Source organism: Castanea sativa, chromosome 11 (assembly GCF_040712315.1).
Source record: "Castanea sativa cultivar Marrone di Chiusa Pesio chromosome 11, ASM4071231v1".
Taxonomy (NCBI): Eukaryota; Viridiplantae; Streptophyta; class Magnoliopsida; order Fagales; family Fagaceae; genus Castanea; species Castanea sativa.
In genome coordinates this window covers 12,175,533-12,319,711 of record NC_134023.1, presented here as the reverse complement: position 1 = coordinate 12,319,711, position 144,179 = coordinate 12,175,533, and the positions used below count along the sequence as shown (strand labels likewise).

At 35.4% G+C, this 144,179-nt stretch overlaps 4 protein-coding genes and 1 long non-coding RNA gene across 11 annotated transcripts; 2 read left to right on the top strand and 3 right to left on the bottom strand.

Annotated features, from left to right (window-relative positions):
- Nucleotides 1-1,377: 1,377 nt before the first annotated feature.
- LOC142616086 (uncharacterized) lies at nt 1,378-3,701 on the top strand. Its single transcript, XM_075788972.1, has 4 exons — nt 1,378-2,486; nt 2,586-2,683; nt 2,887-3,099; nt 3,511-3,701. Exons 1-4 carry the CDS (start codon nt 1,378-1,380, stop codon nt 3,699-3,701), a joined length of 1,611 nt encoding a protein of 536 aa, XP_075645087.1.
- Nucleotides 3,702-18,031: 14,330 nt separating this feature from the next.
- Nucleotides 18,032-41,709, bottom strand: LOC142617151 (putative LRR receptor-like serine/threonine-protein kinase At1g56130). Of its 2 annotated transcripts, none has more exons than XM_075789868.1 (24): nt 41,389-41,695; nt 39,638-39,824; nt 37,302-37,373; nt 37,062-37,133; nt 36,876-36,947; nt 36,356-36,427; nt 34,584-34,655; nt 34,425-34,496; nt 34,168-34,239; nt 34,017-34,088; nt 33,669-33,740; nt 33,043-33,114; nt 32,891-32,956; nt 29,024-29,089; nt 28,745-28,789; nt 26,938-27,008; nt 24,839-25,212; nt 24,100-24,298; nt 22,797-22,958; nt 22,081-22,199; nt 20,815-21,025; nt 20,492-20,723; nt 20,241-20,391; nt 18,032-18,601 (listed from the first exon to the last, which is right to left on the bottom strand). In XM_075789868.1, exons 1-24 carry the CDS (start codon nt 41,510-41,512, stop codon nt 18,224-18,226), a joined length of 3,105 nt encoding a protein of 1,034 aa, XP_075645983.1. In that variant the 5' UTR covers nt 41,513-41,695; the 3' UTR covers nt 18,032-18,223. The 2 variants fall into 2 exon arrangements, 1 of the variants encoding a protein (XP_075645983.1); XR_012840907.1 differs by having other exon boundaries at nt 18,529-18,601; nt 20,241-20,308; nt 41,389-41,709.
- Nucleotides 29,893-31,702, top strand: LOC142617152 (uncharacterized). The gene is made up of 3 exons (XR_012840908.1): nt 29,893-29,940; nt 30,688-30,753; nt 31,574-31,702. It is a non-coding gene; the product is annotated as an uncharacterized LOC142617152 (long non-coding RNA).
- A 7,588-nt stretch (nt 41,710-49,297) lies between the features above and the next one.
- LOC142616084 (uncharacterized) lies at nt 49,298-56,659 on the bottom strand. The gene is made up of 5 exons (XM_075788971.1): nt 56,543-56,659; nt 54,731-54,958; nt 54,308-54,375; nt 50,023-50,157; nt 49,298-49,631 (listed from the first exon to the last, which is right to left on the bottom strand). The coding sequence occupies exons 1-4, from the start codon at nt 56,657-56,659 to the stop codon at nt 50,028-50,030; spliced, it is 543 nt and encodes a 180-aa protein (XP_075645086.1). The 3' UTR covers nt 49,298-49,631; nt 50,023-50,027.
- Nucleotides 56,660-71,984: 15,325 nt separating this feature from the next.
- On the bottom strand, nt 71,985-134,800 carry LOC142615751 (putative LRR receptor-like serine/threonine-protein kinase At1g56140). Of its 6 annotated transcripts, XM_075788569.1 has the most exons (24): nt 134,495-134,800; nt 130,384-130,525; nt 129,796-129,867; nt 113,735-113,806; nt 113,562-113,633; nt 113,242-113,313; nt 112,603-112,674; nt 111,874-111,945; nt 111,636-111,707; nt 111,476-111,547; nt 111,293-111,364; nt 110,768-110,839; nt 110,612-110,677; nt 93,475-93,540; nt 87,909-87,953; nt 85,767-85,831; nt 84,504-84,895; nt 81,507-81,711; nt 81,228-81,395; nt 80,407-80,525; nt 75,403-75,613; nt 75,072-75,303; nt 74,834-74,984; nt 71,985-72,580 (listed from the first exon to the last, which is right to left on the bottom strand). In XM_075788569.1, the coding sequence occupies exons 1-24, from the start codon at nt 134,679-134,681 to the stop codon at nt 72,197-72,199; spliced, it is 3,153 nt and encodes a 1,050-aa protein (XP_075644684.1). In that variant the 5' UTR covers nt 134,682-134,800; the 3' UTR covers nt 71,985-72,196. The 6 variants fall into 6 exon arrangements, with proteins under 6 accessions (XP_075644684.1, XP_075644688.1, XP_075644685.1 ...); XM_075788573.1 differs by lacking the exon at nt 111,293-111,364; XM_075788570.1 differs by lacking the exon at nt 87,909-87,953 and having other exon boundaries at nt 134,495-134,799.
- Between the last annotated feature and the right edge of the window lie 9,379 nt (nt 134,801-144,179).

The window sequence follows — 144,179 nt, the reverse complement described above, 5'->3', positions numbered from 1 at the left end:
CTCACTGTCCGAAAAAAAAAAAAAATCTTAACCAAAATTTTCTTTGTTCTTGCTTTCTAAAGCAAATCACTCAACATATTTCATTGTCCAATTTCAAGATTTGGAACTTGGTGATTGGCTTGGTGATTGGCTGGTGAGTTTTCATCTCTTTCTTAAGCATTAGACATTCATTTATTTTTAGTTTCTTTTTTTGATTTTCTCAACTATCTACATCTAATTATTTACATGCTCTTTATATTTTCATAAATTTTTTAGAGAAATACATTATTGAAGGCAGTCTTGAAGGGAGAGGCAGTAGACTTAGCCCACACCCATCTTTGATCTTTGCACTTTGTGGAGACAAAGTTTCTAAGGTAAAATTATTTTAATTCATTACCTATTTTTAATTAGTTAGATATCATGTGATGTGGCTATGAGTATTGTTAAATTTTTTGGTTTATGTTGTGTAACAATATTTGTGTCATTGTGTGTTTAATTTTTGTTTTTGTTTGAGGCCAGCACAAACTTAGGAGATAGGTAAATTGAAGATTTTATTTTAGGATGTCTATATTTCCGGAAAGCATGTGAGCTTGTTATGCTTAATGCCAGTAATAGTATTGCCAACAGAACTTGAAAACAGTGAAGCATTTTTTTTTCTGCCCAAAACGAATTGTGTCATAAAATTAAAACCAAAGATTCTCATATAATAAGCTCAGCAATCATCTCTAAAAAAGACAACTAGACAAGTGAAACCCACATGTAAAGTAAATAAATATAACTAAACAATATTAGGTAAGAGATACACAAGAGAGAGCATAAAGAACTTAAACAACTTGTTTGTCTCAGAATTGGCAATATCAGTCAAGATTATAATTATCATTTATAATTGTGTGATTGTGTCCTTCCTGCAATCCGTTTCTATCCATGTTAGGGGAAACTAACAAAAAGAAGGATATCACAAAAAAGGCATGGGCCAAAGTTGTGTATAATATATTAGAGTTGTATAATGACCCAAATCAAGTGCAACAAGTCCACTAGTCCAGCTCAACCCAACTGAGAAGGACGTGTGAAAATACCAAATCATGTGTATGCATGGATAATATCAATTGAGGGGTTATTATTAATTATAGTTGTATTAAAAATAGGTTGAATGTTTAAATTATAGTGGAAATTTTGTTTTTTCTTGAGTATGAATAACATCCATATAACTAAGTAAAAATTTCTAATTAAAATTTTATTTTTTAAAGTTCTTTTTTTAGGCTAATTTTTGAGTAATATTCTTAAAGCTAAAAGAATTATGAGCAAACAAAAAACAATTGATGCATTCTTTAAGAAAAAAGATGTTAGCAATTCAGAAATTAGGACACCTGTGTTGTAGATACAAATGTTGATACTTCAATGCCTGATGAACACCCCTCCAAATGTTCAAGAATTCAATTTGAAGAGATAGATCGTGATCCAGGATCACGTAAACAAATATGTGAATTCCCTATCAACAAACAAGATGAAATCCGACGAGCTTATCTCAAAGAAGGTCCATATCAACCTAAAAATATAGACTATCCATACAACAATGATACTCATCGTCGTCGATTTCAACCTTCATGGTTTGAATTACATTCACATAGGGATTGGTTGGAATACTCACCTTCAATGGATGCGATATATTGTCTACCTTGCTATCTTTTTAGTAAGAAACCAATAGGTCGTCCCGGATCGGATGCATTCATTTCAACAGGTTTTAATAATTGGAAAAAGGTGAATGATGGAATGAATTGTCCTTTACTTCGTCATGTAGGGAAAGATCCAAACTCTCCACATAAAATTGCTGTGAAATGTTGCGAGGATTTAAAGAATTATTCACGACATATTGACAAGCTAATTGAGAAACAAACGTCAAAAGAATTAGAGAATAATCGGTTGCGGCTCAAAACTTCAATAGAGTGTGCTCGATGGCTAGCATTCCAAGCTTGTGCTTTTAGAGGTCATGATGAAAGTCTTGATTCAAAAAATAGAGGTAATTTTATTGAGTTGATAAAATTCACATCAACTTTCAATGACAAAATAGCTAGTGTTGTCTTGGAAAATGCTCCACGAAATGCCAAATATACATCACCCACAATTCAAAAGGAGATTTTGCATATTCTTGCTAGTAATGTGCGAAGTGCTATTCGTGAAGAAATTGGAGATGCAAAATTTTGCATTCTCGTTGATGAAGCCCGGGATGAGTCGAAGAGAGAGCAAATGGCCATTATTTTGAGATTTGTCGATAAAAATGGTTTTCTTAAAGAGCGTTTCTTTCATGTTGTGCATGTTAGAGATACTACTGCGTTGACCCTAAAGAAAGAGATATGTGATGTCCTTTCTCGTTACAACCTTCACATTGAGAATATTCGAGGTCAAGGGTATGATGGAGCTAGTAATATGCGTGGTGAATGGAATGGATTACAGGCTCTATTTCTTAAAGAATGCCCTTATGCTTATTATGTACATTGCATGGCTCATAGGTTGCAATTGGCTTTAGTTACTGCATCTAGAGAGGTAAAAGTTGTTCATTAATTCTTTGATCATTTGACTAATATTATCAATATTGTCATTGGTTCTAGTGAGCGTAATGATGAATTGCAATATGCTCAAGGGGAACAAATTGAGAATATGATTGCTTCTAATGAAATTGAGATTGGAAGAGGAGCAAACCAAATTGGTACTTTGCAACGGGCTAGAGATACACGTTGGGGATCTCATTTTCAATCTATTTGTAGTTTGATAAAAAATTTTGTTGCAACTTGCAAAGTTATCAATACTATCTTTGAGGAAGGGGCTAAGTATAAACAACGTGGTGATGCCGAGGGAGCTTATCAAGTATTAACATCATTTGAATTTGTTTTAATTTTGCATATCTGAAAGAGATTATGGGAATTACTAATATTCTTTGCCAAGCTTTGCAACAACATTCTCAGGATCTTTTAAATGTCATGCATTTAGTTTCAACTACAAAATCACTTATTCAAAAGTTGAGAGATGATGGATGGGAGCCTTTACTTGCTAGTGTTAAATCATTTTGTGGACAACATGAAATTGATAATCCTGATTTAAATGCTCGTTACACTAAAGCTCGAGGTAGATACCATCATCAAGATGAAGTTTTGACAACAATAGAACATCATTTAAGAATTGACATATTTACAGTTGCAATAGATTTTTAATTGCAAGAATTGAATAGTAGATTTTGTTAGCTAACAGCAGCTTCTCACTCTTAGTTCAGCATTAAATCCTAATGATGCTTTTAGATCATTCAAAATTGGTGATATTTGCAATTTGGCTTAAAACTATTATCCTCAAGATTTCACTGAATAGGAAATTTTTCTTTTGAAGCATTAATTGCAACATTATAAGCTTAATGTGACAAAGCATCCAAATTTTTAGAATATGAGTACAATATCTGAGCTATTAAGGGGATTAGAAATTCAGGGAAGTCTACATTCTATCATTTAATTGATAGACTGATTCGTCTTGTGTTGACTCTTCCAGTTTCTACAGCAACTACAGAACGAGCTTTTTCAGCTATGAAACTATTAAAAACAAGACTTCGCAATAGAATGGAGGATGAACTTTTGGCAGATAATATGATAGTTTATATAGAAAAGGAAATTGCTGGAAATTTCACCATGGAAATGATTATGGATGAATTCTATTCCATGAAAAATCGTCGCCAGACATGATTTTGATGTGAAGTGTTTTTTTTGTGTGGATATTTTTGTATATGTCTATAGTGAACTAGACAGTTTTTGTATGTTCATTAATGTTTAAGATATATCAAAATTGAAATTTCATATTTAATAGACTTGTGATTTATGTTTTTTATATCAATACTTCAAATCGGCCCCCTCATATAAAAATTCCTGGCTACGCCCCTGGAGGGGTAATAGTGTTGTAGTATATTTAGCAATGTTGCTGGGATTTACTGCTGAAGGATGGATGAGGGCTTATGAAGGCATTTATGAGCTAAGGGCTGAAGAATTTAGTTCCTCATTTAGAAACTAAAAACTCAGAAGCTCAAAACTTCATTGAGAGCTTAAGAAGATCATTAGAGGGAGAGGGAATAGATAAGTTCATGAGAGAGTTGTTCTTCCTTCTTAGTGTCCCCTTTGAGGTGTTGATGGGGGGGTTCTATCTAGCTGAGTTTAAAGGGGTATTTTAGCAAATAATTTCTGCCAAAATCTGTCCCAATTAGCAATGAATTTTCAGAAAATCCATCCTAGGATTTGGCTAAAAATGGTATGTTTAGCTTTAAGTTGTTCTTGTTGTTTTGGGTAAAAGCTGCTAGAGGAAAGAGAAGCAAAAAAGGAAAGTATTTTAGCAAGAAAGAGATAGTTACTTAGTGGTTTTAGTTCTTAGCCAGATGAGGAAAAATTAGTAATGTTAAGGCTGTTGGGTCAGCTGTAACAGCTGTTCTGAAAAAGCTGTCCCAACTGTCAAGAAAAGCTGTTACAGCTGTCATAAGTCAGTTGTTGCTTGGGGCAGAAGCAAATGAGGTCAGATGGGTGATTTCATACTGCTGGGGCATTTATTTCATGGATTTTGCTGAAAATGGTAAGATCTCTTTTAAGGGTATCTTGCTATTTTGGGTATAGCAGTTGGCTGCTGGGATTTCAGTATTAAATGGCTGGTTATATCAGTTTCAGCCGGGTGTCAAGTGTTGAATACACTGCTGGGGTTCTGCTGGAAATGCTCCCTTTTTTGCGTGTTTGTATTTTTGTCCAAGGTTCTATTACAGCACATTTTTAGTAAATAAGAGAATGATTGGTTGATAGTTAATGAAGCTAGGCCTATTCAAGGATATATTGGCACCGAAAAAACCGGTCTAACCGCACCGCCCTGCCCCGCTCAGGGCTCCGCCGAAGGTTTCTGGCACAGTGGTCGGCGGTAGATTTTCAATGCCGACGTCGGACCGGTGCGGCCATCGGTGCTGAGATTTGCACACCGATGAAGACCAAACCGACCCGAGCATGGTTTAAGAAGAAGAAGAAGACATTCTAAGAAGAGGCAAGAGGAACGTTCATCCAAGAACACTGAACAGAGTTGTTCTTTATCAAAAAAATTTTGAATTCTAAGAAGAGTTCTAAGTTCTAAGTCCTAAGTCCTAACATCCTTATCAGTTATCATTTAGCAAAAATAAATTTTTAATTAAAAAACAAGTTAGTGTGTGTCAGCCTATCAAAAAAAAAAAAAAGTTAGCGTGTGTCAAGGACTCAGGTAGTAGAAATTGATATATTTTTTAAACCCAGTTCGTCTGGTTGAACAGGCCTACTCTTGAGTGGTCTTGTCTAAGTAAGGCTAAGTAAGTAAGTATATGCCACAAGAAGAGTTTTAAAGATAAAAATATTAAAAATAAAAAAGCTGTATGGCCGTATGTGGGTTAGTGGGCGTACAATCATGCCACTACATTTTTTGAAAAAAAAATATATTAAAAAATATAAAAATGCCGCATTAATTGCCACTTGTGTTTTTTTGAAAAAAAATATATTAAAAAAAAAAACGTGCTTGTCACTGTTTGAGTCAGTGATATTTTTTTCCTCTTTTGATCTTAGCCACAGAGGTCTTTTCCCATGAGTTGTTTCCAACTCAGCTATCGCCCACTCTTAATCTCTCATTAGTCATCTCTCATTTCTCCTCTTCAGTCTTCACTCTCTAGGCTTTTGCTTCTGCCTTACTCTAGTTTCGCCTCTCAGACTCGGAAGTCACTGACTTTGTCATCAGCTACCTTCTTCATTTCTCTTCCAAACCCTAATCCCACCAAACAAAAATTAGTTTTTCCCTCTCAATCTCAGGCTCTCACGGTCTTACCTAACCATTTTTCTCTTCTGTTTTGCTCTCAGGCACATAATGTTGCTTCCAAACCCTGATCCAGCTGAACAATTAGTAGTGTTTCCCTCTCAATCTCATATTTTTTGCTACTTTGTTTTGCTACCATAATTTCTTCTAAGGATTCAAGCTTGTCCACGTATAGAATTATTTGTGGAACTGGCCTAGCCGTGGGAAATTTGAAATATATTGGGTAAAATATCATTTTTGTTTGTAAACTTTCATAAAAGTTCATTTTTTTTTCTCTAAATTTTGCAAAATGTTCTACTTTTTGTCCTTTTGTTTATGTACGTTAGTTTTTGTGCTATGTGGCCTAATACAGATGATGTGGTATCTGACTTGGACTAAATTATTTTATTTATAAAATTATGAACACATGGCAAAGATTTATTGACACATGATTGATTAAACATTGGGTAATGCTAGAGGTACTACAAATTTTATACAGTATCCTTACAAGTGGTGCCGCATTAGTTATTTGTTCAGGGGACTTTTTCGGTTCCTCGGCCACATGTGGTCCGTTGGAGGGGTGACTTTGCTAGACCCGGGTTTGTTTGGGGAGTTGCGTCTGGAACTCAACATTGGGCCACGTGGTCCAACGGCTACCAGCATATTTTTAAGCCTACAAAACCATTAAAATCAAAGTTTAAGAATTACGATAATGGTTGAATAAATATGTAATATGTGTTTGATATAATAGCTTTAATTAATTATTGTAATAATAGTTGAAATAAAGTAATATGTATTTAAAGGTGAAGTAATCATGTACTTAATAATATAAATTTAAAGAGATGGAAGCAGAATCACTTATCTCTAATGGTTTGCAGCTCCAACTGTATAGCATCAATGAGTTGATTGCATTCCAATAGAATGACTCCATCGGTAGAGAGACAGTTTGTCATGATAACTTCAAGATTGAAGGGAAAAAATGGGTGCAACTGGAGGGAGAGAGAGTATGTCCAGCTATGTGTAGGGGTTGGTTAAGCTCGCCCCTCTTATCATTCACTTAAATGAGTTTTCCCTTTAACAATGCTCTTTTAGTTGTTGTGAAATTATGAATAGTGTTTCTTTCCATGAGAAGGGCTTTTGTATGGAGTATTTGTGCCTTCTAAGAGAAGGGCTTTATGTAAGATAGATTTGTGTCTTTCATGAGAAGGGCTTTAATATGAGATCTTGGTGCCTTCTAGGAGAAGGGCTTTAGCATTAGAAGTTTATATCTTTTATGAGAAGGGCTTTTAGTATGAGCGTTTAATATCTCTTGAGAAGTGTGGAGATGGTAAAACATATAGATATTTTGTGGGATATAGTATTTGTAATGTGTATGATATATGGGAGTATGAAAGATAAGAAGGTTAAAGATAGTAAAAATATGATATTATAACCGCTGGAGAAGTTGTAGAGATTGCTTTCCAAGAGGAAAGATTTTGTAGGAGAAGAGCGTGGAGATGTGTTTAGGTATTTGGAAATGGGAGCAGTAAGATAGGTGTATTTTCTGAATATAGAGAGTGAGAGAATGAGTATAAGAGGGGTAATAGTGTTGTAATATGTTTAGCAATGTTGCTGGGATTTACTGCTGAAGGATGGATGAGGGCTTATGAAGGCATTTATGAGCTAAAGGCTGAAGAATTTAGTTCCTCATTTAGAAACTAATAACTCAGAAGCTCAAAACTTCATTGAGAGCTTAAGAAGATCATTAGAGAGAGAGGGAATAGATAAGTTCATGAGAGAGTTGTTCTTCCCTCTTGGTGTCCCCCTTGAGGTGTTGATGGGGGGCTCTATCTAGCTGAGTTTAAAGGGGTATTTTAGCAAATAATTTCTGCCAAAATCTGTCCCAATTAGCAATGAATTTTCAAAAAATCCATCCTAGGATTTGGCTAAAAATGGTATGTTTAGCTTTAAGTTGTTCTTGCTATTTTGGGTAAAAGCTATTGGAGGAAAGAGAAGCAAAAAAGGAAAGTATTTTCGCAAGAAAGAGATAGTTACTTAGTGGTTTTAGTTCTTAGCCAGATGAGGAAAAATTAGTAATGTTAAGGCTGTTGGGTCAGCTGTCACAACTATTCTGAAAAAGCTGTCCCAGCTGTTAAGAAAAGCTGTCACAACTGTCATAAGTCAGTTGTTGCTTGGCAAATGACCTCTGTTCACCATTTCGTTGATATCTTTCAGAATATTTTGAATCTATGAATGAGGTTAATTTTGTCAAAAACTAGACATCCGGTGCTTCAATTTTAGCAAAATAACGGGACAATTTTGATCAGAATTGAGTAAGATATGATTTTTTGAAATTGGCTCTACAGGCTGTTACAGTAGCTACTAGAAAACAGAGTTTTGCTTGCTCCTCACTCTCACCAATCTTTACATTTAATACACCAGATTTCCCGAAGGGCTAAAATAAGGTATAGGTTCATGATTATTTGTCAACTCTCATTAAATGTCTTTCCATTCATATTTTCTCTACCACTACTATATAAACCCAACTCTCCTCCATTCCAAAAGACACAAAAACCCCATTTCTTCTCCTCTCTTGAGTTCTAGTGAAGTTGAGTAGTCTTGTCATATTTTGGTCTTCGTGAAACTCAAGGTATTGAGTGAGACTCACTCTCCCCCTCTCTCTCCTATCTCTTCTTTTCCTCCACCCTTAGGACCTCTACCAAGAGTCTCCTCCTCCACGTTGTGGATATTGCATGAAGGTATAATCAATTTCCCTAACTTGTATTTTGTGTTGTCATGATGAGAATTTAGGATTAAAGCATGATAGTAATTATTTAAATTCTCTTGAATATGTTTGCATGTTCTTAATTGTTCTTATGTGTTCTTCACATGTTCTTGGTTGTTCACTACATGTCCATGCATAAACACTAGTTTTGATCTTAAATCCACATCAAAAATATGAAAAACATATTTGTTTCATAATTCTTTCAAATCCTTGAATCTAGGATATCACCATACACACACATTCACTAGAATTTATTTTTCAATCCAAATGCAATACTTAATAAATTTAATTAAGGTTCATCACATGCACACACATTAAATTCAACATGCAAATTGATTGACATATTGGATGATATGATATGAATGTTGGCCACCATAGTCTAGAAGACCAGTTTCACCGGGCAAGGTGAGTGCCTAACACCTTTCCACCTTATAACATAGCCTTCCGAGCTTAGATCAAGGGTTAGTAGATCTAATGCTTATCCATGTAATTTTCAATTTCTAGATTGTAACTAGGAAACAAAGCCATGTACTTTATCTTAGATTGTACCTAGGACCAAAGCCATATAATTTCCTATGATCAATGTAAATTCAATTTCAAATTAATAAAATGAGAAAATTTTCAATTTTGGTTTTCTTATTTATTCTAATAATTAAATAAATGACGACTTCATTGTAAAACCCTTAATCTAAAGGGGAAAATATAACTAGTCGAACCTCCATTTTGAGATACAATAACACGACTCCACCTATTCACGTGGGTTTGGCCTAACATAACACCTAAAAAATGGGCTAGGGGCAGGGTCTCTCATAGACGTTTTAGAGATTTAGTTAAGGTCTCATTGTATTGTGACTTAATCTTGGTGAGCAAAAAAATCATTTAATGCTCTGCTCTAGCAGTTGGCAGAGGAATATTTGGTCTGATTGTGGCAGACAACAGCTGGGTATTAGAGATATCATGAATATTCTATATATTTGGAGATTAAAGATAGCCAATTAGATTAGGCCATGTGTTTGAGTTGGATTTTAGCTGAAAGTAGCAATAAGATTTATGTGGAATAATATAATTAAGTTTCTAAATTTGTATAGGAACAACTGGAGATTGAATGAATAGTTATTTTCTCAGCATTTAGATGGCTAGATATATTGAGTATTTTTCATATGATGAATATTAAGTTTTAGGAAAAGAGCAATGGAGAGTCTTATCATTTTAAGTACTATGTGATAAGAGATGCTTACCAGATGTTACCCTCTACACACGGACTCGTTAGAGTTCAGGGAGTTAGAGAAGACATGCCAAACAACATGTTTTTTTTATCAATTTTGAACCACTGGAGCTTTACTGAACATACCTAGCCCTCTAAACCACAACTTCCAAAGTTTTCCCAAAGAGACTCATGAGCTTGGATCATAAGCCGAAGATGAGATGACGTACCTTAGGTTTTGTTGTCGTTTTGTGTGAATATGAGCTTTTGTTGAAGAAGCTGCTTTCCATGAATATGAGAGGTAATATAGGCCATGAGCTTTGATTCATTGTGTGAGCCCGATCCATATATTGATGTTGATGATATCAGGGGTTATGATCCCAATTGATGAAAAGGAAATGTGGACCATGAATCCGCCTCTCACGGGCCATGTGAGTCAAATCTATGTAGTTGAATGAAATATGAGCTTATTTTGGGTTTTAAATAGATTTACCCAAAAAATCAATAATATGTTGATATAGCATGGGTTGCCAATGAAATGGTGCCACGTGGGGCAAAAAAGGAGTCCTCAACACTATTTAAAAAAAAAAAAAACTTCCAGCTCATAGTTATGTTAAGAATTTATTAGAATTTAAACTAAAATCTTAAACCACCAAAACATATTAAAAAAAAAATCCCTATTTTAGCTGTCCATCTCTAGTGATATTCAACCAATCTTCACTAATCTTTCATTCATTTTTTTATTTTTTATGTTTTGATATTTTGGTATTTTGAATTTTTATTTTAAATCTTGATATATTCTTAAATTAATTATTACCTATTAGTTTTTTTTAAAAAAATTTATGTGTGCCAATAGCTTTTTTAACAATGCCACTCTTGGACCTAGTCTGCATTGGATGTTGGACAGGAATAGTGGGAGCAGCAGGTAAAGGAGGTACAAGAGATGGGATAGGAGAGGTGGAGGACATAGGAAAGGATGAATCTAGATCAAAGGATGAAGAATTGGAAAAGGTAGGGTGTTGAAGAGTAGAATTAGGTGGAGGAGTGAGTATAGGAGCAAAAGAGTTTGTAAGAAGAAGATCAGTTGTAGCAGAAGTATCAGGGACATGTGGTGAAGGAGTAGTATGAGAAGTGTAAGGTCCTAATAAAGAAGGTTGATTAGAAGCTTGAAGGTAAAGGAGATTTGACAACCAGAGAGCATTGAAAAGAGTAGTGACAGAGGAAGAAGACTGACTGACAGATGAAACAGATTTGGAGGAAGGAAACTTTGACTCATTAAACAGGACATGTCTAGAGGTATAAATACTATGAGAAGAAGGATCAAGGCACAGATACCCTTTAGAATGAGGAGCGTAGCCTAGTAAAATACATTCCTTGGTTCTGTGATCAGGCAAATGAAGGGAGTAAGGCCTAAGATGGGGATAGCATGCACAACCAAAGACTTTGAGTTGGGACAGATCTAGAGAGGCAGAATATAACTTGGACTAGTGAGAAACAAAACTAAGAACTGAAGTGGGAAGCAAGTTGACCAAGAAAACGGCAGTAAGAAGTGCATAAGACCAAAAGGCAGTAGACATAGAAGCTTGAGACAAAAGGGTAATTGTGGTTTCAACAAGATGTCTGTGTTTCCTTTCAACAAGGCCATTTTGTTGAGGAGTAATGGGCAAGAAATCTGATGGAGAATTCCATTTTGTGACAAATATGACTTAAAAACAGAAGAGGTGTATTCTCCACCTCCATCAGATCTTAGTGTTTTTATTTTGGTAGAGAACTGAGTTTCAACCATGGCCTTAAAACAAAAGAAACTTGGAAAACACTTCAGATTTGGACTTAAGAAGATATACCCAAGTGAACCTTGTAAAATGATCAACAAATAGAACATAATATCTAAAACCAGTGATAGATGTAACAGGAGCAGGACCCCATACATCAGAATGCACAAGTTCAAAAGGAGATGATGCAACAAATTGAGATTTGGGAAAAGGTAAGCTGTGCATTTTTCCAAACAAACAATGAGTACAAGATTGAATCAGATTTGTACACTTATTAATGACAGACTTATCATTAGGAAACACATGTTTGAGAACTTGATCATGTGGATGACCAAGTCTCATGTGCCACAAAGTCTTATTAAAATCAACAGACCTAGAAACATTATTACGAACTTTAGAAACATGATTACAGTGTTTGGAAGACAAATGAAGCTGTGAAGCTCTATGAGGATAGATGGGGAATACTCCATCTTCACTCTTGCCTTGGTATAGAACCTTCCCCGTGGCCAATGCCTAAATGGACAGAATGTTTTTATCAAAATAACACCAAAAATTGTTATCTTGACAGATTTTATGGACAGAAGCTAGATTAGAGGAAATTGAAGGAACTCTAAGGACATTATGCAACTGAAGAGTGGAAGAAGTGGAAGGAATAAGAGAATTACCTATGTGAGTAATAGGTAGATTCTGGCCATTTCCCACTGTAAGGTGATCCTTACCTTCATAAGGCTGAGGAAAGCTGAGTTGACTAAGATTAGCAGTCACATGGTCAATGGCTGCACTATCTACCAGCCAAGGCCGTTCTTGTGCAAGGCAAGCATTGGATGCAGTGGCCATAGCAGCAAGTTTGGTGGGTGGATGTTTGCCTTGGTAGGCATAATCCATCCTGTGATAACAGTCTATTGCTGTGTGGCCAAGTTTGTTGCAGATTTAACACATAGGTCTTTCTGTTCTTGGAGCAGATGGACTTGGATTTGATTGCAGGAATTGGAAGGGAGTGAAGGGATTGTACTGAGGTGAGTGATTACCTGCACTCCTGCCTCCTCTTCCACCTCTATGATTATAACTTCCTCTCCCTCTTCCTCTATTATTCTGATTGAAATATGACTGAAATTACCTCCTGGTCTTGGAGTAGAAGTGGAAGCCAGTGCAAAAATTGAGTCTTTGGGTTCAAGTCCTTCATTCAAAGATTCTTCTTCACCATTGAGCATAGTGGACAGCTCATCAAAGCTTAATGGTGTGCTTCTGGTCCTTATAGCTGACCTAAAAGCATTGTATTCCTTTGGCAATCCTTTGAGTGTAATATGGAGTAACTCCTCATCATCTAAAATCACTCCAACAGCTAGAAGCTTATCTCTCACAACTTTGATTTTCCGTAGATAAGCATCCACATAATCTGCACCTTTCTTCAAGTTATGAAGCTCTCCCTTTAGGTTCATCACATGAGACCTAGAGATTGAAGAGAACCTGTTTTCCAAGACTTTCCATACTTCTAAGGCAGAAGTACACCCAACTGTGAGAGACAAAATTGATGGTGAGAGAGTGGAACTGATGAAGGTTAGTAAAGCCTTCTCCTTAGACCTCCAGAGTGTATATTTTGGATTCACAACTGCAGTGTAAACTCCACTGAGATCCTTAAGAAACTTCTCTGGAACCAATTATGGTTCTTCAAGCAATTCATACAGAGAATAAGTGTCTAGAATCATAGAAATCTGATGTTTCCACACAATATAGTTGGAATTGTCTAGCTTGACTATCATCATATTTGACATATTCGAAAGAAGAAGAAGTGGTTGATTCATCATATTTATTGAAGAGTTAGCAAATGTTGATGAGCTTGCACCTGTGGAAGAAGACGAGGCTGTTGTTGAGTTTGTGGCAGCCATTGACAAATTCTGTACAGGATTCTCAGGCTCTGATACCATGAAGATTTTCTTAGAGGATCATGTAGTACGATCTTTGTAAGAAATTGTACTTGATTCAAGATTTAGTTCTGTTTGTGTGAAGAGAAAATTTAGGAAACAAGAAAAGAAAGAGAGAGAGAGAGGAAAAAATAGACTTTCTTGCTTAATGAAAAATCTGAAAGTACAATCATATATATATATATATATCCCAAACTGACTAAGAAGCTTCATAACGAATTAACCCAAACTATACGGATCAATTCCGTGAAATTAGGAAAAGAAACTAACTACCTAACTAACTAATCTTCACGCCAGGATTGAGGGAAACTCTGTACAGTAGAACGACATCGTTCTGCCCTCTGTGTAGCTTAAATACCAAATACATAAAACGGTGTGTTTCAGCTTTAGTGAAAACAGTTCGTTGCTCATCCTCTTTAGTGAAACGGTGTGTTGCACCTATATTTAAAATACAACGGTCATCCCCAAATGTAGTCATCTTCAACCTCGCGCCTCTGTGTGCAAATCATTTCTTTAACTTCTCTGATTTAGAACCATCACAATCACGATCACTAACAGTTACCACCTGGTCAAAAGTCACCACTCTTAAAAATGTACTTAGATAAACTAATAGTAAATAAAAGTTACGACCTTTTTAATAAATTCATATGCATGATAAAGGGTTTAGCCCCAATATAACTCATGCTTTGGTTAATTGAGAAGCCATGATACTTGTTTCAAAAGTCACAACAATTCTTAAACGCAGACTTGGATAAACTAATGATAAATTAAAGTTCTAACTGATATATATATATATATATATATATATATTATAATGTTCTGTAAATTCATGCATGGTGAAGGGTTTAGACTTTAGACCCTATAAATCATTGCTTTATGTTCAAGCATATATATATATATATATATTATAATGTTCTGTAAATTCATGCATGGTGAAGGGTTTAGACTTTAGACCCTATAAATCATTGCTTTGTGTTCAAGCATCAAGAAAAATTGATTTCTTAGAATAAGAGCTATGGATGTCGGTGGTATGAGGAAACTGGGAGTAATGATGTTTATGCTAGTTACTATTTTCTGGTTAGCTTGTCACCATTCCTCGTGGTTCATTTCCTCCACTCGTCGTACCTCCCATTCCTCTTGTTGTTGTTAAATCTACATGTGAAGTAGTAGATTTAAATTGCTATAAATTTTTAAGACGTAGATTTTGCTTGAAACCCGACATTACCGAGTCATACGAAGAATGTTTGTCAAGATGTCGTAAGTTGTGCACCATATGTCCCTAAGATGTTTCCATTCATTGTTTTGTACCCTAAAATCACACCCAACAAGGAAAGTAAGAGAATTCATAGGAAGTGAATTGTAGAGGCTATTGATAGAGGGTGTAAAGTTATTGGAGGCCATAAAACTCTCAATTCTACAACAAACATGAGCATCTTTTACGAAGTTACTGCAACAACACAACCTTGCATACCTATCATTGAATCAAGCACATCAAATTCTGGTAGGGAGCTCTTACTGACTTATGGGAGTCTACCATAAGCAAATCATCGAGTGCAACTCGGTTCACAAGAACTCGACAGTGCAACTTATACTACTTGTTGAAGACTTGTTATTGACTTGAATTGAATTATTCGTCAGTCTTTTTCTTTTTTATTGGATTTTAATGGGCTTTTAATGTTGGTGGAGTTTGAAACCAAATCTCTTATTTGATAACAAGAAATTTTACCAATTGAGTTAATTAAAACTCATTTTTTATTGAATTCATGTACTTTACAAGTCATTAATACATTCTCCTACTTTTAATTTATATTGATTTCCATACACCTATCTCATCTCCCACTTTTTTTAGTGTTAATTCAACATGTTTTAGATGGACTTGCATAGGTAAATAATTGTTCAGAAAATAATTTCCTAGTAAAATGTCACCACGCATGTTCCTAAATCCCCTCAATGTCTGTGAATAAAAAATATTAATCTATCAAGCAATAGCAATAGCAATAGCAATAGCAATATTATAGAAACAAAATTTCAGCAAACATCACAAAAACACAACCACACAAGAATACCAAAATTGGATATACAACAAATAAATCTTGAGTAGTCCAACTTTCCATAATTGTAGCACTAAAAAATTTCAAGAAAAATCTATAAATTTATATTCTTTGTGTGTAACTTCTTTGTCAAGAAAACTCTATAAATTTATATTCTTTGTGTGTAACTTCTTTGTATGTAACTTGAGTTTAGAAAAATGTCTCATTTTTCTTTTTCACTCTCTCGCACCCTCACCGTGTATCTCACTATCTCTTTGGACTGCACCTCTCAAAAATGTGTCTTGCTCTCAATGTCTTGGTTTTCGCTCACTGAAGCTCTTGGTCTCTCTCTGCGTCTCTATTTCTCGGTTCTCACACACTAACCAAAATGGCCGAATGGCCTTTGTTTGCTTCAGCCAAAAACCAGCTTGTCCCACACGCCTCAAGTCATGTCTCATTTAATGAAGGCTGACTTTTCTAGAAGCTTGATAAGGTGTGGGCTGGACCCATGGTGCAATGATGCACCCAACACACACACACACGCACAAAACGATCACAAGTTCTCACAAAAATGACTACCTTAACGTACAAGACAAGGATCTGACAATACAATCAAAATCAATTGGTGACAACGCCTCATAATTAAAACGGAAATCTTTCGTTAGAATCTTCCTTTCTCCTTGCTTCTGTAACCATTTCATCACAAACTTGAAAAACGTGGGCCAATTAATTCAAAATGCATCTTAATATTAAGATGGCTCATCCTTTGGTAACCCAGGTATAAGTGGAGGCATTCTTAGAGATGCCCACGGAAATTGGCTTGGAGGCTATTCTAATGGCAGTTGCATTCAACTAAACAATATGTTTAAATTTACTTAAGAAACCTCAGATATGGTAATTGGTAAATAAAGAATTATATCTCAATTATATTCCTTTTGATATATATATATTATGGCCCAAGTGTTCCACACCAATTGTAGGCCTATGTACTTGTAGAACAAGTATATTAACCTTAGGTTAGTCTATGGTTAGCTTAAGATTAGTCATATATTCTCTAGTATATAAACCCTACATTAGGTTCCTTGTAACACAAGTGCCTAATATAATATGTAGCCATTAAAGGCTTTATCATTGTGGATTTTAGCCGCTTTGTGTGTTTTCTCTTTCATGCTTTCGCTCATCATTCAGCAACAAACCCACTTAATCAACAGCAGTGCTGCAGATACACACGAGGATCTTACCAAGGTTGTGAAACACAGCCAGAGAAACCCACATCTCTTTCCACCTCCACACCACATGAGATCTCATCTCCAAGCCCAACTGCAAAGCCACTAAGATCACGCTATCATCAAGATTGGCCAGCTACTGTCAAGGGTGACCATGGTCAAGACTGTAGCAAACCCATATCACGGAAGTGTTACCCTTATGGGCCACTGATTGTTCGAAATAGTTCTTTGATTCCTTCATACACGGTTGGGTTAACCAAACAAAAACAAAAACAAAAACAAAAACAAGTAGAGTTACAGTGTGCTCACATATAACTTCCCCTTTTAGTGGCATAATTCTATGCAAGATGTTGACACAAGATCCAATCTGCCTCAGCAATTCTGTCATGCAAACCAGATGTCAGCTTTGTTATCAATGCCATGTCAGCAATACAAAATCTTGTCATGTCAGTTGAGCAGCATAGGTGCCACACCAAGCTATACATTCAAAATCTTCCAAACTCAAGCTTTCACATTTAGTTTGAGAGAGGGGATTAGATATATTATGGCTCAAGTGGTTCAAATCAATTGTAAGCTCATGTACTTGTAGAACAAACATATTGACCTTATGAGCCTACAAATGGCTTGGGCCACTTGAGCCATAATATATCCAACACCTTTCATTGTCTATTAAATCACTTTACTTGCATGGAACAAACAAACTACACTTTTTTTTTTTTTTTTACAGGGTGACAAATGCTGATTCAAACTCATTAAAACGTTCAACCTGTCGATTTAGTATCTGTTTGGATTGCGTTGAACGCGTCCACGTTCAGAGTTTTCCTTCTTCTTTTTTTTTTCTTACTGCGCATTTCAACTTTAAGGGACAAGTCACTGTGCAAGCACTGTTCATGTACTATTCACGCACTTTTTAGTAACTTTTTCATTAAAAATAGGTCCCACAGTACTATTTACACATTTAAAAATTATTTTGCTACAGTGTTTTCAGTTTTCAGTTTTCAGCAATAAGTTCTATCCAAACGGACTCTTAGAAAACAGGTTTAATGGACAGAGACTTGTGTGCACATACCCAAGTACTATAATGATGTAGCTTTCAACAATTGTTCTTTTGACTTGCTCCAAGAGGCAAGTCCTATGACATTGTTTTACTATCGAGGTGCTTTTGTTTGTTAGGGGACAAGGACTCTACATAATTCATTCTACACATTCATTGTTACTACATTTTGTTATACATTCCAAGAATTCAGTCACCCCAGGAATTTATTGGGGACTGATATTGCCTTGACTCTGTTCAGAATAACTTCAAAATTGAACAAAAACGGAAAGAAAGGAGAATTTGTAATATACAAGCAACTGGATTTCCATATGATATGACATACAAGATCCGGAGTTAAAGAATATGAGAAATTTTTTTATTTTTTGTTTTTTTTTTTTTATATTTATCTTCAAAAAGAGAAAGAACTAGGAAACATAAGAAAGAAAGAAGAAAATAAAGCAAGAACCAATTGTGGTCTATTCTCCAACAGCATCATGAAGCATAGGTACAGTTGCAAGCACTGGTGAAGGTTGTGAATCACCAAACATGCTTGTGCTTGTTGCAATGTTGTATAGGCCAGTATCAGTTCTGTCGGTTTTAACATCACTCATAAAGCTGGTTTTGTCATCAAATTTCCAATCGCTCAAGTATCCCGGCCTCGAAGTTATAGTGCTCACTTCAGCATCTCCTGAAAGCATTGCCACCACACGTGACATTGATGGCCTTAGCATTGGTGATGCCTGACTGCACAAAAGACCTACTCCAATCACTCGTTTCACTTCTTCCTCACTGTACTCAGATAATTTCGAGTCCACCAGTTCGATATCACGTTCGTTTTCGTGTAGATGCCAAGCCTAAGAAGCAGGAAAGTGACAATCGTTAGTGGAATACTTTTGACAAGAGAAACTCTTAAGGTCTATTTCACTAGAGTAGCATCAGAGATATATTCACTTTGATATGTACAAATTATGAATACATTTATCACAAGTTTCAGTACAAATTATGAATGCCACTTAAGGCAGTTTGTTAAAGATAACTCTCGGGGTGTAGAGGCCCTTGGTAACAATATTCAGTAGGATCAAAAAGAGGATCATCCTTTAAAGCAAAGAGCTATGACTTGGTGCTCAAGGGAGTGCTGCAGGGTTTGCATCAACCATACATTAGATATCAATAGTATATCAAGTTTGAGATTGATGGAGCCAGTGCATAAGGGGTTATCTCAAGACCCAGAAAGTAATGATAGGGATCAAGGTCCTCTATCTCAAACTTGGTGCCAAGAGGTGCCAAGGGTAGAAATAAAGGAGGCAAGCAGAGATGGTGTATTGCCTCTTAGGGCAAGATCATTAACATCTGTGAGGAGTGGTAGTACACAAACATGGAGTGATCAGCTTGACTCATCTGGAAGCCAAACTGAAGGATAAAGGAATTGAACTGTGGAAACCAAGCATGAAGGGCCTATTTGGGGCATTAGATCACCTTGCAAAGCTGACCAACATGGTGAGGAAGTTTAGGATGGAACAGCCTGGAGGCTAAGTCATGAAGATAGTTTCCGCAAGAAATCCATGCAGAAACACATTTTTAATATCTAGCTTCCGAAGAGACCAATTAAAAGAGAAAATAAAGTTTAGAAAAATCCAAATTGTGGTAGGTTAAACCCCAGGGATAAATGTCTCATCATAATTAGAAGCCAGCAGCGATGGAGAAGGCAGTACCTCGACTCAAAAAAAAAAAAAAAAATTGAACGAAAAGAATGGGAGCAGAAGATGGGTTGGTTACAAGAACTCTAATACCATGTAAGAGTGTGAATTTTCTATGTACTGTATTCATATCAATTGAGATATAAATATACTTTGACAGTGTGTATATGTTAAGTATAATAAATGGGGAACACTATACACCTAAATATTTGTAATACAGTCTCGAACTAGCCTTTATATATGTAACATAACATCAATATAGGGGCTGCTTAACAAAACTACTCCATTCTACTTGACCAAGCTCTCTTTTTTGAGAAAACATGGCAAATGGATTTTGGAATTACATCAGGATTCACATGTTAATGAGAAAGAAAAATAGTGTAAATGACAAAAGTTGGGGTCATCATGAAATATAAACAATACAAACTAAAGGAAAAACAAAATATAGAAGTCATATCTTGGAAATCATAAAGAGCTTTAGATTACCATTGGAACGTATTTGTTTCATACCCTATCATGTGAGTAACAGAAATCATTGTAGTTTCTATGGAAAACAGAATAAAGTTGATACTATTTCTTATGGACGAAGAATCCCCTGTTGCTACCTTTGTTTCAAAGGCCCTTCATTGTTTTTTTTTTAACCAAAATAAAATTGGGTGAGACTGAATTAAACTATCATAAGTCTAATGTGAATGCTAGAGTCGGGATGATTTGGAACTTCTGAATGGGTCAATGTTTACCAATAAAAAAATAGAAAAGAAGACTCTAATAAAGATTATAATAATATTCTTCTTACCCATTCAAGAAGATATAGCTTCTCTTCTTCTAAGCTTGAGTCAGCATTAGGCCTGCCACTTACAATCTCTAAAGCCACAACACCAAAGGAAAACACATCAACCTTTTCTGTAAGGTGCCCACGCATTGCATACTCCGGCGCAAGATACCCACTAAAACAATAATTAATAGATGAGGTATTATATATATATATATATATATATATATATATCGGAAGCAAAAAGTAGAATAAAAATCATTGAGTAATCTTACTATGTCCCTGCAACACGGGTGCTTAAATGTGTCTTTTTATCATCATAAAGTTTGGCTAAACCAAAATCTGAAATTTTGGGGATAAATTCTAAGTCGAGCAAAATATTACTGGCCTTCACATCTCTATGTACAATTCGAAGCCTTGACTCCTCGTGAAGATAAGCTATACCTCTTGCAATTCCCATGCATACATCAAAACGAGTTGGCCAATTGATATTCAAACTTCTTTGTTCTGCCTCATGCAAACCATTTGTTATAAAATCTGCAGTGTTGTACTTACTAGAAAAATAGATATAAAGTTCAACAAAATCTTATGCTCTTACCAAATAATGCTTGATCAAGACTCCCGTTTTCCAGATACTCATAAACAAGAAGTCGTTTATCTCCTTCTGTACAGCATCCATAAAGTTTCACAAGATTACGGTGTTGTACAGAAGATATAGTAGCAATCTCAGTTAAAAATTGGGTGTTTCCTTGCTGAGATGCTACTGAAAGCTGCTTCACAGCAATTACTCTGCCATCAATAAGAGTTCCCTGCAGAGAAAACAATTTGAAGGCAAACAATAAGCTCTAAATGAACAATTCTACGGTCATGTCATATTCAATTTGTATCTTTCACTGTAAATAAAATTAGCGGTGTCAGCATTTTGACAGCTTGGATCTTAATGAACCAATGTCATTTTTCTATCAAGTTCTCAAGCTTTTGAACCATGAAATTGAATTACAGATATCAAGTTGAAATGTTCTTAAGAGATTTTTGGTAAGACGATCAGTTTGTGGGTTTCAATCACCTTTTATCTATTAGCATTTAGCACCTGCATAGATCATTATAGACCTTTCAACTGAATTTCAGCCATGGGGCATACAAATGGATTTCATTCATCCATCAAATGGCTTTTTATAGCAACTAAGAAAATAAAATAACATATTATTATAATGCAGTGACTTGGAAAAACATAGCCCAACATTTGGCCAACCAAACCAACAGCCTCGTGGCTTGGTGCACTGCCCAGTGGGGGATGAACCCTGTGTTCAAATCCCCCCAGCCTCCAACTTATTGCAAGAGAGAGAGAGAGAGAGAGAGAGAGAGAGAGAGAGGGGAAGGTGACATTGCAAGCTGTGATTGGTTATTGGTAGGCCATTTCAAGATACTTAAGTTTGTGGCAAAGACATAGGCTACTGGGCAGAACAAGTTTATATGAAATCTGTCAAGAAGTAGGATTGTTAGATATCTATGTGAATAGTTTGTAATCCATAATTTCAGTCTTTTTACCTTTTTTTCATCCCCAAATTTAGTTATATCATTTTAACTTATTTAATTATGTTAATTTAATTGATCAACATAGTCATAAGAAATTTAATGTTGTTTTTGTAATTTCTTTTTCAAAGAAGCTTTCTTATAGATATACATTGTACTATACAAGTTTTGTTATATTAGAATAAGAAACTTCTCTGAGGAGTTTCTTGATTTCAGGTAGATTCCATATTTCTTTTCCTTGCCTTTTTAAGGTATTCATCAAGATATAACAAGATCTAACCTACTATATTTCCATTCGATGTTAGCTTGATTCTTGAAAACAATAACTAACCTTATACACAGGTCCAAATCCCCCTTCTCCAAGCTTATTAGAAGGACTAAAGTCATCTGTAGCAGTCCTTAGTTCGCTGTAACTGAAAGTGTATGGTCTAGCATCTATCCCAAGGAAATCTACATATTCAACATGAACTCAGGTTATGATTAATTTGCTTATATGGTTCTTAAACATAAATACCTCTTGAAACCAGATAACAAACAAGATCAGACTGCTTATTTTTGCAAAAATGTTGCAATACCTTTTAATTATTAACTTGTTTTAATAAGAAATCTGTTTTTGTAAAACACCACCAAAATGTGTTTTGTCTAGAATCTGTTTAGCTGAATGTTATAAAGTTTGTTGCAAGACCATACTGAAGTTTAAAAATACATGTGTTTTAGGGGTGGAAATCAATTTCTTCTCTAGTTTTTGTATATGTGTGCATACACACACACACACACACAAATACATAGATACATACTTATATATTGTTAGGCACATTCACATACAAAATAGTTCTCACTTATATCTCATTCTTGTTGTACATAAAACTATAATGAGACACCAATGTTTCCATTTTAGCTTGGACATAAGATGCAGCATCCAAATTCCATCCCCAACATTAAAGAAACTGATTTACACAGGAAACACACTAGTTTTGAATCTTCAGAATACCACACAGTCAAGAAGCCAGACAACTCTCATCGTTATACAACAGAGTTTCAGTTTACCTTCATCTTCCTTGGTGTGCACTCCTTTTTTCCTGAGAAAAAAGCACAATACTGCAAAAATTGTAAGAAAGCTTACAACTGCACCAACAATTATCCCCACAATCAGACCAGTCCTATTCTTCTTTCTGGTTGGAAGGCTGTTACTGACAGTAGGTATGAAATCTGTAAAAAAAGGTCAGTATTTCATAAGATGGAACTAGTAAGCTGGAAAATCAGGTACTAGGATCTTCTCAAATTTCACAAGAACTGGATATGCAGCTCTCTTTGCCATTCCACACCACATAAGATCTTTGGAAATTAAAAGGTGAAGTGTTCAAAATGACTTATAGCATAAGTTGCCCCCAACTCAGCAGTTTTATTGAGCTCTAATAAAAGAAAATTTCTTTCATTCTCTTTTTCTTGATAAATAATAGTATAGAGAAAAATATGATGCACAACTGAGGAATACCAAGTTTCTTTCATTCTCACAAGTTTTTTGAAGGTTGTTGATGCAAGTTTCGGAAAGTGTGCTTTGATGACATGTTGACCTTTGGAGAAAAATACTGTGTTGGGTTATTTGATTAACCCTAACACCGGTATTATTATACTCAAAATATTATTATGCACATTACAAATATACTCTCAAAGGGTTTAAAACACAACTTCAAATAATATATAGACTACGTTCCAATATATATAGGGTTGGGTTCAAGTTACACCTGATTTAAACAAATTTATTGCTGGATTACATTTTCATATATTTTACATGCTTGCAAAATTTCAAGATGATCAAAAGTTAATAGCTATATTATTAATCAATTGTTTAAATTTAAGTTTTTTTTGTTTAGAATAATGAATAAAAGATGAGTTCATACATCAAATGGGAAATAACAATCGATTGGTATGAAAATTGGCATACATGTTAAGAACATAAAGAACATGTAATATGACAGTGGGATTTTCAAAACATGAATTCAATAAAGTGGAAGAACCATTATTTTCATGAGATAAAATGCTTGCAAAGGAGACATTCTGAGTCCCTATTTTTAATGTGGAAAGCCACCTTTTACAAACGATGATCTTTTAATGTGAAAATAGACATCTATGCTACAATAGGTCCAGAAGCTCAAATGACAATTGTCTTGTGTGACAGTTGTTTCACAGATTAGGCGGATGCCACAACATGCCCGAGCTCTTTGACATTGCAGCATATTGTAGAGGGAACTGGACATCCAGTTCTCTGTGCAGAATTGAAGAAAGTTGAATCCCAACATTGGTAATCAAATTTCCCATTGAACATCTTAATAATTTCAAATTCTATTACCTGGAGTTACACTGATAGCTGAAATAGTAGGTCCATAAGTACCTCGAGAAGGTAGGCAGCAAGTCCCCTTCCCAGCCCAAAAAAGATGGATTTCCATATAGTTTTCAGATACCTGAGCCTTAAATCCCTTCTGGACAGCTCTAAATGTGACGCCACCTGCCTCCTTTTGTATGTTAAAATCCTTCGAAACAAGATTCCCCTGGAAAAAAATGAAATGCAGAAGTCAGATAATTTTTAAGGAACATAGGGGACGTATTTTGTTGCACTCAATTGTAATAATTTATCCTGATTATAGACACATTCCTGATATGGAAATATTTTACTCATTGGAATTGTTTCTGTTAAGAAAATGAATTGGGAAAATGCTTTCAAGAAATTGCACAGGGCCCTGCTGTACTGGACTAAACTTTTGAGAATGCATAAGAACACCGTGACTGTTACTGATTTCTAGATTTACTAACAACTTCAGGAGTTAACTCAATATAAATCACATTTTAAAGTTATCCTAGAAACAATGAATTAGCCAAATCATTATGATTCCAGGTTGAGGCATTTGATTATCGTCATACTTTAGTACTCACAAATATACATATATATATATATATATATAATATTTCATAAAATATAAAAAAGTCATACTCAACTAATAGTTAACAAGGAGTTTGTGTCCAAAAGATATCAGTTTAAAAGGTGCACTAAATACAGATTTTCTAAAACGATTCAACTATATAAGAGAGACCTGGATATAAATATCAAAGAGGCGTATCCCGAGAGTGTTCCACCTAAATAAACCTTGGAAAGCTGTCTCTGAAAACTGGAGAATCACAGTGTAATTGCCATTCTCCAGCCCCAAGCCATAGTATCTTAATGAAGAAGCAGAATTTCGTGCTGTCTGGAACAGCCTTAAATCTGAAGTATTTGTAATGTGAGAAGATGTAGAACTTTCATACTGAGGATTGGTGCTCTCAAGAAAAGATCCAACATTGCTAACTGCCCACCTCTTTGTGTCAGTCACATAATATGTAGCTGGACCAAGTGTCTCGTTATCACTATCATACACAATCCCAGAAGAAGTGATCTGCGGACCACCACACTTGATTGAAAAATTATAATCTGCATTACAATATAACATCACTTATCAATATATTTTCAGAAAAGCTATTTTAATAAATAAAATAGTCAGGACTTGCATGTCTTGATTTGCTTGTATGCATGTTACAGATATAGTCAGGACTTGCTTGAGCTTGAATTTTAAATCTCCAATGCAATCTAGGAACCTATTTTACAGAGACAGAATCTAAAAATTGGACTGTAGCTGGTCACTTGGTCATGATGGATTCACTTTTGCCCATAGCAGATATAACTTTTCCATTGCAACAAATGACAAATTAAAATTCTCTCACACTCAAACATTCCACTTAAATTAATATCCCATAAATCTTGCACGGAAGAGGAACTCATGTATCTGACTATTATAGAGTTCGATAACATGGGAATTCATTTTCTCCACACGTATATTCAAGAAGAAGTTAACCACTCCACCAGCCAATGCCTCTATCATATAAAAGGGATGTATGGGCCTCAATTTAAGTAATTGAAGTAAACTTATAAAATAATGAGCATGTAGATTGTGGCCACACAACAGTTAATTATCAACAGCATATCTCCTACTTTCAAGATGAAGGTCTGGATTAGACTCATTTGAATGGAGATTTGTAATTTAAAAAGACAATAAATGAATTGGAGTCTACAGAAGGGTTGTAGGATGAGATACAGAGAGGTTGATCAAAATTATTGTATCATAACTTTTATTTTTAAGGGTCTCTTGGGTTTTAGCAGTCCCAATAATGTCTAATAGGATGTTATTCAGTTTAGGGTCAACTGTAGAAGGTTATTTACATGCATTTTTTTTGTTTTATGTATCATAAAATCTGAGAAGGGGTAGAGCAAATTCTGTGAAATCACGCCAGAGTTTTCCTTCTATAGAATAAAATGGCTTACCAATTGGTTACCTAGCACAAAATACAAAAAGTAGTTAACAGCTAATCACTTGGATTACATAGCACATTCAATTTAAGTACACTGCATGGCTTTCATCCATCCCAAGCTATGCATTAGTCTTGGACCATAGTATAAAATTTGCTTTATGAGCCAAGTGCTAAAAGATTTAAATCCCACAATTCCCCCTCCATCAATTTTTTATAACACCCACACACATATTATCAAAGTTAAAAAGTTTACAGTATATTTATGAGTTAAAACTTAATCTAGTATTATATATATATATATATATATATTTTGCATACACGTATATACTTGTACTAAAAATTGTGTATTATATTTTTTGATTTTATCTTGATCAGTTTATCAATACCAATAGTCTGGCACCCCCAACCAAAATTTTATGGCTCCTCCATTGTCTAAAATAGAATAGAAATCAACATACATAAAGTGGAGAATCAATTATTAGCACTAATAGCATTTTAGAACCTTGTATTTTCATCAACACTATATCATGATTATTGACAAAGTGCTACAATGATGATTTTTACAATAAGTGATAGACTTGGTCACTGGAAAATATCATTAATTTTTCATGACTATCAATGCCTATGCAAGGATTAGTTCCTGATCATATATACCAAGATAATAAAATAAATCAGGAACAAGTTCAGTTGATAATATTAAGTTTAACAATGTTCTTGAAAATTTATAGTCCTTGAGAAGATTGTTCTCCTTCATTGATAATAAAATTTTTAGTCCTTGAGAAGATTGTTCTCCTTCATGTATTCCAATATAAAATTCTTAAGAGAAGGATTAGCTCTCAATTGTGCTTACAGATTCCACTTCCAGACCCTCGATTGCAAGGGAAGTTCCGCTGAAGACAGTTCAAACCTGAAGGCAAACCACTGAAAGCAGAAAAGAATTACACTTAAGAAAAGAAATAAATATTGTTTCACATCAACCACTAGTGAATTAAGCGGCACTTTCTAATTTATGTGCATGTCACCATTGGGATTAATTTACTCCTGTAACAAGAAATGTACCATGTTAAATATGCAAGCATGCTCTTCACATGAATGTTCCCACAACAAAGAGGGATTGAGTTATAAGTTGATAGTCATTGACAGCACAAAATAAATTGTTTTGAGGATAATGAAGGTATCCTATTGATTCCTTCAATCTCTCTATCTCTCCCTCACTATTTGGTGACTACGAATTTCAGAATATGGAGTCACACTTAGTTGAAGATAAAGGGATAGTGGCTAAAGAAAGGGTTCATAGCTAGGCATGATTAAAAAAAAGACCCCCCATCAGATCATTACTATATACCATCACACTGTATATAGATAGAGCAATGTCTCTACACCCTTCAAATGAAGAAAAAAGGAATACCCGTATAAGATTATCTTGTTGAATTAGAATTTCCACATCAATGACTTTGTAAAGGATTTGGAAACTATTTTTGTTTATGCCATATATTCAGCAAAGTGTCTTACTTTTCTCTAGGCTTTTGAAGTGCTAACACCAGTGTGAGAATTTTGGGTGTATTTGGGGTTTGGGTTACAAGTGTACTACCATTGTAATCTCCCTCATTTTTAAGTTAAACTTTCTCATCAACAACAACACTGATTATGGGCAAAAGGCTGAACCACGTAAATTGTGTTTCCTTTGTGGTGGTTGTTCTACTTTTTTCTATTTCCATTTCATATAAACCCATTATAATTGTCTGCATCAACAATAAGATCTAATTTTAAGAAAAATACAGACTTATATAGTTATTTATATTTATTACTCATTGTCCCAAAATGATTGCCTTAGTTTGAGATGAAAACACTTTTTTATGAATGAGAATTACTACAATGATCTACTAACATGTCAAAAGGTGGCAAAACTTTTAATGAGTGTCTTAGTTGTTTTACTGAGTAGGTAGAGATAATATGGAAAGATGAAGATTCTTTGACTTTTTGAAAGTAGAGATTGTGCCCAAAAGGAAATAAGAGTAGCACTTGTTTAAGACCAAACAAAAAATTTGGTCCTAATACATTTGCCACAGTTTCAATTTGGTCTGTGTAAATTTTTAATTGTGCCAATTTTGTCCTTCAACTTTCCAAATCAAGGTCCCTCAACTTTGAAAATCAAGTTAATTTTATCCTTAGAAATTGACTTGACTAAGGATAAAAGTGACTCAATTTTGAAAGTTGAGGAACAAAATCAACACAATTAATAGTTGAAGAAATTAAAGTTACCCCAATTATTGGGGGACCAGAAGGGTAGTTTGGCCCTCATTTGGCCACCACATAATTATGTCAAATACAAATTTACATATCAGACATCAACTAATTTTTATTAATTTAAAGTTGGAAAAACATTATGGTTCTAACAAATATAAAATGAAAAGAAAAATTATGTTTTCATATAATTATTTCAAAATATCTGAGGGACACAATAGCATGTTGAAGGCATCAAGAATATTTCTTATAGTAACATTACTGTACAAGATTGTCAAGGCGTCAATGGCCAGAATACAACAAGACAATAATAATTATGGTCAGGTACAATAACATCGTAACTCAAATGTGAGTAACAATTCATTATGGAATGCTCATGCTATACAAGTGAAAAATAGCATCAAGAGAATCACCTGCTGTTTGAACTTCCGATAGTGAAGTTGTTGACAACTAAATTGCTGCATATTGTATCCCATGACAGCTCAATGTTAGCTTCGAATGGTTAGGCATACATGCAATACGAAACCATATAGGAAATGAAAGTTTTTACATGATTTAAAAAGAAAAGAAAAAAAGTTGATCTAGAGGTAGGTCATTAAGTTCAGAAAGTACGTTGAATATCAACCTATGTGTAAACTAGAAAATTACTAAATATACCTGGAAAACAAAGGAACAAATAATAGAAAACATACAGTTGAAGATTTTTTTCGTTGATCCAAGAAGGAAAGCTCCCAACTAAATAATTGTAGGACAAATCTCTGCAAGCAAATTACGAGAATGATGAGTCCATATTGCAGTAAATTAACATAAACACCATGGTTAGTATAAGATATTAGTTGACCCATCCATCTAATCTTTTGATTATAAGCTAGATAATGCACTAATTCAAATCTAAAATCCTAAATTTCTTCATATTTCCCCGATGAAGCAACGCAAGCTGATGTTACAATCTTCATTGATATCTACATTTTTGCAAGGCAAAAAATTCAAATAGACCAATAGAAAAGCTTCAAGATTAAGATGAAGGGTGTGTACCAACAAATTCAAGGAAGAGCAACTCCCAAATAAACTTCAATCCACATTTCTAAAACTAATTGAGAAACGCCACTTTGGAGGTTAAAGATCTCTGTTGAACTTAATTTTCAATTTTACCTTGCAATTTCTATCTTGAAAACCACATCCTTATTCTATTTCAATTTCCGCCTTTAATTTACTTTTGGCGTGTGTGGTTTGTGTTTTAATGAGGATCACTTACGAAAAATAAATATAAGACAAAAGAGAGAATATTATTATATGCAAATAATTTTGGTAAACATCTACATTTATAAGCTAGGATGTAACACCCCATAATTTTGATACCAATTTAATTATTATACGTAAATTATAAAGGAGGCCTACAATTAAATGAATTAAATCGATTTGGGCCTAAGATATTAAATATAATATGAAGCTCAAGTGAGGTGGCATAAATAAATATATGGGCTTTGAAACCCTAGCCTTTTTCCTCTTAAGTACACGTGTATTTACTGATGGAGCTTCCTTTTGCTTCAGCCGCATCACACTACTAAACCTTGCTTTGCTTTACTGTGGCTGGGAGTGGAGACTAAAGGTACGGCTCTCTTCTGCTCTAAACTTAGGAAAATTGTAATACTCAATGGCTAGCTTTTGTTCCCACTCTTATAGGAAGAATCTGTTAGTGGCGTACCTAATAGAAAAAGAAAAAAAAAAAAAAAAATAGGGGCTGCTGTTATGGATCTAAGGCTATGATTATGTTAATAGAAAAATGGTGTTTTGTGGTCATTATGTGACCGTATATGGCCTCAGTAAACATCACCACCCATCTGCCACGTATCTTCACCTTGTCCTTATTCAATACATGTCCAGCGATTTCTTTGTGTTTTGGCGGCATCAAGGGGAATTATGCGCCTTTGGATTGATAAATTAAGGTATAAATTAGGTTGATCACATGTCCACTTTTCTGCCATATTAAAGTTTCATGCATAGCTAGGATTATAGTAATGGAAAAAGGCTGCATTATGTTATTAGATACCTACCATTGCATCATTCTAGTGACACTAATTATCATCTCTAAGCCACTGAGTATGCAGCAACTTTTTAAGCTCAAAAATCTGATTATGCAGCAATATTTTTTAAGCCAAATCTGATTAGGTAGAGCCAAAAAGATATGATTTTGCAGCAGTAATTGTAAGCCCAAAATCTGACACAGCTGAAGAGTATTTCAAAGAAACTAAAGACCTCCGTAGGCTTTAATGTTGATAGATTAAACCATTTAAATGCGGAAACAGATTGTTAAGTGGGAATTGTGTATTAATGGACCTACTTTTGGTGTTGCTAGGTTCTAATTCTACTGATTTATTGCGACTCAAGGGTAGTTGATTTCTTTTACTTACGCAAATAAGAGGTAAGTGGTGTTTGCTAATTATGGGGGTTTTTCCAAACAGTGTTGATTATTAAACTATTTTATATCAAAGAAATATGTTGTTAGTCTATATATATAAATGGATATTTTATAATTGCTTGATGTGCACATTAAATATTCGTTTTATGAAAAACTTGTGGGAAAACCTAAATTTATTTAAATTTGTATGTGTGAATATATTCTTATATTTTTGAGAATTATGAATGGATTATTTTTGTGAGCATCTTGAATATGTTTTGAAAACCTATGGCAAGTCGTGATTAAAAGCTCAGTATTGTGTTAGTCCTCAACAAGGGACAATCATACTGCAGCTAGTCCTTAGCAAGGGGACGATCCCAGAAAATGGGATAGTGCGCATTTGGTAGCTCCTTAGCAAGGGAGTATACTATTGAGGATCCAAAAAGGAAGCTCCTTAGCAAGGGAGTGCACCTTTAGGTTCCAAAGGAACCATCCTTAAGAAAGAGGATGAAAAGGAGGTTCCAGTCCTAGAAAAGGGGATAGCACAACCCTGTCAACGGGGCGTAAACGTTGACCACAAGTAAAGCCTAGGAAATTGTGTTTGTGATGGTATTGATATATATATATATATATATATATATATATATATATATATATACTATGATGGCTCACTATATAAAGATTATTACTTCTTTTATATGAAATATTTGCTGATAAAATATTGATGAGGTAGGAGTAATGAATTATTTGTAAGAACTATTTTTTAAAGGTTGTTCCCACACCCCAATGTTAGTGATTTTCACTTATTGAGTTATCTCACCCCCCTTTATTTTTCCCCTTACAGATACATTAGAGGGATTATTGGAGTAGAGATTACTGGGAGTAAACAGTTACGAAGTATTTGTGGGACTGAAGATTTTATTTTATTTTATTTTTATGGTATTAAACATTGTACTGGAGAATTATTTTGAGGATGTTTTTAATTTTTGGTGGATTTAGAGCTCTGACATTTGTGATGAAATTTTTGGGTTGTTGAATTCTTTTATTTAACATTTTTATGGATTTTTCAGATTAAATAGAATTTTATTGCTTTTGATTTTGGGGCGTTACATAGGATGCATGGACACTTCATTTGAGTGTCGTACTCGTGTCGTATTTGTGTCATACCTATGTTGTACCTGTGTCCAATCTCCCATATCATGTTATAATTTTTCAAAAATTGCTCGTGTCACCGTATCGTACCTGTATCCGTGTCTGTGTCCGTGCATCCTAGTTTATAAGTCATCTCTCACGATAAATGTACTCCCTTTCATCCCATATTATTTGTCCATCCTTTAATATGTATATATATATATATATATATATACACATATGTATGTATGTATATATATATATATATATATATCACAAAATAGATGTCCAATTTCTATAATGAACGTACATATTTTTATAACTTTGCAAAATTTCCCTTGAAACTTAAAAGGTTGTCTCCCTTAAAAAAATTGAAAAAAATTTTAAAGTAATTTTGGAAACTTATGATTTTGTTTTTAGACCTAAAGTAAAAAAAAAAATTGCTTAAAAAGTTCTGTTTATAAAGATAAACAAAAAGAATAGGGACAGGGAGTAACTATGACAATTACAATATAAGAAATTTGATAGCTAAATTGAAATTGTTAAATAGACTTATAGAATTAAAATACAATTCATGACTATAAAAGATGAATTAAAAGCTTCTATGGAATCATGAATAGGAAGATTCTTTAGACTAAGTCATACCATTGGATTATACTGAAAATTTCATAAAATTATTTATCCTATGAGCATAGCATAATGGTGATTAAGAAATTATGTTAAGGACATCTCTCTTTCAAGGAAGCAGTGGGGATTCAACTTCCCCCTTGGTTAATACAAAAGAGATCATGGATGCAAAATCCATTTGGGGGCATTCAAGTTAAGAGCTTTCAAATGCCTGGGAGTTTCATTACAAGTTTCCTCAAACAATTGTATGCATTCTGCATAGAGCAGGTTATTATTTCAAACACCAGCAAGCTGATATATGTACAAGCGAAAAACGGAATTTCAAATTTTATTTTTAAACAGATACAAACAAACCAAAGATTCAAAAGAATGATGCTAGGTACACATTATCATTTGTACTTACATATTTAGAAGAGTCGGACTTTTTGATGCTGGCAGGGTACCATTTAATTTATTGTTTCCAAGAAACCTAAGCATGAGGCAACAATACACACATGATTCACTAGATATACATGTCAGGTGCAATATAATATAATTAAGCAGTTAGTACTTTACAGTTGAGAGAGCGAATTCATGCTGAAAAGCGAGTCTGGAATCTGCCCAGTTATGCTGTTGAAGCTCAAATCCCTTAGACAAGGAAAGACAAAGAAACTAAAATCACATGGTTGTCTAAATAACAGATGATAGAAAGTAACAACAAATTTTGAAAACCCAAAAAATCTTTAAGGAAATTAAACTCACACTCAGTATACCAGCCCCAAGAAAGGGAAAATCTTTAAAAGAGAAGAAAAAAGGGGGGGAGGGGGGGGGGGGTTGTTGTACCTAGCGCACAAAGCTCCCCACTTTTGCAGGGTCTAGGAAAACATAGAAGAACCAAACTTGGATTTACAATGAAGTGATCCCAAAACTCAATTATAGAAAGATACGTGCTATACCAAGTTTCTTCCCTAGAAAATCCAAAGCAAGTAACCAAGAAACTATATCATTTCATTTAGATTTACTTTACAGATTCTAGTATAAATAATCCACATAGATGTGTTCATTTCAGGTTGAGGTTGTTTAACCCATTAACCAGAAGACCAATTCCTGGTTCGAGTGCTACGAAGACACACATATTCTACTTAGCACATTGCTACTCCCTACTTTATCCAAAGAATCATCCATCAACAAGTACAACTTACAGCTGCCATAATGATTGGTATTCTCCAATGGTAACTGGAATTGAGTCAGAAATATTGTTATTCCTTAGAATCCTGCAGGACATGTGATTCTGTTAAAGCAAGAAAAATTAAAGGAAATTAAGAAATTATATGTTAGTGTTATGCAAATACACACAAACAAAAAGTTTCTCACTTTCTGATACAACAGTAGCAGCATAGAGTTTCCTTGCTCTCCAGCCTAGGGCCCACGGCAAACACCATGGACCTCTGGCTTCCAGCTAAGGCCCCTTTGAAAGAAACTTTTCAGAATACAAGACACCCCACAACATTTAAATACTAAAAACATTGGACTGTAAGCTGGAATCTTACAAGATGCTTAGAGACTTCATTTCCTTAATGAATGCCAGTGAAGAGCTGCCATTAGATAAATCACCTATTCTCCTACATCATAAATGGGATTATTAGCCTCAAAGACCTGCAATATATAAACAAAATTAACTATATAGATGTAAATACTCACAAGTCTGTCAAAGAAGTTAAATTGGAAAATGATGATGGTATAGGGCCTTCAAAAGAGTTTCCTTGAAGCCTCCTACAAATACATTTAGGGGTAGCTGATAGTAAACTATGGAGATATACACTTGCTGTTGAAAATAAACTTGAATACTACATTTTTTATCCTATTTTAACAGTTTTCAACAGAGAGTGTACTGAAAGCCTAGTTTGTACTGTGATCAAGAAAAAATAAAGAGAAATTTTCTAATAATATCATCTTACAAGATTTGAAGTTTTGACCAATTCCCTATGAAACTAGGTATCCGGCCAGTGAGCCCAGTGTTTGATCCGAACCTGTGACAAATAGAAATATTTGCACAAAAGGAAACAAGATAGCAGATTTTATTTTTATTTTTTGTCAATACATTTAATTTATCTTACATTATATTTAGGTTCTTTAGGTTAGCAAATGTTGGTGGGATCTCACCACTGACTCCAGAACTATCAGCATACCTGTCAAGGTGAAAACTACTATAAAAATAAAAAATAAAAATATCTGTTGCAATATGATACTCATTCCTTACAGAATTAAAACTGCAATAATCATCAATCATGATTGATGAGTGTAAAAAACAATAAGGCAGGTGCACTCATATGAACCTAAATTGTAGGGTCATATATGTTGGCAGCCCATCAAAATAAATGTAACACCAAGGTTTACTGCAATATGCTATTCTGGACAAAGTGAAAAAGAGTGGCCTTCCTCAGTCATAGCCAGCCACCCACAGGAAAAAACCCCTAGCCTACTTTTCCCTTCTCTCTAGAGTGCTCTGCTTGTTCTAGGGTTCCATCAAACGACTGCCTTGGGATTCCATATTGTTGTACATACACAATAACAAGCAAAAGGAGGATGTGGAATTTATTGGTTACGCTTGGAAGACATAGAATGGAGCCAAAGTTCATACTATCTCATTGGGTTTCAGCTAATTAGCATGGTAAGATTCAAAACCCAATTTAGTTTGATGCAATACCATGTGAACATCTATTTCATTGGTATCAGAGCCATAGGGTTCCTTCCCGTTAATTATAACCCCATAGATGGCTTTAAGAGGTCTTTTCCACCATGTTTTCACAAAAGACTTAAACAGCAGTTTATGTTTGCCCTTGATGGCATCTCTTCAGCTATTTTGGCAGCAACATTTTTCCATTAGACTCTTGACATGATGAGGATTCCAATGGAACTAGCCTTGCTTAATTTGGATGTGTGCGCAAAAAGATATGACAATTTTTCTATTCAGACAGTCTAATAAATTTTTTGTGAAATTTTTGGAACAGTATAGAATGTTTTAGCAAATTTAAGGCATAATTGGGGCTTTTTGAAAAAAACTTAATTTTGATTTTAATGTTTTTAAAAATTGTGAGCTCCTGCTCTTTGATATCTCTCATTTTTTATGAATTATTGATTCAGGATATCAAAAGCTCTTGCTCTTTGGTATCTCTTGAAAATCAAATCATGCAACCCTTTCATCTTTATTTGCACCTTTAATATATTGACATTCCATGTATATTGTTTTAGTCATAGCCTTACTTAGCCAAAAGCATTTAAACTCTAAAGCATCTATTCAAATTTCTAACTTGACATTAACTCTATTTTTAGTTTAATCTACTAAAACACTATCATCAACAAAAAGATATGGACTTTATGTTGATACTTGATGCAAACTTACAGTATCATAGGAAACTCACTTGTAATGCCTCCACTTGTTTTCACATTAGTTACAGCTTTGTAATACATATCCTTAATCAACTTAATAGTTATATACCTTATAGGGTTTTTTATTTTTTTCTAAAACCCACCCCAACATACACTTTTTGTGGGTAAATGAGGGGTTTTGTTGATATGTTTTTTGTTGGACTATAGTAGAATTATGGTTAAATGATTATTATGACATTCGTAATCTTGTTCATGTACTAAACAAAAAATTGCTTTTCAGCTCCTTGGGATTTAAGGGACTAAAGCTCTCTTTTCTTTTCTTTTTCTTTTTCTTTTTTTGCTCTCAAAGAAATGATTATTTTGTACAACACATTGTATTTAAAAGTTATTATAGAATATATCCAAAGCCTACATATCCAGGCTACCAAATGCAGTCTATCAAGATACAGAAGTTCACACTAATAATTGAATAGAAAGTCAACAGTGTTTTACAGCTTACAGTTGTTGCAATTTGGTTAAATTCCCAAGCTCAGATGGCAGAGGTCCAGAGAAGTTGTTAAACCCGAATGCCCTACAAAATTGGCAAGTAAATCAATAATATTATTTGAAGGATTACATTCTCTTAGGTTCAGATTATTAATTTTCAGTACATGAACCAGGTAGAAGGTGACAAGAACTCACCAAAACCTAGCAATGGCAATTAGAAAACATGGTATGTGTCAAATATGATTGTTCACACAAATTGTTTACTTTAATACCGAATCATAGTATGGCTCGCATGTTTCATTCAAGAGTAATAAATATTGTCAAACTAAGTGACCAAGATTGAAGGATGTCATTGCGGGGATACGAAATCGCCAATAGCATTAAAGATTTTCCAAATTATGAAGACGATAACAACACAACTAAGCAGAACTAGAGAAAAAAAATAAAAAAAGGTGATATCACCACGTTATACTGCAAAAACATCAAATTGCCAGTTTAGACATGTAACAGAGTTACTGATGAAAACAACTTACAGTGATAATAGATTAGTAAGCTTCCCAAGTTCCTTTGGAAGCTTTCCTGATAATGCATTAATGCCAAAGCTCCTAGTCAAAAAAAGAAAAAGAAAAAAGAAGTTATAAATAACACCAGAAATAGAAATAAATAAGTATGACTGAAAATAGATATGTACTTTGAAATCAAAGTTTAGATGAGCCTACAGGTATTGCAAGCTAGTTAGGTTGCCAATGGATGCAGGGATGGGACCAGTTAAGACATTTTGGCGCAGATCCCTGTAAAAAATAAAGGAAACCCAATTTCCATAGTAGGACATAAAGCAAAGGGCAACACGTATATATACTTTCCAAAAAATAGGAGTAGCAAATATTTCAATAGGTTGATATTGTGCACCATTATACAGTTCAGCTCAAGAACACCAAAATACAAATAAGAAACCATACAGATTGGTGAGGAAAGTCAAAGTCCATAGCTCGTCTGGCAGTACACCAACAACGTCCAATTCATAAACCTTCCTGTCATGAAAATTCAAACACCAAGAATCATGAGACAAGGTTTTAATGATTCAAATATGCATGATTTTCAAGTAATTATAAATGAAGGTTTTGAACTTTGGCATTATACTAAATTTTGGTCACAAACAAGAAAGTCGTTGGTTTTGAAGAAACTAATGAATTGAAAAGAAAATGTAGAAGAAGATTATAATTCTAATTTGGACTTTCTTCATTTTCAATTTAAGCTTCTACACATCAAAGACCACCTTGACATTGATGAGGTTGAAAAACTCAAGACTATAATTGGCAAGTTAGATAAAAGACAATAATTTAACAAAAGAAATTTTAAAAAAATAACAAGAAAGAGAGAGTGGTTTGTATGGAGCTCCACTGTAGAAAAAAAAAATTGCCCAACATGTGGTACTTACATTGGCATCAAAAAACAAAGTAATTCATTGAACATGAAAGACAAAATTTAGCTATGGTCCAGCCAAATCTTACTTTATCCAAAGATGAAAATAAATCCCTATAACTATGAAAATTACAAGGACAACAGTGCACAAAACTGAATCAAACATGCTAAATTCAAGCTCTTGAATCCTCTCGGTTTTGTTAAATCCACATCTCCTCATTTCTTAGTCCTTAACAACTCTATTAATTTAAACCTCTGTAACCACACACATTCAGAGTCTGCATGCCAATTACTAGGGAAAAGGAATCCTTTTGAACCAAAATAATCGAAAATGGAGTCAGTGGAAATAATAAATTGCCAAAGGTACTTTACAAATGTTAACCAAGTTGAAACAAGGAATTAAAAACATATTTCAAGAAAACCAATACACACTTGTATCAAGAAAATCTTAAAATTTGAGTCCAACCCCATAGTACATCTCCATTGACACTAGTGAAGTACACAAAGGTGTAAAATGGTATTATCACAATAATCCTTGATATATTAAGCAAGCATTGTAAAGAGAAAAATCATAACCAGCAAACCTGAAAGCCTAGAATCTAGTTCGGGAAGAACAAGGCCTAACTGTATAACTAGTTAAAGGACTACCTAAGCTAAATTGTGAATCACTTCCAACTCTAAAGACCTCTGAGCATTAGCATAGGTCTGCAAGTTGAATCTGAATTAGATTTGCTCTTAGGGCCCGTTTGGATGGAGCGGGGAAGGAGGGGGAGTAGAGAGGAATAGAGTAAAGTTGGCTAAAAATAGGCTAATTTTGGGCCAAATCTAGTCTAGTCTACTCTACTCCCTCTCCCTCTCCCTCTCCCTCTCCTCAATCCAAATGGACCATTATAGTTTAATCCCTGCACCTGGCACAGCCCAAAGAAAGGAGTGGGTATGCACACTGTGTGAAGCGATTATTCTTAAATATAATATCACTGTTAATACTGTAAATAAAAATAAGAAGAGAGCAAAAAGGAAAGGAGGCTCTTTTATTTTTGTATCTTAGCCAATCCATTCCATATATATAAGAGAAAAATTTACAAATATCACAATGAATATTCTAATGGTGATATCTAACAATGATATCTTCTAGAAGAGTCAAGAATAGAGGCACTCACCAATGGTATCTTCTAGAAGAGCATAACATTTGCTCTATGTAACAACTACAACCACCAAACATTGACATGCGGAATGGCAAGACATGATAGAAAACTTAGTGTGATGGGAGGAGATAAAGCAATTTTTTATTTCTATTTCACCCACTCTAATATATTTTTCCCAACTACAAAGTATATATATATATATATGAGAAAAATTATGATGAGATGCCACCCATAAATATTATTATAGCCTCACCCCTTTTTATGTTTATTTTGAGTTACTTTTAGATTCAAACCGCTCGAATGGATCTATTTTCTAAAAGGAAAAAGAAATATTTAGATCTTTTTTTTTTCACTTATTATCTTTGTATAATAACTCTTAACCTATAAAATTTCCCAAATTATTTCAATAATTACATCAACATAAGTAAAAACGTGCGCGCGTGTGTGTGTGTGTGTTGAAAGTAGTACTAGCTAAAGTAATGTTGGTTTGTTGGTTTCCATAGCTAGTAAGAAAGAGATCAATCCATCAGGGTAAAAGACCAAAACAAGGTCTGTCTTAATGGTGCATCATTGAGAGCACTTATAAGGCTATTTTTGTACTGACAACTCAGAGTAATATGAAAAGGTGAAAATGGAGAGCACTATTATTTTCTATATAATGAGCATATTTACATTAAAAACCCCAGAGACAAGTGTAAACACACGAATTGCATTGAGCAAAAACTTACAGTTCAAGGATATGGCATACGGTGCCATTTTTGTATGAACATCCACATTTGATAAAGGGGTTGTAATTAACGTCTATAAAGCTGGTGTTGTCGATTGCAGCACCAGTACATGGCTCCCCGCTTAAATTCCATTGACCCAGGGTTGCTGATATCTTCCATTCTTGAAAGATTGAATTTAAAGCTCTCACTGCAGCAATTAAATTTCAAAGCTATGTACATGTTAGTCAACCTGAGAAACAGCATAGAGCTACACTCTCTGTGATGAAGCTATCTTTTCAATCTTAAATGGTTAATCAATGCCTTAATTTACTCCGCAAAGACTAGAAAAGATAAAATAATAACATAGAGTCATTATTAAGCTTATGGGATGTATTGTAATTGAAGGATATATAGTTTGTTAGTTTTAAATCAATCCTTAAAATCAACATTGAACTAGATAGGGTCTTTATTCAGTTTCACTAGACTAGAATGCAAACCACTTTGGGTGTTTAAAATTATTAAGAATTTAATTCAATTTGACTAATTTATAATGCAACAAATCAAGAACTAGTTCCTCCTTTTATAAAAGAAAACAAAGCAGTTTAGAAACTTTAGTTACACCATTCAAAACTTGGTTTTCGATTTGTTGAGAATCACCAAAAAGTCAAAGTATAATTTAATTATCTGGCACATTGTATTTTGAATTAAGTTTCCCAAAAAAACTGCATGGTTAAATAGTTGGCTAAGGCACTAATGTGGGAATAGAAATTTCAGATTCAATTCTCCAAGAATGCCAAAATGTGTTATGCTTTATTCTAAATAAGGTATTGTTTATTTTAAATTAGTGTAATATTTGCAACCAAAATGGTGTTTATGTTGGTCACCTGCTTATGAATAGTCCATTTGTGATGGAGTGATATAATTTTGTTTTGTGGTTTTGGTAAATAAACTGGTGTGCTGCCTAAAAGAGTGAGAGGAGTGTTTCAATTACGAATGTCCAACTCTTTCAGAAATAAGGTATATGGAATATAGTTCCATTGTGTTTAATGTGGCAAATCAGGAGAAAGAGGAATTGAATAGGACTTTCAACAGACAATAGTTGAATACTGAGAGATAGAGATCCAATTTAGGACTCTAAATTTGTGTGATATCATAGATTCATTTTACTCTTGATTTTGTAAGTGAACTTATGGCCATGTAGAAGGTATATACCATTTGTACTCATTTGCAAAATTCCTAATCCAATAAGTCTAACAACACCGAAAACCTCACTCCCTGCCCTGGGTTTTTTGACTTGTGGTGGGCTAGTCAATGAAGTGGCAATGCTATGGGACAGAGGATGTGAAAATAATTGAAAAAAAAAATTTCCAGTCCACCTAGACCCAACCATTTTTACACCCAATTTCACAACTTGCAAACCTGTGCGATTTTAAGTGGTTGATGAAAAATGGTGGGTCTATAAAATTTGTACCAGGCAAAACAAGTCAATAAATTGGTGTAAGATTGGGTGTACCCTAGATTTGTTCTTTTTCTTTTCTTTTTTCCTATCTTTGTTTTTTCTTGATTTTTCTATCAGTACCCTTTCTTCAATAATGTTCGATAATTTGCTAATGTTTCTACTGCAATTAGTATAGATATGTGCTTATCTTAAAGATGATAGGGTGACCTTCTACGCAGAACATAATTGAATACAGTCTAAAAAAGCAAAAAAACAACATTTAGAGACATGAGAGAGAGAGAGAGAGAGAGAGAGAGAGAAGAGATGAATGCACCTTCATTAGGATCTGTAGCAGCTTTTGTTTGATTCTGGGCATGAGCAACATTAACAAGGCTAGTGATGATTAAGAGAGCATAGAAGAAGGTAAAGGCAAACATGGATGAGGGTGGTCCTGACATGAATTCAGGTACAAAATGAAATCCAAATAGAAGTTGGAAGTTCAGTGAACCCAACTCAAACTACACACATGAAGAAGTATGGAGCTACTGGACACAGTGAGAGTACAAAAAAACAAATGAAGCGCTCAGTGAATGGAAGTCCAACTCAAACTACAATGATGTTATGTATGAACTGGATGTGGATCCACGTGACAATTGACAGTAAAAGTCAAGCGCGACGCTGGCACCTGTACCACTGTACGTTTTCGCATGGTATATAGAATAACATTATTCGACCGCGTTTTATCCCATTCCCACGATGTTGACTGCTTACCAAAAATTATCAACAAAAAAAAAAAAAAAAAGATTGCTTTCCAAAAAAGTTGTCTAATTATTATGATAATAAATGCTACCGAGACAAACGGATTGATATCCGAATGCAATTGTACCGTACAATTCATCCCAATCATCTCTTAACAATTTTTTTTTAAAATTTAATTTTTTTTTTTTTTAACTTAAATCTCAACCACCCATACCAACGGTATCAAATGCAATACTTGGATATTGTACACAATCTTAATTGTAAGCAAACATGTATTTACGAGAGGAGTAATGTTAAAAATACAAATTTTTTTATAAAATTTTTTACAAACTGTTAATATGATAAGTAGTTATTAGTAAATGAAAAAGTAATATAATAATGAACATAAATAAAAACTAATAAAAAATTGACAGCATCAACAGTTTGTAAAATTGTTTGTAATTGTAACATTACTCTTGCGAGAGATAAATATTAAATATGTAATAAATCTAATATATGGAATAATTTATAAATTTTTAGTAATAAAGAATAAAAGAGTGCATTGATATGAAAACTAATAGAGAGTTTAGAGATACTAGTCACAATTTTCGCTATAATTTTAAGATTTTATTTTATTGTTATTACGGTTGAAGATAAGATGGGTAACTGTGAGTGGTGAAAAAATCAATGTATAAATGATAAGGGAAATCACAAAAGAATCTAAACTAATAATCCTTACTACTTCATTATTGTGATAAAGAGTTATGAAAAATAAAAAAATACTAGTGGTCTGTAATTTCTGTTTTTTCTTCCTCTTTTTTTCCCCTTGTAAAAGGTGGGGGCAAGAAGTGGGTTAGGCCTTGGTCCACTTGTCCATAGGAAGAGTCCACTTGTTTTGATTCTTTGCCACAATGAAAGTGAGAGTGACCGATATGAGATACCCAATTTCCATATTAAATAATTATAAAAAGAATTATTCGGCATTTGCAACTAAGGTTTGGTCTATAAGGGTCCGTTCAGTTAAAGGAGATGAAAAGTGGGAGGATGAAAAATTGTGGGAGGATGGAAAATATTTAATTTTTCCTCTTATGTGTTTGGTTGGAGAGATGGAAAAGTGAGAGTGTGGAAAACTTTTTTGTTTGGTTGGAGAAAAAAATGGAAGGATGGAAAATGTAATTTATATAAATTAACTATTATACCCTTGTTAATATGTAAGAAATAGATTTATTTGTAATCATTACATAATATAAAATTTATCACATCATATATATATATATATTTATTGATTATTATAATGTAAAAATTATAATAGTGTACATATAAATTTAATTGGGTAAAGGATTTTGTAACCAGCAAAATGGTAGTTACAAAATCAGGTCACATTGAAAATAAAAAATAGATCAGGTCACGTCGAAAAGGAAAAAGAAGAGAACGTTGAAAAAAAATAGATTAGGTCATGTTGAAAAAAAGAAAAGAAAAGAGAACGTTGGAAAAAAAATAGATTAGGTCACATTGAAAAAAAAAGAAAAAAAAGAAGAGAACCTAGACCCATTGGTGAAGGAGAGGAGAAGAGGAAAGTCATAAGGATAGGTGAGAAGATAGCATTTTTGTAAAAGTGTTACTATAGCACTTTTCTCCCTAGATTTTCCTCCCGATTTGGGAGGGAAAAAAAAATGTGGGCTTAAAGAGAAAACTTTCTCCTGGGTTTTCTTTCCTTCCTATTTTCTTTCCCTAACCAAACAGTAAAAAATAGCATTTTTCACCTTATTTTCTTCTCTCTATTTTTCATCCTTCTTATTTTCACCCCAAACGAACATACCCTGAAAGAAGAAAAGAAAAGTCTTTCCACACCAAAACTTTGAAAAATACATCCACAAAATTATTCGACTGCGTTTTATACTTTTATCCCATTCCCCCAATGTTAACATCTTTCCAAAAATTATCCACAAAAAAATAAAAATAAAAAATAAAAAAAGACTGCTTTCCCAAAAAGTTGTCTAATTATTATGATAATAAATGCTACAGACACAAACCGATTGAGATCCAGAATGCAACTTACCGTGCAATTCACTTCACCCCAATCCTCTCATAACAATTTTTTTTTTTTTTTTTTTGCTTCACTTGTTTCTTACATTTAATTGTTGAAATTTAAAATTGCTTTTTGTAACTTTAAATTCAACCCGTTCATACTATCAAATGCAATGCACATTATATCAATAGGAAATAAACATGTATTTATGAGAGGAGTAATGCTAGAGATACTAGTTTTTTTACAAAAAAAATTTACAAACTATTGATATAATGAATAATTATTAATATAATGAATAATTATTAGTAAATGAAAAAGTAATGTAACAGTGAACTTAAATGAAAACTAATAAAAAATTGACCATATCAAAAGTTTTTAAAATTGTTTATAATTGTAGCATTACTCTTATGAGAGATGAATATCAAATATATAATAAATTAGATATATGGAATAATAATTTTTTTTTAAATTTTTTAGTAATAGCTGGACAATAAAATAGTGTAGTGATATAAAAACTAATAGAAAAAGTTTAGAGATACAAGTCATAACTTTCACCATAATTTTAAGATATTATTTTATTGTTATGACATGGTAAATTCAATAGTAAATTCATGTATAAATGACATGGTAAATCACAAAAGAATTTAAACTAGTAATACTTACTACTTTATTATTATGATAAAGAGTTATTAAAAATAAAAAGATACTAGTAATTTCTTCTTCTTTTTACCCGTTGAGAAAGGTGGGGGACAACAAGTGGCTTGGGCCTTGGTCCACGGAAGAGTCCACTTGTTTTAATTCTTATTCACAATGAAAGTGAGAGAGATAGATATGAATATGATACGAGATTTTTATATTTTTTTGTGTAAAAGTTAATAATTTATATCTATTATAACTTTTTTTTTTTAAAAATTATTTTTCAAACAAATAAAAAGGATAAAATTTAGAAATAAGTAATAACTGTAATTTCTTTTTTGAACATAAAAGAAGAAAAATCCTAAATTTTAAGAATTTTCTTTTTGAATCCAAAATGAAATTTGTTATTTGAAATTTATGACCATATTTCTAAATGAAGTTACCCTTCATTAATGAGGGTATTTTTGAACCACATAAAAGTCCAGTTGAAACAGGTGACTCCTCTTATATACAATATAGATTATAAATGGAATTACTCGGCATTTGTGACTAAGGTTTGGTCTATAGACTATAAAAGAAGAAAAGAAAAGTCCTTCCACACCAAACATTTGAAAAATACATCCATTCTTTCGCATTGCCTTTTTTTTTTTTTTTTTTTTTTCTGCTATGGTGAACCAAAGATATGAGTGAGACCTTGAATGATGAAAAATTCTTCCCAACTGAAATTCTCTTTTTGAATTTAAAATGAAATTTGTTATTTGACATTTATAATCATATTTCTAAATTAAATTACCCTTCGTTAATGAGGGTATTTTTGAACCACATAAAAGTCCAGTTGAAAGAGGTGAATCCTCTTATATATAATATAGATTATAAACGGAATTACTCGGCATTTGCAACTAAGGTTTGGTCTATAGGCTATAAAAGAAGAAAAGAAAAGTCTTTCCACACCAAACCTTTGAAAAATACATCCATTCTTTCGCATTCCCTTTCATTTTTTTTTGCTATGGTGGACCAAAGATATGAGTGAGACCCTGAGCGATAAAAATTCTTCCCAACTGAACTAATCAAGAAAATTAAAAACTTTAAAAAAAAAAAAAATAGTTGCTTTGTTTCGTAGATGAATCGGCATGCACACAATGTATTGCGTTAGTAGGGTGTTTAACCATCTTTAGGCCTTAAATTTTATTTATTTTTTTTCAAAATTTGTTCACAGTTGCTAATTTTGTTACCAAAAATACTTTGTTACACCTAGTGTTGTTGATTCATATGTGGTGCACTAGTTATGACTTATGAATCAACATATTAATGAGTCTGCTAAGTCAACACAAGAAGGACGTGTTGGCATAGTTTTAAAAATCAGACCAGACCGGACCGGACCAGACCAGACTAGCTAGTTCGACCAGTTCAACCGAGAATCGGGAGCCAGTCTGGTCTAGTTAAAACCCCCAAAACCGGGCAAGAACTGGGGTTAAACCGAAAATTAAAAAAAAAACAGTTTGATGCATGATTCGGTTTTTAAAACCATGGGTGTTAGTTGGTTCCCAATTATGTCCAGTTGAAACCAAATTCCAGAACCCCTCAAGCTTTTTTTATTACAAACATAGGCCGGTGTTGAAGGTGATGGTGAAACATGGAAGCTATTTCTGGTAAACCTTTTTTTGGTTGGAAAAAAAAAAGTAAAATTTTGGAACCAAGTCACTTTTTACCATGACGAGTTAAACTTCATGCTAAATGGCCCCGTCAATTCCGATACTAAAATTCCCACACGACTTGAACTCAAGCGTTTTACGCTAGGCAACAAGGTGCCTAACCATTAAACTCTCCCACGCAGGGTCGAGAAACCATTGTAGGCCGAAAACAACTTTAGCATCATCATAGCCCCCGAATGGTACAACAATTGAGGGAATTGAGGTACTATAGAACTAGGTAATACTATAATAATCTAATGATTGTTGTAAAGTTAAAAATGCTGTTCAATTAAAGTTGGAATGGTTACAAAATTTCGTACCCTTCTTTTATCTCGGCCTAAATCTTTGTCCATTTGTCCATTGCAGTCCTTTACACTAAAATTCATCTTGCATGATGACTTTGACTAGCATGTAACAAAGCATCTTTGTTTTTTTCTTTTTTCTTTTTTAAGTACATCTTTATTCTTTTGTACCTGAGTAATATATGTTTTGGGTTTTTTCCTTAAGAATGTGTTTTTGTCATTTACATTACAAATATATGACTTTTTTTCATGAAGATATTTTTTTTTTCGTTTTTCGTTCACTCCACTCACATATGATATCTTAGGTAAAAACGATATTAAGACTAAGCACTATTTGGTTTTTCACTGATAATTTGATATGGTTTAGAACAATTTCAAGAACATTTAAGCATATTTATTTCCATTATAAAATTAGCAATAATCCTTAAGTAAGTTGGATTGTATCAATACCAAAATATTTTATTCCAATTGACAAATAATTATTTTTTTGGTTCTAGAAGTTAAGTGCTCCACATCTCCAAGCCTTTCTACAACGCCGCCCTCAGATGCACTGTTTTTTATTTCCAAGTTTTTTGATATCTTTATTTATGATTTCTACAATTGGGTGGATTAGGATTGGTTAAATGGGTTGTGTTGATGATTAATTGATTTGTTCTAAATGGTGTTATGTTGATTATGTTTGCTTTCTGTATGTTGCGCTTACAATCTATTTACCAAGTTGTGAAATTTGGCAATTTTGAGGTTTTTGTGGTGTCTTATGAAACTTTCATGACATTTTTTTTTTTTTTTTGGTGTGGTTTCAATAAAACCTTGGTATTATCAATTATGATATGAAACACGAAAAGTTCTTTGTTTTCTTGATGATGACTATAAAAAAACAGTTGGCCAGGATTTGGAATTGGGCAAACTGATCACCTATTGGTGCAGTGCAAAAAAATCTCATACCACATTTAATATAGTCATGTAGGAAAAATTAAAACAATCACTAGAATGGAATTGACAACTTTGAATTGTTGGTGTTGCAATCAATGAGGCAACTGTTGACTTGATCTTTCTAGCTGATTTTTTTGTTTTGTTTCCCAATTAAAGATGCATATAACTAAGTTTATGTTCATGCTTCATGGGTGCAGGCTTTTGTTAATAAATAATTTTAGGAAAGTTTTGACATTGCTTTTATAGAAAATATAAAAAAAATTGTAAAAAAATTAATTTTTTTTCCATAAAAAGTTTCTAAAAATATATCTTAAATTAATGTCCTTAAGACATCTGTTAATTTTTCCCATTCACCAATATTTACCCCTATCGAAAAACATATATATATATATATATATAAATTAATTAGACATAGAAAGTATAATTATTAAGATTTGAGACAACAATAATTGAGCTACATATAATTCTTGATATACCTAATGAAAAAAAATAATGTATTTATTCAATTTAAATATTAGATATTATCAAATTTAAAGGCAACCACTAAAGATGTCTTCTTCTTTTTTGGGGTAGTTGGCTCTTTCTAAAAAGTAAATTATAAGTTTTGGTGAAAAAATTATAGCAAAATCGGATTAACTCATATTGTAACTTTATGTACTTAAAATGATTGAATGAGAAATTTGAAAATTATATGTTTATTATGCAATTACGCTTCATACTTGAAGAATAAATTATATTTAATGCCGTTCTTTTTTAATAATTTATCATTCTCTACTATTTTAATAAGCATTGTGAAAATAACTTTGAAAACTATTAATTTTTTTAATTTTTTTAATAAAGAATTATTTTTAAATAAGTTTTAAATCAATTATGACTTGACCATTGTTTGACCTTCGATTTGATCTTAAAACTTTCTCTTTTATTGTCTGTCTTTTTAAATGATTTGATTTTTAAGATTTTGAAAATCAATTTTGCTGAATGGTCAATAATTTATAGGTAGATTTTAATTAACTCAATCTGTAATGTCTTTTGCCATTAAATAAGATATTTGAGGTGTCAACTCGGTCCGTTTCAAAAATCAATTAGTATATATCTCAACTAATTATCTTGATTATTAAGAACAATTATTGTACTTCTATATATATGAACATCATAAACTGAATCATCAATCAACTATTGTATTGTATTGTATTGTATTGTCTAATAGCACAAACCCCTATCTCTAAAGTCGAACATGACCTTTTCTTGTCTCATAATGCTTTCTTTGTAATGAATTATTGTTTTGTCTCATATACTAGTACCAGTAAAAGCTGACTTTTCAAACATGCAAGGGGATCTTCTTGTCAAGGTAGTTCTTGATGGCTAGATTGTTACTATATGTTCAAATAATGAGATACATACTAAGGTATATATAAATGCTATAGAATATAGGGCTAGCCTTTGACGGATATTACACATTGAGCCATGGGTAGGGCTTGGCTCTAATGCTCACTGGCGCCGAAAATATAGCAATAAATAAACACGTTTGATTTAAAAAAAAAAAATCCTAAATTATTAGGATGAATATAAAATAGAGAGAAGTTTAAAACAATTTCATGGTGCTATAGAATCACGCTGCAAGAGAGTGTTGCCCTTAAAGGTTGATTAATTTGTGCCACTTGGAGGAAACAAGAAACGAAGGCTATAGCGGCGTTTTTAAAACGCGGCTATAGACCCTAAAAACGCAGCTATAGGATATAGCCGCGTTTCCAATCCCCGCTTGCGACAATAACCCTGCGGGTATATAGCCGCGTTTTTTAACCACTGCCCCAGGTTTAGACCTATAGCGGCGTTTCTAAAAATGCGGCTAAAGTTTTTTTTTTTTCCCCCTGCCCACACTGCACAAATTTACATAAACAGATACTTAAATTCCAATTTATTTCTTAAATCATAAAATATAAATTTCCATTATAATCATAGCTACCATTTAGACCATCAGTATACAAGGCCACAACTAGAGCATACATAGACAGAAAGCTGAAACACTGTCATAATCTTAAATGGAATTCTAAACAAATTTCAGCAGCTAAAAAAGACACATACCAACATAACTAACCCATATGTACATATTCCAAAGAATCACAGTAATTTGCTTCAGTTAGGAAAAAAGAAATTTTATGAACAAAAAGCACTAGTCTTCCAGCTGTTGGTCCTCAGATGTTCAATCCTTCCTTTTCTTCTTCTTCTTCTCACCCTTCTTGACATAATTCTTCAACTTGTAAGTACCACATATAGATACATTGGCAGCAAATAAAATTACTTAATTAACATTGAAAAATTTTACAATGGGAAGGAGACTCACCATTATAACATGAATTCGGACAAAAGCAATAATAAAATCAGTAAAAAAAAAAAAGAGTATTGCATGCTTCACATGGTCCAAAATTCCAAATCACGAGAGAGAGAGAGAGGGAGAGAGAATTTAATAAGTAATATATGGATAATAGGATTTCAATGACCATTTCCCCAGATTCCAAACTCAACCCCAAACCAGCTAATAGAACTAAATAAGAGGACATAGTGGGATTATCATTACTAAAATGACTTGGGAATAGAGAGCAGCTATAGATAATTATGCCAAAAGATGATATTGTCTTCACCTGCCCTAATTGCACAAAATATTCGTTCTTCTGAACATCATGGTTCTTTGCAACTTCGGGCAACACTGCAGCTCTGGTGATAACAGCAAACTTAGAATCCCATCCATAGAGTTTCCCATCTTGAACCAGCTGAAGCTGTTCAAAAGTTATCAGGTTAAGAATCCAGACATAAGAACATATACAGAGAAATAAGTACCTCAAATAAAGTAGACATTAAAACATTCCCACAAGATCAAGAATTATTAACATTCTAATGCAAACCATAAGCATCATATAGAAGCATATATTACAAATAAGGAATTTGTAAGTGAGGCTATAATACCTCTGCCACCATGTGCTTCCCAAAATGCAGAATATCTTATTTTTGGTCAAAGCTTCATGCTACAGTGTATAAACATGTTACCTGGACGTACAAATTTCTCAATAATCTAGTTCAAAGACATAATCCACTCCCAAGTTTATGCTCCGGCTCATGAATTTGACAGCACAACTAGTGTCACCCTGAACATCAGCTTTAGTTTCATGTAATTAACTATCACCAGCTTTTTTACTACTCACATGACTGTTTGTATTTTTCATAATTTTAATGAACTTGATTGTTCAAATATAAACACTTAGCACCAAGAGCCTTGTAGCTCAACTGGCATCTCCTGATGTTTCTAGCAAAGACATGTAGGTTTCAAATCCCTCCTCCCCCATTGTAACTATTGAATTATCAACAAAATATAAATAGTTAGCATGCAGACATTTTTCCTCTATAGTACATTTCCAATGTACTTGGTTTTTTTAAAAATAAAATTTGTTATACTACTTTTATATATATATACATACATATATATTTATATATATATATATATATATATATATATAAAGGACTTTCTTTTTTCAAAATAAATCACTTTTTTTTAATTGACTGACAATGGAGTTACCCCTCCTCTCCCATGCATTTAACCAACATAAAGAGGGTCTTACAATTTAACCCATTCCACCAAAAAAGCCAACCTGAAACTTTACTTAAAGCTTTTAAAGAACTCAAACCCAAGCCTAGATACACATTCAAACATAAGCCTAAAAGTGAAAAAAACACAATATTTTTCTTTTCTCCAACCCAGTCCAAAAATATTAAATCAAGTTTTTATTGCGTAGTCTCAGGGAAGGAAGCCATTTTAGAACTCAATACCCAATTGTAACCCAAAACTTACATAGTTTCAGTCCGAAAATCCTTCATTAAACCCAACCAAGCCAAGCCCAGAATAAAAATATACTATCAGCCCACTCCAAACCCAAAAATAAATTTATAAAATGGAACCAAAGCCCAAACCCAAACTTAAATTCACAAACAAATAACAAAGACCATTAGCACACCAAAACTTTTCAAATACATGTATATAAGGAAAATGTGTATACAAAGTCACTGAGTGTTTTTTTTTTTAATAGGATTAGTCATTGAGTTGAGCATACAGAATCTTGTCACAACCACTACTTATATAAAGAATTTTTTTTTTTTTTTTTTTTTACAGAATTTTGAGGTTACATTAGCAACCACTTCTTATATCTCACAACATAGCAACAGAATGGTCTTACAATTAAGAAAAACCAGATAGGGCCATGGTAAGGTATGTTTGACATAGAGGTTTATAAGATAAGAAATTGTGGACAAATTTTTAAACCTGCCTTACATCAAATACGTAACAATTCACACTTAAGATCAACCAATCCTAGTCTGGCCTAAAAATAAATAAAATAAAGAAGAGCAACCATATTCACCATATGTGACTCCTTTGAATCCTTTGCAATCTTGACAAAAAATGACTTGCTTATAAAAAAAAGAGGAGGAACATAAGATTCAAGCAAGTTATCTGACAACAACCTTCTAAACTCTTCTTCTAGACGAGGGGGCTTAGCAAGCACGCAATTTGCTAGAAATTGTTTCTTCAACAGCATTTAGCAATGACAAGCACTTTTCATGTCCATCCCCATCCAAAGGAAGGCCATACAGATTTACCACATAACCTTTCATGACCACATACAGACATACTTGTAATGATGAAGGATGCCTGTATCTCAAAGGTTTTGTGGATTCCAGAAGGGGGTACTGTTAGAGTGTGGAATTTAACGTTTTATAGAGCTTTTGAGGATTGGGAGTTGGCGGCTTCGTATTCTCTTCTCCGGCTTATCCAAGCTCATATTCCTCAGGGTAGTAGGAGAGACACCCTTTACTGGAGGCTTAAAGGGGATGGTATGTTTGATGCTCGGTCTTATTACCTCGCAATCCGGGGTGCTTCGAATTCTTGGCTTCCTTGGAAGGGGGTTTGGAAACCTAACATCCCTAAGCGGGTGGCGTTCTTTCTGTGGTCTGCTGCTCATGGCCGGATTCTCACCTTGGATAACCTCATGCTTAAGGGTCGGCCTTTGGTTAATAGGTGTTATTTGTGTTGCAAGGATGGGGAGTCGGTTAACCACCTTCTCCTGCAGTGTCCTGTTACCCACTCCCTATGGTCTTGTATGCTTCAGGTCTTTGGGATTCCTTGGGTTATGCCAGGATTGGTGGCGGATTTGATCTCTTGCTGGCATCAGTGGCATGGAAAGGATATGTCGGACATATGGAACTTGGTTCCAGGGTGCTTAATGTGGATTGTGTGGTTGGAGCGGAATCGCCGTTCCTTTGAGGACAAAGAGAAGACCTTAATTGAGCTAAATCTTTTATGCCAGCATAGTCTCTTAGAGTGGTCTCGATGTTGGGGGTTTACTAATTGTTCTTCTCTCTCTGTGTTTATGTCCTCTCTTAGCTTAGTTCCCTAGTAGCTTTTCTCTTGTTGTTCATCATCATGAACTTCTTGTATGACTTACTTTCTTTCATTTATAAAAGCTTTCTGATTACTTATCAAAAAAAAACATTACAAAAGCTCCTTTCTAGACACCCCCACAAAAACAAAAACCTCAGAGTTCATATTCCATGTGCTAAGCACTTGTCAAACACCATTTCATCCTAGCTGATCTGTACTTATCACTGTAGGAGAGTCAGAGAGAGATCCATCTAACTCTAAAGATTCTAGACATAAAAGCCAAGACTTTTTTTTTATAAACCCTAAATAACTAAGTGAATCCACCTTCCCCATGGAAAGTATAATGATAGATCACTTTCCATCATAAGTGGGAAAAATGCTTTTGTCATCGGGAAGCCTCCTAGGAGTGAGAGATTTTGTTCAGACAATATAGATGCTCTCATGAGACATGAACCAGAGCTTTTAGCTCTTCTTCAATCATCTAGGGGGCAAGGCAATACCAGTGGGTCACCACCAACCAAGCCCTACTCAACTTGCACAACCATCTCACTTTTTTCTCTACTAGGCTAGCTACATCTAGTTCATAATTTCTAAACTTTCACCAACCTTCCTTCACTTTTTACACCAAAAATAATCATTGAGTTTTGCTAGGTACACTTTTATTTATTTTTTCAATGTTTTACATTCAATAATGTTCATACTTTTTTTGCGTCCAGCTTAACAGAGCATGTTAGATAAAAGTAAGTTATAATTTGAGTAACATTACTTTCATATAGTCCCATTAGTGATAATATTTTCAATATTGTGAAAGTTTGCATGTAATTGAATTGAATTATCTAATTAACATATACTACGCATTTATTTCCCACTTTCCTAGCTAGCAAAAAACTAAATAGATTAATAATTAATACATGAATGGTGGTCTAGCCACTAGGAACCAGTCTGACCAAGGACAACTCAAATGTATTTGGACAAATCTCCCCCATTGTGAGAGACAACAATCCCTTGTGAGGGCCAGGGCAACCAAATGAACAGGGGCAGAGTGATATTTAAATTCTAAACTGAAACCAAACTATTAATCACAACACATTTTCTATCTCTGCAAAAATTCAAAGAATTTAGCGAAAGCTCTGCATAAAAAAACCAAAAAAAAAAAAAAAAAAAAAACTGGGATATCTCAGTCCAATGGGATATTCATGATAGAAGGCTAAATTGTGATAAGTAGCTAGTCAAGTAGCTATAGCAAGTGGAAAGTGGAAACATCAAGGTGGGATGTAACAATTTTGAACTCAAAAAACATATGATCAAATAAAATAGTTAATAGATCAGGCTTAAGATAGATAGCAAGACCAATCACGTGGACATTTCTTGACAAATGGCAAGAGCTTAGCTAAAGAGTAAAAGAAAAGAGTCTAGGCCAATAAGAATACACATAATTCATATTTAACAGCTAAAATTGGTATAAAAAGATTAAGTATAACCAAAGACATAATAAGTACCTCCAAAGCAGACATTGCAGCAAAGAGATTGAAATTATGTGCATGAAAAAGTTCACCGCCTCGAAGATCTGCAAACATTATGAAAGGAAGTAGTTTTAATCCAAAAAATAAAAAATAAAAAACAGAGAAAATAAAAGCTGAGAGTTTGTATTATGTATAGTCCAATATTACGCAACCACAGCCATAAAAACCACAAGAAGAAGCAAATCTGTACTTTTCAAACGCTTCCAAAACAAAAACAAAAAATCAATTTATTTAAATAAAATAAAAGTATGAAATAAGGAAACGATTCGACTAATTGTGTACAAAGAGAAACTACAACAACAGATTTAAACAAAAATGGCTGAAAGGAACAAAAATCCAGAGGAGGTATTCTAGAATCATCGAGAGAAAGAAAGAAAGAAAGAAAGATATAGAACGAACCTCATTCAAGTGGAGAGTAAGAGAACCACTTCTCGGCGGCGGGAGAAGATCAAGGGTCACCGGAGGCTGATGGGTTCTCGATGGCGTCGATCGGCGCTTGCATCTTTGGCCTTGTTGAGTTTGCTCAAGCTCAAGCTCAAACTCAAAATCAAACCCGACCTTGTACAGATCCTGCTGAAGGTGTGTGTGCGTGTGTGTCTCTCTCTCTCTTTGTATGTATGTCACAGGCTGGAGAAAATAGTAAAATAGGCCTAATTTGCTAACTATATAATTAGTTGTTACGGTTTGCAAACTATATATTTTACTAGCATCTCGAGTCTAAGAGGCTCGATTTTGGACCTAAAAATCGAGTTTTTGAGGGTCGATTTAATGTATGATGTGGCAATTTTTCCTACGTGGAGTCTACCTAGAAATCGACTCCCTAACGCTCGATTTACAAAACAAAAAAATATTAAATCCATCCCCCATGTCTGAGCAAAACCCACCACAAAAAAAAAAAAAAAAAAAACCAGCGCAAGCCCAGATCCAGGCCGCGCGCGCCCAGATCCAGGTCGCGTCGCGCCCAGGCCGTGGCACGCCCAGGTCGCGCGGCCGGGCGCGACGCGGCCGCGGGTCGCGACGCGGCCTGGGCGCGACGCGGCATGGGTCGCGACGCGGCCTGGTCGCGACGCGGCATGGGTCGCGCGCTGCCTGGGTCAGCCTGGGTCGCGCGCTGCTTGGGTCAGCCTGGTTCGACGGCAGATCAACGTGGAGGAGGAAGAAAGGAAAAGATGAAGGCCTGGTTCGACGGCAGATCAACGTGGAGGAGGAAGAAAGGAAAAGACGAAGAGGTAGGGAGGAAGAAAGGAACAGATGGAGATAAGAGAAGAGAGATGTGAAACGTAGAAAAAATAAGAAGGAAAAGGTTTAGGATGTAAATCGAGTCTTAGAGACTCGATTTCCAAATAGTCGCCACGTGGAAAAATTGCCACATCAGACAGAATTAGACTATAAAAATCGACCATCAAAAACTCGATTTATAGCCCAAAATCGAGTCTTTTAGACTCGAGATGCTAGTAAAATATATAGTTTGCAAACCGTAACAACTAACTATATAGTTAGCAAGTTAGGCCTATTTTACTATTTTCTCCTCACAGGCTGTTGCAATATAGTTCTTCGTAGAGCGAGTGCACTATTGTGCTTGTGCTTTATGTGATATCAGTAAGAAATACATAGCTGTTTCATTACTGTTACTATTAAAATATATAATGAATATTTACATAAAGACAAATTCATAAGCTTATATTCAGGCGCAAAAAAAGTCCATTCTTTCACATTCCCTTTTCATTCTTTTTTTTTTCTTTTTTTGTGGCTATGGTGGATCAAATATGTGAGTGTGTGAGACCCTGAACGATGAGACATTCTTCCTTATAACCAAACTAATCAAGAAAATTAAAAACTTAAAAAAAAAAAAAAACAGTTGCTTTGTTTCGTACATGAATCCGCATGCATACAATGTATTGCGTTAGCAGGGTGTTTAACCATCTTTAGGCCTTATTTTTTGTTCCCGAAATTTGTTCACAATTGGTAATTTTGTTAACAAAAAAACTAGTTACACAGTGTTGTTACACAATTGGTGAACTAGTTATGACTTATAAACCAACATATTAATGAGTCTGCTAAGTCAACACAAGAAGGAGGTGTTGGTTCCCAATTATATTAAGTTGAAACCAAATTCCAGAACCTTGCAAGCTTTTTTTTTATTTCAAGCATAGGCAGGTGTTGAAGGTGATGGTGAAACGTGGAAGCTATTCGCAGCAGTGAAGTAGATACCGTAGTGTACCAGTCGGTAAATACCATACCAGCCAGTTCACCGGTACAAGTACCGCTCTGTTTTGTACTGAAAAATATATTGGCTGTATCAAACGCGTACCGGCGAAATCCGGCCATACCGGACGCGTACTGGACATACCGGACCGAAACACTCCAAGCCAATTTTTTTTTTTTGTTGTAATTTTGACAAATTTTCAATGGCAATATGGTAATTGTGCTAAACCTAATTCTAACCCTAAGTCTCAACCGCACAACCCTCTTTCTTTCTCTCTCTCACGCTCTCTCTCAGCTGCTCTGGGCCTCTCATCTCTCGGATTCTCCGTCTCTACTCTGCTCTGTCTCTCACTCTACTCTGTCTCAGCTTCTCACTCTGCTATGTCTCGGCTTCTCGTTCTCTTTCTCGGGTCTTGGTTTCTCACTCTCAGGTAAAATTTTGAATTAATCAAATTTGAAAACCATTGCCATTGTATGATATAAGTTTTGCATAAGGTTTTAGAAATTGACATTTTTATACGAGTATCTTGCAATTGTTCCATCATGTCATTCTTCAGAATTTCTTGATACAAAACATAGAATTTTTTTTTTCTTTTTCAGTTTTGTTGCTTTTTTTTTTTTTTTTAGTTTCTATACTCTGAAATTTATTTCCGTATTTTTTAAAAATTAATTTTGATTTACTTTCATTTGTTATAAGGGGGGTTGTTTCTTTCCTTAGGGAGACAATTTTACAGGTTCATTAAGAAGTGCAATTTCAGCAATATGTTTATTTAATTCCACTAAAAAAAAATGAGACCAATTTATACTTGTTGTGCATCTATAACTTTTTTCTAATGATGAATTATCTCGACAAAGTTGTTTCTTTGTGTTGTAATTCTGATGTTTCTTGGGGTAGAAGAATAGTGGATAATCTTGTAAATATGGTTCTAGAGATTTTGTGTGTGTATATATATATATATATATATATATATAATAGCGATAAACCCGAAACGGTACACCGGTATTGACTGATACTCAAAATATATCGTACTGCTTACTAAATCGGTATAGTCTCGAGTACGGTATTGACTGCTATGATTCATAGTAAAAATTTTGTCTTTTTGGCTGAATAAAAAAAAAAGGTCAATTTCCACCTTGACAAGTTAAACCTCCGAGATAGATGACCTCGTCAACTCTGATACTAATATTTTCATACGACTTGAAGCCAAACGCTAAAGCTGTAGGCCGGAAAACCATTGTAGGCCGGGAGCAGATTTAGCATCATCGTAGCCCTCAAATAGTACAACAACTGAGAGAGTTGATGTACTGTAGGCCTAGGTAACAATCTGATGATTGTTGTAAAGTTAAAAATGTTGTCAGATAAGGCTAGAATGGTTATAAAATTTCGTACCCTTCTTTTATCTCAGTCTAAATCTCGGTCCATTTGCCATTTCAGTCCTTTGCTCAAAACTTCAACTTGTAGGATGACTCTGAAAGCAATTTTCTTTTTTAAAGTACGTTTTTATTCTTCTGTACTTGAGTGACATATGTTTTGATTATCAAAAAAAAAAAAAAAGACATGTTTTGACTTTTCCTTAAGAATGTGGTTTTGTCATTTACTTTTTCTTTTTTGCTAGAATTGTTTTTGTGATTTACATTAAATATATGACCCCTTTTTTTTCATGAAGATTTTTTTTTTTTTTTTTTACTCCAGTTACATATGACATCTTAGCTAGGTAAAAACGACATTAAGAATAAGCATTATTTGGTTTTTCACTGATAATTTGATATGGTTTAAAACTATTTGAAGAATATTTTGGCATATTTAATTATATTATAAAATTAGCAATAACCCCTAAATAAGTCTGAGTATACCGATACCAAAATATTTTGTTTCAATTGACAAATTATTATTATTATTATTATTATTATTCTAGAAGTTTAGTACTCCACATCTTCAAGTCTTTCCAGGACGCCGCCCTAAGATGCTTTGTTTTTGATTTCCAAGTTTTTTTTTTTTTTTAATCTTTCTATTAATTATGATTTCTACAATTGTGGTGGATTAGGAAATTGGTTGTGTTGAGGATTAATTGATTTGTTTTATATGGTGTTGATGATGCCGAAAATCATCAGTAAGCTACATAGCCATTACGTACCGAAGCAACACCTGCACAACATCGAAAAGAATAACCTACGAAGGGTGCCGGTGTGGCACCGACCAAATACCCTCCAACGGTCAAGTTAGAAAAATTTCCTGTTCACTACTCTATAGTGCCAGAGTTGGGATGTATTATGCGTACCTTTTTTTCTGAAGGTTTTGGCTTTTTTATAGTAGTGAGGAACCGACCTTGGTACCTTGGGCAAGAGGAATATTTCCTTGTAGAGAAGATCCTCATAAATGCGCGTAATTTAAGGGACCCTTTCCATATAGGGGTTAACCGTGGAGCACAAGTTATGGTTATTTGAAATTTCCTTTGGGGCCAAGTAAGCCATGTTATTGCCACGTGGCTTATTTGCCACCGTCGACCTTAGTATCCGTCCGGAGCGTTATCCGTCCACTGCAGGCGACTCGTCTTCTTTAGATCATCCGTCCATTTTCAAGGAGTTTTGTTGCTTTATCTTTTTATTTGTCGTCTTAGAGAACCTACCTATAAGTCTTTGTGAATTCTGGTCGTACACTTTATTTTTCACCCTCTTTAGTTGCCCCTTCACTCCATGAACCCGTCGCTTATTTTACACGGATCCATGGAGTGACGGTTTGCCTCTATCCTTGAGAAGCATGTGTTGATTGACAAGCTAGCATAGGACCATTAATGCAGTAGGGATACATGGTAAGCTTTTAGTGGTTGTTCGCTTGGATCGAAGCGTCTCTTCATCTTCCGCACCGTTCCTTCTATATATATGCTGCTCATCCTTTTCATTCTTTCATTTTGAAATTTTTTTTGCTGATTAGAGCACTACCGTTCACTCTTCTCGAACCGTCGCCTCATCGACTTGGTGTCAATGACCTCTTCAGTCTTCCCGTCGCCCTTCTTATACCGTCAAGCTGTAAGTATTCTTCCACTTGTCTCAAGTTTTTCCTTTTTCATTCTATTCGTTTGTCCGTCGTTAGTGTAAACCTAGAGTCTTAGAATTTTTATCCGTCACTTGTAGGTGTCAGATGTCTAGTGAGGCGTCAAGTGGTCAATTGTTTGTCAGCGATGGAATGGGCTACGATGAGGTGTTTCCGTCAAGTCAAGCAAACCCCGGCACCTCCAATAAGGAAAGGGAACCGTTAGCCAACTCTCCTTCCAATATGGAAGGTGAGGTGCAGGGTGAGGATGGGTCAGAGTATGATTCAAATGATGACCTAGATGGTGTAGACCCTCCCATCCAATCCGTCATACGTCCTGATGGGTTCAAGGAATTTATCATACTTCCCTTGTGGACGTTAAATGACTGCGTTTCTACCATCAAACCAACACACTTCAATACACTTAGGGAGAAGTACTAGATACCCGACAACATATCCATTCATCTACCCTTCAAGTCTGAAAAGTGCTACTATAGGAGTCTTGAAGACGTCGGGGTGTATGAGCGGATGCTGAAAGCAGGGCTTTACTTCCCATTAAGTGCTCTTCGCCATCGTCTTCTCCTATACCTAGGATTGGTCGTCTCCTAGATCTCTTCAAATGCCTGAAGGGTTTTCCTGGGTGTAGAAGTTTTGTATAGGGTGATGTCTAATGGGGCACGCCGGTTGACAATGGAGGAGTTCTTCCATTGTTACCATCCTTCTGAAATAGCCCAGTCCAAGGGGATGTATAGTTTCCTACTGCGGAGTCCGTAGCTTAGATTAGTGTGCGAGACCCCGGACTCTAACAGGAACTGGAATGGTCGATACTTTTTCCTTTGAGGGGACAACTAGATGTGTCACCCCAATGACCATGAATATATGCCTGTGGACATGACATGGGGTATAATGCCCCTGTCTGGTAGGTCTCCATCCTTCTTAGGTTTTATCCACTTTTTAATTTGTTCAATTGCCCTAACCTTCTCTTTTTGTAGCTCGTGACCATCCATAGGTTACCATCGAGCAATTCAGTTTCTTGGAAAAAATCTTAAGGACCACCAAGCTGTCGGGGAGGATGTGGGTCAAGTTAGTTACCTTGGATACTCTCCATTGGTATTGTGATAGTCCTGAACCTACTACTACTTCCCGTCAATGCAACGCACGAATTCACAAACGTAAGTTCGTTGCCCATTGCATTTTTTGTGTTATCAGTTACCAATATTCTTACCCATCCACTTTTGCGCAGAAATGGAAGACAGCAGGAGAAAGACATACATCAAGCAGCAGGCTACTGCTAAGAAAAAACAAGAGGGGAGTCTTCCCCCTAAGACGGGCTTGGCTCACCCGTCCACTAAAAGGCAATCGTCGGACAAGTTTGACCGTCATGCAAAGAAGCAAAAGGTGGTGATGGGACTAGCTGCCGGGCAAGCTTCTGGCAAGTTTAAGTTGGCCCCCAAGCTTGGCCTAGGGAAGGGTAAGGGTTTAATGGTTAACTCGGACCCCATCAAGGAGAAAACTTTCAACCTTCTCCGCGAGGATTCTTAGTATGCCCTCAAGCAAATCACCTCCATTATCAAGGATGAGGACTATGAGGACCTGGGCAACCACGCCACTTTAGCAATGGGGGAGACGGGTTTGTTCAACCTTACATAAGTTTGTATCCGTCCCAATATGTTTCCGTCGTATTTGTTCACCATTATCCTTACTCTTTTTGCGGTTGGTGTAGGGGGTCCTGATGATGAAGGGGTTGATGGAGTACTGCCTTTCTCATGAGAAGACACTGGAGTGCGTTTGTGCAAAGGCAAATGCAACGGAGAAAGAGCTGATGGAGCTGAAAGCCTAGAGGGTCCGTCATGAAGAGAAGCTAAAGTTGTCAAAGCAACTCCATGGTGATTTGGAAAAACAAGTAGAGTTTCTGGGAAAAACCTTGGAGGATAAAGAGGATAGTCTCTATCAGGCGAAGATGGATGCTATATGAGAGTATTGAGACTCTGATGCCCTCCTGAGTGAACTGGGCATATCTTTCGCTGACGGTTTTGATGATTTCCTCTGTCAAGTCATTGCTTCCTTCCTGGACTTGAACCTTTCGCATATTACCATCAACCCTAAGGGCCAGACTCCTGCTCGCTCCATTGACACTAAAGGGACGGACGAGCTCTTTGGTGACGACTCCAGTGACGTCGATGCTCAAAAAATTGATACAAAGAGGTCCGTCGAGGATGGCACCCGTCAACCTTCAGCTCAGATGCTTGATGATAAGAAGGAAACCCCTGTAGCCCCAGAGTAGTTGTATATTATTTTTATTTTTGTTCAAGTTTGAAAATGTATGGGAGAACAATATGTTTGTTAATTTTTTAACCGTTGCCTATTGTAGGCTTTATGTAAACGTACCTTTATGGTGTTTTGATTACATGTTTTATAATATACATCCGTCCGTTTTTCATATGAGTTGTTTTTTCATAGTGGAGAAATTGATCCGTCCAGTCCACAGACTTGATGAACAAGTTCCATCATTCTGATAATGTTCCGTCCACTCCACGGACTTGTTATATGAGATCATCTTTTTATGATGATATGTCCGGCTTACGAATATGTTAATAAGTTTCATCCTTCTTAGGATGATCTGTCCAGTCTATGAACTTGTTAAATAAGTTTTCATCATTCTTAGGATGATTCGTCCAGTTTATGGACTTTGTAAATAAATTTCATTCTTCATAGGATAATCGTCCAGTTTATGGACTTTATAAATAAATTTCATCCTTCATAGAATTTATCCAGTTTATGGATTATAAATAAATTTCATCCTTCATAGGATCCATCTAGTTTATGGACTTTGTAAAATGAGGCTGGAAAAACACAATATGTCCCAAATAAACTCCTCTTATTGTGATAAGTAAAATCTTGTCCATGTAAAAAAAAACACCCTTTGGGCTTTAAAAGTACTGTAGACGATAACAATAAAAATTAAAGTTATGAACTGGAAAAATAAACTGGAAATGAGGAGTGTCATCGCCTGTGCCCTTATCTACTGGTAGTATTTCTTTTGGTGTTCCACGAGGGTGCTGCAGCCTTTTTCCATCTAGTGTCTCGAGGTAGTAGGTGCCTCTCTTATGCCATGATGCAATTATGTATGGTCCCTCCCAATTGGGTCCTAACTTCCCATGAGAGGGGTCTTTAGTTGCGCTCGTTGCTTTCCTCAAGACGAGGTCTCCTTTCTGGAAGTCCCTACATTTCACCCTGGAGTTGTAGTGCCTAGCCATGAGGTTTTGGTATCGCGCCAGCCTTTGTTCAGCCGTTGCTCTGACCTTATCTACATGTTGAGCTGTAGGTGCATGGTCTCATCATTTTTCTCCTCAACGTGGTTTGCTACTCGGTAGCTTGTGAGACCTACCTCAACTGGGATGACTGCCTTGCTGCCGTATGCAAGTCGAAACGGTGTTTATCCTGTAGATGTCCTTGTCGTTGTCATGTATGCCCATAGTACACTTGGCAACTCTTCTGGCCAGATATCTTTTGCCCCTTAGAGCTGAGTCTTGATGATTTTCAACAAGAATCGGTTTGTGACCTCAACCTATCCATTGGCTTGAGGGTGCATGGGTGAGGAATAGTGGTTCTTGATCCCAAGCTGAGAGCAGAAATCCCTGAATGTGTCGTTATCGAACTATTTCCCATTGTCTGAGACTAGGACTTTAGGTATTCTGTATCTGTAAACGATGTTCCTCCATACAAAACTGCGTACATTCTTTTTCGTGATGGTAGCTAGGGCTTCAGCCTCCACTTATTTGGTGAAGTAGTTTATGCCGACTAGAAGGAACTTCAGCTGCCTGGCTACTATAGGAAACGGTCCCATGATATCGAGCCCCCATTAAGCAAAGGGCCATGGGGTGAGGTCCTCCGTCAACTGTCTTATGAGATTCCTAAACCTCTGACATTTGTCACATTTCTTGACGTACACTTGGTCATCCTTCTGCATGGTGGGCCAGTAGTATCTAGCCCTAATCAGCTTATGAACTAAGGATCGTGATCCCAAGTGATTCCCACACACTCCTTGTGGACTTCTCTCATGACATAGTCTGCTTCCTCGGGGATAAGACACCTCAAATAGGGGCGAGAGAAGCTCCTTTTGTATAGGACATCTTTGATAAGCAAAAACCGTGCAACTTAGACTCTCAACTTTCTTGCAGCTTCCTTGTTATCAGGCAATACACTGTCCTTTAGATAGGAGATAATTGGTGTCGTCCAGTTTTCCTCGATACCTATCTCTTGCACATTGACTTTATTTATTACTGGTGAATTCTGGACAAAGAAGAGTACCTCTTGCACATTGGCTAATGCTATCTTGGAGAGGCGGTCGGCTCGCTCATTCTTCTCCCTCGGGATTTGAACGAATTTGGCATTGAGGTACTGCATCCGATTCTTCACCGGTTTGAGGTAGTCCTTCATCCGCTCTCCCCTACATTTATAACCGCCATTGATTTGGCTTGTGACTACTTGGGAGTCGCAGTGAACTATCGCAACTGAGGCCCCTGCTGCTCGCGCGAGATCCAGTCCTGCTATTAGAGCTTCGTATTCAGCCTCATTGTTTGTTATTGGGAAGTCTAGTTGAACCATGCAATCAATCTCATCCCTTTCTGGGCTGTATGGATTGTCCACTGGGAATTCCCTTCCGTCCCTTGCTCTTCGTGCGTGAACTTAGCAACGAAGTCAGCTATAACTTGCCCTTTTATGGCCATACGCGGACGATATTATATGTCAAACTCACTCATCTCGATTGCCCATAGCGCCATTCGCCCAGTCGCCTCTAGACTGCTCATCGCTCTCTTTAAGGGTTTTTCTGTCAAGACAACTACAGTGTGGGCTTGAAAGTATGGCTTGAACTTGCGCACTGCGATTACTAATGTGAAGGCGAATTTCTCCATAGGGAGGTACCTCTCTTCTGCCCCTCGAAACGCTTGGCTTGTGAAGTATATGGGTCTTTGGGCTCCGTCCTCCTCTCTAACCAGAGCTGCGTTGATGGCGGTTGAGGAGACAGCTAAGTAGAGGAAGAGCTCTTCTCCTGGTTTGGGTGGGCTTAGCAAAGGTGGGGAAGACAAGTATGCCTTAAGATCTTCGAATGCTCGTTGGCATTTGGTCGTCCATTCAAAGGCCCTTTTTAATGTGCAGAAGAAGGGAAGACATTTATCCATCGCCCTTGAAACAAATCTGTTCAGCGGAGCAATCTTTCCGTTCAAAGTCTGCATTTCCTTGGTGGTTTTTGGTAGAGCTAACTCCATGATAGCCCGTACCTTGTCTGGGTTGACTTCAATACCCCTTTGGGATACCATGAACCCCAGGAACTTCCTTGCCGTCACTCCAAACGTGCATTTGCTCGGATTTAGCTTCATGTTATAGTGCCTGAGGGTCTCGAAAGTCTCCTTTAGGTCATCAAGGTGGTCGTCCTCCCTTATGCTTTTAACCAGCATGTCGTCTACGTACACCTCGACGTTCCTTCCAATCTGGTTTGCAAACATCTTGTTCATAAGCCTTTGATACGTTGCGCCGGTGTTTTTGAGGCCAAATGACATCACATTATAGCAGAAGAGACCCTGGCTTATGACGAAAGAAGTCTTCTCCTAGTCGGTTTCGTCGAGCTTGATTTGGTTGTACCTAGAGAATGCGTCCATGAAGCTCAAAAGTTGGTGTCTTGCTGTTAAATCCACCAAGATATCAACCCTTGAGAATGGGTAGTTGTCCTTTGGGCACACCTTATTCAGATCTGTGAAATCCACGCACATCCTCTACCTTCTGTTGGCTTTCTTGACCATCACCACGTTGGCCAGCCAGTCGGGGTAGTACACTTCTAGTATAAATTTTGCCTCCTGCAGCTTGCAAACTTCTTCCGCCATGGACCAGTCCCGTTCTTGAGCAAACACCCGTTTCTTTTGGTGAATAGAAGTGAAAGAAGGCAATACATTTAGTTTGTGGAAAATAACCAAGGGGTCGGTTCTTGGCATGTCTTCATGGCTCCAAGCGAAGATGTCCTGGTTCTCTCTTAGGAATGATATTAGGGCTTGACAGACCAGTGGGTTTGCAAGAGCCTCTATTTTTGTTGTTCGCTCAGGCTTGGAGTCGTCTAGGAGCACCTCTTATATCTCTTCTACTGGCTCCGCCATCGTCCGCTATTCCTCTATACACATTGTTGGTAAATGAGCCTCCATCTCTAACATGGCGATATAACATTCACGCATAGCAACCTGATCTCCCCGTACTTCTCCTACCCCGTACTCAGTAGGGAACTTGATCATTAGGTGGTAAGTAGATGCCACAACCTTCCATGAATTGAGGGTAGGGTGTCCCAGAATGGCATTGTAAGTAGATGAACAGTTTACACCAAGAACGTGACATCCTTGGTGATCTGCTGGGGGTAATCACCAACTGTGACGGTAAGGTGAGCGCGCCCAACGGGTACACTCTTGTTCCTCCAAACCCAATGAATGGTGTGTTGGTTGGGATGAACCATTCCCTTTTAATCCTCATATGTTGGAATGCGGGGTAGTAGAGTATATCGGCGGAGCTGTCGTTGTCTACCAGGACCTTGTGGGTATTATAGTCCTCAATCTGTATTCTTACAACTAGTGTGTCGTCATGCGGATGATGTAGATGTCGAGCATCCTCCTCCGAGAATCCGATTACAGGATTGTCAATATGCACTATCTTCGGGACCAATCTTGTTAGCTGGACGTTCTGAACTATTCGGAGGTAGGTCTTGTGCGCTTTCTTAGTTAAACAGGAAGTCGCTGTGCCCCCTACATTCATCCTTATATCCCTGATGGGTGGTTTGGGGCACTCGTTTTCCCTCTGAGGGCCCTGCTCTTGCGGCTGGTTCTTCTTTTCTTTGCTTACAAACCTTTACAATTTTCCCTGCCTAATTAGGGCTTCTATCTATGCTTCAAATCGTAGTATTCGGAAGTATCGTGGCCATGTTCGCGATGGAAGTGGTAGTACTTGTCCCTGGACCTTTTGTTGGGATCTCCTTTTAACTTGCCAGGAAATGTCAATGATCCTTCATCCTTGATCTGCATAAGTAGTTGATCGATGGAGACGTTAAGGGGGGAGGGTGAAATTTGCGAATCTTGCCGCGGGGGTCTTGGAGCGCCTATCCTCTCGTTTGTCTCCCATCCTTATGGCCTTCCATCCTCTATTCTGTCTTGTCTCTTCCTGTCTTTCCTTCTTTATAAGTTTCTCCTCTCGTACGAGTAGTGTGTCTTCTGCATTCATGTATTTTGTAGCCCTATAAAGCACATCTGACATGGTCTTCGGGTCGTTCTTGTTTAGGGAAAACAAGAACTTACCCTTCCGTAGTCCATTGGTGAATGCTACTACAAGTATTTTGTCATCTGCTTCATCGATCGAGAGGGCCTCCTTGTTGAAGTGGGTGATATAAGACCTTAGCGTCTCATCCTCCCGTTGCTTGATATGCATTAGGCACGCCATCAACTTCTTGTATCTGTGCACCCCCAATAAAGTGCGAGGCGAATTGGGCACTCAACTCTTTGAAGGTAGTGATGGAGTTTAGTGCTAGCTTGCTAAACCATACCCTTGCAGGACTATCCAGTGTAGTGGGAAAGGCCCTGAACATGATTTCATTCGCTACTCCCTGCAGATGCATGAGGGTCTTGAACATCTTCAGATGGTCTAATAGGTCCTTTGACCCGTCGTAGGCCTCTATCTATGGCATATGAAACTTTTGCGGTAGAGAGAATGAAGTAACAAGTGTGGTGAAGGGTGAATCCATCTGGTGCACCAGTTCGTCGAGATCACTTGACACCCGCCCTTTGAGGGCGTTCATCATCAAGTCCATCTGTTCCCTTATCATCTGCATATTTATGACCAGGTTCGGTGGGGCGATATCTGTGGCCGTCGGTCTACTCATGACATTACTGCCTTCTGGCCCTTTCCAATTCTGTCTGGTGTTGCGCTGGAGGCTGTTGCCTTCCTGCTCCCCCTTTTGGTCTCGGGGCTCGGTGTCCCTTTAATGTAGTTGCTCTTCCAAGTCATGGTTTTGCTTGGTAAGGCGTTTAACCGTTGCTGCGAGTGTCTGAATTTGTCTCTCAAGGACCATGGTACGTGGTTCATCTCCTTGGTTGTTGTTGGTTGCCATTGAGTGAATAAGCACCATGTAACATTTTTGTCCAGGAAGCAGTAGCACGGCTTTCCTACTGTTTCCACAGACGACACCAATTGATGATGCCGAAAATCGTCAGTAAGCTACACAACCCTTATGTACCGAAGCAACACCTGCACAACACCGAAAAGAAGAACCTACGAAGGGTGCTGGTGTGGCACCGGCCAAATACCATCCGATAATCAAGTTAGAGAAATTTCCTGTTCACAACTCTAAAGTGCTAGAGCTGGGATGAATTATGCGTACCTTGTTTTCTAAAGGTTTTGGCCTCTTTATAGTAGTGGGGAACCGTCCTTGGTGCCTTGAGCAAGAGGAATATTTCTTTGTAGAGAAGATCCTCATAAATGTGCGTAATTTAAGGGACCCTTTCAATATAGGGGTTCTATTAACTAAGGTTAACTGTGGAGCACAACTTATGGTTATTTGAAATTTCCTTGGGGGCCAAGTAAGCCATGTTATTGCCACGTGGCTTATTTGCCACCATCGACCTCGTTATCCGTCTGGAACGTTATCCGCCCACTGTAGGCGACCCGTCTTCTTTAGATCATTCGTCCATCTTCAAGGAGTTTTGTTGCTTTATCTTTTTATCCGTTGTCCTAGAGAACCTACCTATAGGTCTTTGTAAATTATGGCCGTCCACTTTAAATTTCACCCTCTTCAAGTGTTATGTTGGTTATGTTTGCTTTTTGTATTTTGTGCTTACAATCTATTTACCAAGTTGTGAAATTTGGCAATTTTGAGATTTTTGTGGTTTCTTATAAAACTTTCTGACATATTTTTTGTCATAAACTCAATAAAACCCTAGTATTATGATATGGAACACGAAAAGTTAATTTTTTTTTCTTGATGATGACTAAACAAAAGCAGTTGGCCAGGATTTGGAATTGGGCAAACTGACCTCTTGGTGCAGTGCAAAAAAATTTCATACCACACTTAATATAGTTGTATAGGAAAAATTAAATCAGTCACTCTAGAATAGAATTAACATTGGCTAAGATCAGCTCTTTAGCCCAGGAAAACCTTCAAGAGTTCCAGGCTTCCAGCAACTCCAGCCTATCCATACGAAGACTCTAGCTACACTGCTACAGCCCATTTAGTCCAATGGCGTCCTCCTCCCACGGGTTGGCTCAAGGTTAATTTCTATGGGGCAATTTTTTCTTATGAAAACATTGCAGGTTAGGGTGTTGTTATCAGTAATGAAGACGAATTAGTTATGCTACTTTGTCACAACAAATTTCACTGCATACCTTAGCTAGGTGTGCCATTTGGTTTGTGCAGGAGCTGGGTTTCAGGAAGGTGCAAGTTGAAGGAGACTCAAAGATTATCGTTGATGCTATTAATTTGGGGAGGCTACAGTCATTAGATTTCAGCCATATCCTTCAGGACATCAAGATATATATATTGAGAAACAAACATACACACAAGAGAGATGGAAAGATGTTTTAACACAAAAACATACCACAACTCTACTCAAAAGCCATGATAACTTTTAAGGGAGGGAGGACATCAAGATGATCCTTCATAAATTCACTAGAAAAGCTAGATTTTGTGACTCTCCTCTTATCTGGCTAGAATCTATTCCTCTAGATATCTACGATGGTACAACAATGATTTATTATTGATTGAATAAATTTTTTTGGCCCCTAAGGGTTTCCTCTAAAAAAGAATGGAATTGACAACTTTGAATTGTTGGTGTTGCAACTGTTGACTTAATCTTTCAAGTTGATTTTTTTAGATACAAGATAAAAATTATACTCTAACCTAATCTAAGTGTATATGTGTATGAAATTCCCCTTTAGAGACTTGAACCTCGACTTTTGCCTTCCATACTCCACAAACATTTATACATGTAGAGTAACTATCACACTAATTAGTTTCCCAATGATGTATCATGTATATAATCAAGAGTCATGTTAACAGACGTCCTTAAAGCAATTATTAATAAACAATTTTAAGAAAGTTTTGATACTACTTTTATGAGAAAGATTAAAAAAAAACCTTCAAAAAAATTAATTATTTTTTCCTATAAAAAATTTCTAAAAATATATTCTAAATGAATGTCTTTAAAACATCCGTTAATTTTTTCCTATAACCAATATTTACCCCTCATCATTCTCAAAAAATAATATAAATTAGACATAGAAAGTATAATTCGAGGCATTGAGATTCGAGACAACTTGAAGAAGATGAGAAATTTCGTTTTGACCCATGTAGATCACACTATTAAAACCAAGTTTCTTAAAAAAGAAAAAAAGAAAAAAAGAAAAAGAAAAAGAAAAAAAGAAAAAAGAAAAAGACTTGGGCTAGTTCGACCAAGATTTCTTTGTACTAAACAATGGGCCGGTTCTAAGCGTCGAACGTATGTACAAAGATTTCTAGCTATTGTCTAACAATCCAACAATAATTGAGCTACATATGAATCTTGATATACTTAATGAAAACATAGTATATTTATTCAATTTAAATGTTAGATATTTTCAAAGTTAAAGGCAATCACAAAATATGTCTTCTTTTTTTGGGTAGTTTGGCTCTCTCTAAAAAGTAAATTATAATTTTTGGTGAAAATAATTATACTAAAATCAGATTAATTCATATTGTAACTTTATGTACTTAAAATGATTGAATGAAAATTTTCTAAATTATTTGTTTATTATGCAATTATGCTTCATACTTGAAGATTAAAATAAATTTAATGTCGTTCTTTAGTTATAATTTATTGTTCTCTATTCTTTTAATAAGCATTGTGAAAATAACTTTAAAAATTATTAATTTTTTTTTAATGAAGATATCGTTATCTATTAAGATTTTTGGTAAAGAAAGATATATATAATTAGCCCACAATGAATTGTGTGTTTCTATCTTAATATAAATTTAATACGATTTTTTATGGGTGATTTGAAAAAAAAAGTCATTCTTATAAAATAGAGGTATATATATAATTCAAATTATATTATCATTTTCCTTTCATGTTTCCTCACCAAACACAAAGAGAAAGTATGATTCTAAATAAAATAAATAAAAATAAAAAACAAAAAGCAAAGTTTATTTAGTTACTATTTTATCTTTCTACATGTTCATAATTTTAACCAAACATAATAGAGAAAATAAAAATATTTTTGTGCTCCTACATTTTTATTTTTTCCCTATTCTATCCTACCATTTTTTTTCCTAATTTACCGGTTGTTCGTACCAAATAGATCCTCACTACAACTAAAGAGCAAAGAGGGGTGTACTTTGAGTCTTACCATAGAAGAAAAAGGGGTGTGATGAAAGCAAAAATAAAAGACCTTTCAATCAAATATTATATGGGAAGTTTTTTTAGAAGACTTTTTAGTGTTGTTCTATCTTGTAAATGCAAAAGATTAATTCATCAATCCATTTTAAAATAGGGCATCATCAATATTTAAACAAAGCTTAACCAACACCAATTTAATACTTATTTAAATTATTGATAACATATAAAATCCAATCCATTCTTTTTAAAATAGATAGAAAAGATTTTTATTATACTAAAAATCCACTTTTTGTTCTTATATTTATGGGCATTTTCATTTTGATTTCCTAAGTTTTATTTGTCTTGGAATTGTTTTTGACAAAGTTTCAATATGGCACTTTCCGCCATCTAACAAAATATGTTGACGAGGACGACAAACATATTATACATAAGTCATTTAATTATAACAAAAAATTATTTGATTATTTAAATAATATTAAAAGTATCACACCCAGCACTTTTTTTTTTTCAGAAACTATCACACCAGCATTTAAATGGCAAAAAATAATCACATCCCTAAAAAATAATTTCTTCTTTCTTTCATGGGTTTTTACAATTTCTCTATGATCAAACAGAATAAAAAAAAAACTCAAAAAAAATAAAAAAGAAAATCCCCAATTAGCTGCCTCTCAGTTGCCCACCATAAAAATCCCCACTCAAACACCACCGCAACCCTTCATTTGAAATTCCACGTACACTTTCCATGAAGTTAAAAGAAAAAAACTGTGAAGAAAATTTCTCCTAATATGAAAAATACACAAACATCTATGTATCATGATAGAGCTATCTTAAGAACTCTAGAAAATTTTAATCTAAGAATTTAAGTCTTAGCTAATCAAATTTTGTCAAACAATGCTCAAGTCCAAGATTCCTACAATTCATCACAAGCACTAAATAAAAATAAAAATAAAAAATAAAGAAAAAAGACCAAGAATTTACTTTGAACAAGGTAGACGTAAGACCATAAAACAAATAAATCTCCTTTGTGAAATATTTGAAAGGCCTCTTCAGTAGTGCCTTTTATTTCAGTACTGTTTTAGTCACAACTTGATACAAACTCCACTCCTATTGTGCGACAGATAATAAATAAAGGTGTCAAACATAAGAGAAAGAAAACATTTCAAACAATTACATCTCTGATTCTATTTATGTAATCAGAAATTGAAAATGAGGAAGAAAAGTACAGACTAATTCTCATCTACCCTCTTTGATAGCCTTACCAAGCATGGTTTTAGAAGAACTAGCAGGTAAATTATCTACGTAACCCACCATGCTTGTACTTTCTGAATGGTCGTAACAGATGCTAACGGTTCCTCTAGCTGCAACATCATTTCTTAAGCTTGTTGTATCATCAAATTTCCAGTCAGTCAAATATCCAGGCTTTGAGGTTATGGTGCTCACTTCAATATCTCCTAAAAGCATTGCCACCACTCGTGACATAGATGGCCGTAATGTAGGTGATGTTTGCGTACATAAAAAGGATACTCCGATCACTCGTTTTACTTCCTCCTCATTGAATTCTGACAATTTAGCATCCACAAGATCGACTTCACAGTTGTTTTCATGTAGTTGCCAAGCCTGAGAAAGATGCATGTGTTACCAGGCTATGTAATATAGTATATAGGCAGCAACAATGAACATTCTATTCTTTGCAATTAGTTAATTCTCTAATGGTTTTCAGAATATATATAGTACAAAGGTGGTGGAAGGGAGAAATCCAATTGTTCAAATGTGTCAAGGAGTTCAGCATATTCTGAAGGTATTGGCTGTGGGTATTCTAATTGTCTCAATGAGAACTTATTTTTGTAAAACTCCTAGACGAATCCAGCTGCTTTCATGATTGCACACTCTTGCATCTCATGTATCCATGCATTATGAAGTGCACTCTTGAATCTCAGGTCTTTGTGTGTGTGTATATATATTTACATGTTTGAAATGCTTGATTAGTTAGGCTTCATGCGTTGTTTCACTTTTTGTTTTATAAAAAAAATTATACAATGCTTTGCTTATGTTGAATTACAATTATTTTAATTCTTTCACACGGTGATCTCTAGTCTTCTTGTAGAAATGTGATGTTATGATCTTTTTTCTTTTCTTTTACAAAAAATTTATGATGTTATGATGCAGAGATGTGATGTTATGATCTCTAGGCAATACTATGAATAAATGTTATTAAGGTTGTTTTGTGGTACATTGTTTCTATAGCCTATAGACACTGGGAGACATGAGGACTGGGTGGGGGTGGGCAGGAGCGGTCCAAGGGGTTTTGGGGTTTAAGGATGTTTAAAATGAGACATTTTATAGATTTAAATTTAATTAAATAATATATATTTTTTATTCAATTTCTATTCTTCAAAATTCTTTAGATGCAAAAATTTAGTTTTTAAAAAAAAATGGATTTCTTGTTTAATTGTGAGATGATCATTTTATTTTTTTTTAAAAAACTTTTCTTGAAAACTTTTTTACTCGTTTATATATTTATTTATATTTTTACCTATTTAATTATTATGTTGTGTGCATTACTAGTAACAAATTATCTAGGGAACCCTTTTAAAAATTAATTATTTTTTTCACAAAACATAAAATTTTTGTTAACAATTAGTATATATATAATGCTACAAAAATTAAAATAAATATAAATAAATTTTTAGTGGACATTGGTATGCATATACTTTGCTATTCTGCCACCTCTTTTTTTTTTTTTTTTTTTTTTTTTTTTTTTTTTTTTTGTCTTTGATAATTAATTGAGTAATGCTACATTCTTAATATTTTCACAAAAATTTCAATAAAATTATATGCGGTAATATGTTATTAGTTCTAATTTGGGCTCACTACTGATATCACTTTTTTTACCTCCATTGATTTATTGTGAAAATATTGTAAACCTACTATTACTTTAAACAATTTCTTTTAAGTAATGCTAAGGACAGAAAAATTTCATAACATTTCTTAATTAGCATAACAAAAAATTTAAACTAGAGATTGTGCTGAGTATGAGCCCATGTGTCAATTGGCATGTTAATTTAAGAATGTTGTAAAATTATTATAACGTTTTGTTGTGTCTACTGCATTACTAATTTTTTTTAATCTATTAGGTAATATTTGTGGCCAAATTAATAATTTTATAGGTAAAAAAATATTTCTATTGGTTAAAATTATTGTCCTTGTTCTGCTGGGGGGCCTTAAACGGCCCCTAATTGGCTTAATCATAGGGCCCCTGGGGGGCGGGATGAGGCTTACCCTTTCCCAATCCATGACTTAGTATCTGGACTGAAATAGGGAGACAGATTATAGGTCTTGTCCCATGTATTGCTTTTGTCATTTTCTAATTTAAAATGTCTTTAGGACTAGAGTAGTGTAACTTTATTTTTAGAATTTAATTATGATAAAAAGCCATTTATTTTCATCTTATTAGAGAATCAATGCTTCATTTTTCAATGTAGTGCAATTTTGGGGGTTTCTTAATTTTTTTTCATATGTATAAATTAAGTGATAACTCCATATAGTAAGTTGCAATATTTAGAAAGGAAAAGATAATTAGATAATCCTTAGCATTAGTTAAGCACTAGCCTGAAACTAAAATTTTGCTAACAAAATCCAAAAAAAAAAAAAAAAAAAAAAAACTAGCATTGGATAGCTACAAGACAGCATAAACATCTTTGAACTACATTGCATAGTGAAAAAAATTATATATATATATATATATATATATATATATATATATATATATATATTCTAATTTTCAATCTCCAACTCAAATAACTATGCATCCAATCAAAGAAAGATAAAAACCTTATGTATGCAACAATACATAATATATATGGTACATACCCATTCAAGAAGATATGCCTTTTCTTCTTCTAAGCTTGAGTCTGAATTTAGCCTCCCACTAACAATCTCTAGAGCCACAATGCCAAAGGCAAACACATCGGTCTTCTCTGTAAGGTGTCCACGCATGGCATATTCCGGTGCAAGATATCCACTGAATCAATAAAACAATCATTAAATAAAATAAAACATTATATAATTCAAAGAGACAAGGAAACTAGCTAAGCTTCCGGGGTCTTACATGGTCCCTGCAAGGCCAGTGCTTATGTGACTCTTGTTATCATCATATAGCTTGGCCAAGCCGAAGTCTGATATTTTGGGGATGAGATCAAAATCAAGCAAGATATTACTGGCTTTCACATCTCTATGTACAATTCGAGGTCGTGACTCCTCATGAAGGTAAGCTAAACCTCTTGCTACACCCAAGCATATAGCGTAGCGTGTTGACCAATTTAGATTCAAACTTCTTTCCCCTGTCTCAATGCAATCATAAAAATTTAAACTACTTACTATACATAAATATTTATGCATATAAAGTGAGATAGAGCAGCAACAAAGATGTGTTCATATACCAAATAATGCTTGATCAAGGCTTTTATTCTCTAGATACTCATAAACAAGGAGTCGTTTATTTGCCTCAACACAACATCCATACAATTTCACGAGGTTTCGGTGTTGCACAGCAGATATAATAGCAATTTCAGTTACAAACTGGTTCTTTCCTTGGTGTGATGCAGCAGACAGTTGCTTCACAGCAACTACTCTTCCATCATTAAGTGTTCCCTATTTTGCATTGAGTTTCAAACACAAATATTAAAGAAAATAATTAAATTATAAATCGTTACTCATCAAGAGATAATTTTGATCTATTAGTGTATATAGAAAATGAGAACCTAGCCAATGAGGGAGGGTGGGTGGCTCCAATATATGTAATTGACACTTCTTATCTAATTGACGGCTCAAATACAATCAAACTATGTCGAACAAAATTGCATCATATATATTTATTTCCAGAAAAATTTATGTGGATAAAACTCAATGTTATTGTTGTTTTGTTGAGGGATGGCTATTTTTACCTTGAAATTGTAGGCAAAATCAAACCATTTTTAATTTTTGAATGATTTCATTTAAAAGAAAGTATTTGACAAGAATAAACACAAGAATTTACATGATTCGGCAAACTGCTTACCTCCACGGTGACAACAGAGAAATTTCACTATGAAAATAGGAAGATATAATACTGCACAAGAACACTCTCAAGAAACTCAAATCTCGATTACAGCCTAACTCTCTCTCACAAAAGAAACAATAAGACTAAAAGCTAACTACTTCTCTAATTCTCTATTTTCTTATGCGGTAGCCTACTAGGTTATTTGAAATTCTCATACAATTTCCGCACAACAAAAACCTCTAATATATATATATACATTGCTAGTTATTCTTCCCACTTCTTCTTCATCCTTGTAAGACGATGGATTTCCACTGCTAGTTATAAGAGTAAAGCTGCCCATGTCTTCAAAACCATATATCTGTGGTGCTTTATGAATACGTTTTTCTCTACCTTCAGCAATTGAATAAGGCCCTTCTTGTTACTGCTACGAATCATTATTATTATCATTATCATCACCCTTATCATTAGGTGAACTATTCTCGTCAAAGTCTACCTCAACAGTTAATTTCTCCTATGAACTATCATCACATGTCTCTGCTTCGTTTTGTTTCAACATAAATGCTTCATTAATATGACATTTTCTTGACTTTCAATCCAATTTAGAATGTTCTCCACTCTACACATGCACATAAGTTGGACAGCCAAAGATTTTTAGTTTCAAATAATCAACTGGTCTACCTGATCAAACCTCTTTTGGAATCTTGAAATTAATAGCTGATGATAGAGATCTACTAATAAAAAAAAAAAAAAATCAACACGTAACCTATCATTTTTTATATATATTAAATTTAGACCTATTGGTGATGATAATTTTTGTCACTAGGACATTCGGTAACGGGGCTTAGGTAACGAATGTTGTTTTGTCACCATATGTGTTTGGCAACGAAATAAGGGCATATTGTAATGAAAGTTTCGTTACCATAGTCCACTTTTGTTGTAGTGAATAATGTTGCTTGCTTTGTTGACTATCTCTACCTAGAACACCTTAGGCAACCCTACATTCAATTTCATGCATCTGACTCTTTCTACTAAGGTTCTATTCATTCTCTCTATAACACCATTTTGCTGTGGAGTTCCTTTAATTGTGAAGTGATGAGTAATTTCTTTTAATTTACAAAATCTTATGAATTCTTTATCTCTAGACTCCTGGCCATTATTTGTTCTAAGGTATTTTATTTTTCTGCCAATCTGATTTTCAACCTGTGCTTTCCACTTTTTAAATATGCCAAACACATTAGACTTATGATATGATTCATAAAATAAAAATCCATACCTTTCTCGAGTAGTTAGCAATGAAACTAACGAAATATTGAGAACAACTATAAGAAGAAATTGAAACTGGATCTTAAACATCTGAATGAATGTAGTCAAGAACTCCTTTACTTGTATGAGAGCCTATCTTGAAACTAACTCTATGCTGTTTTCCATACACAAAATAGTCGCTGAAATCTAGCTTGCATGTCTTCACCCCCTTCAATAAACATCTCTTGTGCAACTCTTTAATAGCACGTTCACCAATATGGCCAATCATAACTGTTCACCAATATGGACAACTCTTTAATAACATTGCAACTCTTCCTATAACTATGTTCCCAATCAATCAATAAAGCATACATACTTTTTTTCCTTTCATCGCTATCAAAGCACCTTTGGTAATCTTCATGATTCTAACTTTTAATGAGTATGAATAGCCCAAATCATCCAATACTCCAAAAGAAATTAAATTCTTCCTAATATTTGGAACATGTTTGACATTACTAATAACTCCCACAACTCCATCAAACATCTTGATCCTCACGGTACCAATCCCAATAATCGGGCATGTTGCTTCATTACCCATTTGGATCATACCACTGTTGGAAGGCTTATATGTGTCAAACCAATCTTTCTTTGGAGTCATATGATACGAGGATGCTGAATCTAAAACCCAAGATTCTAATTCAACATTGTTACCTAATGAGATTGAAAGTAAATTTGCACCAACTTCACTTTCATTTGATGTTTCTTCAGCAACATTAGTTGATTCTAAGGGCTTCTTTCCATTCCTCTTCTCCTCTAAATACTCTTTCAACTCTTTACACTGATTCTTGTAGTGTCATTTCTTGTGACAATAAAAGTAATCTACATCTTTCTTTGCACGTGATCTAGACTAAGATTTGTTTTCGTTGGATTTTGACTCGCTTCTACCCCGATTGCTCAACTTTGGCTTTACAATGAGTCCATCAGTCTAAGAACCATCACCATCTTGCTTCATCTTTATGTGTGACATGAGAGCACTAGTCACCTCATCAAGTACCACAGTCTCTTTCTTGTACATCAATAATCAAAATATGTAGGAAGTGATGCTAATAAGAGTAAAGCTTTATCTTCATCCTCATAATTGATGTTGCGGAAGCCTGAAGAAAGCACACATGATGCTGTCTTTCATGAATAGAAACTACACTGTTAGTTTTGAGGTAGTAAACCTTGAATCCACGAAGGGTTCCTTGAATCCATAGGGTAATAAAATTGAAATCCACCAGAGAAGAAAATTGACAAAACGTCTGTGTTTATTGATAATAATATGAAAATTGAATTGCCTTTGGTGGCTACAATGCATTTAAGTAGTAAAAAGAAAATCTAGGGTGTCTAGAAACCCTAAGGTGGCTAGGAAACCCTAAGCTGACTATAAAATATATAAAACCCTAATTTGACTAACAAAATTGAAAGTACCTTAAAATAAGGAAATAAATAACCTAAATCTAAAATAAAAAAATTACATAAGAATGCTAAAATTAAATATTTACAAAAATTAGATATTAAACCGTGCTCTACATCAATAATTCACCCCAAAACTTGACAATTGAGTGTTCAACATGTTAAATGTGTTGAGATGCTCCAACAAATCTAAACCCTCCTTCATATGCAAACTATACAGTTGCTTCTTCATGTACAACTTTTTCGTTAGATTATTTCTCATATCCTTCTAGTTTTTCCCAAATTTTCTTTGCGGTCATTGCCTCTAGGATGTTGTGAATGCTCTTATCACCTAGCTAGGTTGAGATGAATATCGCTAGCTACTTTCTCATCCATCTTTATCTATTCTTCATTCTTCATCTTTTCTAGTTTCTTCTCCTTCCCAAGCAAGGCCTGATGAACTTTTCATTGAATTAGGAGATCCTTCACCCGCCTTTGCCAAAGGGAAAAATTTCCCTTACCACAAAACCTCTCTACATCATACTTTGTGCTTGACATCTTTCCTGTATTTAAAGGATTGAATCCTAACCTTACTCTGATACTACTTGTTGTGCAAATAGCACCCTAGGACTTGATCAATAACAACAAAATAGGCATAAATTAAATAATAAGCATACACAATGAACACAAAAATTTACGTGATTCGGCAAATTGCTTATCTCTACAGTGACGATGGAGATATTTCACTATACAAGAATACTTTCAAAAAACCCAAATCCTAATTGCACCCAAACTCTCTCTCACAAAAGAAACAATAAAACTAGAAACTGACTGCTTCTCTAACTCTCTATCTTCTTATGCCACTGTAGCCTGCTATTTCCGCACAATACAAACCTCTAATATATATACTAATATTCCGTAGCCTACTAGGTTATTTGGAATTCATACAATTTCCGCACAACACAAACCTCTAATATATATACTAATATTAGTTGGTTAGTGTGGTGTCCTATTACAACTTGCATTTGGTTTAGTTGACCGAATTGGGCTTAGCAATTCATAGCCACACGGGCCCACCTTAATATATAAGAAGAAGAAACAAGAACAGATCGGGCCAAGAGAAGCATCCAAAGAAAACAAGAGTAACTGCAGATTAAAAGAAGAACAAAATGACTGTAGTTTTGTTATATTTTAACTAAAACAACTTGTAGTTCATTTGCTGTATTAGTTTTGTTATTAACAAGCACGTGTGGTAGTTTGTAATTACTATTAAACACGTGTTTGTTAGTTTTTGGCGATTAGTTTCTGTTTTCTTCCTCTTGTACAGCTTATGTATAAGCTCTTGTATTGATTTGTTAATTAATCTAACAATCATTTTTACTAAAATATCTTATTGGTTTTGCTTCATGAATAATTTCTCTTCTTCATTTGTGTGATTGTTTCGTTGTTTTATCCATACTGCAATTGAATTCGAATAAGTATATACTTGGACTTGATATTGATTAATTGGTTAAAATTAATAGAAAGACGATGTGGGGGTCTAAATATAAGTTTGAATAACGATAAAAATAAAGGAAGGAATTAATGAAATGAAAAACATATGATGTTGCATGCTGTCATCTGTTTGGAAACTGTAATATATGTATAACATCTCGAAGCTATTAATAGATGGTCAAATTAAAGTCACAGACATGGACTCACTCGAGTTCTTAATAGAATAAAGAGTTACCTTATAGACAATTCCAAATCCTCCCTCTCCAAGCTTGTTAGCAGGAATAAAATCATTTGTAGCTATCTTTAGTTCAGCGTAGCTGAAAGTGAATGGTCTAGCATCTAGTCCTAAGAGATCTGCAATTGAAACATAAAGACAAGTCGTAATTTGTAGTAACCATAGTGTCTTTAGCGGCTAGAATATATTGGAAGTTGGTCATACCCTGAGGCTTTATCAGTACACACACAAGGGGGGTAGGGGAGATGGGGGGTGGGGAATATGATCAACAAGACACTGCTTATAAGTACATTATACTCAGCAGTTCCTGACTACATGCATATAAACTAAAAAGTTGAACATGTACTAGCAGATTCTTCTACTCATGGTTCTTCTAAAAACTGTCCAGTCAACTTACTCATGTTTCTTAGTTTCTTATTCCTTCTTAAAGATTGTTGGGATTAAAGACCTTAGGACGTTTCTCTGAATAATTAAAATAACATATAAAGACAACAAAAATGCCTAAACCTAATGGGTATTTGCTTAATAATATTATATTAACAACTCATTTTTTTTTATCATTATTTAATGTGAAACTTCAATCACACATGTATACTTAACATGTATGTGCGCGTTTGTAAAGTTCACAGAGAGATTGAAAAGGTTCCAGTACAAATTCCTTTATGCTGTTATTGTTTGTAAATAAACATGAAATTGATACACCGGATTTTGTACTAAATAAAATAAGCAGCATACAAAGGTCAACTTACCAATGAACTACTGAATTAAAAATATAGAAACAACCACCATCATTGATGTGCAATATAAGATTTCTGGCTTACCGTCATTATCATTGGCTTGAAGATTTTTTCTTCTTCTGGTGTTGAAGAAAACCACGAAAACAAACAGAAAGCTTAATACTCCAACACCACCAACAAATATAGCCACAATAAGACCAATCTTATTCTTCTTGCTGCCCGAAGGTTTCTTACTAACATTGAGTATAAAATCTATACAAAAGCAAGGCATGGTCAATAACATAATACTAGTATGTGACTTCATGTGAGGAAAAGCGGTGGTACATCTTCTGAATTGCATTTACAGACTTTTTACTATGTTACCTGGGGCTGGCGTAGCACTGATGGCTGAAATAGAAGGTCCATAAGTTCCTATTTCAGGTATGCAGCATGTTCCTTTTCCTGCCCAAAATAGATGGATTTCAAGGTAGTTTTCTGATACCAGAACCTTAAAGTCCTTCTGAACAGCCCGGAAAGAGTGTCCATCGGCCTCCCTTTTTATGTCGAAATCCTTTAAAACAAGATCCCCCTGAAATAAACAAATTCAAAACTTAACTAGAAACACAGACGAGGATAAAAATAGTAGGGGGAAAAATACGATTGGGGATGCTCACGTCAAAGTTTTCATTCAATACGTTGACCATTTGTTAGGGACACATTTGGAGTTTCAAAAGTAACTAGTCTTGTTGGGGTTTTGGAAATTAGTTAAGTAAATATTATAATAAAAAAAACCCACAAGGTCAATTGCTATTAATCACTCAGCAACAATTCAGGGTAAAATTACAGAGAAAAATGTGGATATTGAAATGGTCCGAACCCTTTCAGGTCATGGTTTTCAAGATCATAAGATTCTATGATCCGGTACCGCATAATCAAATTATTAGTACTAGAATATTACTTGTAAACTAGAATCGACGTGAGATCGCGAGTTAGATCATAGGATTGTATAAAATCACAATCCTATACTAGTCTAGGACACACAAAGAGCACTACCACAAAGGAGTGTGAGTACAGCCATCATAAAGGACCTTGATCTCGTGCTTTCGTTGGCCAACACTCTGCATGGACTAAACAATACATTGTGTGCAGTAATCTCATTGGCTCACCACCTACAGCCCAGAACCAAGGACAACAGGGTCAAGCCTGACGTTGCACTCTCTCGGCAGCAATAACTAATGACCTCTGCTGCACCTATAATTTGGCATACTTGCCACCTACACAAGATCCCGCTGCCATATTGCCCTATAAAACAAAGGGGAGCTAACCAAGACACATACCTTTTTGGCTTTTTCTGGAAAAGAATAGAAACAAAAATAGCATAAAAGAGAGAATAGAGAGCTTTTGTAAGAGACAACACCTCGTAAAAGTTTTTCTTTGTTTTAGTAAAAGAATCCGGTTAGCGTGTGTTCTTACGCATACATTAAACAATTTATTTTTGAAAATTTTTTTTCGAAAATTGAAAAAATTGTTAACATTTTTTCAATTTTCAAAAAAATATTTTTAAAAAAAATTAATTATTGTGTTCTCTTAGGACCCACATTAACAAAATTCAAAGTTCTCTCAAAACTCAAAAGTAAGAGTTTAAGCCTTATTTCACAGAATTTTTTAACCCCTTTTCCTAGGGATTTTCCATGTATATCTCTGTGCATCTGTCCCATTTCATAGTTCTTCTTTCCTACTTTATTTTGCATGCCATTTTTAATTAAGACAGTGGTAACCTAAATATACTAGCGTCAATAGTTTAGGAGTTTTAACCCATTAGACAATCCCTGAAACCTAACTCTTAGGTACATTTGTCATTGTATATGTAAGTGCACATCATATTATGTAGTAATTACCTATTACAACTATATACTAACAAACTTTTGTGAGAGTGTTTTTCTTCCACCTTTGTATTCTCCCTATTTTAGTAAAAATTCACTCTTGGACGCAGGCCTAATGCCAAATTACTTAAACCTTTATCTTCCCTTGTGTGATAGTTTATTTTACTTTTCTATTCTATTTTTTTTTTAATGAAAAGACAGATAACTATAAAAATTTCTGGTATCTTAACGATCAATCCCCCAAATAAGGGTTTAGCTTATTTTTAGTACTTTTTTTAACTGGACACTTCCTTTGTTTTAAATAACAATGGCAAGTGGTAGTGACTGGTGAGTTTTAATTTCCACATTTTATTTAGTTTGTGGGTGATGTGGAAGTTTCTCATCAATCAATATCAATCAATCAATATATATATATATATATAAAAGCAGAGACTTCATGTGGGAGTGCATGAGGTTCTGTCAAGTGGCACATTCTATGCAAAAAGAATTGAAATATTCTCAAGTGCCACATTAGAGATAAGAACAAATTAAATATTGACTTTTTGTTTCATTTGGTTCAATGTTTCAAGACTTTTCATTTCTAACACATATATACAAAACTCTTTGCATTTTAATTAACTATTTTCACCTCTTGCACTTCTACTCCTTTATATATATATATATACATACACATAGCACTTTGTAACATGCCATATCAAATACATATATAAAAAATGATGTCATTTACCTTCAATCTTTTGACGACACCTATCTGACTCTAATATTGTTGTTTAATTTAATCCTAAACCGTATGAGTTAGCTATAGCCAAGGAAGGGAGCTTGAATTTTATATTGAGTGACAATGTCAATTATGATTTTGATGCTAAGGTCAGACATTGTGGATTCGTGAGTTTTGTAAATGATGTGATTGATTGTGGGTATTTAGGATGTGCATTTTGTTTAAGAATTAAGAAAAAAGAAAAAGACATTCTATATCAACTTTTATTCTATAATATTCCTCCAAAGTTGTATTTTTTTTTTTCATTCCTTCAATTGGATAATTATAATGGATATGCGTGTATAATTTATAGTTGTTACTTTTTATGATGAACTCATTATTAATAAAATTCTATAGCAATTATGCTATAATACATATACAACATATTCCAAAACCATCTTGTATAAGATATTACAACATTATCCGTGTATCACACGAGAAACTTACTAGTTAAAACAAAAAGAGATTCTTTTTTAAAAAGTACTGGAGAGAAGCCAAACTCCCCAAAAAACACACACTCTCTCTTAGATTCTTACTAGCACTTTAAGAGTTTTATGGCCATCATAATCCCATGTCACGCTGTATGATTATTAAAAATACAAAACACTTAATGCTTTGTCCAAAGAAATATACTTATATATAGTATAGTGAAAAAAAAAAATTGTAACAAAAAACTTATTTATTTTTCATTCTAAAATTAAACATTGTAATTCTAAAACAGTTCAATATTAAGGTACAGACCTGGATATAGATATCAAAAACACGCCTCCCAAGACTACTCCACGTAGCAGAGTTTTGAAAAGCTGTTTCTGCAAACTGGAGAGTAACATTGTAGTTGCCATTCTTAAGTCCCAAACCATAGTATCTTAATGATGAAGGAGAGAGTCGAGTTGTCTGATATAACTTTGAATCAAAAGTATTTGAGAATTCAAAATCATTCGAACTGCTATTCTGATATAGAATAGTGTAGACCTCTGTCCCCCCCGTAAAATATCCAGCATTGGTAACTGCCCACTTGCTTGTATCAGTCACATAATATGTAGTTTCATTAAGGGTGTCATTATCCCTCTCATATATAATCCCAGTAGTTGAAGTAGTCTGAGGTCCACCACAGTTAATTGCAAACTCAGAATCTGAAACTCGAAAGAAGAGAAGAACTTATTGCTTTGTAGGTTAATAAAATTTACAAGTTTGCATCACGAATTCTAGATTGTGTTTAGAAGCAAGTTTTGCATTTCAACATTGTACATGCATCATGCATGTAGAAACCTAATTCGAGTCTAGTAGTCTTTTACCAAGAAAGTAAAATATAAGCTATAAAATAACGTAATACATTTTTAAGTTGAACAACTATATTAATTTTGTTAATCTTTTACTCCGCTATGTCATCCACTTAAGTTTAGTTGTATCTAAAAAAATTTGAAAAACTTAATGTATTATATATAATAGAAGATATTAGAAGAAATGGACCACCTAAAAAAAGAATAATAATCTCAATTAAATACGCCATTTAATAATAGAATGATATATTTTTAGAGGCAAAGAAATAGAAAATACTTGTAAAAATTTCTGCATTTTTAGAGAGAAAATTATTTTCAATAAATTTTAAAAAACAAATTATAATGTATATCGCATTACAAAATAATGATTATATATTTCTGCATTTCTTGGCTGTTTATGACATATGCAATCCCGAGCACCCCATCCTCTCTCATTGATCACTGTTAAAGGTTTCGTGGCAGAAGTTCATTTCTTTTCTGTTTCTCGCATTAATAGATACTTGTGATTAATAATTTCCATGTAGCCCTTAAAAAGGTAGATCCTATTTTCATCACAATCATAGATTAGGGATGCTTCCTTGGTGTACTGTATCCATATGAGTGTTTGGTAAACATTTGAAGTTCCATCACTATTTGAAATTGTCTCATTGTTTTGCCTCAATAGTCAATACCTCCGAGTGCTTTCCAATCTTGCAATCAGGGGTAAGATTTTAACTGTACTTACAGATTCCAGAGCCTTGATTGCAAGGAAAGCTCCGTTGAAGACACTTCAATCCTGAAGGAAAAGCACTAAAAGCAGAATAAAAATGCACATTAGATATTCAATCAGCTATATACATGACTGATAAAAATGTTCATACTTGGGATTAAGGTTTCATTCCTATAATGTGAAATAGTCCCTTGGTGATATGCAAATTAACATTTTCCTAATAATACTAACTAATGATTGCTCCATGATAATAGAATCTTTAAATAAATTATGAGTGGAGCTAGGTAACTAGGTTGTCTACTGCAAGATTGTAATTGCAATAACAAGGAATTACTGTGTTGTGAAGAACATGAAAACCACTAAAAACAAGCAATACACAACATAGAATTTATTGTAGTTGGACCCCAACTTTTGTAATGTCAACCAAACTACACTATTAAAGATATGAATTACAACTATATAATTAACCCAAAAAAAAAAAACCAAATTTATAATTCTCTAAAACACAAACACAGAAAACTTCTCACAATCACAAAAATTAAGCCAAATTCCAATCCATCCAAAACAAACTCTCAATATTAACTCACAAACTTGATACTCTCATTTTGATAACCTTAAGAAAGTACTAGAAATATCTATGCTTGTACTTTAAAAAGACTAGTTAAGTTAAATTGTGCCTTATCGTATTCAATTATATAACCCGGTCAGACCTAGTAAATACATGATGTTAGACACAGCATACGTTCACAAAGTATATTTATTAAATCAAATCCACATAATGTAAAATACTACAATATCCCCCCCTTAAATTGCTGATGAACTCATTAGGTCCTACATGTTGTGCCTGTGAATCACAGTGTTACCAAGTTAAGTCTTTGCTTGCAAGTAAGAATCTCTTTTATGTTTTTGTGGTCGTCAAACCTTACCTTTCCAATTTGACTAATATATATTATAAGTATTTAATCACTTATTATCTAAGAGATTTATAATATTTTTCAATTTTATTGCTTCTAAGAGCATTTAAATCCGGTTTCCTAAAACATTTAGCATTCAAAAAATTACTTTATATATTTTAACATTTCACTTGACAATACACTCTACATCGCATATTTTATTTTAGAATTTAGATCTTTTAAATTTCATAGGTTACTCTACTAATAGATTTTCATAAATCCTAACCACTCTTTTATGATTTAAAAGTCTAGATTCTACTATATTAGCATTCCACTAACAATACTCTTAAAATAATAAAATAATGTTGCAAACAAAAAAACTTAAGATTATTGTTAGTAGAATTCTAACATGGTAAAATTTAGACCATTAAATCATTAAAGAATTGCTAAGATTTAAGAAATCTATTTGGTAGAGTACCCTAAGAAATCTAGAGGATCTGAATTCCTTATTTTAACATACAATCCATTAAAACAATATAAATAAACTAATAAAATAATATAAACAACTAATAAAAATTAATTTCACTATCTCTCTCTCTACTGTAAAACCAAAAACGTCTCTCTCTCTCTCTACCTGACTGTACCCCTCTAAGAGTCTCTCTCATGTGCACCCAATAATCAGAAGTCACCACAAAGCCTAAGAGCAACAAGAATCAGATCCAAAGAGCAGCAAAACCCACACTAACAGACAACAACAAAGAGAAAAACTACGAATTCAAATAAAAAACCCAAGCTACCACCACCCACAACCTAGCACCCACCACACACCAACAATCACAGGAGAGCAAATCCACATGATCTCAATTAACACACCGCCACTACAACAAGTCAACAACTAGCCACAGGAACCACCCACTACCATAAAACCCACCCACGAAGCCTAGCCACGAAATCCAAATCAAAACCCAGCCATCGGCATTTTTACTTTAATGCAGGTAAAAACATTACATTGCGAAGAAATAGTGGTTGATGATTTACGCTACGCATTAAGAAACATGTTCCAAAATATTTGGGCATGTTCAGAACCTCATGACTATGAGCCTCCAATAGCCCCAATGCCATAACCGACAACTTAAGCTGTTAGCAACAACCATATTATAAAAAGATCTATAACATGTTAACTGGATTAGAAACGGCATTTTTTGTTTTAACACATTCATCATGGTAAAATTCAACCATTGAAATATAGCATGGATAGATTTACCTTCTGCCTGAACTCTTTATTGTGAAATGGTTGGCAATTAAATTACTGCATAAAATAGCCAGTAAGATTTCCATGTCAGTTTCATTTTTAGTAAAACCAGAGTTTTCACGCCTATATTCAAAATTCAAGATTTTTTTGTGAAGGTTAGGGGGGACGTAGCATTCAAGAGTAGCAGGATATAGAATATTAGGAATAAAAAAAAATCAGATGGAAATCTTTCAATACAATATTTGCTCAAAGTTCTATTGTATTCGATTACTCGGAGAAAAATAAACTGTAAAGGAGTTGTCTTTGTATAAAAGGGCATATAAGTGTAATACAAGAATGAGTTCTGTACGAGTATGTTTGCAATACATGAAAAATAAATTGGACTTAAAACCTAATGGGTTAGTACACAAACAACACCCCTAAAACTCAAGAAGGATGAGAGACCAATTTAAGTTTGTTAACTAAAGTATGAAAATGTCTAGTAAGATGTAACTTTGTAAAGATGTTGACAAGTTGATTTTGTGACCGGACAAAGAGTAGCTTTAGAGAATCCTGAAGTAGATGCCTAACAAGGTAGCGATTTCAATGTGCTTGGTTTATTCATAAAAGACATCATTATAGATTGTTAGCCTTGTTACTGAAGTAGCTCACTATAGATTGTTTCTTACTTATTCTTCAAGAGATCAGAAATGTGTCAAAGAGAAAACAATATTGTGGACTGGTGATCGCTGGGGTTACCTACCTTGTCATCATTAGAGTAGGCTCACAAGACACGAGAAGATTGAGCCGAAAAGTGCAGATTGTGGAAAAGAGTACCCTGTTCTTTTATGTGGAAAAAAGAGAGAGAGTACCATATAGTATAGATATCAAAGAATGTGTTAGAAGACTGCATAGTGAGTCAATAGTAGAGCAAACATGAACTGGTGCACCTGATGCATAACATAAGAAATGTCTAAACAGGTTCATCTAAGAAACGCAATAAGTTTGACTGGATGATCAATAATCTTATTGTTGGTAAGGCCAATTAGAGACAGAAGGTTGGAGGTGTACTTGGCTTGGATCAGATAGAAACAATTAGTAGAGAAGGTAATTTCAAACCCCAAAAAATAGCTAAGATTTCTATGATCTTTCAACCCTATTAGAATAACAAGCAAGAAAGGCTATGTCCAGTCGAGGAAGAGAAGGATGAGAAGCTGAAGCAAAAGAAGAAACAGAGGTAAACGACAGACAGCTTATTGTTACTCTGCAGAAACGAATTGTAGCTTAGTTCTTATTTGTACAGTTTAATGAATCTTGTGACTATTAGTGATTAAATGTTAGTTAGTTAGGGCCTGTTTGGTAGCAGTGTTCAAGTATTGTTGTTTAGTTTTCAGTATTGTGGAAATATGTATTTGAGTGTTATAGAAATGAGTGTTAAAAGTGTTATTATTATTTAAACACTAAAAACTGTTGTTTAAATAACATAACCCAACAACCACTTAATTGTTTAAGTGGTTATAGCTGTTAGTTTTAGATTTTGGCTCTTTTCTTTGTGTATACAAATAGAGCATGTATTCTTCTTTTGCTAAGTTAATAAAGATTTTCATTCACAAATCTTTGATAAACCCAAAGTGTTGATGGAATAAAACCTTGAGTTCCTAAATGACACTAAGGTTCTCACTGGGGATGACTATATCACCAGCATATAGAAGAAGCAAAATAGTGCATTTATCAGTGCAACTACTGAAGAAATAAAGTAAAATCATAGGACTTAGCATAATAGACCAAGTGAGAGACTTTGGAGCTGAACCTAGCAAATCAAGTTTCGTGGAACTTGCTTAAGACCATAAAGTGCATGACGAAGCTGAAAAACCATGTTTGGTGGATGAGAGAGGGGAATAGGAGGTTACATATAAATATCTTTACTCAAGTTCCCACTTAAGAAGGCATTTTTCACATCTTTGAAAAATGTTCTACTATCGAGAGGTTGCAAAAGCGAATAGAATATGAATGGATGAGAGGCGAGCAACCAAAGCGACGTCTTTTCATAGTGAATGTTGCACTTGCGTGAAACCTTTTGCAATATCTCTTAATGGATCTGTTAGAGTGAGTCTTAATATTGAAGACCCATATAAAACAAACCATAGATTTTATTGAGGGAAAATCAAATAATTCTCAAGTATGGTTCTTATTACACTCTTTACAAGCAATTGATTGAAAGCTTGGTTTATCTTACTATCACTCGTCCAAACATTTCTTATGCTTTTCACCAGGTGAGCCAGTTCTTGTCTACTCCACAATCAACTCATTATGTTGCTGTCTTGCGCATTCTTCAATAACTTAAGTGCACTCCTACTTATCGAAGACAAACTACTGGTTATTGTTTTCTTCTTGATTTCTCTCTAATTTCTTGGCGAAGCAAGAAATAAACCATACATATGGTGGACGACTCCAGCATTGAAGAGGAATACCATGCCATTACTAATACCACATCTAAACTCCTCTCACTTCGACAACTTCTCAAGGATTTAGGTATGTCCACATTCTTTGCCACTTCTCTTTATTGTGATAAGCAAATTGCCATTTAGATTGCTCACAATGATGTCTTCCATAAATGGACCAAACACATCAAGATTGATTGTCATTTTGTTCGTCAACATCTCGTCCATTGTGCTCTCAAGCTGCTTTCAGTCTCCTCTCAAGATCAAATTGTAGATATCTTCACAAAGTCACACCTAAGGGATGTCTTTATGCTTTGGTTGACAAGCTCAAGTTAGTCTCCCACCCGCCTTGAGTTTGAAAGGGGCTGTTAACATGTGACTTGGGCTTTAGGCTCACATTAGTTTACTTGCTTTGCATGAATGCTTAATACTCTTCTATTTCACTTCTATGCACCTATATAAGGAACTCTTATATATTTTATTCATTGGGAAATACAATAGGATTCATTTAGTATTTATAACATTTATCATATCATTTCCCTCTTTTTAGGGAAATAATTTTGTTTTCAAGTCAACATAAGTTGGGTAGATTAAGGATCCACTTGGTTGGGAAAATAGAAAAGTGGAATGATAAAAAATATTTAGTTTTCTCTCGATGTGTATTGGATGGAGGGATGGAAAAGTAAAGGGATAAAACTTTATTTTATAAAGTTAGGGAGAAAAGTGGGAGGACAGAAAATGTAATTTATATAAATTTAATCTTGTGCCCTTATGACATTGTAAAATATAATTTTTTTGTACTCATTAAATTAGAAGTAAATATTAATTATTACTAATTATACTTAACAAGATAACAGATATAGATAATATAATATATTATTTATTATTTCTTTGTACTCATCGTATTATTTTCCTTTGATATTATATATAATATACTATATTATATTAAAAAGTAGAAAAAAATGAAGAAAAAAATATATAATTAAAAAAAGTGAGACATACGGGTAGAGCTGTATGGAGTGCAGAGTGCAAACAAGCTACAAAAGAGAAGCAATGAGATATGAATTTTGTGGTAAAGGTGGCTGGAGTGTAGGTGAGACGCATTAAACAATTGAGGCAATTTGGTAACTGTGCTAGCAACAAGCTTTTTATATATGTTTTCTCTCCAAATTAGAGAGATGAATTTTTGGTGGGCCCAACGCCCAGGGATAAAATGTTTGGACCTCACAAAAAATCATCCCACTTTTCTCTCCTTGCTAAAAAACATCAAATCCTATTTTTATCCTTCCTATTCCACTTTCAACCAAATGTAGCCTAAAGACCATGCCTCATGTAGAGGCACTTAAGGGTGATTATTTAATAATTTTGTTTTAGCTCCTCATTAACTCACTTCGTATTGACTTGATCTTTTCTTTCTTTGCTAGATACTAGAAGCCATATCTTTCCCTTTCTTTTATAATAATATTAATAGCTTTAGCGCTATGTTTGGATAGATAGGAAAAAACAGGTAAGAGTAAAAAAGAGGAAATGGATTTACTTTCCTTAGTGTCACAAGGTGAATTTTTCTTTTAAATTTCTTGCATGTGATGACACTAAGTTCCTCACTTAGTCTTAGCCAATACACCTTTCACACACACTGTAGGAACACTCAGAATAGAATTATCAAGGGAATTTACACACATAACACACACAGTATTTACAGGGCACCAACCCCAACCTTTATTACTCAATATTTAAGTACAAAGGAAGCCTGCAGAATACACATGAAATTCTCTAAGGCAATATTACACACTCTAGTGTTCACAACCCAACAACATAGGTTATATGCACAGAAATAACTGTTACGGCAATTACTATCAAGTAATTGCCCCTTGTCCAGGACTTGCACATGTGATTTGACTTAGGACACCTCCAACTGATGCTATCTTGGCCTACTCTCCACGTTTCTAGCTCTTACACAGCAGGTCTAAATATCTAATAAGCCAGGAACTGTTTGGTAACTACTGGTAATTGCTGCTGCACACTCTGCACATGTCAGCCTATTACTCAGCACATCATGAAGCTTCTGCCCATGCTCCAGTAGCCCACACATGATTATCCCATCACGTTTTAAAGCTTAGCCCCTGCCCAAGCCTTTCTTATCAGCATCACAGCCCGCATAGCATGCCCATATGCAGCACACTAAGTAATTGTCATCAGCCAACTCACACAAGTCTATGCATTCTGCCAGCATCAACCAGCCCAATGCCTTGCACAACCTATTATCATCACTATAGCCTAGCACTACCTTGCACACAAGCCACCAAGTCCACACACAAAGCAACCATCAGCCAAGCCACCATCACCTAGGGTCAGCACCATCTGCTACTGCTCATTATCACCACAACCATCTCTGCCCACCATAGTTCACCCTTGCCATAGCCTTGGGGCATCATGTGGAGCAAGGTGCCTCCACATGCTACCCCTCCTCATGCTCATCAATTTGAATCTAGCAGGGAGACTGGACTTGTCTCCCTTAAAGAGCAGTTAGGAGCTTCATTAGATAGGCATGATGAGCCATTGGTGTCTTGAGAAAACATTGAGCCCAGTGACTGGCCTAATGTTGTCCACGCACTCCAAGTCCTCATGCTATCATCAGTAAGTTGTAAAGCTCCTAACACTTAGTTTGGTTGAATGGGAGCACCGGAGAAGAGAAAATAGAATGATTTATTAGATTTTTGGGTGATACCATTTCCGTGGGACCCAACCTTTTGCCATCAGCCCAAATTGGGCCGAAAGAGAGGGAAAGAAAGAGAGACATTTGCTGATTTTTAACATTTATCTCTTAAAATTACTAATATTTTGCACATGAACCAATAATATTTTAATAAGTTATAATCACTCACTATATCAACAGCCTGTAAAAATTTTAGTGAAATAGTTTGTATCTCCAACATTATTCTTTTTTAAGGGTTACAACTTACAAACTTAAAAGTATATATTTTTCCTCTGTCTTCTTCTTGCAAACCAAACAAAGAAAAGATAATATATTTGGTCAATCTTTTCCACATACCTTGGCGGAATTTATTTTGCGGATTTTCATTTACCACTTATAAATTGAATTATTTAACATTATTAGGACAAAATAAAGACAATGAAGTAAGTAATGAAAAACATACAGTAGTAAATTTGTTTCGTTGACCCAAGAAGGAAATCCTCCCAGCAGATAATTGTAAGACAAATCACTGCAGGCATAGTATACATAACAACAATGTTAGTACATGGTGGATTCGTAAATGAGGGATTATTCAAGTAACACTGATGCTTATGGAATGGAATTTTGACACCGTTCCAATAAAAAAAAAAAAAACTTTTGACATCGCAATCTTTGAAATCCAAAACCTCTAATTTTTCGTCTTTCCCCATCATGTCAGACTTGTCTAAATATGAAAAAAAAATTCAGTCAATTTTGTTAATATGTTGAATATATTATTCTTTTTTTTTTTTTGATAAATTGAGAGATTACTTTTTTTTTGAGAAAAAATTGAGAGATTATTTAAATCTTCATAATTTTTTTATATAGAAAGAATACTTTGCATAAATGCATAAAATGCATATTAATAGAAAACATTACTAACATTATAATAAATAAAAATACCATTCGAATATTAATAAACCCATCAAAAGAAAAAAGATCAGTCATAAGAAATTTTAAAAAAAAAAATTATTAAAAGGGAAATATACAGTTATGAATATAGGACTGCTTTATCCAATGGTCCGTTCTTATTTGGACAAAAGAACTAGAAACTACTCCCTTTTTTGATTCTTTGATTGGTATGGTTTTTAAAATCATTGATAGAAGAATTGAGGGTGAAGGACTTTAGAAAAGATAAGGAAGCATGAGAATTTAGAAAGGAAAAAGAATAAAAAAAAAAAAATGCAGATTTGTAGTGGAGGTTAGTGAGATGATGCACTTCTTGGAACTTGTATATTTTATTAGTATTATTACATGCTTGATTATTTACAACAATATCACATTTGTTTTGTTTTGATGATGATAAAAAAAATCCCATTTTTTTCGTTTTGTTTTTTCTTTCTTCAATAACCAATATATCATTCTAGAAATTATCTTTTAAATTTTTAACATAATTATGTATCTAGTGCATAGTCTCGAAACAATGGACACTGATACCGATATATTTTGTTCCAATAAGTAATCCAAAATGGTCATTGAAAAAGAATTTGAAACCTTGTGGTTAATCCAAACACAAAACCAATAACTTATCAAAGTTGACACCCCTAAAAAATTTTATGGTGCTACTATCAGTCTAGGAAACTGGTTTCATCGAGCCAGATGAATGCCTAACACCTTCTCATCTTATAACATAGATTCCGAACTTAGATCAACAGTTCATAAATTAAAATTTTCATGTACTTTTCAATTTCTAAAGTAGGATTGAAGCCATGTAATTTCTAAACCAAAGTCATATAATATTCTAGTTATTTTTTCAAGAAATGTACATTCAAGTATATCAATAAAAAAAAGTGGGTTCTAGTTAGTTTAACTGGTAAAGTCTCTGATGTTTGAATAAGAGATCTGAGGTTCAATCCCCGCCTATATTAAAAACTGATTGGTGTTTTGGTCTGATGATAAAGAGTTATCATCAAGAGCGGACGCCATAGATTGAAACTTTCTAAAAAAAAAAAAAGTATATCAATAAAAATGATATATTTTTCAATATGATTTCAATATTTCCCATTAATTAAATAAGTTGCGACATTAGTGTAAAACCCTTAATCTAGAGGGAGAAATATAAATAGTCAAAACTTCACTCTTAAGAGGCGTTAACATGATTCCACTCATTTATACAAGTTTAGCCTAACTAATGATTTGACAAGCTGAAGACGCAGTCTCTCATAGAAATACTTTGAGATTAGAAGTTCTCGGAACCCTTCTAAAAGAGAGAAGATGATTCAATTTTTGGAGGAGCATCTCTTCTTCTTCACGTGGATACCATATAAAGCTCTAGGCTTGGATGCCAAGTCCATAGCCTTAATGTAGATATCTGAGGTGTGTGTTGAAGAAGCAAAAGGTAAGAAAGACAACTAAGGATCCGTTTGGATAAAACTTATTGCTGAAGACTGAAAATTGAAAACACTGTAGCAAAATAATTTTTAAATATATGAATAGTATCGTGAGACCTATTTTTAATTTTTTTTTTTGAATAAAGTGTTTGTGGGTCCCATGAACAATGCATAACCAATGTGTAACAATAACTTTGTCTTCCGCACAGTGTAATCACGTACATGAACAGTATTAGTTACTGTTCATAAGCACTAAAGAAAAAGAGAAAAAAAGAAAAAGAGGAGAAAACGCAAAACGTGCAAACACACCAACGCAAACGTGAATCCAAACAGCAACTAAAGGTCATATAGAAGCCATAAACCAAGAGGTCAAACGACTGTTCGAAGTAGGTGTAATACAAGAGGTACAATATCCAGAATGGCTTTGTAAAACAATCATAGAAAACATAGAAGAGTAGGAAATGGTGTATTTATGTAGACTTCACTGACTTGAAAAAAAACTTGCTTTAAGGATCCGTTCCCTCTATCAAAGATCGATCAGTTGGTGGATATGAATTCTAGCCAACCCTGGATGAGTTTCTTATACTCCTTCAAGGATGTACCCTTATTCTCGTCGATCAAATTAAGGATAATGATTGCTTCACTGTGACGTCATTCAGCTTCAAGAACCATGATTTTTGAAGGATTGATAGGCAAGAACATGGAGATCTGGAATGATAATATGGCCGTTAAAAGTAAAACGGATGCGGTACATCCTTGAAGATTCTCCAAGCATACAAGCTTTGTTTAATTGCTCCTAAATGCGTGTTTAACATGGGATCAAGAAATTTTTAGGGGTATTTAATGCTACAAAGAAATATTGAAGTGAACCCTAATCATATTTCAGCGATTCAGAGGCTTCAGAGACTAAAGAATTCCTCATCGAGATGACTGCAACCCTTAATCGATTCATCTCAAAATCAGTAAGCCAATGTTGATTGTTTTTCAAACTGTTGCGTAAATGGAATAAAGGCGAATGTGGACACAAATATGACCAAGCATTCAAAACTTAGAAGAAATATTATCCACAGCACCCATCCTCTCTTGTCCAAAACCTAGAGAACCTCTGTACCTTTACATGGCCTTATTTGAGCACGCAATTAATGTCATACTGATAACAATTAAAGGGGATATTCAAAGTCCTGTATACTATGTGAGTGAAACGGTGAGTGATGTAGAGACTAGATACGTGCCGTTGTGAAAGGTGGAATTGACCGTAGTTCACAATATTAAAACACTGTCCCAGTATTTCCAAGCCTATACCATCATTGTTGTCATCGAACATCTGCTCTGAACACTATTGAGAGCATTAGACTTCTCTGGACGGATAGCAAAGTGCGGGACATTACTAAAAGCATTAGACATGCATTACTAGCCCAAAACAACAGTCAAAGGCCAAGTTCATTTGAATTTTGTAGCAGAATTCACTTCCAAAACAAAACCGAACGCTTTAGAAGCTGAGGAAATCAATCCAAGAGTTCAGATTCAGACATTCGAACAAGATTCCATTTGGAAACTCTATGTAGACGGGGCATCCAATGACCAAGGAGAAGGAATATCTCTAGTTTTAGTATCTCCCAAGGGGTTGGTGATCGAATAGTCACTACCATTAAAATTCCCAGCATCCAATAATGAATCCAAATACAAGGTCTTGCTGGCAGGGTTACGATCTGGACAGACAAAGCATCACAAAGTTGAATGTCTACTGGGTTTCACTACTAGTGGCCAATCAATTGATTAAGGAGTACGCTACTCAGAATGACTGCGTGGCTGCATGTTTAGAGGGAATCCAAAAGGCAAATAAAACAGTTCAAAAAGTTCATTGTCTCCCAGGTCAGCTGAGGACACAATAGCCATGTTTATGCCTTAGTCGCCTTGGCAAACTCAGTGGGTGCTGGGTTACAAAGAATTAGGAAACTCATTGTCATACTAGTGTCGTACCGATTATTTTATGTTATAATTTTTCAGAAATTACTCATGTCACAATGTTGTACCCATATACGTGTTCATGTCTCTTTGTCAAAGAACCATAACAGTAGTCCCTATTGCAACCATGCATCAACCATGCTGACCTGATCTTGGTCTTAAGTATCAACGTCAACCAAAGTTGGATGGACCCCTGGTATCTTATTTGAAGAATGACTCATTTTTGTTTAAAGATGAAAAATATGACGAAGTAATGTGACAAAAGACTTCAACGGTCTAGCTGTCACAAGAAAGCAAGTTATATAGACGATCCTCCACACGCTCTTATATCCTAATTGCTATGCGTACACCTAATGTTGCTAACGACCTCCTTTTTGAGATAAACTAAGGCATCTCTTATGACCCAAGATAATGTGCTAGCTGAATTGTTATTGAAATTAGAAATATTTAAAATTTAGGCTGTGGTAGATCTTTATCTGAATAAGGTAATAGAAGATTAGTATTGTTATTTGCTTGTATTCAAATCAATCCCTATGTTTTAGGATATGATTAGTTCCTATATTTTAGGATTTGTTGATGAGGCTATCTAATATTTGGTTAAATATGTATGTTGTACAGTACCCAAGCTTGCAAAAGTAAATATAAAGACTTTGTGTGAAGGTGGCATCTTGACCTTAAACATTAGTGCCATTGATCTACGAAAATAATGAGCACAGGTGAAGGGAGCTACACCTTCGTATACGCCAACAATGTGAGGCAGAACGGACACGATTTGGTGCACATGCTGGTCACCGAGCACTACCATGAGAGAGAAATTAGTCTTTCCTGGTCGAGTGTTGCGCCACTCTCCACATTGGATAGTACATGCTTGGACCACACAGAAGGACACATGTAATCCCCCCTTTTAGTATGGCTCACCTTTCTCTCTCTTGCCCTTTGTACTACTCGCCATCACTCTCCTAGCTCACTCTCCATGCATCAGGTTTTCTCTCTCTTCTAGTAGAGGAATGGTACTATGTATTAGCTGTCCTTAAGGTTTGTAGGGATCAATAGAAATTAAACACGTCCATGTACAACCAACTACATTCCTCCTGCTATGAAAAAAAAGGTTGCTGAGCATCCTAGGTATCTTAATAGCAAACTAGATAATAGAGCAAAGGGGGAAGAGATGAATGAGGAAAAAAGATAGAAAGTGTATAAAAAGAATTGTGTAAATTCGGTTTTCTAGAAGAAGAAATACAATATTTCTGGGGATAAGGATATTACAATCCTTAATCCTACCATGGTTTCTACCCCGAATCATGGGTTTTTCCATGCAATTTTTCTATTATTTTCCCTCATTTTCCTCCCGATATTTTTTTCTTTTCCATTTAATCACAAAACAACATTTTTAGCATTCTTATCAAAGATAATGTTTAAATGTACCGTTGAGTTTTAGAAGTTCCTCAAAAGCATTACATTCTTCAAAACTCAACTTGCATGCGCATACATTAAATGCATTTATGAGATTGCTCATCTTGAGTTGACTAACTATATTTTACATTCAGTGAATTATCATTGTTCACAACATTTGGTATTAGAGCCAATAGATCCATCCGGATTCTTAAAAGAAAAGAAATTCAATCATGTTCTCATCGCATACTGTTACTTTATCCTCCCATCTACGAACCAAAGGAACAGCCACCATACTTCCAAGTAGCCACTGCAACACCCAACTAAAAAACAATTCTAATTTTGTTTAAACCTTACACTTTTGACCATACCCAATCATTAAAAAAGAAAAAAAGAAAAAAAGAAAAGCAACATCTACCTTGCAAGAGTGTTAATCACAGCAAACAAAGAATGGAGAGCATGTCGAAGATTGTCAACTAAATGTTAGATATTGCCAAGGACATCTCCAAAAGCATAGCAATGATGTAAGATTCATGGGATCAAATGAGAGAGGTCTTAGATAAACAATCCAATGTAATTTTGGAAATCAATAAATAATCAAAGTTCAAGGATCCCATGAAATTTCAGAGAATCAAAGTGATCTTTCCAAGCATCACCAATAATTCTAAAGAGTAATATGTTGGAGGATGCACCTACTATACAAATTGCGTTTGAAGATCAAAGGATTAATGAAGTGGAAAAGACGGATCAAAGGGATCTTCTCGTGATTTCGAATAAGCATAGCCTAATTTCACACATAGAATTTGTCATTCCCGATGAGTTCAAGGACGTTAAAACCAAGGCTTTTCTATTTACAAAAATCCCTAAAGAATTGGTTTAAGTATCCATGGTTTGAATTCTTATTCCTTAACTCTTTAAAGTTTGAGGTTGAGTATTCTATAATCAATATAAGCAAGCATCAATTTTCATATCTCAGAATCTTGAGGACAAGATTCATTTGAAGGGAAAGGGAATATTATGACCCGAGGTAATGTGCTGAATTGTAGTTTGAATTATAAGTATTGAAATTTAGGCTTAGTGATAGATCTGTATCTAAATAAGGTAGTAGTAGACTAGTATCGTTATTTGCTTGTATTCAAATTGATCCCTATGTTTTAGGATATGATTAGTTCCTATATTTTAGGATTTTTTGATGAGGTTATCTCATGCTTAGATATTTATGTATTTTAAATACATTAATGAGAATTAAGCGCAAAATTAACCAAAAAAACCCCAAAATGTTTATTTTCTTTCTCAAGTTTAGGAGATTAGTCATCTCGATTTGACTAATCGTGATGACGAAGTGATGTGACATTCCTGCGCATGGCCCTCCTCATCATGGTCCAAATCAAAATATGCGGCAAGACTACAATGAAAAGAACAGTGAGGACGAGGAGTACGCAAAAATAGTAATTGGGAATCAGCGTGGTCCTGCGAGGGATAATGGCCGAGATTATTAGGAGTAGAGGGACTATCGTATGAAAATAGAATTTCCATCCTTTAATGGTAATGTTTCCATTGAAGAGTATCTGAATTAGGTCAGTGAGGTTGAGAAGTTTTTCGATTATATGGGTACTCCAGATGATAAACAGGCGTGTTTGGTGACATACAAGTTAAAGAGAGGAGCATCTACCTGGTGGAATTGTGTTCAGTTAAATCAGACTTGTGAAAGAAAGCTTCAAATGTGATCATGGAGGAAGATGAAGAGGTTAATGGCAGAACAGTTCTTGCCACCAGATTACCATTGTTCAAACAGTACTAGGATTATAGGAAGGGTACCAGGACAATTAACAAGTACATGGAGGAGTTTGATAGGTTGGCAAAGCACAATGATTTGGAGGAGACTGAGGATCAACGAATATCCAGTTTTGTACACAGGTTGCGAGTTGCCATCCTCAATCAAGTATCCTTACAAACCCTATGTACTTAAAATGGGGTTGTAACCCTATTCAAGAAGATAGAATATCAACATCTTAGGGCAAGTTCAAAGTTTCCTAATGGTGGTTCGAAGTCGAAAAGTTCCACTGCCAACAAAGGTAAACAACCCATGTTTACACCACGACCATAACTCATGGTTAGGGAGAATAGTGGTGTCAACCAGTCCTTAGTGGCAATAGTCGGTTTTGTAGCAAAACCAAAGGCGAATGCCAATCCCTATGCTAGGCCAACTGGGAATAAGTGCTACAGGTGTGGAGAACTAGGGCATCAATGTAGTACTTGCACTAAACGAGCTGCAGTGAATCTGATGGTGGCAGAAGAAGGTGAGGTGAGGCAGGGGGTGAATAGGAAGGTGAAAAAGGTGTATAATGATGCTGACCCATATACCTATAGCCTCAATGAGATCCAAGGAGAAGAGGAAGTTGTGCCATTAGGGAGATCCCTAGTGATTCAGAAGTTGTTGCTCACACCAAGGGTGGGTTATAATGATCAGCAGAACGAGATCTTTCGAGCGCGTTATACTATCAGTAAAAGGGTCTGTGATTTGATCGTTGATAGTGACAGTGTCGAGAATATCGTGTCAAAGAGTCTAGTTACTAAGCTGGGATTGAAGACAGAAAATTATCCAACAATGTCATGTTACTTTTTCTATGGGTAATTGTTATGTAGATGAATTAGTATGTGATGTTGTTGATATGGATGTTTGTTATTTAATATTGGGTAGACCTTGGCAGTATAAAATAGATGCTACTTATAGATACAGGGAAAATGTGTATGTGTTCTTTAAGAATGATAGAAAAATTGTTCTTGATCCTATTAAGGAAGGCAGTGTATCCAAAGCTTCTAAAGTGGAAGGGAAGACATCACTTCTCATAGTCAACAATAAGGATGAGTTTGATAGGAAATGTATGCATATGAAATAGGTTTATGCAGTAGTGGTGCCGGATGGAGAGCTGAAGAAGGTTGTTGAGATACCTGAGGCAATTCAACCATTAATCAAGGAGTTTAAAGAGCTCTTTCCAGAGGATCTACCTGCAGGTTTACCACTAATATGCGACATCCAGCTTTGCATTAACTTAGTTCTTGGAGCCAATCTACCAAATCTACCATAGTACAAGATGAATTGTCAGGAGGATTAGATTCAACAGGGGTAGGTGGATAAGCTTTTGAGCAAGGGACAGATCTGGGAAAGTATGAGTCCGTTTACAGTGCTAGCATTATTAACTCCGAAGAAGGATGGGAGCTGGCGTATATGTGTGGATAGCTAAGCCGTCAACAAGATCATAGTAGTTATCGATTCCCTATTCCCCGACTGGATGACATGTTTGATATGCTGAGTGGGTCCAAGTGTAACACCAAGCTGGATCTCAAGAGTGGGTATCACTAGATTCGAATTTGACATAGAGATGAGTGGAAGACAGCTTTCAAGATGAAGGAGGGGTTGTATGAGTGGATGGTAATGCCTTTTGAACTGTCCAATACTCCTAGCACTTTCATGAGGCTTATGAATCAGGTATTGAAACCATTTATTGGGAAGTTTTTTGTAGTTTATTTTGATGACATCCTGATTTACAATAAGACAAAAGTAGCCCACTATAATCATGTGCAAGAAGTATTAACGGTATTGCAGGTCAATGAGTTGTGTATCAACTTGAAGAAATGCAGCTTTTTGACTGATAAGTTACTGTTCTTAGCCTATGTGGTTAATATGTATAGGATTCATGTTGATGAAGATAAGGTCCGTGTGGTTAAAGAATGGCTAACCCCAAAGACAGTGGGTGATGTGCAAAGCTTTCATGGGCTAGCAACCTTTTATCAAAGGTTTGTTCAAGATTTTAGTAGTATAGTAGCCCCTATCACTGAATGCCTAAAGAAGGGGAGGTTCTCATGGGGAAAGGAGGTAGAAAAGAGTTTTGCCTTGATTAAGGAGAAGTTGATCACTGCTCCAGTTTTGGCATTGCCTAACTTTGATAAGGTGTTTCAGGTGGAGTATGATGCATTTGTAGTCGGGTTAGGCACTGTTCTTTCATAAGACAATAGACCAGTAGCATTATTTAGTGAGAAGGTTTGTGAAGCTCGAAGTAAATGGTCTACCTATGAATTGGAGTTCTTCGCTGTAGTATGACCTCTTAAGCACTGGGAGCACTACTTGATTCAAAGGGTGTTTGTATTATATACAAATTATTTGGTATTAAAGCACATAAACAGTCAAGCTAGCATTAACTAGATGCATGCTCGGTGGGTAGCTATATATAGTGCTTCTATTTCACATTGAAGCACAAGTCTTGTGACTAATAAGGTGGCAGATGCATTCAGTAGGTGAGCAACTTTGTTGACCACACTATGTACTGAAGTTGTAGGGTTTGATTGCCTCAAGAAGCTATACGAGAATGATGAGAATATTGGTGATATTTGGGGTAAGTGTCTACAAACTCATACTTTTGTTAATAGTATGTACATCCACAATGGTTTCCTCTTTCGGGGTAATTAATTATGCATCCCTAAAAGTTCATTGAGGGAGCAGATTATTAGGGAGCTGCATGGTGGAGGTTTGGGTGGATATATAGGTAAAGGCAAAATAATGACACTTATGGAGGAGAGATATTATTGGCTATAAGTCAAGAGGGATGTTGGGAATCATGTGAGGAAGTGCACAATTTGCCGAATTGCCAAAGGTCAATTTTAGAATACTGGTTTATATATGCCATTACCAGTTCCATAAGCACCATGGGAGGATATGTCTATGGATTTTTTACTGAGCCTCCCTCGAGCCTAGTGGGGTATGGATTCTATTTTTGTTATGGTTGACAAGTACTCAAAGATGTCCCATTTCATAGCATGTAAGAAGACTTCAGATGCTACTTGAGTAGCCAATCTGTTCTTTAAAGAAGTTGTTCATTTGTATGGTGTACCAAAGTCCATCACTTCTAATCGGAATACCAAGTTCATTAGTCACTTTGGCAGACCTTGTGGAAACATTTTGGCACTTTTCCTTAAATTACAACAACACTAGTCATCCTCAGACTGATGGCCAGACAAACGTGGTTAATCGCACTTTGGGGAATCTGATACGGTGTATTTCAGGAGCAAAGCCCAAGTAGTGGGATCTTGCATTGTCCCTGGCAAAGTTTGCTTACAATAGCTAATTCACTAGAACTACTAGTATGTCTCCATTTGCCATCATCTACTACGTGCCCCTACAACACGTTTTGGACTGGGTACCTTTACCTGAGCTTCTAGGAGTGAGTCAAGTTGCAGAGAACATGGCTGACCGTATTCAAGCAATACAAGAAGAAGTGAAATAGAAACTTGAAGCTACAAATGCCAAGTACAAGGAAGCAGCTGATAAGAAGTGACGTGAGAATATCTTTAGTGTTAGGGATTTAGTGCTGTTCTACCTTAGAAAGGTGAAGTTTCCCGTTGGTACCTACAACAAGTTGAAGGACAAGAAATATGGCATTTCCAGATTACAAAGAAGATCAACAACAATACTTATGTGGATGCCCTTCCACCAGACATTCATATCTCTTCCACCTTCAATGTTATCGACTTGTATAAGTACTATCCTCCTGATGAGTTAGATAGTGGGAACTCGGGGTCAAGTTCTTTTCAAGTAGGGGAGACTGATGTAAAACAAACCGCCATAGCCTTTTTGGACTCTCAAGCGCACTTGAAATCGTCGTGCAAGGCAAAAAGGCACTAGTAGAACTCATAGGCCTCGGGGTCGAAGTCACATGAAATTTGGCAGGTTGAAGCGAAACGGCCTTCTGAGCAATAGTTATGGCTATGCTAAAAATTATCCCTTGAAAATGAAGAATTCCTTTATTTAGGCCCCGAAAACTGAATTTTTGCCATTTATAATAATTTTTGTTTCCTTAATAACTTTTTGCTCAAAAGTCAGAATACGGTCCCTCTTATTTTGGGACGACCCTTAAGGTCAGTAGTTTATGATTCTGCATTAAACTTAATTTTGCCATTATTGGTAAATTTTTGTATTTTGTCACATAATCGCGTAACTAATGTGAATTAGGGTTTTAAACGTTTTCCTCAGTATTTATATGTTTTGTAGCCTTTAGAGCCAAAGCAAAAAATTATTAATAAAATTTCAAAGTTTTCTTAAACTTCTCATTGGTGGATTCCAGTTTATTTCCTTGTGGATTCAGGGAATCCATTGTGGACTCAAGGTTTACTACCCAAAAACTAATAATTTAGTTTCTGTCCATCAAAAAAAGTATCGTGTGTGCTTTATTCAAGTTTCTATGACATCATAGATGTTGCAATTTTTCTTTTTTGGGAAACCTTTCACTTATGAAAAACTCGTAACGTTATTAAGAATAAAATAAATTCATTATATCTTAAGTAATAGCTAACTCAATCAGTTAAGGATTTTCCTTTATCCATGTTACATAATTATCACTATTCTCCACTTCTTTGGCATATTTTTCCAAGATATGAGATGATTTATTGCCTTGACACTTCACATGAGACACTTGAACTGATTGAAAATCTTGGAGTTTATTAGCTACCCTGACTAGAATGTTTATGACAAACATAGGTGGATACAAAGACCTAAAAGAGCATTAGCCACTATCTTAGAATCACATTCAAAAACTAAATCTCTTATACCAACATCCTATGCAAAAAATACACCTACCTCCATGGCTTTTGCTTCGGCTTCCAGCGGCCCCAAAGGTTGGTGATATTTTTTGCTTAAAGCTAACTTGACTCTATCCTTATGATCTTGGATTACCATGCCAATCCTCGATTGCCTAGACTGGACAAACATTGTGCCATCCACATTCACCTTGTAGCTTGAAATCGCTAGTAGTGTCCATCTAGTCTCTAGTTCTTCCTTTCGTTGAGTAACCGAATGGTTAGCGGCCTGAAACTCAGCAATCAACATCCAAACTTTTTGTATCACCTGTTGTGCCGATTGGCGTGAACTCCCATGCCTAACAACATTTCTGAGGTACCACATACAACAAGCTATCATGATTACCATATCTAAGACTTCATCCCTGACATATTGAACAAACATTATGTACCAAATCAGGTCCACAAAGTCACAATAAAGAACTCCTTGAGTCTCAAAAGTGATGCTTGATAAATTTCATACCTCCCGAGCATGCTCACATTCCCAGAATGCATGGCCGATGGTCTCTTCCTCTAAACCACATGCTTCACATAGGCTTTCCTTAATCACCTTCCAATGGTACAGATTGCCCTTCGTGGGAATGATGTTGTGACACACCCTCCAGGCAAAGGATTTCATCTTAATTGGCAAATGTAATCTCTAGATTCTTTGTCAAAAAGATTTGTGGCTCTTCCCATTTGAAGTTCCTTCCATATACCCCTTAGCAAAATCATAAACTGCTAATTTGTATGCACTACTAACTGTGAACTTTCCCTTAGGTGTATACGCCCACACTATTTTATCCTCTAGCAAGCAAGTACTTAATGGAATACTGAGAATAGCTTGGGCATCAGTTGCAATAAAACTCTACTTTACTAATTTAGCTTGCCAGTCACAAGATATGGGATCAATGAGAGCACTCACTTTGGCATGTGCTGGTAGTGTATTTGGTTGAGATAGAACTCTAAAGGTAGCCGGTTCATTGAGCCAGATTCCAATTGATGCACCATCTCCAACCTACCATTTACACCCTTTTCTCATAATGTTTTGAGCAACAATTATATTTCTCCATGTGAATGATGGCCAAGAACCCAGTTCAGCCCCCAAAAATCACTATTTAGGAAATACTTGGCCTTTAAGACTCTATAAACGAGAGAAGAGGTATTTGTTTGAAGTTGCCATCTTTGTTTGACTAAAAGTGCAAGATTAAAAGGTTTAAGATAAAAGCCTAAGCCACCTTCCTCCTTTGGGGTACAAACTTTATCACAACTAAGTCATGACATCTTAGTTTTTTCATTTGTTTGTCCTACCAGAATTTGTGAATCATGCTCGTCATCTCATCACATAGAGTGTTTGGGAGCTTGAATACGCTTATAGTATATGTAGGGATTGCTTGAGTCACTTCTTTAATTAGTATTTTGTTTTTCAGATGTAAGATAACATCTTCTCCTTCCACCCTGATAATTTATTATTTGGTCTCTCCTTTAATTGGAAGAAAGTATTGCATTTTGATTTTCCCACCAGGGATGGCAAACCCAAGTAAGTCTCATGTTTTTTAATCACCTCTGCCCCAAAGCAAGATTCAATGTCACCTTGCATGTCTTGTGGGATGTTACTGCTGGTAAACAGAGATGTTTTCTCCCTATTCAATTGTTGACCCGATGCTTGTTCATATTTATCCAAAGTCCTCTCCATATTAGTGCAATCTTCTCTTATGGCTCAATAGAAAATAAGACTGTCCTTAGCCAAAAAAAAAAAAGTGATATCTCTAGATCCCGTGTGGATGCAGCCACACCTTTATTAAGCCGTCCTCCACTAATTTCCTCAAGAGAGAATAGAGGCAATTTGCACAAATCAAGAATAAATAGGGAGAGAGGGGGTCTCCTTGGCGTAGTCTCCTTGATGGCACAATGCGACACGCTGAGGCTCCCCGTTGATTTTGATAGCATAAGATATTGATCTCACGCATCTCATCATAGTATTGACCCAGTCTAGATGAAAATCCATTTTTATCATAATTTTTTCCAAACAACCCCATTCAATCCTATCATAATCTTTACTCATATCTAGCTTCACCACCATTTCTCCCACCTTCCTTGATTTCTTTTGATTAATATGATGCATTGTTTCAAAAGCGACTGGTACATTATTAGTAATAAGGCGTTTAGACATGAAGGCACTTTGATTCTCACTAATGTTGTGAGGGAAAAAACATTTTAAATGGGTTGAAATTGGGTAATCTTTGTTGGGTTCTTGACTTTAGGTGTGTGCACAGCATAGGTTTCATTAAACTTTAGGGGAATAATGCCATGATTAAGAAAATCCAGAACTGTATTACTAACACAATTATCGACTAAGCACCGGTAGTGCTGATAAAATAAAGGAGACATATTTTCAGGTCTTGGGGCTTTTTTAGGATGCATTTACTTCAAGGCTCTAGCCACCTTAGCTGCATGGAACTTTTGAATTAAGCTCAAATTCATAGCATCAGTTACCATAGGTTGGATAGCTTCCACCACCTTTGAAGCATTAGTTGGGCCATTAGATTTAAAGATATCTGCAAAGTAGTCCACATCAATACTCTCAATCCTTCGCCCATCCTCCTGCCAAATCCTATTGGCATCACATAGGCCATGAATTAAGTTTATTTGGTGATGGTTTGAAGCTTTAGTGTGGAAATATTTGTGTTTCGGTCCCTGTAAAGTTGTGATTTACAACTATGTTTTATGTTGGCTTTATTCCATAAAAAAAATGTTATATTTGCTTTAATTTATTCATTGTATTTTGTGGGATTTTATTGTATTGAGTTTAGTATTAAGTTGGTGAAGAATCAAGTTTGAAATGAAGAATCAGTGCATTTTCACGATTGGCTCGCGAGAAGAGTATCCTGCGAAAAGAGCATGTGAGAAGCACATGCTAGAAGCTGAAGAGTCATGCTGGCCTGGAGGATTTCGCGAGTGTCTTGCAGGTAAGGCCTTCCCGCGAGATACCCGCGAAACTCTCTGCTTGGAGGATTTTTATGTGTGACTTTCTTACCCTTCATCCATACTATATATACCCCCATCACCCATAGAAATTGTAAGGAGGTCATTCAGAGAAAAAAACCCTAGATAGGTTTTCTACAACATATACACACCCATCTTTTAGAGAGAGAGCTATTAATCCTTAGTGAAAAATCTTCCTAGCCTCTTCTCATTCCCTCTCCCATTGATGAACCTTGAGAGGAGATTTTTACCCAAATACAAACCACACATTTTCAGAGTATGGATAGTGTTTTGGATCTTGGGAAGTTTTGGGGATTTGCCAAAAGAAGCCGGTGAGGCTTGGCAGAAGGAATCGGGCGTATTACGGGATCTAGAAAACTAGAGAAGACATGACTTTGAGAAGTCCGTTGGTAGCAGGAGCTTGGAGGGCTCAAGTACATTGGGTAGACTAGGCTTGGAGGGTCTTTTGTTATTCATGTACTCCAACTTTATTCTTTAGTAGATCAATTACCGCTTGGAGGGCGGCGGAGAGATTTTTTGCCGAGTTCTTCGGTTTCCTTTTCGATAACTCATCGGCGTGTTATCTTGTGTTTGCATCATTCTTCCCTTGCTCTTGTGCTTTACTTTTATTGTTTGTTATTCGTATTTATGCACTAGAGTAGTATCGGTTGTTTGCGCTTCATTTACTCTTGTTTCCGCATTTAGATAAGTTAGAGTAAAAGCAATTGAGCTGTAATTTTTTAATTTGGGGTCTAAACAGCTCTTGTGTTTTTAATTCAAATCCGAGCTTTCAGTCCCCTCCTACCAACCACATATTTCTAGACCTTTGCCTCCACATTACTGATTTAGCATCCAACCAACTGTTTAGTCATCAACGGACTACCTCAATTGCCCTGCTAGCCATGTCACTGTTAACCAATTTCAAGCTCTGTAATCTTTTTTGTAGCTCATAAATTTTTCTCATAACATAGCCAAATTCTAATTTGTTACAAGATACAAGCCTAGCTTGGCAGCTCTCCATGCAGTTCCCAAACTAAACTCCACCCTATTTATACAAGTCCTCCTTCCAAGCTTTTTGGACAACCTCATTACATCTAGGAACTTGGAGCCATATCTCCTTAAACATAAATAATTTGACATTACTTTGAGATCAGCTCTTGACATTTGGAAAAGTAAAACCAATAGGTGGTGGTCAGATGTAGACATGGCAATATGCCGAAGTTTTGTTCCTGGAAAATTTTGTTAGCCATTTATTATTAGCGAGAGCATGATCCAACCTCACCTGTCTTTTGCCTTCTACTCCATTATTCTTTGAGCACGTGAATGGTGATCCTACAAAGCCCAAATAGCGGAATGCGAAAAGATTAATCACCCTCCTAAACTAGTCCATTTGTCTAGCCGGTATGGGTTCTCTCCCATCTTCTCTAACCCACTGGTAATCTCATTGAAGTCCCTAGTGCATAGCCATGGAAGCTAATTATTCTGGCCAAAAGATGCAAGTATCAACCACGTCTCTTCTCTTTTACTTGTGTCCCTCCATTTCTCTTCTGCCTTATCATAGTCTATGTATGCATCAATGTACCACATCGAAAAGGCCCTCGACCTCCACTTTTGACTCGGGCTTCCAAAGCAAAGCCAAACCTCCATTCTTTCCATCACTTGACACTGCCAAACCTTGTGTATATCCTAAATCATGCTTTAAATAATTTATACAATCCTGATGTAACTTCGTCTCCATGAGAAAGATGACTTGGGAGCTTCATCATGTAGTGCCCTCTAAAGGGCTTAAATTGTCTAGTTGTTCCCGAGCCCCTGACTGTACTAACTTAGGATATTCATTGGACCTGGTAGTGCTGCGTAGTAGCCACCGCGGATCCCAAGTGTTGAGCCATAAGCTTGCTCAGAACTTTTGTTTCATTTTCGAACTTCTCCCTTAATAATAATAAGTAATATGACATTTATTATTACATATTAGTGGTAAATCGGTAACTCCTGAAATTGTATACTAAAATAGGTTGGCACAGAAATATTTTGTTCTAATGGACAAACTGAAATAGACATTGAAACAGTATTTAAAACATTGCTATTTTATAAAGAAAGTCAAATAAATACATGACAAGTTGTGGTTAGTGGAACAGAAAGTAGGACATAACAAGTGGTATAGAAGATTTGTATGAGTATATCTTGAGTTAGAAAACTAATTATTTGACTAAATGCAGACAATTTCTTCAGTAACTTTTTATTTATTTATTCTAATAAAACAATGTCTCTAGTACTTACATGTAGATAAGAGACGGACTTTTTTGAGTAGGTAGAGTGCCATTTAACTTATTGTTTCCAAGAGATCTGACAATGTAGGCAATAGTACATTCATCAATACAAAGAGAAATATGTTGAGATGTAAACATGCCCAGTGAAGAAAATAAGGAATATTACAAGTGAGTGAGAGAACTCATTTGGAAAAGAGAGTCTGGAATTTTCCCTCTTATATTGTTGAAGCTCAAATCCCTAAAAAAAAAAAAAGTAATATTATCACCAAATAGTTCCAAGATATATAAGACTAGTAGTCTACGAGAAGTGGAATGAGAGAGATGGGAGAATATTAAATAAATAAAGAAACATTGGTCCCCCATTCGAATCATTTTTTTTTTTTTGTTGAGAAATCATTCAAATCATTTTTTAAGGGTATTACTTTTACTAGTTGTCAAATTTTAATATTGACATCCTCATAAATTATATGACATTTTTAATATTTAAGAAAAAAAGAATTTATTTAATTATTAGTTGTTAAATTTGTTTCTTCAAAAAAATATTTCAATCATCACGTGTTTCCCAATAGACACCCACCAATGGGAAAAAATTCCCCCTTCCATGTTTCTTGTGGGGTCCACCCCCTTGTGAGGGAGAAGAAACATGGAGCGGTAACACACAATACCTTCTCCACCAATGGGTATTACTTACAACAGTGTCAAATTTTGGTACTCTCCAATATTCAATGGAATTGAATCAGAAATGTTGTTATTCCTCAAATATCTGCAACACATGTAATTAAATTGTTATACCATATTCTGGAAGGGAAACTAAAAAGGAAAGAAAACATATTTATGAAATTCTAAATCATAGCCCGCTTTCCTGTTAACTTACAAAATACTTAGAGACTTCATATTTTTTATAAATGCCAATGAAGAACCCCCATTAGACACATCGCTTAACATCCTACAAAATCACACATGATATTGTTACTATCACGCATTTGCCAAAAAAAAATAAAATACTAAACTTTTTTAGAGATGTAGACACTCACAAGTGTCTCATAGAGGTCAAATTGGAAAATGTTGACGGTATTGGACCTTCAAAAGAGTTTCCTTCAAGCTTCCTATGTATGAATTTCGGTGTCATAAATTATAAAATTGTGCACAAATTTTCCTTTTTAAGTACAACAACAGTTTTTGACATTGACTTTGTACTGTAACAAAAACTTGAGCCTGATTAATCATGATTTTAAAGTAACAGAATGGATTAGGTTAGCAATATTGACTTACAAAAACGTAAGCAATGTCCAATTCCCTATGAAGTCCGGTATCCTGCCTGTGAGTTCATTGTCTGATGCCCACCTGATACCAAAAGAAGTATTTACTCAAAAGATTCCCAACCATATGAAAATTTTTCATTAGGGTTTACATTGAACTAGTAACATAAATTTTACATTATAGATTAGACAAGTATGTATAGTGTAAGATTTATATTGCTAATACAATATAAACTAAAAATTTTCCTTTTGTTAACATCTAAGATACACCTTTTAAGTTTAAGTAAATTCTCACTTGACGAGTTGATTGTTGTAACATAATCCCCCTTCTTCCTTTCTCAGCCAATATAATCATAGTTGTCATTATCATATTGTGTCTTGTACAATAATGACAACTAAGATTGCAATAGTGTTTGAATTGCATTTATTATTTTTTAATTAAATGAATTTTAGTAATTTTTTAATATATATTTTCAACAGTTTTGACTAAAATTTAGTGTTTAAATATTGTTTATATTATAATATTCAGTGGTAGGTTTCTAATGACAATGGAAAAAAGAACTTACTTGATAACTAAAACAAACTTCAAGGATGAATTTTTTTAAAAAAAATAGAGACTAAAATGAGAATTTTCCAAACTTAAAAGGTATAATTAGATTTTACAATTTCTTTTTAATTATATTTACCATTATCTAGATTTTAGAAAGTTTTCAATGGAGAAAAGTTGTGAGCTAGTTCTTACACAAACTGAAGGTTGTTTAAATTGGCAAATGTTGAAGGAATCTCACCGCTAAATCCAGAACTAGGAATGTATCTGTCAACGTAAACAATGTACAGGGAAATTTACTGACAATAATTAAATAATTCAACAACTGAAAGACAAGTCGCAACTCTCTTGCCATTATTCATCTCTCATTTAATTTGCTAACTATTCAAGAGAAAAATGTTAAAAAATTCTCATGGTATGTATGCTTGAACTAAATATCTAAACAATGTGATTGTTTGGCATCAATTCTTTGCAATAGCTGTATAATTTCCACAAATCACTCTTGTGGTTACTAATTTACTATACCATATGGCTAAGAAACTGATGTAAGGAACATAATAACTTTTTACAATATATTACTGACATAATTTGTAGTGGTTTGAGTAATATATATCATTTTCACTCGGGTTTATCATTGACATCGTTTTTATCATACACTAATCACAACAAACCATGTTAGTAATAGTAAAATACAATTGAATAGATTTGCAACACTAACAGTACTGAAAATGAAAGTTTAGCATTATAATGAAATGAGGTTGGTTCAAAATCCATTTATTCGTCTGTAACTCATCAATTTAAATAAAAAATAAGGGACGATGGCAGAGATCTTACATTAAGTCTAATTTCATTAAATTCCCAAGTTCAGATGGTAGAGAACCAGTGAAGTTGTTTGGCCCCAAAAACCTAGAAAATTAATAAGTAAAAAAATAAGTACATTATAAACCTAGAAGTTGTCTGATAAAAATAAATAAACCAAGAAATTGATTCTCATTCAGATCATCAAGGGTCGTATGAAATGTGGAAAGAAACAGAATTGATATTCACTTGCATCAGGGTCAGTACTATTAGATTACAATATTCGTGGGGCTTCTTCGAAACTATTACGACTATGTATCTGTTAAACTGGAAAATATATATATGTATAAACTTACAGTCGAACTAAATCAGTAAGATTTCCAAGTTCCTTCGGAAGCTCTCCTGATAATGCATTAGACCCAAGGACCCTAATTTATTAAGCATCCATGGTAAGAAAGAAGAAAGTTAGTTGAGAAATATTATATGTACTATGTCCTATGAGTTTCAAATAAAATCCAGATGGACTTACAGGACTTGTATTCGCTTTAGTTTGCCAATGGATGACGACAGTTTACCTCTCATGTAAGTTTTTTCTAGATTTCTGTGAGAAATGGAGGAAACCTAATTAGCACGTTAAAATAGTCAAAAGAGAAGTGCTGGGTCATGTAATGCAAATTTCAAGGTCTAATCTCAATATATCCTAGTTTACCAAAAAAAATTCTCAATATATCCTGGTTTACATGAGGAGAGAAATTATTTCATGTATTGGAAGGAGGATGTCAGCAATGTCTAATGGTCCTCATATATTGCCAATGAGTTTAATTAATTGATTAATCATCCATCTCACAATCTTTAATCATCATCTAAATAAAACATAAGATAAAAAGTTTTATCATCACTACCATTTTCCCATCTCTAGCATAGTCAACCACCGCTCACCGTCTCCATCTCTAGCACCTAATGGATGACAAGATCTGGCCATATTTTCGACACCATACGATCTCCAACAAAGTAATGAAATCAAAATAAAGATGCCAATGTCACAATTGTCGGAAAAACAACCTTATAATCGTTGAAGCTCCAAAGATTAGCCACTGACTGTAGGTGTACCATAGGTTATTGTTTTCTTTTTGATGACTCTCTCATCTCTTGGCAAAGCAAGAAATAGATTATTTTTGCTTGATCTACTACTGAAACAAAATATTGCGCTCTTGCAGACACAATATTGACCAAGCTTTTGTGGCTACATTAGCTACTACAGGATCTTGGAATTAACTACTCCACTGCAACTCTAATCCACTATGGCAATTTGAAGTGCTATTCAAATTGCTCACAATAACGACTTTCATAAACGTACCAAAATATTAAGATAAATTGCCACTTTGTATCAGCATCTGCTTCAGGGAGCACTTAAGCACAAATAATGTCTTTGCTAAGCCTAGCCTCCTCCACCAAGACGCATTCATGCATTGGCTTCCAAACTAAAGTTGGACTCCATTTATCCAACAAGCTTTTGAGAGGGACTGTTAGAATATAAACCCAACGGGTTTAATCCCATTGTGCTAGGTTTTCTTGTACTACACACATATTGCTTGTAGAACACACATATCTTGTCTATATAAATCAAGTCAAGTTCAAACCATACCAGCCGATATGACTTACTGTATTAGTACCAAAGCCAGTACAAGAACACTGATATTTCTTACTAGTTTAAATACAAGTCATAAGGAATCCGTTTCGGCTATATTGGGGTAAATACCTGATTCCAGCCAGTTAATGGATAATGAACAGGTACAAAACTTACAAAAACATCTTTTCATATCTCTTCTCGGGCAAGATTGGACTTCTATTTGTCTCTACCTCTTTTTCCTCCTTACACCGGCGATGAGGAAATGCGACGGGTGGTAAACAAAGCAGTTAATGAATCATAATGGTTAGAGTTTTAGATGTTGAAAACCGATGCTAAAGTTGAGAGAGAGAGAGAGAGAGAGATATGTGAGGATGGAGTTAGAGGTGGCAAATGTGTGGGTTTGGTAGATTTTTGGGTCGGATACATTATTAATTATTTATCCATTAATAACCCATTTAATTATATATTAAATACCCATTATATATATTTATTCAGGCAATCTTTCTTTGCTGGGACATGTGTATGAGGACATAAAATGCAGCATTCATGGTTTGCAATTTGTTGATATAAGTTGTATTAGAAGAGGGGGAAATCAGGTTGCCTATACTGCTAGAAATGTTAATAATGAATTGTATTGGATGGAGGATTCTCCTCCCCCCCGGTTATAGAAGCCTTGTATCAAGATTGTTTAAACATGAATGAATGAATCTTTGATTTGCTTTCCAAAAAAGAAAAAAACCCATTATCCACCCAACCCATTTAATACTCAAGCCATCCATTTAAACCATTGAAATCAAAGGCTTGTTTTTATTTAAATCAAAATCAAACACCTGTTTTATATATATATATATATAATACTTGAAATTTCCTGTCATCTATCTAGTTTCTCTTCATCCAAGTAGAAATGGTTAAAGAAAATAAATGACTTGGAAATTTATCATTCTCATGCTAAAAAAAAAAAATCAAAGTCTAACAAAAATATATATCAGATAGTGAGTTTGAGATAAAAAATCACTATAATCATTATTGTTAAAAAAACCAAAATTAACCCAAATTACCTAAATTAGGTGGGTCAAGGATGGATGGATGTGTTAATTGGTTTCAGTAAAAATTTCCACCCCTAAAGATAGTGGAAGGGAACCTATAGGAAAAAGAAATTTGAAAGTGGAAGAGATAACTTGTGGTGTAAAAAGATAAAGTGGGTAAAGCAATATGACTTGAAAATTGGATTCAGGATGGTAGAGGCGCGCAGTAGAAAAAAGAAAAGAGCAAAAAGAAATAAATGTGGGATAGAGGTTTCAAGCATGTGGTGTGATTAGAAAAGAAAAGAAAAGAAATAATAAATTCAGGTAAAAGTAAAACTAAGGGGGAAAAACGTTAGGAACAGAAGAATAGAATAGGAAAAGTGTTAGTTTTTTTAATTTTTTTTAATATATATATAAGGACTCGGGCCAATATTACGCATGTGATGTATAAAAATAAATACAAATTTATATTAATGGTCCAATTATTATTACAAAATATTAGACTTGTAAAAGTTTATTTTGTAAAGATGTGTAGTATATATTATTAAAACCATATTATTAGATATCAGCAAGGCGTATGATCGGGTTGAATGGTTATTCTTGCAAAAAATTATGGAAAAGATGGGTTTCCCTACAAGGTGGATCGAAAGAGTGATGAGCTGTATCACTTCTCCATCTTTTTCTATTCTGGTAAATGGAATACCATATGGTATGATACATCCATCCAGAGGAATATGTTAAGGAGATCCATTGTCACCGTACCTGTTTCTTTTATGTGCTGAAGGATTCACTGCTTTGCTGGCTAAATCTAAACTGGAAGGGAGGATTCGAGGTGTGTCAATCTGCAGAGGAGCTCTTAGAGTTACAAATTTATTATTTGCAGATGATTCTTTGTTGTTTTGTCAAGCAACACCGATGGAAGGAAAAGTGATAGCAGAAATTCTTCAAATTTATGAAAGAGCTTCAGGTCAAAGTATAAATCTGGAGAAGTCTTTAGCTTTCTTCAGCAGTAATACCACAGATGTTCGGAAACAACAGATGTTGCAGATCTTGGGGGTCAAGGAGGTGGGGAAGTTTGATTCTTATTTAGGGCTGCCAACTCTGCTTGGAAGGGATAAATACCATACTTTTGCTTATTTAAAAGATAGAGTATGGAAAAAATTGCAAGGTTGGAAAGGCATGTTGTTATCTAGAGCAGGGAAAGAAATTCTTATTAAAGCTGTAGCCCAATCTATACCTACATACACGATGAGTGTGTTTCAACTTCCTTTGAAATTGTGTGATGAATTGAATAATATATGTGCTAAGTTTTGGTGGGGACAAGTAGGCAATGAAAGAAAAATTCATTGGAAGAGTTGGGATAAATTAGCAACTTCTAAACTGGAGGGTGGTATGGGATTTCGGGATCTAAGAGCTTTTAATTTAGCAATGTTGGCTAAACAAGGGTGGAGGATGATTCAAGGTACTGATTCTTTATTATCTAAGTGTTTCAAAGCACGGTGTTTTCCCCGATCATCTTTTCTTGATGCTAAAGAATCTCCGGGTTGCTCTTATGTTTGGAGGAGTTTGGTGGCAGCCTTACCTATTCTTAAAGTTGGATCTTGTTGGAGGGTTGGCAATGGGAGCTCAATTAGGGTGGTTAATGATAGGTGGATACCAAATCATCCTACAAATAAGGTGCTACATCCTAATCATGAATTAATGGATGAGATGGTTGTATCAGATTTGATTAATCCGGAGATAAATGCATGGAGGAGCGACATGATTCATTCAAGTTTCCATACGGAAGACGCTGAAGCAATATGTAGAATTCAGCTGAGCAGACGACGGGTTGCTGATTCTATTATATGGAGCTATAATAGGAATGGGTATTTTTCTGTGAAGTCAGCTTATATGGTGGCAAGGAGGATACAAGGGGTGGATAAGGCAGAATCATCAAATAATAGTGCAAGAAAGAAGATCTGGCAAGTGTTGTGGACTTTGAAAATTCCTAATAAAATTAAAGTATTCAGTTGGAGGGCTTGTACTGATATTTTACCCACAAGAGTTAATCTGGTCCGGAGGAGAGTAATATCGGAAGCCAAATGTCCATTGTGCTTAAGGGAGGCGGAGAGTACAATCCATGCAATCTGGAGGTGTGCTGCGGTGCAAGATATTTGGGCAGGGAGTTGTCGAAAATTGCAGAAAAGGTGTGTAGCTTCCACTGATGTGCTGCAACTTATGGAATATTTAATTGATAAGTTAATGATTGAGGAAGTGGAGCTGTTCTAGATTCAAGCCTGGCTTATATGGAATCAGAGAAACTGAGTGGTTTTTGGTGGAAATCTGATGCACCCGAGGCACTTGAATAAGAGAGCAGAGGAGTACCTGACAGAGTATAAATCAAAACAAATGCAGCTAACTGTGATGCAGCCAGAACAGAATTACAGTATGATCTGGAAGCCCCCACCATCTTCTGTATATAAATTAAACTTCAATGCAGCTATTTTCTCCGACCTGGACAGAACTGGTGTAGGAGTAATTATTCGAGACGAGCATGGTCAGGTTATGGCGGCAATGACAGCAAGTGGGCCACCTGTGCGATCTAGTATGGAAGCAGAATTATTGGCATGTCAAAGATCATTGGAGTTTGCTGTAGATGCTGGATTCAACAAGCTGATTATAGAGGGGGACAATGTAAATGTTATGCAAGCCATTTCATCGACAAAGATAGATTGTTCCTTGCTAGGCTATGTGGTGGATGATATTCGCCATTTGGTTTATTGTTTGGAGTGGGTTAGCATTAGTACTACTAGGAGGGATGGGAATAAAGTTGCACATGTTCTTGCTCAGCATGCTAGGAATTCTATAGATAATGATGTATATTGGATGGAGGATTCTCCTCCTCCGGCTGTGGAGGCCTTGGCTTACGATGTTTTGCTTTTATGAGTTTATGAATGAATGACCCCTTTAAAAAAAAAACCATATTTTTATATATTAATTAAAATATCTATCATTATATACAATTATATATATATATATATATATTTATAAAAAAAATAGCAATAATTTTAAAATAGTTCACCGATATTGACCAATATCGAAACATATCATTTTCTTAACCAAATTAGAAATAGCATATGGTACGAAATTGACTCCCTATAAATAGTCCCTTAAATATTTTTACACAATCTAATACACATACGTAGTCTTTCAGACTTTAAAATTGACAATTCCTCCTAAAAGCTCACTAGCCTAATTACTAGAGCTAATTAAGACCCCCAAATTTTAATTACAGCTTGATCAATTTTAGGCAAAACACAATTAAAGCAGAATATATACAACTAGCCATTTTTAACAAAAACATTCAAAAACTGCATGAATGAACATAAGGATGCAAAGTTATAATGTAAAGGGCAGTAGGGAAAAGAATATCAAACCCAAGATAATACCCGATTTGTTATCGAAGAGGAAAATCAAAGAACTCAGTGTAAAAACCTCTTTGCAACATTCCAAGCCGAAATGATCCACTAAAAAATGAGTTAGAGTATAAGGATAATCAAAGAGACCCTCCAAGCCTAATTTACTCAAAATACTTGAGCTCTCCCAGCTCTAGCTACCAACGGACTTCTCGGAATCTTGTCTTTACTAGTTTCCTGAATCCCGCAAGGACAAAGTTTAGCTATAAAATTAGTTGTAGTCTAAGGCTACAACCTTACTGAATATCACTCACATTACTACATATTTTGAAAATCTAACCGTTGAATTGCATGTTCTTTATGTTCTTAATACACATATTAAATTTTGTGCCAATTAGATATTATTTATTATATATCTATAAGATTACATTTTATATATAATTTTAAACTACAAAAACTTGCAATTTAAACAATTTATTGATGACATAGTTATTTGTAAGGACACAATTCAAATTCCCAAACCACGACTGGGAGGAAAATGGGCTTGAAAGGCCTTTCTTCACAATGAATTTGTAGAGGATGGGTTTGTAATTTAGATTTCAAGGATGGCTTTAGACAATCACAAAAAGAACGGGCTTTGGGCCCAATGGAACAAAACAAAAGATTGTTTTGCAAAAAGTAAGATTGAGAATTCCTCCTCGGTTGTTTCCGAGGATAGTTTCTAATAGTATTTCTCAAGTTTGGATACAAATATTGATTATCATATACTTTTTCTTTCTCCAAAGAAGCCTACTTCTTCGTATGCCTTCCACTCCTATTTATACTCCTCACTCTTCTCTTCATCATCTTCCTCTCATTGCAACCCTCGTTTTGGATACTTGTCCCATCCATTCTTCCCTAAGGCGGTAGGATTTGGGACGAAGGTTCAAGCTGCATGCGGGTCCATCCTTCCATCCCCTATGCTGTCAACGTATCGGTACGGAGTCTTTAATACATGGGCGGTGGTAGTAGCTATACTTTAGACATTCCATAGTTCTTTCTCTTGTCTTCCCCCCCCCCCCCCCCCCCCCCCCCCCCCCCCCCCCCCCCCCCCAGGGGGGGGGGGGGGGGGGGGGGGGGGGGGGGGGGGGCGGGGGGGTGGTGGGGGGGGGGGGGGGGGGGGGGGGGGGGGGGGGGGGTTGGGGGGGGGGGGGGGGGGGGGGGGGGGGGGGGGGGGGGGGGGGGGGGGGGGGGGGGGGGGGGGGGGGGGGGGGGGGGGGGGGGGCGCGGGGGGGGGGCTCGGGGGGGGGCGGGGGAGCGGGGGGGGGGGGCGGTCGGGGGGGCGGGGCGGGGGGGGGGGGGGGGGGGGGGGGGGGGGGGGGGCCCCCCCCCCCCCCCCGGCCCCCCGTACCATGTATCCTCGGATTCACATTCGAGACAAATCCCTCCTCGAATTTGTATGAGACACTTAAATACTCCACGATCATTTTGATGTTTTCGGATTTGGGTTTCTAGCCCAAAAGACCTTGTTGGGCCGTCCATTATAAATTATTGGGCCCAATACCCCTACATTATTAATTTTTAATTTTATAGAAACTTTGCAAGCATAGTTATTGATGACATAGTTTTGTAGCTAAACTTTGTCCAAGTGATATTGGTAAAAAATTGAGCTAAACTTTGTTTTGATTATGCCACAACCAATTTGCTCGATTACACTGCCAAGCGATACTGGCTTAATTTGGCTAAGCTCCATGCTTCCCAATGAACCAAGACACTTTTGACACTCAATTCGTGTAGGTTGTGTTTGGGTAAAATCTCCTCTTAATGTATGACAATGGAAGAAAAGAGGAGAAGAGACTACGAAGATTTCTCTCTTAATGATGAGTAGCTCTCTCTAAAAGGTGGGTGTTTCCAATCTATGAAACCTTCAATTTGTCTAAGGATCTGTTTGGTTAGAAGAGTGGAAAAATAGGTTGATAGAAATTAGTGGAAGGATGGAAAAGTAGGAGGATATAAAATATTTAGTTTTCTCATGTGTTTTTTTGGTTAAAAGGGTAGAAAAGTGGGGAGGTGGAAAATGGTTTTGTTTGGTTGAAGAGAAAAGTGAAAGGATAGAAAATGTAGTTTCTATAAATTGACTTTTATGCCCTTGTAATATAATATGTAAAAAATAATTTATTTGTACTCATTAAATAATACAAAAATTAACACATTATACATAAAAATTTATATTATTTTTCTTTGCTATTATATATAATATAATCTAATATATATATATATATATATATATATATATATTTGTTGGGAGGAAAAAAAAAAGAAAAAGAAAAAAGAAAACTATGCAACAAAACACTATTCAACTAGCATCATCAACAAATTCCTCTTTAGGTGATGATCGAATTCGAGTCCAGCCATTGCGTGAATTGGAAGACATTGTTGTTGCTGTGTTGTTTGCATTGGCAAGTCGCTTTGCGGCTTTTCTTTTATTTACTAGCTTGGGAGCCAGACTACCACACAGGTTGCCCATTGAAGTAGCTACATGTAATAGTAGCACTAAAAAAAACACAGAGACTAATGATACACAAAATCGTTAGTTAGCTGATCGTCTATGAGTGCACCAATGGAGTGTACTTGGAGAATCAAAGAAATAATAAACCAACAGAGAGCACCGATGGGGTGCTGGCTAAAGGCCCTTCGAAGGTTAAGTCAGTGATGGAAGAATCTCCAGGAACTCAACAATATAAGAGTTAGGAAATTTCATGTATCCTAAGAGAGAGGAGGCTTGGTGCTTATATAGTGGTGTAAAGTTGACTCATATCCCTCGAATGTAGGCTCTTCCTTTGTGGGGAAGATATGGGGCCCAAGTCCCGAGATCTTAGGGTCTTCCTTCCCATATAGAGGAGATATAGACTTGGTGTGCAAGTTATTTCCATGTAGGGCTTCAAAGGTGGAGAAGACACAAAGGCTGGTGGGACCCAACTAATTCAACGGTCGATGTGCTTCACTATCCATTGGTATGCGTCCAATTACATCCGTCGACATGAGCCCACTTTCATCCGTCAGTTTGGGCCTAATCCCATCCATCGGTTATATGAATTGTTGTTTGATGAGACCTTTGGGAAGAGAGGATGATCAACTCATTGGGACATGGCGAACTTAGCCCGAAGGATCTTTGATCCCATGGGACCCGTTGGAGGAAACATCCTTCTCAACGGGCTTCTACAATTTTTTGTGTTGTCGAGTTGCACCGTGGTTGGTGTCTGGAATGCCAGATTCCAACCGTACGTGGAAAAGTAGATTTTTTTTTTCGTCCAAGGGTTAATTGGGTGTGTAAACCCGACGAGTGGGATAGTGTGGGTGACTTTTACGATCATGCCTAGGGAATTTTGGGTAAGTTTGGTAGGTCGTCAATTGCCTTACCATGGTTCGTCAATTTTTCCTTTTTGTGGAACTAACTTGTTTTATGTTATTTTCACCCTAAAGCAGGAAGATTTCCTTACTCGGGTGTTCGTCGTCCCTTTCTCGCAAAGATCTTGGAAAAAGGCTCGTTACTCCTGTCACTTTCCATGCCTATGGTGGTCTCTAGAGGCTCGACAATTTGACAAAATCTATTGAATTCATAAGTGTTCTACTCCGTCGCTTTTAAATTTGTGTTTTCCCTTTATTACAACTTATTCTTTCGTCAATTTCAGAGATGGAGCCCGTTAAGAACAAGCAAGCGGAGATCAGGAATGGTGTTGCCCTTCATGCCAAGCAAGTAGTCAATGGTCTCCATCTTGAGGCCGTTAGCCAAAAAAGGAAGCAACCGACGGAGTTTGTGGCATGGCGTTGGAGTCTACCTAAGGATCGTTGGCCCCTTTTGGCCCGTTGGAGTCTACCCCTCCTCTGCTCGAGCCTCGTTGGCATGGCGTGGGAAAATGCTTGATGACATCCTAGGGCCCTCCTGTCCATCCTCCTATTCTCTTGTTGGTAAGGAGCAAGGAGTTTGTGGTTAACACAGCCTGCTCACTCATTTATGATGCTGATCTCGACGAGTGCTTGGAGCATGAGATTGAAGCTTTTGGGGATGTAGGCCTCTTTGACATGGTGAGGGTGAGTAGTGGTCATTTATTTTGTTTTTTAGTTGTGTTGCATGTAAACCGTATATAACCTTATTGCCCGTTTGTCTTCAGGGTTTGGTAAGGATGAGAGCACTTTAGATTAGGTGTACCACGAGGGAGGTGTTGGTTAAGAGGCTAAGGACTCGTCTGGGGGCTAAGGAGGAGAAGGTGACGGGTTACAAGGAGGCTCTCTAGCTTCTGAACACTGAGCTGAAAGAGCAAAAGAAGAAAGTAAGCCAATTGGAGGGGAGCGTCATTCGAGTCGAAGAACTTACCAAGGCGAAATCCAATCTAACGATAGAGTTAACGGCTCTTTGTGAGCACATGGATCAAGTCAAGGCCGACGCTGGTGCTGAATTCTAGATGTCCCAACCTTAGTTCGATGAGTTGGGGTCCCACTATGGTGACGACTTTGAGGACTTTCACAAGCAAGCAACCCTTCTCTTCCCCGGTGTGGATATGTCCCAAGTCTAGATCAACTTCTTAATTCCCATGACCCTTACTGGTGGGGATGTTCCTGACGAGGAGGAAACTGATCTTGGAGGGACAGAAGCCATTACTGTGGTGGCCAATGGGATTGTTGGGCCGGAAGAGAAGGAGACTGACAGGCCAAGGGAGAAAAAGGCCGACGAGCATCTAATAAGCCAATCAACGAACCTCAAGCTTGAAAATTTTGTTTGTTTGTTTATGTGTATTAGTTTCCTTTTCGTTTTATAATTTAGAAACAATGTGGGTGCCTTGTTTCTGGCACAAAACCTAAGAACACTATTGGTGCCTTATTTTTTGGCACAAGTATATTTGATACCCTAGTCGGGTTTGATCCTCATCTATTCTATGCTATGATGCATCTCCTTTGATAAGCTATATGTTTATTTATTGCTATATTTTTTGCTTGTAAAACTTAAGGGTTTACATCTGTTGGTTTAGTCTTTTAGGTCGAATCTTCTTTTCATATGTGACTAGGCATTTGTTGGTGCCTTAGTTGGTCGGTCCATCCCTATAGATAGGACTTATAGTTTTACAAGCGATCTAGTACCTATCAGCGTCCTGATTCGTCGGTCCACTCTATAAGGTAGGACTGAGGATTTTTCAAATAACCATGCACCTGTCGGTGCCACGGTCCGTTGGTTCACCCCATAGGTAGGGCTTGTAATTTTACAAGTGATCAAGCACCAGTCAGTTCCATGGTTTGTCGGTCCACCCCGTAGGTAGGACTTATTATCTTCACAAGTGACAAGGCATCCGTTGGTGTTGTGGTCCGTCGGTCCACCTCATAGATAGGACTTATTATTTTCACAAGTGACTAGGCACCCGTTAATGCCATGGTCTGTTGGTCCACCCCATAGGTAGGATTTATTATTTTTACGAGTGACCAGACACCCATCGGTGCCATGGTTCATCGGTCCACCCTGTAGGTAGGACTTATAATATTCATAAGTGACCAAGCACCCGTCGGTGCAATGGTCCGTCAGTCTACCTCGTTTTATAGCCTTTTCTTGTTGTGGACAAACAATTTTTCAAGAATAATTCATTTTATTAAAAACAATCTGAAAAATGTAAATAAATTGCCTGATGGGCCATTGGAGTTTAGCTGACAAAAATTGAAAAACTTAACAGTCTACTTAACGAAATTTAAAGGAAAAGCAATAACATATTTCACAGTTTGTACACTCTTGGTAGTATCTCCTTAGGTGCTCGGTGTTCCAAGGGTGATGAAGTACTTTTTCGTCAAGCAATTCTAGGTGGTAGATACCCTTTCTATAACAGTCAGCAATCCTATAGGGTCCTTCTCAAGTGAGGCCTCGCCTGCCTTGCGTGAGATCTTTTGTAGCTCTTGTTACCTTCTTTAGGACGAGGTCTCCAACTTTAAAGCATTAAGGCCTGACTTTGGCATTGTAGTGCTTAGCCATGAGGTCCTGGTAGCAAGCTATCCGTTGTTCAATTGTCGCCCTAACTTCATCCAGTAGGTCTAAGTGTAGGCGCATTTCTTTGTTGTTCTTACCTTCATCGTGGTGAGCTATCTTGTAGCTTGCTATTCCTAATTCTGCCAAAATGACAGTTTTACTCCTAAACGCTAGGCGGAAAGGTGTCTCTCCTGTGGGAGTTCAAGCTATCATCCTATATGCCCATAAGACACTGGGTAACTTGTCCAACCGTATCCCCTTTGCCCACTCAAGCCGAGTCTTAATTATCTTGAGCAAGGATCGGTTTGTAATCTCAACCTGTCCGTTGGCCTATGGGCGGGCGGGCGAAGAGTAGTAGTTCTTGATCCCTAGTTGTTGGCAGAAGTCTCTGAATGCATCATTGTCAAATTGCTTTCCATTTTCAGAGACAAAGACTCTAAGGATTCTAAAGCAACAAATGATGCTCTTCTAGACTCTAAGGGTTCTAATTCGACCCATTTAGTGAAGTAGTCAATTCCTATGACAAGGAACTTGAGTTGCCGTTTCGCTATAGGGAAGGGTCCTATAATGTCGAGTCCCCATTGGGCAAAGGCCATAGGGCATTCAACGGAGTGAGCTGTTCCGATGGTTGCCTTATGATGTTGCTGAAACATTAGCACTTAAAACATGCTTTTACGTAGGACTAGGTGTCCTTCTACATGGTGGTCCAATAGTACCCTGTGCGTACGAGTTTATGAAGCAGTGATCATGCTCCCGAGTGGTTTCCATACACTCCTGTGTGGACTTCTCTCATGATGTAGTTTGCCTTCTCCGGAACTAGGCACATCAGATACGGTTAAGAGAAACCCCTTTTGTAAAGGGCATCCCCTATCAATACAAAGCACGACACCTGTACCTTTAGCCTTCAGGAAGCATTGTGATCTTCTGGAAGTGTCCCACTTTTGAGGTAAGAGATGATTGGAGTCATCTAGTCCGCTTCTGTTAGGATTACCTATATGTCTATTTCATTAATGGCAAGCAAGTATTGGACTAAGGATAGTACTTGACTGTTGAAGGCCATGTGTTCTGCAGATGCCATTTTAGCTTGACGATCAGCATGTTCATTTTCATCCGTTTCTTAACTAAAAGCAGATATTTCTTCATCTATTCCCCTTTGGCCTCATAGTCTCTGTTGACATGCCCGACAATGACTTGATAGTCACTGTGTATGACTACTTATGAGGCCCCTGTTGCTTTAGCTAGGTTGAGACTCGTTAGGACCGCTTCATACTCAGCTTCATTATTAGTTGTCTAGAATTGGAGGCGGACCGCGCACTCTATCATGTCCCCTTCTAGGGTTTGTAGGACAACTTCAATCCCTCCAACATGTTTGTTAGATGATCCATCCGTCCGAACCAACAACGGGGCTGCCCCTAGCCTTCATCTTCACTCATCGTGAATTTGGCGACAAAGTCAACGAAGGCATGGGCTTTCCATTGCAGTCCTCGGTCAGTATTGTACGTCTAATTCACTTAGGTCTACTGCCTATAGAACCAATAGTTCGACTACCTTCGGGGTGTTCATTGCTCAGCGTTCAGGTATTTGGTAGCCCGATATAGCATGTCCACCACATTTTTCAAGTCCTTCTTATAGATGGAGAAGAGAAAAATCTCTAGACTGAAGTCCATTGGTGAAGGCTATGACTAAGACTTTATCGTCGGCTTCATTGATTAAAAGAGCTTCTTTGTTGAGCTGAGTTACATACGACCTCAAGCTCTCGTCTTCCCGTTGCTTGATGTTCATCAAGCTTGTCGAAAACCTTTTGTACCTCTGCCCACCAATGAAGTGTGAGACAAAGTTTCTACTCAACTCCTTGAAAGTTAAGATGGTGTTGGGGGCCATCTTACTGAACTATATTTTAGTCAATCCTCTAAGTGTGGTGGGGAAAACCCTGCACATGATTTCATCTGGAACTCCTTGTAGATACATAAGGGTTTTGAATAATTGCAGATGGTCAAATAGGTCCTTTGGCCCATCTATGCTTCCACCTGCGACATTCAAAACTTGGCTGGAAGGGGGAAGGGGGAAGGGGGAAGGAGGTAACCTGCATTGTGAAAGGTGAATCAATTTAATGGACTAGCTCGTCAAGGTCGGTGGATACTCGTCCCTTCATGGCATTCATTATCATATACATCCTCTCCTTCATCATCTGCATGTCCTGCTTTATGTGCAATGCACTACCCTCTAGTTCAGATCGACGGTCAATGTCCTCCTGTTGGTCTTGCTTGTTGGTGACGTTACTTTCTTCCTGATTCTCCCTTTCCTTATGGTCTCCAGTCAGAGGGTTGTTGTTGTTGTGCTCGTCATGCTCTTGCTCATCCCGGTGTTCGTCAGGACATCACTTATTCCTTTGGTTTAGCTGTTACTCCAACCCCTAATTGAGTTAGGTGAGTCGCTTGACCACTGCGGCGAGGGTCTACACTTGCCTCTCCAAAGCATTGGGAAGGTTTCCAGTTTCCTAGTTGATGGTAGCCATTGAATGTGTTTAGACCATGCAACTCTTTGTTTTAGAAGCGGTAGTATGGCTAATCACTCTGTTTTCATAGACAGTGCCAACTAATGATACACACAATCGTCGATTGTCCATGTGCACACCAATGGAGTGTACCTAGAGAACAAAGAAATAAAGAACCAACAGAAAGTACTAGTGGGGTGCCAGCCTAAGACCGTCCATAAGTTAAGTCAGTGATGGGAGAATCTTTAAGAACTCAATAGTATGAAAGCTAGGAAATTTCATGTACCTTAAGAGAAAGGACGCTTGGTGCTTATATAGTGGTGTAGAGCAATCCCAGATCCCTTGAATGTAGGACCTTCCTTTGTGGGGAAGATATGGGGCCCAGGTCATGAGATCTTAAGCCCTTCCTTCCCATATAGGGGAGATATGGGCTTGGTGTGCAAGTTATTTCCATGTAGGGCTTCAAGGGTAGAAAACACGTAAAGGCTGGTACCCAGCTAATTCAATTGTCAGTGTGCTTCACTATCCGGTGGTACGGGTCCAATTGCATCTGTTGTCACGGGCCCACTTTCATCCGTTGGTATGGGCCTAATAACATCCATCAGTTATATGAATGGTTTTCTGATGGGACCTTGGGGAAGAGAGGATGATCAACTCATTGGGACATGGTGAACTTAGCCCGACGGATCTTTGATCCCATGGGGCTCATTGGAGGGAACATCCTTCCCGACAGCTGAAAAAGTGCAGGTGTTTGGCCGGACAAAAATGTCGTCTATCAGTGACAAAGAAGGAAGGTTTTGGATATATTGGTTGGCAAAGTTTAGTAACTCATTGAGGAATGAAGGTCACAAGAAAGGACTCAACAGAGAGAATGGGGTTGGAGAGAAGGACGGTTGGGGCAGACTTGTCTTTCCTCAACAACAGGTGTGAAAACACCTGTTTTTGTGGGCCCGAGTGGAAAAATCCTGGCCCCACCAAAAAATTTCCTCCCCTTCTCTCATTACCAAACAACACTCACTCTTATTTTCTCTATTTATTTTCCATCCACCCATTTTCATCTCCAACCAAACATACCCTAAAGTTTTATATCTGATAGCCTCTTTACAATTTAGTGGATAATAAGGATATATATATATATATATATATATATATATATATATATATATATATATATAGTATGAGTAAAGGATAGGAAGAGTCACACAAAAATTACAATTGTTAGAGCATTTCACGGTTCACTCGCGAGTTAGCCAAGTTGCGAGTTACTTGCGAAACACAGTGACATAAAAAACGTTTGAACTTCCATCATGTGCCCCTCATGTGACTTTTCACAAGTGTGGTAGTCTCGAGCCAGTTGTATGCTTATCACAAAATCCATTGTCTTTAGCCATTCTTTACCAACTTAAGACTAAATTCATGTACAATAAATCCCACAAAATATAAGGAAATTAATTAATAAAATTACGACAAATTTGTCATGGAATTGAGCCAATATAAACGTAATGGAAGAACATAACTTTACACCTCCAAATCACAATCTTTGTATCATCCTCTTAACATGCCACTCCTAATTATAAGAAATAGCTGTCATGGTTCCTAATTCCTATCCATGATCAGGCTAGCATGTATCTCTCTTCTAGGGACTTATCTTACGCCTAGATGACCCATGTTCGCTTTCCTAGACCCAAGCTTTCCAAGCATGCAAAAAAGGGAATTTCATGGTCATTTAAAGGTCTTTAGTGACGGAACCAAATTGCCTTCAGTGGCATCAAATACTTCTTTTTTACCGGATAGTCGCATACCACTCAGAAAAGGGATTATCAATTGAAATATATTATAATGTATCCAACTACTGACATCGAGCTGACTTACGCTAGATGTAGTACGTAGTTATCCCAAACCAAAATACATACTATTATATTAGTGAACGGAGGACCATTACACACTGCTGACATGGTCCTCCTAGTGTGTTTGAACACTTCCTCACAAGAGAATTAAGCTAACCATTTTTTTCATGCAAAAGCCATGTAAACAAATCATATATAAGGAAGAAACCATACAGATAGGTGAGGAAAGTCAAATTCCATAGTTCTTCTGGGATTATATCATTAATAGCTAGGCCCGAAACATTCCTGTAAAATCATTTTAAAAACATAAAATGTTAAAACCATGACTACCGTAAACATTCACATACTGGAGATGCTGGCCAAAATGGGCTTTTGCCCATTTTGTGCAAAAAAATTAGCGTGTTACCCTATTTTTCAAATTAATTAGAGAAATACTCATCTTTTGAAACTCAATTTTCTCAAAATCAAGTTAAGCCTTATAGTGACGTTTTAATGAGCCTATAGTGGCGTTTTAGAACTCGAGCTCTATGAACTCGAGTTATAGGTAAAAAAAAAAAAAAAACACTTGCATGGAACTCGAGTTCATAGAGTTCGAGTTCCAAAACGCTACTATAGGTTTTTAAAACGTCATTATAGGACTCCAGAATTTTTTTTTTTTTTTTAAACTCGATTTTGAAAAAATCGAGTTTCAAAAGAGGGGCATTTTGCTAATTAGTTTGAGAAATTGGGCATTTAGCTCTTATATTCTAAAAATATATATGTCACCCTTATAACATAGACGCATAAAAGAGAGGCACATACAAACTAGTTATGTGGCAAGAAGTGTTGTTCTCATAAGAACAGTCGCATGTGATATAGGGCTCGACTGGCTCGCTGCATGCTTCCGTAAGTGTGTACTTAGGACTAATCCTCCAATATTGAAATACTTTACTAAGAGCTGTCACTGCAATCAAATGTATAAAAAAATCGATTATAATGACTAAGAGAATTCACAACAAGATAGATAAATGAGTTTTATAGCCAAAATATAGCAAGATATACTTAAAATAAGTTGCATATGGCTTGGTTTTGGTTGGCCAAAATATGTAATAAATACTAAAGTAATCCCCCTACCTGGGAAGATATTGTAGCTATCACCATTTTTTTTCTCTTCTAATTCTCTGTCTCTCTCTCTCTCCAATATGATGATCCACACAAATTGATGAAGATTGTCGATAACCATGGTTATTTGTCTTTGGAATTTTATGGTGACTAGCAAACGTGGAGTCGGAAAACTTTTATTTACAGAGTTCAAGGTAGAACTATCATATTGATTTGTAATTTAAGAAAAACTCAAACCACTACATATATACATACATGTCTTCGTGCTTGACATAAAAAAACCTCTCTCTCTCTCTCTCTCTCTCTCTCTCTCTCTCTCTCAATAAACTCTATAGAGTATTATTGAGAAAAAAAAAAAAGAAAAAAAAATTAGCATAATTATAATTGGGAGACTTTGTTCCTTACGTAAACAAAGTAGAAGGAGAAAGAAAACAAGTATGTTACTAACCTATTCTAGCCCCCTTCAAAAAAAAAAAAAAAAAAAAACCCTATTCTAGCTGTTATACAATGTAACGGATTTCGTCGAATTAATTATTAGTCCAATTTAGGAAATCTAACTTTTTAAGATACTTTCCTAAAAAAAAAAAATTTAGATAATATTTCTCATCAATTTAAATTTTGCAGAAAAAAATGATATTGACTTTTTATATAAAGTAAATGGAAAAATAAGAATTTTATTTATTAAATGTTTAAAGAGTATTACATTTTGGAATATTAACAATTTAAGATAGAAGGAGTATAAAAAATACATTAAGGGTCTGTTTTTGTTGGGAAAATAGAAAAGTAAATGGATAAAAAATAAGGAGATAATGAAAAAGTAAGAGGGTAGGAGGGATTTTAGTTTTTCCTATTTGTGTTTGGTTAGGGATGGAAAAATGAAAAAAATGAGTTTGTATAAATTTACTCATATGTTTTTATTAAAAAAAAATAATGCACAATTAAAAAAAAAAAAAGTGGCAAACAATACAACCAACCAAAAATAAATAAAAAATAAAAGGGAATAATCCAGATTTATTATTAAAGAAAATTAATGCCAAAAATAAAGTTAAAAAATCACTTCTAATTAAAGCAAAAAAAAAAAAAAAAAATTTTGAAGAAGAGCAAAACAAAAGAAAGTAACCACCAAAAAAAAGAAAAGAAAAGAAAGAATATTGAGCTTGTATGATGTATCACAGCAAGAAAAATATCAAAAACTAAAAAGGAAAAGAAGAAGCAAATGATCACGTAAGAGGAGGATGGGGTAGTTTAGTCATTTGGCTGCTATTATTCCTTTCTCCCTATTTTCTTCTCAAATTGGGAAGATGAAATTTTGGAGAGTCTGGGAAAAAAACACCAGTATCCTACCAATTTTTCCTCATCACTTCTCTCCAACCAATCACCTACAAAAACCATTTTCTCTTCACTTTTTTCTCTCCTACTTTTCATCTCTTAAATCTCTCTAACTAAATTGACCCTAAAAAGTACAATTTTTTTTGTTCTACTTTATATTCTACCAACCATGGCAAGCTAGGTGTTTGACTCTTTTTTTTTTTTCATTTTTAACTTTGATTATTTTATAAATAATGTCAAATAAATATACACAAAATGAATACAAGAAAAATTGCGAGGACTAAGGGTCCATTTGGATAGAATTTATTACTGAAAACTGAAAACACTGTAGCAAAATAATTTTTAAATGTGTTAATAGTACCGTAGAACCCATTTTTAATATTTTTTTTTAATAAAGTGTTTGTGGGTCTCATGAACAGTAACCAGTATAGTGAAAATAACATGCATGAACAGTACAATTACTGTTCATGCATGTTGAAAAAAAAAAAAAAAAAGAGAAAACGCAGGATTGCAAAATGCAACAATTATAATTTGTATCAAAACGGATACTAAGGGTGGGTTTGAATAGAGAGGCCAGCCTCCACGATTTGGGTTTCACATTTCAAACCTTTTTTTTCCTGCGCGTGGGTTTCAACAGGGGACAAGCGGTATCATTCACCATTGTGCGGTTATTGTTCACGCACAGTGATGCATTGTTCATATACTGTTTCAACCATTTTTTATTAAAAATAGGACTCGCAGCACTATTCACATATTTAAAAATTATTTTACTACAGTATTTTTAATTTTCAACTGTATCCAAACGGACCCTAGATAACAAAAAAGTGTAATAATCATCTGGATTCCGAAAACAATTAACCGTCTTTGCAACCAATCAAATCAAAGCACGTGTCTAAAACAATTACATAGTAATAGACACGTGCTGATCAGGTGCACCAGTATTGCTACGGGCTACGGCATCGCTTCACGCGCCATATAATGCAGTGACGACAACGTTTGATATTGGATTCTTGTTCTTTTCACTATTAGTGAGACGACGCCGTTGGCGCACAGTAATATGTGGTTGATGAAAGATTAAGAAAAGCTTGAAGAGTTGTGGGTCCACGTAGCCGCTAGTGCGACCCACCCAGATGTGAGATAAAGTTCGTTGTGAAGGGACGGATGGAATGAGGCAGCGATGGCTAGGACCTGTGGGGCTTGGTGGTACTGAAAATTGAAGAAGAAGAAGAAGAAGAACCAGATTCTTCTTCCAAAGACCATGGGCCAATGGACTAGATTATCGGCTCAGCCCAGATCCAAATGAAAAGAAAGATACTTGCAAAAGAGTTCTCACCTCTCAGTAGTGGTGTGTTCCTACTTTCAATAATTTCCTTACTTCCGCAAAGTGTGTGTAAAGCCAAATGAATGGTTAAGATTCAAAATTAAAAAAAAAAAAAAAAAATCTTTCAACAATCTCAATCATTCAATAAAAAAATAAAAAAAGTTAAAATTAAAAAAATGAGAATTAGTAAAAATTGATGTAAAGCCTATGTTTCAACTATATATATGTGTGTGCGAGGGAGAGAGAGAGAGAGAAGTGTCTAGTACACATAAGCTGCAATACTTGTGACTTAAAAGTACAGAGTTGCATTTTATCTTTTATAAAATACAACTCTGTTTATTTATCCTTGTAAAATACCTTACTACTAGCTCTCTCTCTCGCAAAATATATATATATATATATATATATATATATATATATATATATGAAGAGGATAAAAATAGTAAATGGACGGAGATAATGAGGACGGATAGACGCCGTAAGTGAACTCGGTTATGACGGTTGAGTATTGCTTAATATCCGTCTTATATAAATTAAGTGTGGATTTCACGTGGCATGTCGTTTGATATATTTCAGATGAGCTTTTGCTTTATCCCCACGCAAACGTGCATACTTGGACTTCTTGCGACACACGTTTGAGAAGACTCCTATATGGAAAGGAACTTGAGAAGGAAGTTGTATCCTAAAAGAAAGGTAATTCTACTCAATATAAATACCCCAGAAACCCTAGGTACGAAGGTACGCACAATATTCTTAACTCTGGCACTCTAGGGTTAAAGGAACAAGATTCTAACTTGACCTTCGGAGGGTATTCGGCCGACACCACACCGGTGCTCTCTTCTAGGTCCTTTGTTTTCTTTTTGCAGGTATTGTTTTTGTTTGAGGAGCGCTTGCAACTCACTGGTGATATTTTCGACATCATCAATATATATAAATAAGTGTGTAAAATAAAGGAGTGAGATATAGCGTATGTTGTAAGAAGTTGATGATAAATAAAATAGAAATATTTTTTTTTTTTTTTCGTTATTGTGGCTGTCGTTGTTATAGGTAAGATAGAATTTCAAATTATAGTGCATTCCAAATGATTGCTTTTTAATAACATGCAGCAAAGATACCATTTGGTTCTTATGCACAACAGAGAGAGAGAGAGAGGAGGCGCACCTTCAACAGGATCTGTACGAGGTTCAGCAGCTGCAGGTTGGTACGGCTGTTTCGCGTTCCTATCATAAGTATCAGGAGGTTTGGTCACCGAATTATATGGATGTTGTGCGCCGTGAGCTTCCAAAACAAGGCCAAAGATGCAAGCAGCACAAAAGATTAAAACTAGAATTTGTGCTAATCCCACCATGACTGATGACTCTAAGATGTTGATTAAGAAATCAGAGCTATGAGAAAACTTGGACTAAATGCATTACCAGAGTTGCTAAATATGCAAATAAGGCCCTTCACCCATTAGGTAAATATATAAAATTAATGCTGCTAAAAAGCTACCAACTTTCTCTCTCCTGAGAAAATGGTTTATTATTGTGTAATTTCGGAGAAGTATTCCGAGCTCTGTGGACCAAACAATAATTTTCTTGGGAAAACAACAAAACAAATAGAGGAATCAAACATTCATTAAAGGCAAAAAAGAATAGAACCAGACAAAACACAAAGGGCGACAAAACTTTTTAAGAGGGTCCCGCTTCTTAAAGAACCACTAAACACGTCCAGCAGTAATAGTAATAGTAATAGTATTATTAGATAAGAATGCTGTCGGTACCACTTTTGCTATAATTTGTTTTGATAAGTCGTGAGTAATGAAAGGGTAGACTAATATAGATGTATTATTTTCACTCTATCACTCACAATTTGACACATAAATAAATAATAATAAAATTTGTGCTCAAAGTATTTTTTATTATTTTAGGTTCGTTATTGCTTTGATTTTTCTGTTATTTTATATTAATTGTGGTCCTCAAGTTTTTTTCAAAAGATTTTTATTTTGTTCTTGACGTCATCTATATGACAAAACTTGCTCACGTGAATAACAGAATTCTCATGACATACATGTAACCAGTGCTTAGAAGCAAAATATTTTTTGTTTTGAACTTTGAAGGAAAATATTTTTCCATTTTTAGGTATTTATTTACAGGTAAAATATAGTAAAATTTGTAAAATATTTTTTGCTGAGAATAAGATCCTTTATTAAAAGTTGTAAAATATTTTATCTCTAAAAATTTGGTAAAACATTTTCTGAAAACAGACTATGGTTTCCTCTCTCCCATTTGGTTACTAGATTACTAGTTCCTAGAGACACTGCTCTAACGACTAGTGCCGGCAGTCTAGTGGCCGGAGACTCCGCTCTGGTGACTTGTGCTAGCAGTCCAATGTTCGGTGACTCTGCTCTATAACCGGTGCAAACAGTTTGGTAACGAGATACTTTGCTCCGGTGATTGATGTCAACAGTCCGGTGCCCAGTGACTCCACTCCATGATCGGTGCCAACGGTCAAGTGTTCAGAGACTTCATTCCAGTGACTGGTGCTAGCAATCTGATGGAAGAATACGCCTAATCAATGATCAGTGCCGACTATTCAATGCCCACAGACATTTTTTCGATCAGTGTTGGCGGTTCAGTCAATGGAAAATAATATAAAATTACTTTACTACTATTAGATAAAGCCAAATCAACATTGTAATGAATTAAAAAAACAATGTAAAAAATGATGAATATAAAGACAAAATTAGTATTATTTTAAAAATATAATCTTTTCTTTTTTCATTTTCTTACACTTTCTTGATAACCAAATACAATATAAGCAAAAACACAGCAGAAATACCAAAAGTATGAATCAACCAACACAAGTATTTTCTTGCCCTTTGCTCTACAATAAACACGTCCAACAACTTGTTTCCCTCATTCTATTGGACCCATACTGTGTAAACCTAGTATTATTAGAACTGTTGAGAATATAAATGCAAGGAAAGTCCTAGATTGACTAAGAATGACAATAGTGAGTGATCAATATAATATAGTTGGGCTCAAACTCATTGGCTTAAACCTTTTTGGATTAAGTGATGTCCTAATCAATGTTTTAAACTCCATTTTGTTCCGACCGAAAAGGCTAGAATTTTTCGTTCAGGTGCAAAAGACTCCCCATGTTCCATTTCGCCCTCAATTCCAGACTATTTTGGCATAAAACAACGTTTCAGGCAGAATTTCGACATTCTAGGCGATATCCATGTTTCGAACAAAATATAAAACTAAGCTTCATTGCCCTTCCCACTGAAAAGATATACTGTTTACTTCTTCTACCAACAAATAAAATTGATGACCAGGGAGAGATTTTAAACCAAAATACAAAATTGACGAAATTCAAAACAACCAAATTGACGAAACACTACCAGAATGTTGCATGCCACGAGACAACTATGGAAAGAAGATTTTTGAATTCTAACTTGAGAGAGAGAGAGAGAGAGAGAGAGAGAGAGAGAGAGAGAGAGAGAGAGAGAGAGAGAGAGAGAGAGAGAGAGAGAGAGGATCATAAAACATTAAAACTTTAAAAGTTAAAACATCAATAATTCATGTATGAAAGGTTTTATTTACAAGAATACCACAATTGCATCGTTCCCTTTTAGTATAATTTTGGAGTTGGCTTAGTGGTTCAAAAGGCCTCTTGATATCCATGAGATTCTGGGTTCGAAACCCTTGCCAGCATCTTGAGGCCATCCCCATGATATTCCTCTCTGTAATAGCCTAGTGCATGTGGGATGGAGAGACTATATACACCTGAGAGAATAGTCAAATATTCGAAGAGGTCTGAACACCCTCCTTCGTAGTTATAAAAAAAAAAAAAAGAAATCTTCAATTCATTTGTTTTTTATTCAACACTTCACTCTAGGATATTTTTTAATTTGAATAAATTACTTTGAAACTTAAGTACTCTTCACATGTATTTCTTTCACTATAATGATACAAATAATACTAACGAAACACACACACACACACACACACACATATATCTTCAGTGCATAATCTTGAAATGGTGTAGCGGAACACACCGATATTGAAATATTCCGTTCTAGTAGCCAATCCGAAACAGCCTTCGAAATGGAACTAAAAACCTTGGTCCCAATATGTTATATTAACTTCTCAATTGGAGTCTCCCCAAGGTTTTAGCTCCCCAACAAGTGGTATCAAAGTCCATGGTGTTGTGCGGCAAAGGTGATAAGGCATTTAGGGTCCCTTTCTGATAGGAACAGAGCAAGCCTAAAGGGCATACACAAACAATCTTAGAGAAAGACCAAATAAAGGAGTATTGTCAATAGTTCTAGGTCACAGTGAAGTGCGCAGTTCCAATGGACAAAATTGTGTAAGTTAGTTCCTATGGATGAGTGTGCAAGGTTGACATATGATTCCCATGGATGGCGTACAAGGGGTCCATGGGATGACGCACTAGTGATGGTAAAAGCCCATAGGCAAGGGAGAGCGAGTAGGGACTTGGTCAAAAGCCACAAAGAGGCAGAGACTCTCACGTGTGGGGGTGGAGGGGGGGGGGAGGAGATTGTTGATAATACACGTGTGAGTAAAGTTTCACATTAAATAAGAATGTCAACTATGAGTGGTTAATATAATGTAGTTCGCCCAAACTCATAGGCTTAAATCTTTTGTCAATTAGTATCCATATATGTTATATTAACTACTTAATAGAGGCTCTTCAAGGTATTATCTCCCAATTAGGGGACAATTGGATGCCCTTGATGGTGAGTATTGATCTCTACTTCTTGGTGGGAGACCCAAATCTAAGGCAATGATAAAAATGAGGCCCTCTCTTGGAGTAGAGGATTTGTTAATCCAATCATTGTTGTTGAGGAAGGAGCAGTTGAAAGATGCCACCTTGAATCCACCTCCACCAACTTAACCTTCACAAAGTTTGAATGGGTGATTGAACAGCAGTTGCCCTCATTTGTTTGTCATAAAAAATACCTAAGTATGAATTATTCAACACAAGAAAGATTTAAGTAATTTTCAACTTTAGAGAGAGAAAAATACCTAGTTGTACTGGGTTTATTTTCATTGGATTTGATAGTGTTTTTAGGGGTTTATTTTGGCGAGGGGAGTGATTTTGGAGAGAGAGAAATTTAAAGATACCTAGATGTGCAGTGTTTGGTTGCCAATAGAGGACAAGATTAGAAAAGAAAAGGAAATAAATTATGGGTGCATGTGCTTATCTAAAATGTGTGAATGCTGGTGAGTGTGATTAATACACCTACAGTTCTTTTCATGTCGTTCATTCATGAACTCATTTTTCTTTGAGCTTCATTTATTATACATCATGTTCCTCGTATGCATCTTTATGCTCGTTATTATCTTCACTTTTCACGTCGTTCATTCATGAACATCTTGTTAAAGGGTGCTACGATCACTTTGAAAAATCTATGTTAATGGGCTTTATTCAGTGACAAATTTATATGTATTTTTTTTAATCATTTTAATATATATTTCTAGGACTTAATTATATTTGAGCCCCTCTATATTTGTGAAAACTACATTTAGAGTCTACTTACGACCTCAGGCAATTTACTCTGCCCGTGAGTGACACCTAACAATAAGCCAGGAGTAGAGTGCTCATTGGACAAGTCGTGTCAAGCAATATGGCGACTTAGGAAAACTTATGAAACAAACAATTTCATAGTAAAAGCTTGGAGGGATTTAATCTATGTAAACACATCCACTAGAATAGAATTGAAGTTTATAAAATATTCTTAACCCTAAATTTATTACTACCTCATGTAATACTTAATAACGTGACCACATATAACTCCGAATCCATAGACTCTTCTATTCTCAATTGATATCATACGAACTCTCCGTTTGTGACTTCAAGAAAACCACTTAAATATTTAAACCAGCAACTTTGATGTAGACTGGATTGCTTTATGGCTTCGTACAAGATTTGCACTATGGCAGCAACAACACCATGTTGATTTTTCGCTATTTGCTCTTGAGCTCTCACATATTGAATAAGTGGAGGTGTAATAGCTTGATTTGATTTTATGATCATCACCGTCATCATCATTATTAATATAGAGTTGAGGTACTATATGTGTGTGCACCATAAGATGGGAGTAGACAATTTTGTGGTGTTGCCAAAATAGGTGAAAAAATTAAAGTTTTAGTGCGTACAATTTAGTGCGGCAGTTAAAATAATAAATAAATAAAAAAAGAAGATGTTTTATGGGCCTCTTGAAGACTGAAGAGATAAGTTCAAGTGGACTTTAAACTCCAGCCCACTACCCCACCAAACCCACATCTCTGATGCGTTAACATATAGGGTAGAGAAAAAGATAAATTAGGGTTTTCATTAGAAGGATTTCTTAGTAAAAGTGGATGCCAAAGAAAATTTGAGAGGGAGAGAGAGAGAGAGAGAGGAAGCGTGACAGAATAAGGAGGCAAAATTGTTTAAGGGCATAAGGTTTGGCTACAAAATCAAGGTGAGAACCCCATCTCAATATTACTATATTGTTTATAAATCTTGAGATATATTTATGGTTTTGGCAACGTGGTAAGATTAAGTCATGCCAATTCGATTACAGTGGAAAGATGTTTTGTATATTGGCGTTATTGAAATAAAGATCTGATGGTTATTCTCTTATGTTTATGGTAGTGTTGTAATTTATATTGGTTATCCGTTGAATTTGAGGACTTTGGGTCTAACAAGAGATGATATAAATTAGATTAAATTATCAGCAGTCAGTACACGATTTCACTAGGTTGCCTACGGTTAGTATTTTAGAACAAAATCATGGAATTTCAAATCTTAATCATGAATATGGCTTTAACAATTGGGGTTATATATATATATATTAGGATGGCTTTAACGTTTATCATTGGTTATATATATTAGGATGGCTTTGACGGTTTTCTTTGGGGTTATAGATACTAGATCCTAGTTGCTCACTTGCTCACTGTGTCTATATTCTAGAACAAAGTCAAGGGTATAGAGCCTAATTCATGTTGAGGTTTTACTTTTTGTTTAGGACATATGTTAAATCCTAAATTTGGCTATTGCCTATGAGTTTTGATAAATTCAAGGAAACATATTTTTGGGTAGAGATGCCTTGCATCATTGTTATTATTTAATTAAACAAATTATAATCTTAGTGAGTTAGTTTGTATAATTCGATAAACTTTATATTTTGTGAAGGATATTAATTAATTTCCATGGTTAATTATAGGTCCTATTTAGGGCCGGCCCTTCCACTAGGCCAATTAGGCAATTGCCTAAGGCCCACAAGTGGAAGGGGGGGGGGGCCAAAATGCCCCATAGGTATTGTTATCAAACATGATGTTTATTATGATATTGATGGTTTAGATTTATTTTCAGAATTAAAAGTTTTAAAAGAAATTTTACAAATAAAAGATTATACTCCAATTGACATACTAAATTATATAAAAAGATTAGATTCATTTCCAAATACATGCATTGTTTATAGGATTTTACTAATAATACATGTTATAGCAGCTTCTGCAGAAAAAAGTTTTTCAAAATTAAAATTAATAAAATTATATCTACGATCAACAATGTCCCAAGAAAAATTAAGTGGATTAGCTATATTATCGATTGAAAAAGGAGATGTTAGAAGAACTTGAATACAATAATTTAATTAGTCAATTTGCATCTTAAAAGGCAAGAAAAATAGATTTTAAATGAAATATATTATAATATAAAAACATTAAATAAATATTAATTTAATTAATACATAAGTATAAAAAAGGCCACATTTTAGTTCTCGTCTTAGGCCCCAAAATGTCTAGGGCCAGCCTTGGTCCTATTTAAGAGTATTTTGAGACTTTTTGAAGGGTGTTTTAGCTGGATTTTCAGAATGGTTCAAGTGTTGTAAGTAATTATGCATAATATACATAAGTTTTGTCCATTAGGTTCTTAGAAGTCAAAAGTTTTCAAAAGTTATGTTTTTAAGCTTACAATTTCTAAAGTTTATCAAAAGCATTTTTTTTTATTTCATTTAAAGAGAAAATTTCAACTTTTAAATAATGTTTTAAAGAGAAACTTTGAATTTTAAATAAAGTTTTGAACATCTAAATCTTATTTAAAAGATGATGTCTAAACAAAATTATTTTCAGAAAGGAATTGGATTTCGAGATAAGTTTTCTAAAATGGTTCTTGTTCTTTAAGATTGTTTAAAACCAAGTGATTTTAAAGTCATATTCTTATTTTCCAAATGGTATTTAAGACATTTTCTTTCAGCAAATTGGGTTTTCAACCTTACTTAAGAATTGTAAAAATATTTGTATAAACTCTTCAGTTCTTATTCATTCCCTAAGAGAGTCAAGCATCCTTTGATTTATGTTTCAATTCGATATTGTGATCTTCGATATGCCTATTTATTTGGAATAATTGTTAATATTATGAAAATTATTTTATTTTGTATAAACTTTGCTTTTGAGATATGTGACTCAAAATAAGTGTTTTTAGAATTGATCAGGTATATGTGTAAGCCCTCTCATAGGGTTGTATGGGAGAATAAGTGTTGATTCCTCACTAGTAGGGGTTAGATGTTGGTATCCACTCACAGGATTGTATGTGAGAATATGTGATATGTATATATGTGACACGGTGCTCTGATCAATTATATGTATGTGTTTTCAAATGATTTTAAGATGTGATTAAATATGTATTAAGTGATTCATTATATGTTTTGGAATAATTATATTTGATATCATTGAGTGAATTTGTGAAAAATCAAAATACTCGTGCTTTGTTTAATTATATTCTGTTGTGTATTGTGTATAATTACTTACTGAATGTGTGGCTCACTCTATCATTTACAATTTTCAGATAAAAGTTTAGTTGAGAGACAGAACCTTTGGATTACTTTGTAAGGTGCAAGATAGAGCTTGAGAGTTTTTAGGCGACATTAATAATACTTGAAGCCTTAAAGAATTTTTAGTTATTTTTATTACGCTTTAGATTTTATAGTATTTGCAGATTATTTCTAATTTTGTGGATTTTAGTTATTGTAATAGATTTATTAAGAGTATTGTTTATTTGGAGTTTATTGAATTATGTTTAAATTAATTATGCTTATTGAGTTATATAAGATCAGCAAGTTAGTCATGCATCTAAATTCATGTTCCATGAATTTGGGTCGTGACAGCTTAGATCTATTTTCTGAAAAGTTTAGGATTTCTGGCTCTCTAACCTCTTGAATATTTGATCTCCACAATTAATCTGTGGTTGGAGCTTTGACTCCAACTTCTTCACCAACTGATCTTCAAATCTACTTTTTATGTCTCCGACATGGTGAAATTAAGAGAAACTTAGTTACACAAACCCCAGTAACACAAAACGGTGATTTGTCTTGCCAAAAACTCTCTTCATGGTTAAATTATGATGTCCTTTAAATAGTGCAACAATTAGATCATGAAACAAGTTTGAAGCAAATAAGTTATGGGTTTTTTTGTGTACTTGATTTTTGTGAATACGTGCAATCTCAATCATCAAACTTGGAGTCAAGCTGGAATCGAGATTACAAAGACTTCGTTTTTCTTGCGTTGAACTTGAGTCCTGAGCTGAACTTAGAATTAATTACATTTTATCCTCGTTTGCCAACCTTAAAATATGAACCTAACAAGATCTAAACGTGATTCTACCACTTCAAAGTTCATCAACTTCCCCACATTGGGCAATTGAGAATATTACTGCTTAAACTAAAACTGTTTACATTCCTTTACCGATTGTTCTATTAATCATACTATTCGAGAGACTAATTATGTCACCCATAATATTGCTAGATAGACTCTTTTGAGGGATATATTCCTTTCTATTTTTATTTCGCATGAACTTACTATTATTTAGCTACACAAACAACACATAAGTATCAAAGCTTCTGCTATATCAACATCATCTTTTTCTTTTTCTTTTTCTTTTTCTTTTTCTGTTTCTTTTTCTTTTTCTTTTGAGGTGTGTGTGCGCGTGCTGCTGAATGTGAAATGTAAAGCATTTGTTTGTTTCCGTTATAAATATGACCTCATTAATTGTTCTTCCTCTTTTGTTTTTTTTTTCAATAAGTAAGAGGCTAAATTCATGTGCTCATTATTATGTAAACTAGGTACCTTCAGGAATTGAGCCTGTCACCTAGTTTAAGACTATCACCCGTTAATTTCATCCATATTGGTGAATGAGGAGAGAAGGAAGAAAAAAAATTAAAAAAAGATGTCCCTTGGACCCTTGATAGACATGATTGAACAAGGAATTTCTCCAATTGCTGAAATGTAAATGGAAATGCTAAAAGTATTGCTAAGGTCAAATAAGTTGGGCGGTTCTGTGAGACAAGTATAGTCGGATCACTTTAATCCCTTCCTTCAAAAGTATAGACAATAGTTTGTGTGATCTTTAAGCCAAAAGAACATTTTCTCATTGGTGTAATGAAAGTGAAAATAGATACAAATATAAAAGGTATCGCAAAATGTTTCATTAAAGAAAAAAAGTACGGTAAAATGTAAAAGGTCTGGTTGTTGTGGTCAATGGTCGTACTTCAATGTTTTTTTTTTTTTTTCAAAAAGAATTCGTTGTGATCGTGTCATGAAAAACGCGTTGAAGACTCGTAAAAGCTTGTTCTCTAAGAAACTTTCCGGGAAATAACAAATTTTGCTTTTCTTAAACACTTCATATAATCTAATGATTTGATTAAACTTTAATCACCCTAGGCATGGAATACTATGTTACGTTCTCCTCAATGCATTTTACTATTCATTAAAAAAAAACCCTATCAACCACTAAAGAGATGCTTAGCAAAAATTACCATTAACCCTACCAAATTTATTGGAATATCCAAAAATTA

Bases quoted from the DNA above. Each gene is read 5' to 3' on its own strand.
- LOC142615751 (XM_075788569.1), bottom strand. From the start codon at position 134,681: ATGGTGGGATTAGCACAAATTCTAGTTTTAATCTTTTGTGCTGCTTGC. The intron at 113,314-113,561 runs GTAAGTTTATAC...TTAATTTTCTAG, and splicing joins CTTACTGATTTAGTTCGACT to GTTTTTGGGGCCAAACAACT. The intron at 81,396-81,506 runs GTAACATAGTAA...GCTTTTGTATAG, and splicing joins CAGTGCTACGCCAGCCCCAG to ATTTTATACTCAATGTTAGT.
- LOC142616086 (XM_075788972.1), top strand. From the start codon at position 1,378: ATGCCTGATGAACACCCCTCCAAATGTTCAAGAATTCAATTTGAAGAG. The intron at 2,487-2,585 runs GTTGCAATTGGC...CATTGGTTCTAG, and splicing joins GTACATTGCATGGCTCATAG to TGAGCGTAATGATGAATTGC. The intron at 2,684-2,886 runs GTACTTTGCAAC...CATATCTGAAAG, and splicing joins AAGAGGAGCAAACCAAATTG to AGATTATGGGAATTACTAAT.
- LOC142617151 (XM_075789868.1), bottom strand. From the start codon at position 41,512: ATGTCAGGACCACCCTCATCCATGTTTGCCTTTACCTTCTTCTATGCT. The intron at 34,089-34,167 runs GTGAGTATTTAC...TTTATGATGTAG, and splicing joins TTAACTTCTTTGACAGACTT to GAGAATAGGTGATTTATCTA. The intron at 29,090-32,890 runs GTAAGTACAAAT...ATTTGCTTGCAG, and splicing joins AGTCCGACTCTTCTAAATAT to AGATTTGTCCTACAATTATT.
- LOC142616084 (XM_075788971.1), bottom strand. From the start codon at position 56,659: ATGGCCGGATTTCGCCGGTACGCGTTTGATACAGCCAATATATTTTTC. The intron at 54,376-54,730 runs GTTCGTTCTATA...TAATGTTTGCAG, and splicing joins TTACTCTCCACTTGAATGAG to ATCTTCGAGGCGGTGAACTT. The intron at 50,158-54,307 runs GTACTTATTATG...ACTTTTGAACAG, and splicing joins CTGCAATGTCTGCTTTGGAG to CTTCAGCTGGTTCAAGATGG.